A 109,535-nucleotide genomic window follows, 5' to 3' on the forward strand; every position below is an offset into this window, starting at 1 on the left:
TTGCCACTGGCCGCATAGCCCTGACCCCTGTGTCCGTCTTCTTCCAGAAGGCAGCAGAGGTCACTGGCTGCCCTTCAGTGGGAGGTCATGCATGCCTGCATTGGAGCTGGTCCCACCTGGCAGACTCAGCGCATTTTTTCTGCTAGGGAGTGGACTCGGCAGGAGAGGCCAGGTTCACAGAGTGCCACCTCTTCTTGCCTTCCAGCCCGGCAGGCACTACTTGGGGTGAGTCAGTGGGTCTCAGGATGAGAGCTAGGGGTCGCCTCTTGCTGTACCTCCTTTACAACTGTGCGCATATACTCACTCTCACATATACTCTTGCACCTGTACACAAACCCCCACCACACATTGTCACCAGCCAGACAGGCAACCACAGCATTTCCCTCTGCTAAATAATAGATGTTTTTGTCCAGCTGTCTCCTCCTGGCCCCCAAGAACAAAGTCCTTTGCCAGCAACCCAAACCCAGTTCCCTGCTCTAAGACCCACAAAGAATCTGGCTATGCAGGTAAATCTGATGTTTGTCACCACAGATTTCAGGGTGCCAGGGAGCCTTCAAGATGCTGGGCTACATTAATATGGACAGGTGGCATGGCACAGATGGGCCCAGGTGCTGGGGCATCCTACCACTGCCATGAGCATACCCACAGAGCCTCTTGACTGCTATCTATGATTTCTGCTCAATGTCCCACTGCTCCTAGCCCCACCTAACTGGAAGCCCTTGTCTCATCCTCACTTAGATACTTAGGCATGGAGCTCATCTACTTTCTTGCAACCAACACTATCCTAGGTAGGCTTTGTCCATCCCATTTACAGCAAAGCAGAGCAAGATGGTTACATCCATCTTTTGAAGTTCAGGTCTTCCACTCAAGACAACCTGGAAGAAGCTTACCATGGGGACTTAAAAGGTACTTGAACGTGCCCACCAGGGACTGGTGTTCCTTTAAAGAAAGAAAACTGGCAACTGAAGCTGAAACAGGGCTGTGCAGGACCCAGGCAGGGACCACTCGGAGAGATCCACCTAGAAGGGAGGCTAGGCTGTAACTATGCTGTTCACTCGTGCAAACCCCTGTGAACACATTGAGCCATTTTTTTCTTACCTGGGCTCGGACCCTGTCTTGGTGACCCTAGTCTAGACCATCCCAGTAACAGACCCTCATTCATTTCACCATTTTCAAGCCATGGAACCCATCCAGTCCATTTGTGAAGCTGAACTTTCTTAGGGCAAACAGTTCAGATGTGGGTCTGTGTGTGCCAGCAAGGAAGGCCCTCTGGACAAGCTTGGACCAGTCTGGGTATTTGGGGAGGGCTCACAGGTGTGATCCTCCGAGGCTTCCTGGGGCAGGGGTCAAGCTGTGCTCGGCTGGTGTCCTGACCTACGGTTATTTCCTAGGTCTATCTCTATCACGGGTCAGTCAGCATCCCCTCCCCCAAATATCAATCAATTTACTTGAGGTTGACTTGACCAGGTATTTGCAGTTAAGTAACCCTTATGACATCAAAATTCTCTGGTTCCCTTTGGTATCCCAAACTTCACTTTTCCATCATTGCCTTGTCAATGGGCTGCCCTCAAAATAAAATGAATTTGATTTGGACACACCACCCCCACCCCCACCAAGTGAGCACAAACCAAGAGCCTGCTCTCTTCTGCCTTCATCCAAACCTACACTAACTCAATCCTCCTGGGGCTGCCTGGCTTGGACGCCTCCCAGCCATGTATATGGGGCTACCTTATTGCTCAAGGCCTTTGGTTCTTCTGCCTGTTTTTCAAAGAATCCGCTCTGTTCAAAGCCAACTCCCAGCACACAAATGACTTTGAGACAAGCATGAAGGCTGGCAGAGATGAACTCAACGGGACTTGCAGCAGGCGGCCTTGATGGCTAAGCACTGCTGCTTGAGACAGGAAAACCCAGCCTTGGCTAATTAAGAGTGGGCATTTGACTCCCAGTGACTGGAGTTTTCCAAGAAGGTTCTAGGCAACCACTTGGCTAAAACTTTGTGTATACAAGTCCAAGTAACAAGAGTCACCCCATCCCCCTGCCTTACCCGGCAAGTTTTCTTGCTTTGTCATCCTTTATAAGACCCAGAACGTGTGATTCGCAGCAAGGACAGGCTCCCAAGCACCATGAAACGCCTCCCCAGTACCAAGTACTGTGCTAGGCTTGGGGACACCACAGACAGCGTCCAAGGGCCCTAAGAATTCTTAGGGGCTTCCTGGTGTTCGCTGGTCCCTGGGATCTTGCAACAGACAAGACCCCTTACACTTACTTCACCAGGGGGAAACAGACAATAAAGAATCCAGCAACTCCTGGGTTCCTGGAGTTCTCAGGCAACAAGAGATGGCTATGGAATGGCGACATCTTCGGGGTTTCCTTGTCCTTACATCACATGTCCTTGCTAAAATCCACCTGCAAAGTCACAGAGCTGAGAGATCCCATTGCTCCCTGCCTTCAAACACCCCTGACCACGCACACGCTACCCAGGGGAGCCCTTCTTGCCTTCTCTCACTGAGAAGAGCAATGAGATGGGACCCATGGGTTTAAAACTTGCACACTTTACAGCACTTGCCCCAGCCCAGCTCTGACTTGGCCTACTTTCTACCCAATACCTGTCCAGGCTGGATACTATTTCCTCCTTCCAATAAAGGCATAACCAGGCGTGTGTCACCACTGTCTCAGCCCAGAAGCATCTCAGACTGACTCCTTCCTGTCTCAGTCAGCACGGGAGGCAGGCGTTTCCCTTCCACCTGCTCCACTACCCGAGGCATCCCTCTCTGGGTTGGCTCACATCCTGAGCTGATGAAAGGCGGTTGTACACAGGGTTAAGCCACAGGAGGACTGGAAAGAGCCCCGGGGCACAGGTGGTTGCCCCTCCAGCAGCACAGTCACGGGTGAGGTGCTGGCTGCCACCACCAAAGGAGGCACTCACTGGCTGTGGCACACAAAATTACCCGACCATTAAGGAAGTGACTTCATTCAGGCCAGTGAGATAAGGAGAAGTTCCATTCCCGAGGAACATCTCAAAGATGAGGCAGGGAGCCTGGGGTCTTAGAGAGGCAGGTAGACAAGAGCATCATGGGATGGATGGAGGTGGTCTTCTATCAGGAATCGTGAGAGTAGCTTGGCACTCTGTGGTCAGCTGGCTCGCTCTTTCTGAAACACAAAAGCGCAGTGTTTCTAACCATCACTGCTGAGTTATGTGAGGCTTGGGTAAAGTTTGGGATTGTCAGTCCCAGCTTTGGTCCAGATGAATGTCGCTCATCACTAACAGCTCGGAGAAAGCGCAAACCTCCTAAACCAGTGCCTAAGAAACAGTCCCGCGGGGACTCCTGTTGTTCTTGTTACCACAAAAGCTGTTGAGCCATCTGTTGACAAGTGAGTTGTTTGAGGGTCCTGGAGACCCAGGCATCTTAAAAGATGGATGCCGCATCCATGAGTAATTATGCCGCATTACATGAGTAATAATGTAGAAGCCGTATTAAAGCAAATGGCCAGGGGCTGAACCCTGAGAAGGAACCAGTTCTGTGAATTCCAAGAGGTCAGCAGAAGAAAACCTCTCAGCACTGCTCCCCGAGTCTCTGAGATGAAGTTGAGATGTTGATGCCCTTTGTGATGCTGTCTACTGTCTTGGCTACTTCTCACACGAGAGCACGGAGGACCAGAGCATTCTGATGGATGGACTTCCTCCGTGGTCCAGCCAATGGCTTGTCCATGGTTTGCTAAACTGCTGGGTCTCTTGAGGTTTAGGCCAAGTCACGAGGCTTCAGCTCTCAGAACTTCATATCTTGTGAGACAAGGCCACCCCCAAGGCAACCCAGAGTCCTGATAGGGATCTGGGCAGTCAGGTTTTGATTCCTGGTGATGCCAGTTCAGGCTGTGGGAAGAAAAATGTGACAGGTTTGTTGGGAAGGGTGTGTACAAGGGATCTTCAAAAAGTTCATGGAAAATGTACTATGGAAAAATACACATGGAGTTCAAAACTTTTGCACCAAAATGAATTTATCTTTAATTCCATTTTTCCATGGACTCCTTGATGTACCCTAATAGTCAGATACAGAGGAGAACTGGAGGAGGTAGACATTTGGTAAGGATCAACAACAGGATCCAGGATCCAGTCCAGTTGAAAAGTTGGCACTCAAACTGGTTTTTCCACAAGGGGTGTGAGAAGGAAGTCAATTAATCTCATCAGACAGAGCTTGCAAAGTCATCAGCCACCTGCAGTGTAGAAAGGAGCATAAGAAAACTCAGAGGCAAGGAGAAGGGCTGGTGTCTGCTCACCAGGAATCTGGAAACACAACAGTTCTCTTTTCAGTCACCTCTCTTCTCATTAGGATAATCTCAAAGACAGATTCTTCTTGGTCACAAAATTCGACCAGTCTCATGCAATATGGTCTCACGGCGAGGATGGTCATTTCCCATTTGAGCTCCTTCTGTTTGCTTTGCTGGAAGCCTTGGGAAGGAATCTCAGGCTGGAATTCTGAACGGATCTTGAGGTTGGGAAATCAAGTCAAGAACTTAACATCACATTCACTGATGGTACCTATAAGTCTGAGCAAATTCCACTCTTCTCAGGGCCCCCAGGTACTGTATCCAGAAGTTCAGGGGCTTGCCACTAATTGACCTTCCTTATTCACCTGCAAGGCTGGGAACTCTGCAAGCCAGGCTCCAGGACACTTTTCCCAGATCTTGTATGCATTGGCTCCATAAAGAAAACCCTAGTTGCTCAAAAGTGTCAGATCACGCCTGGTTAAATGAGCCTCGTTCTCAAATAGGATATTCCAAGCAAAGCTTTGAGTGTGTGATCAGTGTCTCCAATTATGTCCTGTTAACAGGGAAAACAAGCTCTCAGTAAACCTGTGCAAATGATTACACTGTCACAGAACTGAGAATGCTCACCGAGGGGCCAGTGCTATGGCAACAGTGGACTGGGCTGCCACATGCGAGGCTGGCATTGCCTATCAGAGCAAAGGCTCAAGTCCTGGCTGTACAACTTCCAATCCAGCTCCCTGCTAATGGCCTAGGAAGGTAGCAGATTTCCCAGGTACCTGGACCCCTGCCACCCAAGTGGCAGACCTGGATGGAGTTCTGGGCTCCTGGCTTCAGCCTGGCCCGGCACTGGCTGTTCTACCTATTTAGGGGAGTGAACCAGCAGTTGGAAGATCTCTTTCTCTGTCATTCCCTCTTTCTCTGTCACTCTGCCTCTCAAACAAGCAAAAATTCTTTTAAAAGAATGTTTAATGAGAATTTCTGAATTTTGGAGGAGTCAAGGAGAGAGAATAAAATAGTCACAAATGGTTTGCTCTGGTTGCCAAGGTATAGCCAAAAACTGTTATGAGTTACAGACAGCTTAGGAAAAGTAGGTTTGTTAGGTGTCCAGGGCACAGGGCATGAAAGTAATATCAACAATACTCCAAATACAGTATATAGCGCAGTGTGTTAAGCTACTGCTTGGGATGCCTACACCCCATATTGGAGCGCCTGATTGGAGTCCCAACTCCTCTGCTTCTGATCCAGCTTCCTGCTAATGAGTACCCTGGGAAGGCAGCAGATAATGGCCCAAGCATTTGGGTCTGTGCCACCCGTGCAGGAGACCTGGATGGAGTTCCTGGTTCCTGGGTTTGGCCTGGCCTAACCCTGGTTGTTGTAAGCATTGGGGGAGTGAATCTGCAGGCGAACTATTTCTCTCTCTCTTTCTCTCTCCCTCCCTCCCTTTCTCTCTGTCACTCTGCTTTCAGATAAATAAATATATCCTATAAATATATATTTGAAGTAAAATCCTTGATCATAGTTCATTCAGTCTCAGGTAATAAATCCTTGATGCACTGGATTTGGGTTAGTCATCTCATGCATTCATTGGTATCTCAGCTGGAGATCTAGAAATCCTGACTCAGTGTACTGGTATGGCCTCAAAGCTGATTACATGATGCTGTCACAAGCTTATTCCCCGACATACCCAGCAGAGGTCTTGACCACATGGCCCAGACACACCCCTTCTTGGTGGAAGACGAGATGCTGTGGTCTGCAGTTGACTGTAAGAGCTTTCAAGGAAGTACCAGAGTGAGACAAAAAACTATCTGTAGATGGCAAAATGAAATGACTGTGGTTAACCTATTATTGACAAGTTTCAAATGTGAAGGACCTGCTTGGAGTTCATAACAAGGATAGTACAACTGACAAGGAAAATTGGTTGTTTCTGTGACATGCAAAACAAAACAGTAAAATCAGCCTAAAATGTTTTAGATGAAAGGGGTGGGCATTTGGCTTAGAGGTTGGGACATTGGTTGAGACACCATATCCCATATTGGAGTACATGGGTTTGAATCCCAGTTCCAATCCTAATTCTACTTCCTTGCTGGTGTGGACCCTGGGAGGCAGCAGGTGGTGTCTTAAGGAATTGGGAATCTGCCACTCATGTGGAAGACCTAAACTGAGTTTTTAGTTCCAGCCATTGCAAGCATCTGAGGAATGAACCGACAGATGGGAGCTCTCTTTCTATCTCTATTCCTCTGTCTCTCAAATTAAAAAAAAATAGACATATTAACATAATGGATAACCCTATTTCTAAATAGGAGATGTTGTATATACTTTATAAAAACAAAAGAACTGGCCAGAATTGTGGCACAGCAGGTTAAGCTGCCGCCTGCAATGCCAGCACCCCATATAAGTGCCAGTTCAAGTCCAGGCCGCTCCACTTCCAATCCAGCTCCTGCTAATGCACCTGGGAAAACAGTAGAAGAAGGCCCAAGTGTTTGGGCCCTGCCACTCAAGTGAGAGACTTGGATGGAGCTCTTGGTTTCAACCATGGGCCTGGCCATTGTGGCCATTTAGAGAGTGAGCCAGCAGATGGAAATCTCTGTCTCTCCCTCTCTCTCTCTGTAACTCTTGCTTTAAAAAAGAAAAAAAAGAACAATCTTTTTACAGGAAAAAATTTCAGATATATAATAATATATAATAATAATAATAATATGTAATAATATAAAATTTCAGATACATAATAATAATAATATTGGTACATAATCTACCATTAGTAAACATATGTTCAAGCACATTAAGACTATATAAAGATACATAAAAGCAATTCAAGTAAAGAAATGTATACATGTAGAATAGATCTTTTTTTTTTTTTTTTTTTAACAGGCAGAGTGGACAGTGAGAGAGAGACAGAGAGAAAGGTCTTCCTTTTGCCGTTGGTTCACCCTCCAATGGCCGCCGCGGTAGCGCGCTGCGGCCGGCGCACCGCGCTGTTCCGATGGCAGGAGCCAGGTGCTTATCCTGGTCTCCCATGGGGTGCAGAGCCCAAGCACTTGGGCCATCCTCCACTGCACTCCCTGGCCACAGCAGAGAGCTGGCCTGGAAGAGGGGCAACCGGGACAGGATCGGTGCCCCGACCGGGACTAGAACCCGGTGTGCCGGCGCCGCAAGGCAGAGGATTAGCCTGTTGAGCCACGGCGCCAGCCAGAATAGATCTTAAGTTTAATAACACTCCATTGGTAAGTGAAAACTGCTGGCCTCAGAGACACTAGATTCAAATTGAAGAAGCTGTGGCTGGGTTACCACTTAAAGAAATAGCTGAAATTATGACTGATAACATTCTACTATGGTTGTCTAAGATCTGGGAAAGCAGAACCAAGAAATACATCATGAGGGGCTGGCGCTATGGCTTAGCAGGTAAAGCCATCTCCTGCAGTGCTGGCACCCCATATGGGTGCCAGTTTGAGTCCTGACTGCTCCACTTCCAATCCAGCTCTCTGCTATGGCCTGGGAAAGCAGTGGAAGATGGCCCGAGCCCCTGAGCCCCCATATCCACATGGAAGACCTGGAAGAAGCTCCTGGCTCCTGGAGAAGAAGCACAGCTCCAGCCATTGCGGCCAATTGGGGAGTGAACTAGTGGATGGAAGACTTCTCTCTCTCTGGCTCTCCTCTCTCTGTATAACTCTGACTTTCAAGTAAAATAAATAAATCTTAAAAAAAAAAGCACATCATGGACAATGAGGCATTGACAAGTCTCTAGGAATTTCCCACATAGCATATGATTCCTAAAATCCCTGTATTTCATAGCATTCTACCATACAACTTTAATCTGGGGAAAGCAAAGTGCCTCTTCTGTTTCGACAACTCTTCCTACATAACTCATCAAAAGTTAACAAATCAAATACAACTAAGTATTTCCAATGATTCTCTTTTGTACAAAGTAAGAGGACAAATTCTTAGTGCTTTTCCTCTGGGAAACATCAAAGGCAGTTTTAGGTGCAAAACACTTCATTTAAAAATCAACATGGAGGGGCAGGCATTCGGACTCTCATATTGTCTATGGGAGCATCTGGCTGGAGTCCCTACTACTTCGCTTTTCTTCCAACTTCCTGCTAATACACCTGAGAGGCGGCGGGTGACAGCTCAAGTACAGGGATCCCTGTCACGCACATGGAGCTGGATGGAGTTCTGGGCTCCTGGCTTGGCCTGGCCCAACCGTCACTGCTGTGGGCATTTAGGGAGTGAACAAGCAGATCAGTCTGTCTCTATCTTTCAAAAAAAATGAATATGTAAAATTAAAAAATAAATTTGGGGAAGGCAAACTTTTAAAAGATGTCAAGGGACAATACTCGACAACTTAGAGTTACCATATCTATTTTTTAAAGAAATGAGAGGGCTGGCCAGCCCCGCGGCTCACTAGGCTAATCCTCTGCCTGTGGCACTGGCATCCCGGGGTTCTAGTCCCGGTCGGGGCGCCAGATTCTATCCCGGTTGCCCCTCTTCCAGTCCAGCTCTCTGCTGTGGCCCAGGAAGGCAGTGGAGGATGGCCCAAGTGCTTGGGCCCTGCACCCGCATGGGAGACCAGGAGGAAGCACCTGGCTCCTGGCTTCGGATCGGTACAGCGTGCCAGCCCACAGGCCGTAGCGGCCATTTGGGGGGGTGAACCAATGGAAAAGGAAGACCTTTCTCTCTGTCTCCCTCTGATGAAGAATCTGACTTTTTCCTAAGTGAGAAAACTTTGTTCTCTTAAATAATCAAGCTCTATCATAGCGTGAACCAGAGAAGGTTATTCTGGTCAAATACAGAACCTTTGTTCCCCAGGCAAACTACACAGAGGGTAAAAGAATAACCTTTCACAACCTTGCATTTCCTCGTGCCGCTCCGAGAAATCACTGTACGTGTGTGGACTTCAATCTCGAGGCTGTAGGAGGGGATGGCTCTGCAGATCAGAAGTCCAAAGCCAGTCTCACTGGGCTAAAGTGATGGGTCGGCGAGGTTGGCTGTTTCTGGAGGCTTAAGGAACAGTTCCTTGCCTTTCCCAGCATCTACAGGCTCCTCTCATCCCTGGCTCACACCCCCTTCCTCCGCCTCAGTCGGCTGCAAAGGGTCTCCCAGTGTCTTTCCCTCGGCGTCACACTCACATCACTGGTGTCTCATTCTGACATTCCAGGCTGCCTCTAACATGCCAGGGAAAGCAGCAGAAGACGGCCCAAGTACTTGAGCCCCTGCCACCCTCATGGGAGGCCTGGATGGAGTTCCTTCCTGGCTCTTGGCTTCAGCCTGGCTGTTGTGACCCACTGGACAGTGAACCAGTAGGTGGAAGATCTTTTTCTTTGTCTCTCCCTCTATCTCTCTGTCACTCTATCTTTCAAGTAAATAAAATTTTTTAAAAATTTAAAGAATGAGTTGAGTAAACAGGTTCAAGGAGCTCTGGAGCAGGCTGGGTGAGTGTGAGGGTATGGGGAGGGCAGGTGGGTGGGAAGCGTGAGCAAACAGGAGAGCTCCAGAGTCCAGACTTCAAAGGGAGAGTGGCTCCAGTGCCTGCAGTGTCCAGGGCGGGGCTGCCCACGCGGCTGTTGTGAAGCGGAAGTGAAAGTCACCAGAGCACAGCATCCAAGGGAACCATGATCCAACAGACCAGATGGGTGCCATTGTGTTGCCTGGGAGAACTCGGGCCCTGGGTGGGGTGGACAGGCAGCTATGAGTCAGGGCCCAAAGTCCTTTTGAAGATGATCTGATTAAGGCAGGGAGGTGCCTTCCCTGCCTCTAAGGGGGAGAGAAAGGGAAATGAGAGGAGTGGAAATTTACACAGCCCCAACACTGTTGGGCAGAGAATGAGGACTGTGCCCTTGGTCCTAGCCATCTGGGGGCACAGCATAGGAGAACAAAGGGCCTCTGCCAGCTTTCAAGATGAAGAGGTAGGGCAATGTCCTAGAAAATGGTTGTGCCCACAAATATGTTAGTAGAAAGGGCTTTGCAGGGAGCCCAAGAGAAGTGTTCAGAAGGTGTCTCCCCAGGGCAAATTCAAGTGGTCAAATGTCACGGTTCCTTCCAGCTTAGTTTCAGAATTTGTTGCAAACCCTTGCTCCAGAAATTTCTGTCACCTTGTTGCTACAATTCTCAGTTCTGTTGAGTTTATCCCCATGAAGAGATTAATCAGGAATCCTACTCTGACCCTTCAAGCAAAGGAATCAAAACCCTGGGTGTGAGATTAGCTGTTCCCATGCATTCTATTCTGTGAGAAATAGTCCAGGCTTATTTTGGTGGAATGTTGGCACAGTCAAAACTGCTCTTCGGGACTAAAAAGACTAAAAGAACCTACATTTTAAAAAAATTTGCAGGTTGGACATCGTGGTACACCAGGTTAAGCTGCCACTTGGGATGCCTGCATCCCATATCAGAGTGCCAATAGTCCTGGCTGTTTTGTATTTGACCCAGCTTCTTGCTAACGCACACCTAGAGGCAGCAGGTGATGGCTCAAGTACCTGGGTCCTTGCCACCCATGAGGGAGACCTGCACGGAGTTCCAGGCTCCTGGCTTTGACCTGGCCCAAGCCCAGCTCTTATGAGCATTTGGGGAGTGAACCAGCAGATAGAATATCTCTCTGTCTGTCTCTGACTCCCTCCATCACTTTACCTTTCAAATGAAAATAAATTACAAAAGTTACTTTTTAAATGATGGGGGTAAAGACTTTAATGAACAAAGTTTCAAAATTAGATATCCCTTGGAGTCTTGACTAGGACTGAGGGCCAGTCATGGCCTCCCCCACTCCCACAGTCAGCAGAGAGGAGCAGAGAGCCAGGGGCGAGCCAGCAGCCCTCCCAGCCAGGGCAGGTCCCCAGCTGATGTCTCTCTGAACCCAGACTGCCTCCTAGGCCCAGCCGGCCTCCTCCTTACAGGACCACCTGGCTTTTCTAAGTGTTCCCAACAGGCTTGAGATAAACTGCTTGGTTGGGTTGGACTTTCCTTTCAACATGCTGGAATTTTATTTACATTCCATCTTTTTTACTTAGGTGTCTCTCATCTACCTACCTACCTAGCCATCTTCACAAGCAAGACTAGTATAGTTACATTTACTGAGGTTTTGGTATCATGCCAATAGTAAGATTAACTAGCACCCCCACCCCAGCTTATTAGAAATGCAGAATCAGGGGCCTCTCCCCACATGTTAGGACCAATCTCTGCATTTCAACAGGATTTCCCATTTGAGAGGCTGCGCAGGCAACCTGGCTCTCCGACTAGCAACCTGGCTGTCCACCTGCACCTCCTCCTTTCCTGCTCACTCCCCAAACGAGGCTGATTCCCAAATCCTCTGACCCACCACCAATGCCTCCCACTGCTCCCTGCGCACCCCCGCCCCACCCCTTAGCCCTCCACGGAATTACGGAGCAAAAATTACTGTAGGAGAATCCAGTTTGCCACCTTCCGCCCTGCACCTTCCCAGCAAAGTGTGACTGGTGAGAAACACAGAGCAGCCCCGAGATGACCCCCCGCACACCTCTGCTCTCCCCAGAAACTTCCCGCACCGCCTTCTCACAGACCTGGGAGGGGGGTGACCTCGCTTCCTGCTTCGCTGAAGAACCAGAGGCCCTCAGGACTGACTTCCCTGCCCCTCACCCACCTGGCATCCTGCGTCTGTGCCCATGCTGCCCAGCGGTCCTGGTGCTGAGAGCCCCACCAGGCATGCAGCCAAGGCCAGACCCCGCACGGGGCAGCACAAGGCCCGAGACAGGGAGCCCATTGGTGTACACATGCACGTGTGTGTGTGTGTGTGCGCACACGCATGTATGAGTTTTCTTCTCACACAGCCACCAGCTTCTCCCCTGCCTTTACCTAATCCTAAATCACCTCCCAAAGCCCCACCCCTAAACACCATGGTTGGATTAAGTTCCCCCCACCCCATGCCACACATTGGGGGCTTAATTTCCACACGCGGAACCCTTGATTTCCAGTGCTAAACCTTTCCCACTGGTGGTTTTTTTTTTTTTTTTTTTTTTTTTAATTTTAGACAGGCAGAGTTAAGACAGTGAGAGAGAGAGAGACAGAGAGAAAGGTCTTCCTTTTTCCGTTGGGTCACCCCCCAAATGGCTGCTATGGCCAGCGCACTGCGCCAATCTGAGGCCAGGAGCCAGGTGCTTCCTCCTGGTCTCCCATGGGGTGCAGGGCCCAAGCACTTGGGCCATCCTCCACTGCACTCCTGGGCCACAGCAGAGAGCTGGACTGGAAGAGGGGCAACCGGGACAGAACCGGTGCCCCGACCGGGACTAGAACACGGTGTGCCGGCGCTGCAGGCGGAGGATTAGCCTAGTGAAACAGGGCGCCAGCCCCCACTGGTGTTTAAACATGCGGTCACAGCTGTCATCTGAAAAAACAAAATCAGACAAAAACCCGATTTTGATTCCACATCCCTCTCCTGCTACTCTCCCATGCCCAGTTCCTCTGTTCCTTCTTAGAAGCCAAACCCATGAAAAGTCGTCAACACGCAGTCCGTCTAGACCCGTCCTAGGTCTCACTCCGGTCTCTCCGGATCCTTTCTGGTCTCTCTTCTAGCGAGCGCTCCAGCCGCCTTCCCACTGCCGCCACTGAAACAGCCCCCAACAGTCATGAGCCGTCTCCAGTGCGGAGGCCAAGGCTCCAGGGCCGACCCCCGTCTGCCCGGAGGGTGGGCAGGCGGCCTGCTCCACCAGAAGATCCGCTGCTATCTGCTCCCGCCACCCTGGCTCCTCCTCCCCAGAATCCCCCGCTCGCCTCCCAGAACACTCCGCGGGTCTCCCAGAATCCCCCGCGGGTCTCCTAGAATCCTCCACTGGCCTCCCAGAATCCTCTGCGGGCCTCCCAGAACACTCCGCGGGTCTCCCAGAATCCCCTGCGGGTCTCCTAGAATCCCCTGCTGGCCTCCCAGAATCCTATGCTGGTCTCCCAGAATCTCCCACTGACCTCCCAGAATCCCCCACTGGCCTCCCAGAACACTCCGCTGGTCTCCGAGAACCCCCCCACTGGTCTCCTAGACTCCTCCACTGGTCTCCCAGAATCCCCTGCTGGTCTCCCAGAATCCCATGCTGGTCTCCCAGAATCCTCCGCTGGTCCTCCCTTCCCGATCTCGCGGAGCTGGCGCCTCCAGCTTGCTCCTTGGCCTCGCCTTTTGTTCCCACTCACTCCCTAAATGATCTCCGGAGACTCCCGGGCTGAGCGCTCGCTGGGCTCCGGTATCAGCAGGCAGCTTGGGCGCAGGATCCCACGAAGGAAGTCCGAGTCCTCCCTCCCCCCGGTTCTGCGGAAGTCCGCCCCGTGTCACCGAAGTCTAGCTTACAGCTGCTCAGAACAACGACGTGGAGCGCAGCCCGAGCAGCCCGGCCTTGGAGCGCGGCTGGACCCGCCGCCTCCGTGCGCCTCCCGGGACCTGCGGCTCCAGCAGCCTCTCGGGCCTCCCCGCAGGACTCAGCCTGCTCCTCACCCCGCAGCCAGCCGGGATCCTTGTGACATGTCAGACCGCGTCCCTTCTCTGCTCCAAACCCGCTAAACAGCAGAACCCCGCCTGGCATCCTCCCCTGGCCTGGGTGCCCCGCGCTCCCCCGCCCCGCCGCAGGGCTCCGCACCTGCCCCGGGACTCACTGGTGCCCCCTGCACGCTGTCCCCTGTGCGCAAAGGGCCAAGGCCCTCACTTTCCTCAAGTAGCTGCCCCAGAGGAGCACAAGTAACACCCCCGGCCTGGCTCCCCTGTTCACCCCGCCCTGGCTTTCTGCGTCGCACCCAAAGCCGCCCAGGATTCGCTGTTTGGTTCGGGGGGGCACGGCCCCTCCGCTTGCAGTGCATACAGTAGGCGCTCAAACACTCGGTCATTGACCAAGAAGCAAAAGCAGACAGGGCCGGTGTCTTTCTGTCCCGGCCTCCGCAGTCAGAGCTCCTCTGCACGGGGCTGGGCTCGGGTCCCCCATTATCACCCTTTTCGGGTTTTAACGTGTGCGGAAATCCAGGCACGGGGACATGGAGTGGTCCACACTGAACCCTGCCACTCAGCGCACCCCCACCCCTCCCTGGGACGCAGGCGGGGGAGAGCCGGCCTGCGCAGTCGGCTCCAGGCCTTCCGCGGAAATAAAGCTTTGCTCGGGAGCCTTGGTGCAAAGTCGGCCTGACCAGGGACGCAGGACTCGGCCCCCGCTGTCCCGCTCCCGCGCCCTGAGTCCGCCCGGCCGCCCGGGGGCGCCCGAGGCCGAAGGGGGCGTTGCGGCGCCGCCCGACGCCGCGCCCTCGGCGCCTGCGCAGTGCGCACGTCAAAGCCGGGCTCGGGCCGGGCGCGGGGCGCGGGTCGCGGGGCCTGGGAGACGCGGAGCCTTCCGGAGCGGGGCTGAGGGCCGAGGCCAAGGCGGCGCCGGGCCCCTCAGCGCCTGCGGCCGCAGCCCGAGCGAGCGCAGCCGCGCGGCGGCCACCGCGGGAGCCCCCGGGCCGCCGGGAGCAGGAGCGGGCGGAAGACAACGGAGGGGCTGAGCGCCCGCGCCGCGCCGCGGGGACCGAGCGAGCAGCCCGAGGCGGCGGCGGCCGCCGAGGACGGGGACGGCGACGACGCGGAGGCGGAGAGGGAGCCGCCCGGCCCGGCCCAGCCCCGTGAGTGCCCCGGCTTCCGCCGGCCCCGCGCCGGGCCCTGGGCTGCCTCCATTTTCTCGGGCCGGGGCGCCGGCCTCTCCGCCCGGGGCCGCCGCGCGGCTCTCGGCGGGGCAGGGGAGGTGCGGGCCGGGCTGACTGCCACTGCCCCCGGCGGCTCTCGGACGAGGACCTGTGCGGCCCCGGTGCTGCCTGCGGGCGGGCGGGCGGGCGGGCGGCGCCGCGCCGCGGGGATGCATCCGAAGGTGCAGCCGGCCCCGCGGTCGCCGGCCCCGGGCTCTGGCGCGGGAGATAAGGCGCGTCCGCCAGCAACCGCGATCCCGGGGAGGAGGCGATAAGACCCTGCGAGCGGTAGCAGGGTACCCGGGCGGGGGGGGAGGGGGACCCGGCCGATCGATGGCTTCCGCCCGGCAGAAACCCTGGCGGGCTTCCTGGGCGAGGCAGGGCTGCAGCGTCTTGAAGGCCTTGGGGTGGGGGCGGTGCAGGAGGACAAAGGTATTTAAAAAAAAAAAAAAAGAAGAAGGCTTGCTGTAGACCGGTGGGCCGCGGGTTTCGCTGGCCAGGGTCGCCTGCTACCGAGGCGTGGGGGCCTGCGCAGGAGCTGTTGGAGCGGCGGTTCTCGGTGACTCACGAGCCCGGAAACGCGGGCTGGAGGCTGCTCCCGGCGCTCTCGTGGAAGGGGCCCGGAGCCGACGCGGTGTGCAGGTGGACGCGGGGCGCCTCTCGCGAGACGGCCGGAGCCCGGGCTCGGGTGCGCGCCGGCGGCGTGGCTGTCGGTGGGTGACTTGGCTAAAACGCGCAGCCCGAACTTGGCGCCCCGCGTGTCCCGGGCCGCGCCGGGGCTGCGCTCGGCACGGTCCGGGGGGCGGAGGCGGACGTGCTCCTCTCCACGGGAAGGCAGATGGCCTTACTGTCCGTCGCGGAAGGCCAGAAGCCAGACTTTAGCTTATTTTGTAGATTTTTTTTTTTGCCCCCCGGATGGGGAACAAGTACTAAGCGGCTGCCTGGGGAGTCGGGTTTTTGCTCTGTGCGCAGCTTTCAGAGGTGAGCTTAGTGGGTGTGACGGGCGCTCTCTGCTCAGTGCTACCGTGGTCGGTAGAAAACGCAAGCCCTGCGGAAAGGGCTTTTGTGAATTGTCCCCGAGTCTCACCATTTCAGTTCGGTCGCTGTTCGCGATTTTGCGTGTTTCCCCTCCAGTCTCTGCCTGCGTTTGGTTCTCCTCTTCACCGGCGCGTGCTGCGTGCGTGCAGTCGCGGGGTCGTCAGAATGACCCTGGGAAACGTGTGCTGTGGACAGCGAAGCCTGCTCCGAAACAAGCTTCTCATGTTATTTTCGTGTGAGCTTTTTGTAGACCTCGCATCTCATTAATTTTTTCTTTTGTGGTTGTATATCTTCACATAAAATGTTTTCCCCCCGAGGGTTGACAGGCGCGTGCGTCCGAACTTCTCTGCAGGGTTGGGTCCTGTGGCTGTTGCGTGAAGCTTGTGCTTGGCAGGAAGCGAGTTGCCAGGAGGGATGCAAGGGGTGTGCAGAGCGCCGTGTCGGAGGGTGCTGCTCCTCCCACTCCCCAAAAACAGTCTCTTCCAGTGCTCCAAGCCGGGGTTCGGTTTTCCTGTCGGTGGCTCCTCGGCGTAAGGGGAGTTTGTCCTGAAGTGATTGGCTCTGTTATGTTTATTGCAGGGCAGCTCACTCAAGTGCATTCGCATCTTAGACTGCAGGTTCCTTTTTTTTTTTTTTTTTTTTAAGATTTATTCTATTTATTTGAAAGACAGAGTTACAGAGAGAAATCTTCCATATGTTGGTTCACTCTCCAAATGGCAGCAATGGCGAGAGCTGGGCCAGGCCGAAGCCAGGAACCTCACATGGGTGCAGGGGCCCAGCACGTGGGCCATCTTCACCGCTTTCCCAGGTGCATGAGCAGGGAGCTGGATCCTAAGTGGAGCAGCTGAGGCTCGAACTGGCACCCATAGGGGATGCTGTGTCTCAGCTGACGGCTTTGCCCACTGTGCTGCAATGCCGGCCCCAGACTGCGGGTCCCCAGACTGCAGGTTCTTTTTTTTTCTTTCTTTTTCTTTAAGATTTATTTTATTTAATCGTTTCTCGGCCTTTTGGCTAAGATCAAGTGTGAAGATTTATTTTATTTATTTGAAAGACAATTACAGAGAGAGAGGTCTTCCGTCTGCTGGTTCACTCCCCAGATGGCATCAATGGCCGGAGTGTGCCGATCCAACAGCAGGAGCCAGGAGATTCTTCTGGGTCTCCCACGTGGGTGCAGAGGCCCAAGGACTTGGGCCATCTTCCACTGCTTTCCCAGGGCACAGCAGAGAGCTGGATTGGAAGTGAAGCAGCTGGGACTCGAACCAACGCCCATATGGGATGCTGTTGCTTCAGACCAGGGCTTTAACCCGCTGCGCCACAGCACAGGCCCCTGCAGGTTCTTACATTAAGTGTTTTTCATCTTATGCTTTGCAATCTGAAATATGTTAATAGATTCCTTGTTTTCTTTCTAATCCCATAGTAAAGAGAAATGCTGAGTTAGACTGTGTAGGCTTTCATAAAGTTAATGGAATACCTAAGAAGATCTGATTTAAATATGAGATCTGATTTTATTTGAAGCTTTATTTGTATATTGCAGATTTACAAAAAATACGTGCATCTTTATTAGTTTGGAATATTTACTAAAGATTGTTTTTAAATCAGTTTTGTGGAATTGTAGATTTTTGTTTTTGCTGCCACACTTTTCCAAGAGCCCTTTTTTCCAGGAGATTGGTGGCTGAAAATTCAGTTTCGCTACCTGCCGTAAAAATGTACACATCTGGGTGGCGCCACGACTCAGTAGGCTAATCCTCCGCCTGCGGCGCCGGCACCCCAGGTTCTAGTCCTGATCGGGGTGCCGGATTCTGTCCTGGTTGCCCCTCTTCCAGGCCAGCTCTCTGCTATGGCCCGGGAAGGCAGTGGAGGATGGCCCAAGTGCTTGGGCCTTGCACCCGCATGGGAGACCAGGAGAAGCACCTGGCTCCTGGCTTTGGATCAGTGCGGTGCGTCGGCCACAGCAGCCATTGGAGGGTGAACCAACGGCAAAGGAAGACCTTTCTCTCTGTCTCTCTCTCACTGTCCACTCTGCCTGTAAAAAAAAAAAAAAAAATGTACACATCCAGCCCTCCCCCTCAGTACCATCTAGAGCAGGACAGACCTTCATCCCAGGCTGCCTGGTGACCCGTCTGGTGGCATTTCTGTTTCAGCTCTCTTTAAAGTCCATTTGCCTCTTTCCTGTGGGCATTTAATTAAGAGTCTGAGCTTATGGATGCCCGCAGTTGCTATTGAAGTAGGAATAGGTGGATTAATAAGGATAAAGACAAAACTTTGTTGGGTAAAACTTTGGTTTTTACAAACAAAACTTTGTTGTGTGACAAACCGTGGAAAGATCACATCTCTGTGAACCTCTGGGTTAATTTCTTCTGGCTTGATATTTAATTGATTTAAGAGCAATGCAGATGAAGCCAAGCAGCCTAAAAATTGCTCAGTCCTGGCTTTTGTTGGAGAGAAGACTATGGTGGAGCTCTTTGGTGAAAGGACTGGGTGAGGTTGTTACTCTGTGTCCCCAGTGACCCTGGACACTGCGTGTGTCGGGCTTGCTATCACTGGTGGAGTAGATCACTCTGGGAATAAAATGCTGGATGTTTTGCTTTTGTTTCTCAGGCCTTCCAAGGATTATAAGAAAAAGTTCTGGGGCTAGCCGTGGTGTAGCAGGTAAAGCCGCCACCTGCAGTGCTGGCATGCCATATGGGCGCAGGTTCCAGTCCTGGCCGCTCCACTTCTGATCCAGCTCTCTGCTATGGCCTGGGAAAGCACCGTGTGGGAAACCCAGAAGAAGCTCCTGGCTCCTGGCTCCTGGCTTCCAATCAGCGCAGCTGCAGCCATTGTGGCCATTTGGGGAGCAAACCAGCGTATGGAAGACCTTTGTCACTCTCTCTGCCTGTTTCTGCCTCTCTCTAACTCTGCCTTTCAAATAAATAAATTAAAAAAAAAAAAAAAAGTTCTGTGGGCTGAAAGATCTTAGATGGGCAGCAAGGAAATACGGTAAACAGCTTGTTGCTGGCAGTTTCTTTTGGGTGCATGCGGCTCTGCATTTTGCCGTTTCTGGTTCCCTGAACCTCCTAGTCCCACTGTGCTTTTAACTTTTCTCTGATGTGGGAGGGATCGTGAAGGGACAGCAGAACTGCGATTTGTGGCAGCTGCGCTGAGCCAGCAGAGGAAGGGCGAACAGCACGCAGAGCCTTGTGAGAGGTCAGTCAGGTGCAAAACAGAGAGGTGAACCGGCGCCGGCCATTTGTGTTGGCTGCGTCCAGCACATGCCTATTGCCTTGTGTAATTCTTAGCAGGGTGTGTCTAACGTGAGATCCTGGTACCCAGACTCAGAATATAGCCTCTAAATTGTGGGTTTGTGTTTGCGTATTACGTGTGTATGTGCTTGGTTACCCAGACTGATACTTAGTGGCAGTCTGCCTTTATATGGTGATTATTCCTTGGGAACATTATCCAGCAGGTAAGTTGTTGAGGACCTAGGAAGTATGGTAATATTGAAACATCACAACACTTTGGTTATTTGAATTAAGTGTTGTATGAAAAACAAAATAGACATTTTGTGGCTTGATCTTAATGAAGGTGCTACTTTATAACCTTGTGTGATGAATTGTAGCTTGCTCTTTTACAAAGTACTGTTAACATGTTAGTCACTGTTCTCCCCCACCCAGATTAAATATCAGCTGTATTTAGGCAGATGGGAGAAGTAGCAGGAACAGGTTTCTGTTGACAGGTCTGTAGTTAAGGGCCGTTCTTAGATTTATAAAATTTGGAGAGGCAATGTTATCTAGTGGTTAAAAGCAGGGGCAGCTGGGCCTTGTGGATTTGAACCCTCACCCATCCTTCTGTGGGCTGTATATAGCCTTAGGCAAATTCTTAACCTCTCTCTGGTTTAGATTCCTTAGATGGGGTAATAATAGACCACCATATCTGAGAGAGTTCTGGGATTAAATGAGTTATTCCATCCTGATGTTCCTGGAGCAGGACTGGACGCAGTAAGTAGCTGGTGGTGGAAACAGCCCTGTTGGACGGGTTCCTTCTGCAGGTGGGAGCTCAGAGGGCCACTGCCGCTGGAGCAGGGTTGGTTGAGCTTTCTGTGGTGCAGAGTTCCTTGCCTAGAACTGTGTAGTTTATTAGCCACAGAACTAGATTTAGAGGCTGGTGTTCTTCATTTTTTGTCCAGTTTGCTTGAATGAAATTGAGTTTTATAACTTAATGCAGTAATGTCTTCTTTGGACCTTTCCACTAAATTTTTTTTGGATTGCTCAGATTTTTTTTTTTTTTTAAAGATTTGTTTATTTATTTGAAAAGCAGAGTTACAGAGGAATGGGGAGAGGGAGAGGGAAGGAGTCAGAGAGGTCTTCCGTCCACTGGTTCACTCCCCAAATGGTCACACCGGCCACAGCTGGGCCAATCTGAAGCCAGGAGTCAGGAGCTTCTTCTGGGTCTCCCATGTGGGTGCAGGGGCCCAAGCACTTGGGCCATCTTCTATTGCTTTTCCAGGTGCATTAGCAGAGAGCTGGATCAGAAGTGGAGTAGCCGGGACTTGAACTGGTACCGATAAGTGATGCCTACACTGCAGGTGGTGGCTTAACCCACTATACCACAGCACTGGCTCCTCCACTAAAATTTACAAAGATGGTATTCAGAGTATATTAAATGTTCTGTGGCACAAAGTCCTTGATTAAGGTTTGGTGTGTATACTAATATTTATAATACAGGGGTTATATGAAATTGAAAGTTGAAATAGACAAAGAATCAAGGGAGCTGAACAAAAATTACTAGACAGGTTGGGAGAGCAAATTATCCTTGGATAACTGCCAGACACCCCCTGAGGCCCGGAGTATGTTCCCAGCATCACTGCAGATGGGAAACCAAAGCAAACAGGGTCAGGATTTGAACCCCGGTCTGCTTCTCTCCAAAATGTGTGGCTCCCTGGAATAGGGTCTGACTTCCTCACGTGAAATAATTGGACTTTCCTCCATGGGCTCTTGGTTTCTTCTGGAGATGACTGGTTTAGCGTTTTAGAATGACGGTCCTTAAAGAAAACCTAATGAGGATTTTAATAGGTTGCCAAAGAGTAACCACATATTATAATCCAAAGTGACGTGGTTTATTCTAAATGCTTTAGTTGTACAGAACCATAATTTGATTAGTGATTTATAGTTTAGTTAGATTAGTAGGTAGTATTTCGTTTTCTTACTAATCTTACAGAGCAGATAGGAGCCCCATGATACACTGGGAAATCAGATCAGGGCTGGGTCCTGACTCGGTGACTAATCGTGTTGTCACTCGGAACAAGCAGCTCCACCCCTCTGGGTTCCAGTCATCTCATTATTATACTGAGAGGTCCAGATTGAAAGCCCCTCTAATCCTGTGTGCTCCTGTTCCGTGGTCTGGGATGTGGGCTCGCCTTCCTCCTGTGTGCTCCTGCTCCGTGGCCTGGGATGTGGGCTCACCTTCCTCCTGTGTGCTCCTGTTCCATGGCTTGGGATGTGGGCTCGCCTTCCTCCCGTGTGCTCCTGTTCCATGATCTGGAATGTGGTCTCCCCTTCTCCCGTGTGCTCCTGTTCCGTGGTCTGGGATGTGGGCTCACCTTCCTCCCGTGTGCTCCTGCTCCGTGGTCAGGGATGTGGGCTCACCTTCTCCCGTGTGCTCCTGTTCCGTGATCTGGGATGTGGGCTCACCTTCTCCCGTGTGCTCCTGTTCCGTGATCTGGGATGTGGGCTCACCTTCTCCCGTGTGCTCCTGTTCCGTGATCTGGGATGTGGGCTCGCCTTCTCCCGTGTGCTCCTGCTCCGTGGTCAGGGATGTGGGCTCGCCTTCTCCCGTGTGCTCCTGCTCCGTGGTCAGGGATGTGGGCTCACCTTCTCCCGTGTGCTCCTGCTCCGTGGTCAGGGATGTGGGCTCACCTTCTCCCGTGTGCTCCTGTTCCGTGATCTGGGATGTGGGCTCGCCTTCTCCCGTGTGAGGTGCCTCTCTCTGCTTGTGGCGTCTGTTTCTCTAGGAGAACTTGGTGGCTGCAGCTTTTTTTCCTTTCCTCTCATTTGATCAGATGCCCAGAGTTACTTCACCGTATGAAGTTCTCTGCTCCAGGGAATGTGAATAACATCAACGTGTGTGTTTTCAAATTTCTGCCTTTGTGCTTGTGAGTGAATCGTTAAGAAGTAAATGTTACATGGTTGTAAAGTACAAGCTCAGGAAGTCAGGCTAATGATTTACAAATCCTCAAACCTCACATCAGTTCCATTGTCACAGTTGTGTTGTGAAGTTGGAATAACGTTAACCAAAAGCCGTGAGGGTAGAAAAAAGACTGAAAATGTCAAATCAAGTGTGAGGATGTAAAGAACATGCCGAAGGCAGTGTTTGTGGTACAGGGTGGCAGTCCTCTGCCCACAGACTGCTGTGAGGGCTGGCCTAGATGCTAGGGTCTCTGCCAGCCTGGGTTCATCACCGATAGAGGGGAGGGTGCTATTTACCTCCCAGGAGCATCCATGGTTCCTCCTTTATGTTAGGTGTGTTCTGAGTGGCGGCCTCTAAGGGTTCCTAGTCTAGGTAAACAGTTCTTCCTGCTTTGGTGGCCATTGACTTGTGGACCCTCCAGCGGGGAGACAGGAACTGTCCGTGCAGATCTTTTGGTTTCCATCTGTACACAGGATGATTTTACCCTCTGTTCAGCCTTTGTTGGTGTTTTGTATAAGTTTTTTCCTGTGTATTTAAGTTTTGTCTCTGGATTATGATTTATTTGAATTGAGGTATATTTTTTTAATGTTTCAAATATCAATTCTCTTTCCTCTTCCCTCAATTTGTGCTTTTAGAGTATAATATGTTGTTTTTATAAGTATTAATTGACACAGCTATGTGATTTATGATGAAAATGATTAACCAAAATACAGTTTCTTTTTATTTTGTTTCTGCTACTTTTGTGCTTATTTGGCAGTGATTTACTTACTGTGGTGGCTAAAGCTTATGGGGTTCCCCTTTCCCAGCTAAGTTCCGCACAATGTGGTGATTCCTATATTGTGTTTCTCAGAATGCTAGTGTTATGAGAAATTAGTCGTTAGGAGAGATGCTAGAGTGAATATTAGCTTGAGGAAAAAAACTGGGTTAAATACAGCTAAGCATATTTGTATTTTTTAAAGGTTGGAATTTTATTTAAGATTTTTTATTATTTGAGTGACTGAGAGGGAAAAACAGAGAGGTCTTCCATCCATTGGCTCACTGTCCAAATGCCTGCAACAGCTGGGAGTGGGCCAGGCAGAAGCCAGGAGACCTGAATTCCATCTGAGTCTCCATGTGGGTGGCAGGGACCCAACCTGAGCCATCACCTGCTGTCTTCCAGGGTGCACATCAGCAGTAGCTGGGATCAGAGGTGGAGCCGGGACTCACACCCAGGCACTCAAGAGTCTGGGCATCCTAGGCAGTGTCTTAACAGCTACACCATATACCCACCTCAGATTTTTATTTTTGATGGTGTTTGTAGTATGATTTTTCTGCAGAGCTTGTAAGAAATTTTTAATAGTGTGAATTCTGACTGTCCAGAAAGGGAACAGTATTGCCCAGTTTGTCAGCTTTATTTGGTGTTAAAAATACCTTCCTTCTCCAGGAAATGCCCACAGACATCTTTAAGGAGAACTCTCCTGGAACACGGTTTAGAAAGCCCTCTTGTTATTTACTAGTATGGCTTCTAAATCAGTTGCTTTCTGATGAGGGTGATAACCTATACCAGAATTTGAATTCAACTAAAGTTGGAACGAATTATTTTCAGCGTTGTTGAGGAAAAGAGTGAACACTTTTCAGGCTCCCTCCCTGCCCTTTTTTAAAACTTTTTTTAAACCTATAGTGAGAATTTGCATCGGTGACTCAAAATGCATGTATGCTCTGAAAACTGGAAAAGGAATTTGATGAGACAATACATAGGCCTTACTGTGTGTGCCACATTCTCGTACTTTCTGTTCTGTTAATGCTTGTTATGAGCTACCAGAATAGTTCACCACGCGATTTAAGAAACACTGAGGTTGCATAAATTTGTAAACTTCTAAGATATTAGACTGAGGATATGTCATAGATACTGTTTATAAGTGAGAAAACTGAAGATCCATGTAGACTTAAGAATTTGGGCTAGTGTTAGAATTCTGAATTTAAATCCTGGTTGGTGTGGCTGAGCAGGGTGTTTAATGTGTGTTTTTCTTCCTGCCTCTCTCATCTGTAAGATAGCAAGAATAGATCCTGTGCATAAAGTAGCTGTGAGGACTCAGTAAGAAATGCTACATGCAGGTCTTCTCGGATTCTGCAAGGGCCCAGCGCGCCGTAACTTACAACTGAAGCTCTCAAACTTTCTCCTGCAGTGTAGTTTCAGAAATATTTTATGACTTTGAAAGTGTCTAAGCAGTTTATATGTGAACCTGGACTCTTTGGATCTGTAGCCGGAAATATTGTTGTGATATCAGTCCTCTGAAATAGTACGTTTTAAAATAGCCAGAAGGACTGGACTCCCTAAAAGTTTCTCTGCCTCATAGTTCTAAATGTTATATCACTGTATAAAACATGTTTTCTTTAACAGTATCTTAAATTTCGAGTAATCTTTTATTATTTGCATGTAATTCCATACATGTGCATGCCTATATCATTGATTAACTTAGCATTTTTGCAGTCTTAATCTGCTTAAAGGAATAAAAGTTGCTATTTCTTGTTTTATCCTAGTTTCTGCAGCTTTTTTAATTCTTCCATACTCAGTATTTTTTTTTAATGCTGTTGGTGGTTGAATTTTGTGTCCTGACCTCACAAGGTGACATTTGGAGGTTAACAATGGTGCAGGCCAAATTCCCTGTTGTCTTAAACACAACTGGCTCCTTATCTCACCTGTGGAGCATTTGAAGTTTGCAGTCCTCAGTTTGGGTACTTTGTTTTTTGTTTTTGTTTTTTACTCATTTGTCTGCAGTGTGGCTTGAAGTTGCTGAAATAAGAGGTTCCAGTCAGCCTCCCTAACACTTACCAGTTCAGAATGAAAACTGCATAGATTCTGTGTTTGTATGAGCAGAAAGAATGAGGCAAAAAGAATAAATAACTGCTAACATAGCACATGCGTTTGTTAGCTGCCAAACTCTGCTGAAGATCCTTGCCAATAGTTATCCCATTTAACTCTGTGCCTACTCTGTTTTTGCCCTCATATTTCCTGGTGAGGAGTGGAGAAAAGGAGGCTAAGTAATTGGATGAAGTCATACACCTAGAAAGGGGCCCTGGGTTTGAAACCCTGGTTACAGAGCTTGAACTTGGAGCTGACTGTACCCTGATGGTTCTGCCATGAGAAACTGAAATGTAGAGTTACCTGGGACAAAGGAAGCCTCCAGTAGAAACAGGAGCATGTGTGATATGCCAGGACACTAAGAACAGTCACGTTATTTTCTTGCTGTCTGTGGTTTTTGAGGGGCCATAAAGAGATGAAGCCGTGTGGAGGAAGATTGGCCACTAAAGTACTCTTTTCCCAAAAAAGCAAAAAGTGTTCCACAGATCACAGAGACTGAACTTGATGTTGATAGCTGGGCTGAGTCCTTAGTTGGGTGTTGATTTCTAGAAGCTACCATTCCTGTACTGTTGTCTTTCCTAGTAAGATTCCGTTAAGGGTCTTAGATAAGGTTGTAGGCAGGAGATGAATATCTGAAAGAATTCATATTTTTTTCCCTATTTGAGATTATCTGAAAAATGTTACACAGTTTCAGTTGGAATATCTTCTAGAACTTGGTAGTCATTTTGGTATTTTTGCAAGGTGATTTTACTTGTACGTAGCTATTTAATAAGCTTTCCCAAGCTGCTCATGGCATATTAATTGCAGATAGAATAGCGTGCATCCCTGTGTCTGCCTTCTCAATTAGGCAAGAAGGAACTAGGAACTGGTAACATCTTCCTGTATGTACACAAAGCAAAGCAAATACTTGCTGGTGTTATGTTGTTAAAAATCACTCATCCTTGTTCTTTAAGATTACTCATAACCCATTGTTTGCCCAAGACCTTATCTTGGTCTTGTTCATGTAGAGTGAGTGGAAGTTGAGTTGATGGGAAGAGAAGGGTGGAGAATGCTAGTTCTTTTATCCTACAGAAACTACCCCACTTTTAAATTAAATGCAGGGAAAGGAGGACCAGACCAAAGGGGTCAGTGTGCTTAGCATAGGATATTATATGCAGACACCCATGGATGTGTAAACAGGTCAAGAGTGTATCTTGGGGCTGGTGCTGTGGCATAGTGGGCTAAGCCTCTGCCTTTGGCACCTGAATCCCATATGGATGCCAGTAAAAGTCCTGGCTGCTCCCTCTTCCGATCCAGCTCTCTACTGTGGCCTGGGAAAGCAGTTGAAGATGGCCCAAGTGCTTGGGCCCCTGCACCTGTGTGGGAGACCTGGAGGAAGCTCCTGGCTCCTGACCTCAGCTCAGCTCAGCTCCAGTCATTATGGCCATCTGGGTAGTGGACCAGTGGACGGAAGATCTTTCTCTCTGTCTCTCCCTCTCTTTGTAACTCTACCTCTCAAATAAATAAATAAAATCTCTTTTTTTAAAAAGTACCTTACCAAGGCTTTTGTTATCTCATTGAAAAGAGTAAGGAATAAGAAATCCTGAAAACAGGCCATAGAAAGTGACCAGAGAGACACTGATTCTAAATTTGTATGTCATGCACAACTCTGAAAGGTCTCATGATGAAAATGGAACTGGTTGCTTTTCACAGTTGCCTAAAGAAACAGAACTTCTTGAGTAGATGGTTAATCATGGAAGGTAGTAAATACATATTAAAGGCCGTGACCTCCCAACCAAAAGGAGGAGTGGGAGCTCCAGAGCCATGTGGTATAGAAATTATATGTTCTTTTTAAAAATTTGAAAAAAATTAGTAAACCTATCTCACTTCTTCTAGATCCTAGGGAAATACCAGAAAGAGATCAAGTTCATATGAAGCACCAGCGATTTTAATTAAGTAGCAAATTGTCAAGGAAGACAACTCCTGATATTTACTGTCCTAAGCAGTGTTATCTCGGTCAGTCTCAAAATTCTAAAAAAGAGGTTATTATTACCCTCATTGTATAGATTAAGAAGTTTAGGCCAAGAAATGAAATAGTCTGCCCAAAGATTAGTTGTGACTAAGCCACAGAGTCTACTTTTGCATCCTTGAAGTATGGCATCAGTGTGTATTTAACCCTCGGGCTAGCTCATCCCAATGTGTGCTAAGATAACAGTGCTAATTAACAGTTCCTCCTGATTTATGAACTCTTGAAATCATGCAGGAAAACAAGGATGCCCAGTAACTTTGTTTTCGTTTGCTATTATACTGGCCAGTGCAAGAATACATCAAATAAAAGGTATTTGGGGGTGGTGATGGTGGAAATAGCAATATTTGCAGACGATCATGATCTTAAACCTAGGAGAATCAAGAGAACCCAACTAACGAGCTAAACATAAGAGTTCAGTAAGATGGCTGTATACCACGTAAAGGTATTTGGTAATTGGTAACTTTTTTTTTTTGCTAGTGTTAGTTACAGAAATATTGGGAGAAAAATCATGTTTCTTCTAGCAATAAAAACATGAATGCCTAAGGTGAAGAATTCTGTATGAAATATTTGGGATCTCTGTGAAGAAAACTATAAACTTAATTGAGGGGAAAAAAGACTTAATGGGGCCACCATCATGACACAGCAGGTAAGCTGCCACCTGTGATGCTGGCGTCCCATATGAGCAGGTGCTCCGCTTCGAATCCAGCTCCCTGCTAATGCACCAGAAAGCAGCAGAAGATGACCCCAGTGCTTGGCCCCTGCCACCCACATAGGAGACCTGGATGGTATTCTAGCTCCTGGTTTTCGCCTGGCCATTGTGGCTATTTGGGAAATATACCAGCAGATGGAAGATGTCCTTTTTTTTTTTTTTTTTTCCTCCCTCTCTCGCTCTAACTCTGCCTTTCAAATAAATAAACATTTCTTTAAAAGAAAGAAAAAACAAGGAAGGAAAAAGACTTCAGTAAGAATGCAGAGTTGGGGGCTGGCATTGTGGCACCACTGGGTAAGCTGCTGCCTGTTGGCACTGGCATCTCACGTGAGCACCAGGTTGAGTCCCACCTGCTCCACTTCTGATCTGCTTCCTTGCTAATACTGCACCTGGGAAAGCAGTGGAAGATGGGATGGCCGAGGTGTTTGGGCCCCTGCCACCCGCATGGGAGACCCACATGGAGTTATAGACTCCGGGCTTTTGTCTGGTTCAGCCCTGGTCATTGCGGCCATTTGGGAAGTGAACGAATGGATAAACGATCCCTCTCTCTGTAATTCTGCCTTTGAAATAAATAAAAGGAAAAAAATTATTTAAAAGAAGGTGAGAGCTTTGTTCAGTGTTTTTGAGATACACCTCTCCCAGACTGGTGCCTGATGAGAGCTCTTTCTCCAGACCCTTAGCATGCTACCTTTCAAACAAGCCAAAGGCTAAAACACTCGATAAATGAACAGTCCATTCAGATAGTGGCTAAATAAAATAAACACAAATAGATAATAGAGGTGCTGTTCAGTAGAGGTTTTAGAAAGCCACCATGCTTAATGCTAGTCAGGATGCAATAAGACTCGAGATGACAATTTATTATACTGCCAGTAGGACCTGTCTGAGAAATGGTTTGGTTCACTATGGACCCAGATTGTCAGGGTGTTCATTTCATGTAAGCCAGGAAAAAAATAAAACCTTTTTTTTGTTCTTACTGTAAGTGGTGTCCAGTGTCTTAAAAATTTTTGTTTTATTGATTGTGGTGGTGGTTGTTCAACTCTTGATATACTAAAAACAATTGTGTATTCCAAATAGGTAAATTTATGGTATGTGAATTATCTCAATAAAACTTATTTAAAAAATATCTATTGGTAGCTATTGGATGGAAGATGGAAATTGAGTTTACTTCTGAATCTTTCAACTGTTAAAGATATTCAGACAAGTTAAGAGTCTTCCAGTTTGTGCTGCACTGATTTTATTGGTACACCTGGTTGATGCAGTGTCAAGAACCCATAGTTAGTGGAGTTAGTGCTGAGACTATCTTAGTGATAAAAAGTGCGCTGATGAGATTATCTCTTAGCAGTAGAACTCAGAAATTTTATAGTGTCAGCTTTATCAAAGTCAGTCTTATAATCACGTTTTGGTTTTAGGAGACACCTTGTATCTCATGTTTATTTCAAGCTCATGTGTGCACATACACACACAGTCTGTCCCTATTAATCTTCATTTTGTATCCCACCTTGTGACGAATACACAAAAATGGCCCTTGGTGTCTGTAAGAAAATTGTGTTTGTTACAGTTTTCAAATATAAAGGCACATAAGCCAGAGTAAAATAGCTTAAAGGTTCATTGGTTAAAAAACAAAACAATGACAACAACAGCAAAAACTCAGATTAAGGGGCTGGCCTTGTAGTGCAATGGGTTAAGCTCCTCCTGCAACTCTGGCGTCTCATGGGTACTGGTTCCAGTTCTGCCCCATTTCTGATCCAGCTCCCTGCTAATGGCCTGGAAAAGCAGCAGAAGATGGCCCAAGTGCTTGGGCCCCAGCACCCGTGTGGTAGATCCGGGTGAAGTTTCAGGCTATAGCCTGGCCCAGTGCTGTGACCATCTGAGGAGTGGACAAATTGATGAAAGATGTCTTTTTCTCTCTTTCTTTGCCTCTCTGTAACTCAACCTTTTGAATAAATAAGTAAATCTTTAAAAGAAAAAAAGCTCATATTGGAAGACTGAGCTTGGGGAAGTTGGATCAGCCTGTTGTCAGCCTCCTCAGCGAGAGCAGGACGGATGAATTATGATGATGAAGTGTGTGCCTGGAGGAGAAATGGCAATTAGTTGATCACCTGACCTGGATCAGTGTGGTTAGTGGGAGGTTGAAGAGTTACCAAGTAGTGAATTGTGAATGTTTACTGATTCGAGCAAATAAATATTACCATGAGAAATTTCTTTTCATCATCACTAACAAGTCTTTATGTGCAGGTAACCCTGTCAGGCCCTTCTCTAAGTAGAGGGTTCTTTGCTTTGCTAGATTGGGAAATAAACACAAACAGAAACATTGGCTGGTTCTCTGGAGAACCCAGAGTGTCAGAATTCATGATGTGAGCAAATTTCCTGATTTGAAAGGGAAGATATGCCTGTATGTCTGTTGTCCTCAAATAATTATTCGTTGTGCCTCCTTCAGTCTCCAGTTTGCCTTAGTGATCAGTTGTTTTCTTACCATTTCACAGTTGCAAAACTACCATTCTGGGCCCCATCCCCTCTTTCTGTTGGCTAAGGATATGAGACTCTCAGCTCTGGTTGGTGCCTCCCTATAAGGGAGCTTGGCTCTGATGCCAACTCTAGAGCCGTAACAGCTTGCTGGTCCTTCTTTGGAACCAAAAGAGTTTTCTGTGGATTGCTTTGCCTTTTCTTCCCTCCAGACAAGGGCTGTGATGTTATAGCACCTCTAGCTAAGATGTTTGGAAGGCAAGATGCTAACGCACACTTTGTTTTTCCTAAATTCCCTCTACCTCCACTCTCACATATATAGCTTCTCAGAAACTATTGAGAGATGGGGAGCACTACTTTTTAAAGTTAGATTCTGTATAAATTATTAGGTTCTATAGAATCACAGAAAGGACTGTTAAGAGTCTTCATGTACTTGTTAATGTAAATTTTGTTTCTGAAGGAGGAAGCTTGCCCGCATTCACTGGTTTACGCCCCAAATGCCCACAGTGACCTCTGGCTGCGACTGAGGCTTTGAACCAGGAGCCTCCTCCCGTGGGCTGTCACTGCCACCTCCCGGAATCTGCCTCAGTCGGATTTGGGAGCCAGAACTGGCGATCAAAACCAGGCACTCTGATGTGAGGTGCAGGTGTCTGCACCACTAGGCCAAAAGCCTGACCCTATGAGTGTAATTTCTAATTCTTGATTTTCTGTATCCTTTCCAAGTTTTAGAGCAGATGGAACCAAGGGAAGAATCAGGAGTTTCACGAGGTCATCTTGGGAGTTCTATTTTGGATGACTGGAGGAAAATTGCATTTAGTTTGTATTTGCTTGTATAATCTTGAACTTTATAGTCTCAATTTGTGAGAATAAATAGGCATGTCCATTCTTACACTTTTATTTTCTTCATGTTTCTTCAACCATTGCAGATTTCCATCCCTAAAGTTAAGTTTCCGGAGTATATGGAAGAGTATAAGACAGTGCCACTCTCAGTCTTCGGTAGGCTAGTTATGCACTCTGAAAAGTTAGTAGGAAAAATGTCAGAGAGCTGCCCTCGAGGTACCTTTCTAGGTCTGGGGATTAGAGCAGTGAAGCCTAGGAGGTAGTCTTTGTATTCATTGGAACGCTCTTGTTTTTTCCATTACAGTCAAGATTTAATAAAATTCTGTCTCATGGAAGAATCAAACACTCCAGGTATGGGAAATGGCAGAGACACTGCTGGGTTTCAGGAGCACAAACACCATGAAGATGGTCCGTTTCCTACTCACCCCGCCCTCCCTGTACAGGCTGCCAACTTATTCCAGCTGAAAAGCTGGCCATTTGTATTTCCTGTCTTCCGACATGAGGAACTTCAGCCCTTGGGTAGAGACTGACCTCACTGTTAAATGTCTGCCTTGCTCTGCTGGAGCCAGCGTGAGTAAGGTTCACGTAGGTCGACAGCACCTCCCACTGGAGAGCGGAGAATGGCACCATGTAAGGGTGGGGAGAGTTGCCAGGAGATGGTGCTGGGGGGAGTAGAAGGCGGCTGTGACTGTTCTTATTCCTGTCTGATTGGCTTAGCTATCCAAGACAAGCTTAATGGACTGCTTGATTATTTGTCTTCCCTGGGCCACATCAATCCTCTTTTGCACTTTATCTCTCATTTTAACCTTAGAAGCAGGCCCTCTGGCCACAGATACCCTGAAGGACTGGAGGAGGACCACAGGATCCCAAAGGCATCCCATCCCTAAAAAAAAAAAAAGGCCCCTGCCCTTACATTTACTCAACTTTCCCGGAACAGTGGAAGGAGTGGCTGGAGTGTCTGCTACCTCAGGTGGAAGGTGGTTTTGCATTGTTGAATTATTGTTCTGTTCTAAGCCACCAGTATCTGATTGGGTGGCAGTGTCATCACCCTGAGCTTGCTGTCTGTTTTCCTTGTTCTCCTTGCCTGCACCTCCCCCACCACCTTCATCCCTCTTGTGTTCTTGTTGATTTCCTTAATTTCCCTGGAGAGTGGAGTAGACTGTGGGTTAGTGGTTTCCAGATACAACTCAGCCATTATTTTAATTTATGAGTGCTGTTTTTCCCTTGTTGAATCTACTTTATATACCTGATTAAAAAATAATTTTCTGTAAAGGTAGCCATTTAGACTTTAATGTCTGTAATGCCTCACACATAATAGGGGCTTGAAACATTGGTGAAAAAACTTGGAAATATTTTTGTCTCTCCTTACCTACAGGGAAGGAGAATGACAGCAACAAGACTGGTGTTGCACACAGGACCTGGTAGTGGCTCTCTGACCCACGGAGGGGCTGGCACCAGATCATGATACAAGGGACGCAGGGGTGGGGCTGCAGGTGCAGAGAGAAATTACATTTCACTCTTAAGAAAAATGATAGAAGTCCTTTATTTTGCTGTACACTACGCTTGTTGATTGCCTTGGTGCACTTTCTCTGTTTGACTTAATTTGGTAATTTCTCTCTAGACAGGATGTCCCCGTTAGCATTGTTACCTATGTACACATCTGCAGGAAAATTGACACATGATCTTATCATATGTAACAAATCTATCTTAGTGGTAAGATTAAAAGCTATACCACCCTTACACTAAAATTAGTTCATTTCATATTTCCTGCCTACCATCTTAGGGAAATGGAGAAAAAAATATATATATATATATATTTCCTTCTCTTTTTTCCCTCTCCCTTTCCCATTCTCCACCTCCCCCCAGATTAGTTAGATGGGAGCAAGAAAAAAATCAGGAAGGACACAGAAAATGATTGCTGGGACACAGTGCACGACCAAATGCATGTCTGTTATGCTGGCTATGTGAGTTTGATGAGCCGGAACAAAGAGGGAGGCAAGAAAAGTCTGACGTGGTGAGATAAGAAGCAGACCAGCCACTCAGGAGCACAGTTGTCAGACAGAGCCCTGCTCTTTAGGCATGCTGGGATACTTTGTATACTTTCCTCAAAGCTCTAGAGTGTCTGCGGAAGTGAAGTACCTGAGTTCACGTTTAGGATATCGTAGTACAAGACAGAAAAGACAGTAGCAGGTAGGTGCAAGGACAGTTTAATGAAATCAGTCGTTTCCTAATGCTTGGTCTGTATAATTACTTGTGCCTCTGAACTTCTGTTAACATTGGGTTCCAGAGAGGTTCAAGTTGTATCTCTGGCAGCTGCTCTGGTTGAGCCTATGGGCAGCACTACTAGCTCCTGCCTGCCTTTGAAAACTGAGGAGTTCACCCAGGACTGGATTCCACGTCTAGTTATCTACGTTAACTTGGAGCCTGGGTCCTACTTTCCGTAGAACGTAGTTCTCTGCCCATAATACAGACATATTGAAGGAACGTTGTTTTATGTTGTTAAGTAATAGTTTTTAACACTGTTACAAGCCTGATAGGAGTGAGGTATATGGGCTGGAGAGGAGGTGGATCCTCCCCTGCTCCATACCTTAGTTTAGCTAGAACAAGGTTTAACAGTTACTGCCAGAATCATAACTGATGTCATTTTAGTTGAAAGTATTTCAAAGTCAGGATTACCCTGGTGGGGAACAAGCTCGCCCTGTGCACCCACCTTCCCCTGCAACACCTGTAGGAGATGATAATCAATCTAACTTCCTATTCAGACCACAGTGACGCTTGAGATATACTTAACAGGAACCCAGCCTGTGTGGGGGTTCATCGAGAAGTTTGTGAAAAATGCATATTATGAAAACCCTGAATTTCAGCATTTTTGCCCTAAAATAGCAATCTTTTAATTCCATTTCCACAAAGGTTTCAAGGTGGACTTTTAGTTCAAAATCAAGAGATAATATTATTGTAGAAATGATAATTTTTTTTTTTGCAGATTACCTGGTACTTTCACAAATACTTAGTCATCACAATCAATTATTAACATTCTTCTGCTGAATTAGTAAAGGAAAAATGAAATCTCTTACTCTGAATTTTTGCAGAGGGAAATACATTTTTAACTTAAGGTATTCTTTCCATTATAGCTCTTCCTGAGGCCTCACTAAAACCTAACTTTATACATTCCCTTGGATAGGAGATGCTTTTCTTGTGCCTTATAGATACAGTTTTCAGGTTAAAATCAAGTTTTCCAGCTTGACTGTAATGTGATGTCAGCACTACCTGGAAAGCACCACTCCATAAAGTGTGGAATGTTCTTGGAGCCGTAAAGCAAGGCATGTGACTACTCTGTAAACAGCACTTGAGTTTACAGTGAGGTTTTCACCTTGTGCCTTCCTTTTCACTTGATGCATAATTACTCACAAGAGCTTGATGAAATTACAAGATAACTTTTGTTCTCGTTATAATTCAGACTACTGCATAAAGCTCTCCAGTCAGTTGCGTACTACATTTTCTGACTTTATCTGAATTTTTCAGTCTACAAGACTGTTGAAGTCTGGTATAGTGCCTTGTCTGTCCTCTGAACTTGATACCCATCTCACTTACCTGGAGTTTTTTCCTACCAGATCTGGTAATGTGGCATGTATTAATCTTCTGTAGTGTGTGTGTGTGCGCCACTTGCACCCCTACTTCCCCAGATACAGTCTGTGTCCTGAAACCATACTTGATGAGTATGTCCCACATGCTTACATGCCAGGTTATTCTGTGGTCTGTGAGCTGACTTTTAGCTGTATAATTGTGAACCTTTTTCCTTCAAATCCAGGCAGCTTTTATATTTGATCATGCCAGTCAGCTGACAAATAAGGTTCAATAGTTTCCTCTGAAGTCCAGCAGTTTTTCTCTCTCATTTCTTCGTCTAGAATTTTTCTCTCAACCTAGAATGAAGCCGCCTTATGCCAGTTAGTGTGTTGATGTGGAGTATGCAAAGGCCAGGTTTACTGAGAATTCTCAGAGAAATCACCCTTGGGTGGGTGGAGTATCCCATGTGATCCTGCATTCTGAGACTCTAGATATTTCTGCTGGAAAAAGTTGATTTACCAAATGGCAACCTTTGACTGGTTTACAAAGAAAACAAACCTTAATCTCCAACTATGGTGGTTTGGTGCAGGCTGGTTTTGTGGCGTGATTATGCTTTTGTGGGCGTTTGGCCAGAACAGAAATAGCAGGGTGTGGACCTTGAAGGAGAGTGGTTTTCCAGGTTTGTATCTGATCCTGTAGAAAAAGTTTAAGGGTGTATATTTTTAAAAGAAAAATTGTTGGTGGTTTTTTTAAAAAACAAAAATCAGGTGGCCGGCGCTGTGGCTCACTTGGTTAATCCTTTGCCTGCGGCGCTGGCATCCCATTTGGGCACTGGGTTCTAGTCCCGGTTGCTCCTCTTCTAGTCCAGCTCTCTGCTGTGGCCCGGGAAGGTGGTGGAGGATGGCCCAAGTGCTTGGGCCCTGCACACCATGAGAGACCAGAAGAAGCACCTGGCTCCTGGCTTTGGATCGGCGCAGCGCCGGCTGTAGCAGCCATTTTGGGGGTGAACCAATGGAAGGAAGACCTTTATCTCTGTCTGTCTCTCTGTCTGACTCTGTAAAAAAACAAACACACACAGGTCTTCATTAACATGACTAAAAGGAAAAAATAAAAATCATTTCACCACTCTCAGGTGGTTTTAGAACCATAGCATTTTAAATTTGCCTTTACTCTCTAAAACTGAAATAATTTTCTAAAAGACTTTTTTCTGTATTTGAACTTTGTTTCAAATTTTCTTATTTGTTTACAGTTCAAGGTTTGAATTGAATAAGGCATTATTTTTAAGGAACTATTTTTTTAAAGCAGGATTGGCTGTTTGCTTTTCTTATTTACCAAAACATGGGTAAGACAGTGATGTTTGCCATGATCATATGACTGTGCTTGCACAACCTTGTGGCAAAGTGAATAATTTAACCAGAAGAAAAAATAAGTTATAATTTTTTTCTGTTCAGCCATTTCATAAAGAAAGAGGGTACCAAAACCATGCCTTCTTCAGATCATGGCAATTTTAATCTATCCCATAAGCATAGCCATTAAAATCTATTAATTGGAGAAAATGTGGTAGTCAGATGGAGAACATAAATTATCACTCATCTTTGAAGATAGAAGGTTTATATTTTTAAAATGCGGACATTGGTAAACTTTTCATTTGTTAAATACATTGGTAATTTGTCAAATAGTTGAAGTTCACAGATTCTGAAACTAATTATAAAAATAGGATACTGTAAGTCTAATTTCTTTAGGCTATCTTGTGAATAAATCATTGTAGATAAAACTAAAGATCACAGATCCATATTGATAAAAGATCTCTATTCATAGAAACCTGTTAGTTATGTAGTAATGATGTTTCTAAATGATGTAACTTTAATTTCAAGTCTTAATCAAACCTTTGTGATGATTTGAGGAGTTCAGCATTGTGAGTAAGGTTACTAGTAAGATTATTAGTAAAAGAGATGCTCAGATTGATTCTTTGTGTTGTTAACTGCAGGCCCCATCCTGTCAGTGGGTTGTGATCAGCATTTAAACAGAGCGGGGGCAGTGGGGAGCAGAATAGAGCAGTGTTGATGAATATCTGTTTCTGGAGACCAGCGAAATCTGGAGCCACCCTTGGTGGTGGTAATGCAGCTAGGTGGCCTCCTGGTTGTTGGAATAACTGCGCACAGAATACAGTCTGACGGCTGGCTTTAGTTGGAAAGTTCCAGTGCTGTGTCTTCATTTTCCTGTCTGTACTTTGAGCAGACAGTAAAGAAAGGAACACCTATGTGACTTGCTGATCAGATTTGTAGTTGGAATCTGGTCGGGACGCTAATAGTACTCTGGATAACAGAATCGAGGTCCAAGGAGACATTCTGAATATCATACTGAACCTAAATCAAAAGGAATTTAATAGGAATGATTGTTCAGTCCTGTAGACAAGGACCCTAAATGCAATAAGAAACAATGGGTAAGATGTGGCTCACTATGAAATATGCAGAACTTGAAATATGAAATATGAAAACTTGGGTCAATTAAATTGCTGAGTGGAAAACTTTTTTTTTTAAGATTGTTTTATTTATTTGACAGAGACTGATAGACAAAGACAAAGAGATCTTCCAGACACTGGTTCACACCCCAAATGGCCTCAACAGCCAGGAACCTTGAATCCATCTGAGTCTGCCACATGGATTGCAGGGACCCAACTGTTTGGGCCATCTTCTGCTGCTTTCCCAGGCGCATCAGCAGGGAGCTGGATAGGAAGCGGGGCATCCAGTATGAGATGCTAGTGTTGCAGGCAGCAGCTGAACCTGCTGCACCATAGTGCTGGCCCCAGAAGACAGACTTTTAGCCATGTAATAAGACTATTAAAACTAATATCCGGTTGCCCCTCTTCCAGGCCAGCTCTCTGCTATGGCCTGGGAAGGCAGTGGAGGATGGCCCAAGTGCTTGGGCCCTGCACCCCATGGGAGAACAGGAGAAGCACCTGGCTCCTGGCTTCAAATCAGCGCAGTACACCGGCTGCAGCGCACTGGCCGCGGCGGCCATTGGAGGGTGAACCAACGGCAAAAAGGAAGACCTTTCTGTCTCTCTCTCTCACTGTCCACTCTGCCTGTCAAAAACAAACAAACAAACAAAAAACTAATAATGAAGTTTAAGACTACATTTATGAAATAACATGGATAGCTTGTCTTGACTGATCAAATCACATTTGGAATGTGAGATCAAGTTTAGAACACCACACTCAGAGCATCAATGGCAAATTAAATGGTGGGAGAATAATTAAGAGCGTCCCATGATTGAGTCAGCTCCCCCAAAGCTCATCTTGTTTTCACCTGTAAGGTAACACGGCTGGATACAATTTGTAGCTCTGTTAGATGTGCAGATTGGATGTGAATAGTGCCTCTTGCCCCCTGGTTCCTGTCTAGATGGTAATTTATATATGAGGTACCTTCAAAAGTTTGTGGAAAAGCATACTATGAAAAGAACTGTGCATGAATTTTAAGATTTAAAAAAAAAAAATTATGAGACAGAGATCGATCACCCATCTGCTAGTTTACTCCCCAAATGGCCACAATGGTCAGGGCTGGTCAGGCCAAAACCAGGTCTCCCACATGGTTAGCAGGGGCCCAAACACATGGGCCAACCTCTGCTGCTTTTCCCAGGCCACTAGCAGAGAGCTGGATTGGAGGAGGAACAGCAGAACACGAACCAGCACCCATATGGGATGCCAGCATACAGGCAGCAGCTTTACCCATATGCCACAGTGGTAGCCCTGTGGATTTCAAGAATTTTTTAACACCAAAATAAACTTATCTTTTAATTGCATTTTTCCCACAAATGTTTAGAAATATCCTCATATTACCTTGTTTAATTAGACTTTTCAAGATGCTCTGAGTTCTCTTCTCATGCCATCTCTCCCTTCCACTTTACCATAACTATGGACGCCTCCATGCCTATTAGGACACGAAGACACAGGTCTGCATCGAAATGTTTCTGCTTGATACACACTAAAATGACTGTCCAGGCTTGATGGTGTGTTCTGTCAACTGACTGCCGCTGAGTTGGATGAGGACTAGGAATAGAAATTCTGTCATTAACACACACACACACACAAAAAAAAGAAATTCTGTCACTTCATTAATATAGAATCCGTTTCTAAAAAGCATGCTATTAATTTAGTGGGTTTTTGTTTTTGTTTTTTGACAGGCAGAGTGGACAGTGAGAGAGAGAGACAGAGAGAAAGGTCTTCCTTTGCTGTTGGTTCACCCTCCAATAGCCACTGCGGCCGGCGCACTGCAGCCGGCGCACCAAGCTGATCCGAAGCAGGAGCCAGGTGGTACTCCTGGTCTCCCATGCGGGTGCAAGGCCCAAGCACTTGGGCCATCCTCCACTGCACTCCCGGGCCATAGCAGAGAGCTGGCCTGGAAGAGGGGAAACCGGGACAGAATCCAGCGCCCCAACTGGGATTAGAACACGGTGTGTCAGTGCCGCAGGTGGAGGATTAGCCTATTGAGCCACATCGCCGGCCTAATTTAGTTTTTAAAATACCCTCAAATCATGGGCTTATAATTTTGAAAAATGTCATCAAATTTAAATAAGTTATAAACAAAAATTTAACATAGCAAACAATTTAGTTAGTATAATAATATATAAAGAATATCCTGTGCTACTGCCCCCCAACCCCACCCCCAAACTCTTAGTAGGTGGTTGACTGGAGAAAAGTCATGTATGTTAAAGTGGATTCCTTGGTTGACTTTTTTGCCTAAACAGTATGCTATGATGAAAGCTGCTTCTCTTCAAACTGGATAGGGTAATGAGATTGTTAAATGAGGTTCTACTAGAACAGCTTATTTCAGAAGATAGCATTATTTCATTGTAAATAGTGGCTAATCTCTGAATAAGAAATTTTGCATTCATATTTTTTGAAGTTTTTAAGGATTTATTTTTGTTTATTTGAAAAGCAGAGTTACAGAGAGAGGGAGGGAGAGATGGAGAGAGAGATCTTTCATCTGCTGGTTCACTCCCCAAACGGCCGCAATGGCCAGGGCTGAGCCAGGCTGAAGCCACCAAGAGCCCGGAGCCTCTTCTGGGTCTCCCACGTGGGTGCAGCGGCCCAAGTACTTGGGCCATCTTCCCCTGCTTTCCCAGGCGCATTAGCACGGACCTGGATCAGAAGTGGAGCAGCCGGGTCTCAAACGGGCACCTATTATAAGGTGTCAGCATCGCAGGCAGTGACTTAATCCACTACTCCACAATGCTGGCCCCATGTAGGCAGTTGTGAGCCTAGTAGAAAATCCAAAATTTATAAAGAAAATTATTTATATAGAGAGCTTTAAGAAAAAAGAAAACTTTGTACATGAAGTGACAGTGTTGAAAAGCAATTGGAAAACTAAGAGCATAGGCCTAAAAATATGTTCATTGTCATCACTGATAAGATCAGCAATTAAAGTCAGCTGAGTTGATCAGAGAGGGGTAGGAAGAGAAGGTCAGGAAGATAGCATTTTACATCTGGTGTCTTAGCAGAGAGCAGAGGGATTGCTGGGCCCTGGTGTTGGCTACTGAGGAGGAAGTGGCTGCCCTGGAAGCCGCTGATGGCTGTGCTGGTTGATGTTCTTTCTGCTGAGTTGGGGTCTTCGTGACCTGACTTTGCTTTATCTGAGTCATTCTCAGGATCTTCCTTGGCTTCTGCTATTCAGAACTGCGCAGAATGGCTTCTGGTCTCTTGTGGCCAGAACAGCCTTCTGTTTGGTCATTCCTTAGTAGTGAATAGCTTCAAGGTGGGCACGGCAGAGATCACTTCCTCAATTTTGATAAAGATGAGGAACTGGCATTTAAGCTGTGACTTCTGTGAGTCAGACAGCTCTGCTTAGTAGGGAGAAGGACAAGGAATCACAGTTCTTTCCCTCCAGGCACAGCTAGGCAGGTGCCTTCAGATGGAGTAACCTCGGACAGGTCTGCACAGAAAGGAAAAGAGGTACTTCAGGAAGCTGGAGGGGAGATGGATTAAAAGGAGGGGGTTGGTGTGAAAAATTTTAGATCTGTGCATAATAATACATGTGTAATGCACATTTTAAAAGGTTGATTGATTAATTGATTTGTATCTTCTATCCACTGGTTCACTCCTAAGATGGCTGCAACAGCTGAGCTAGGCTGAAGCCAGAACCCAGCAACTCCACCTCTGTCTCCCACACCAGTGGCAAGAGCCCAAGTACTTGGGTGACCTTCCACTGCTTTCCCAGTCACAGCAGCAGGGAACTGGACTGGAGGAAGTGGGCAGCCAGGACTCAACAGTGTTCTGTATGGGATGCCGGCACCGTGCCAGCCCTGGGCTTGGGTCTGTTTGCTGAAATAGTTACAGAACAATCTGTCTTTGGGACAAATGCTGACTCAGAAAAGAACTACATTGGTCCAACAGTTTCAATTACGAAGAAATGGTATATTTACTTTCATAATAAATTTAAAAGACATTGTTGAAGATATTTTTGTGGAATTATTGATAAAAATATTGAAAGTTTTGCCAGACATTCATGCAAAAAAATTGAAACATAAAGACATAAATTTAATATTTAAACCCGACTTTATTGATTTTATTAAAGTACTCCCATTGAGAACAACTTTTTTTTTAAAAAAGATTGATTTTATTTATTTTTTTTTTTGAAATATATTTATTTATTTATTTGAAAGATAGAGTTACAGAAAGAGGTAGAGCCAGAGAGAGAGAGAGAGAAGAGGTCGGTCTTCCATCTGCTGGTTCACTCTCCAAATGGCCTCAACGGCCAGAGCTGTGCCAATCCGAAGCTGGGAGCCAGGAGCTTCTTCTGGGTCTCTCATGCAAGTTCAGGGGCCCAAGGACCAGGGCCATCGTCCACTGCCTTCCCAGGCCATAGCCAAGAGCTGGATCAGAAGAGGAGCAGCTGGGACATGAACCAATGCCCATATGAGATGTTGGCCCTGCAGGCCAGGGCTTTAACCTGCAGCACCACAGTGCTGGCCCCACAACTTTTTTTTTTTAGGTTTATTTTATTTATTTGAAAGAGTTACAGAGAGAGATAGAAACAGAAAGAGAGGTCTTTTCATCCTCTGGTTTGCTCCCCAAATTGCCACAACAACCAGGGATGGTCCAACTAGGAGTTTCATCTGGGTCTCCCACAAGGGTACAGGGGCCCAAGCACTTGGGCATCTTCTGCTGCTTTCCCAGGCACTTGAGCTGGGACCTGGATCAGAAGTGGAGCAGCCAGGACACACACCCATATGGGATGCCAGCGCTGCAGGCTGAGGCCAGTGCCACAGCGCTGGCCCCAAAAGCAACCTTTTAAAAAGAAAACATGTAATCAAGTGTGTTTGTGTATATCTATTAGAACTTAGAAGAATGAAGTGACAAAGCTCTTGTAACTTAGCTGTGTTCAGTTTGATTAGAACACCTCCAACCATATCTTTAAGTACATGTTAAAACTATTGGTCGGCGCCGCGGCTCACTAGGCTAATCCTCCGCCTTGTGGCGCCGGCATACCGGGTTCTAGTCCTGGTCGGGGCGCCGGATTCTGTCCCGGTTGCCCCTCTTCCAGGCCAGCTCTCTGCTATGGCCTGGGAGTACAGTGGAGGATGGCCCAAGTGCTTGGGCCCTGCACCCCATGGGAGACCAGGAGAAGCACCTGGCTCCTGCCTTCGGATCAGCGTGGTGTGCCGGCCACAGCGCGTGGCCGCGGCGGCCATTGGAGGGTGAACCAACGGCAAAAGGAAGACCTTTCTCTCTGTCTCTCTCTCTCACTGTCCACTCTGCCTGTCAAAAAACAAAAAACAAAAAACTATTTAAGTGTGTCTTTGTGCATATTCTGTCTGTTCCAGAAGAATTTAAGGCAGCTTGAAATGTTCTGTTGTACTTAATTATCATTACTTTAGTTTTTTAAATCCATAATGACCACATGGTACAGTGAAATTACCCCAATAAAACTTGACAATAGTACTGTGACTCTCACTAAGTGTTTGAGGTTTAACGTGAGGTTCTTTTTTGTAAAATTAACACATAACTTTTTACAGGAGCTGTTAAAATCAATCAACTGCTAAAGCAAAGCCGCCTCTTCTAAGCAGGTATATCCTGTGCTGTCACTCAAATAGTGAACTGTTCCATTACAGCATGTTTTATAAACATTGATAATTTGACATTCTTCATGTGTAGTATAATAAACTTTCAAAGATTAACAGAAAACCTTTTTTAGAGAAACACAAATATTATGTTTGCTAAGCCCAGTTAATTAAGTACTCATTCTGTGATTCAGAACAAAAGCTGTTCATTTAAATTTAAGATATTTTTCTACATATTTAAACTTGTGGGAATACTATTAAGGATAGATTAGCCTGAGATTTGATATATTTCATAGCAGAGTTGGAATTAATGGTCCTTATGATGAGTATAGTAGGTGCATTTAGCTTTAAGAGAATATTCCACTAAGAATGGGCTACCCTCACTTCCAAACTCTGAAAAGATGAGAAGATTTGAAGTCTTTGACAGTCTCTCTTTTTAAAAAAATGTTTGGAAGTGAACTTTGGTTTAGCTACAGCAGCATTTTCCTAAAGGATGAGGGTGGGGAAGCTTACAGTCACTCAGGCCTGTGCTTGTGCTCCAGAGGCTTGGTTGGAACTGGTTGTGGGACACACTGTTCATAGCTCAGCCTGCTGTGCAGTATGTATCTGAGGCTTAATTGAAAAGGAACATGGATTAACGATGATTAATAAGGAGCCTCTGAAAGTGTCTGAAGCAGAGATATGGACTAAGCTGATTATTTTCTAGGTAGAGGATGTCACTAAGGAGGAGTTATGCATAATAGCATTGCTGTCATTTCCAAGATTATTTCAGAAATGGATAGATGGGCGTGTGGGGGTGGGGAGGCACTGCACATCGGCTGTTGAAGGCGTTGCCCGTGTACCTATTCCCCCTGTAGAGTATTTGAATTGTCATTTGGCATCAACAAAGTGAATTTGTTTAGTTGAATTGCAGTGGACAAAATGAAAACACAAGTGTATTCTAACAGTGAAATAATAAAGCTCTGAGACCCCCACAGAGGAGAAAGAATTGTTTTTATGTCAGAAATGTGGCTCATTTTACAGTTGCTTGTAAATTTAACTTTGGGCTTCTTGACAAAGAAGGGGGAAGGTAAAGCAAAGCAAAACACAATATAGTCTACTTTGCAATAACTTATTTAAAGAAACGTATCGTTTCTTCAAATAGAAACTTTTCCCCATTACCAGTTTCTTAAAATAAGAAAACATTCAAGTATATAAAACATACTCTTAGTGTAATTTCTAGCTTTGAGAGTTTTTTATAAAAGATTTATTAATCTGAAAGGCAGAAAGACAGGAAGAGGGAGGGAGGGAGACAGAGCAGAAATTTTAATCTGCTGGTTCACTCTCCAAATGGCCACAAACTGACCTGAAACCTGGAGCCCAGAACTCCATCCAGGTCTCTCTCCCTCGTGGGTGTCAGGGACCCATGTGCTTGGGCCATCTTCCTCTGCCTTCCCAGGCTCATTAGCACGAAACTGGATCAGAAGTAAAGCAAGTGTGACTCAAATCATGGCTTTGGTATGGGTTGCCCACTGTGCAGTAACACCAGTCCCTTCTACAGTTACTAATACTTTGTTTACTTTGTCTCATTTATTGCCCCTTCCTTGCTGTTTGGGAGGGGCTGCACTGAAGCAGTTTAAAGCAAATTCCAACTCATACTTGAGTATTGGAGCCTGATAAGGACTTTTTTGAGGCAGGCGCTGTGGCTTAACAGGCTAATCCTCTGCCTTGCGGCGCCGGCACACCGGGTTCTAGTCCCGGTTGGGGCGCCGGATTCTATCCCGGTTGCCCCGCTTCCAGGCCAGCTCTCTGCTATGGCCCGGGAAGGCAGTGGAGTATGGCCCAAGTGCTTGGGCCCTGCACCCGCATGGGAGACCAGGAGAAGCACCTGGCTCCTGCCTTCGGATCAGCGAGATGCGCCGGCCGCAGCGGCCATTGGAGGGTGAACCAATGGCAAAAGGAAGACCTTTCTCTCTGTCTCTCTTTCTCACTACCCACTCTGCCTATTAAAAAAAAAAAAAAAAAAAGGACTTTTTTGATATATATATTTGCTATATTTCATTATAATACCCAATAGAATTAACAGTGATTCCTTAATCATCATGTACAATGTGTCATTTCCTTGATTGTCAACATACCTTTTTGTCATTTGGTTTATTGGAATCAGGTTTCAGAGAAGAGCATGCATTGTATTAGACTGTTTTGGAAGTCTGTTTTCTTATTTAATAGTCTCCACTGCTTTTTCCTTTCGTGCTATTTGATTTGTTGGAGAAACCCAACCTTTGTCATGTCGTATGTCCTATGTTCTAAGTTTGATGGACTTCTTCTCTGTGATGTTGTTTGACTTGATATAGTACCCCTGATATTTCCTGCTGACTGGTAACTCTAAATGCTTGTTTAGATTCAGATTTGGGAGAAAGGAGAAAAAATACTTCTTTAGATGATGCCTTATATTTCTACCTATTGTGTTCTGTCATGAGACACACGAGTGTCTGCTTGTCCTGTTTTTAGTCAAAGATCAGTCTGTTCCCTATCATCAGCCCATGTATCACTTATCCTCTTGGAAGACCCCTTCTACCTTCCACCAATTTTTTAAAGATTTATTTATTCACTCATTTATTCATTCATTTGAAAGTCAGAGAGTTTTTCCATCTGCTGGCACACTCCCCAGATGGCTTCAACAGCCGGAGCTGGGCCAGACCAAAGCCATGAGCCAGGAGCTTCATCTTGGTCTCCCACATGGGTGGCAGGGACCCAAGCACTTGGGTCGTTTTCCACTGCTTTTCTCAGGCCATTAGTAGGGAGCTGGGTTGGAAGTTGAGTGACTGGGACACAAACTAGTGCCCATACAGATGGGCGGCATCACAGGTGGCAGCTTTACCTTCTGTACCACAACACCCACCCCTCATCAGTGGTTTTGATGGCCTTTAACAGTTGTTGCCATGGCCATTATTTCATCAGTTATTTCAAAATGGTAATTTTCTGTTTTTCTTTCGACATTCATTAGCTATGAATCATCATCCTTCTGTAAGGACAATTTACCATGTCAACTATTTGGTAACACCAAAATACAAAGTGTATAGACTATGCTGGGTAAATGTGCAGTTCCTTTCCTTTTATTTGCCAATTCTTTGAATAATCTTGAGTTGCTACCTTCACAACCTCCAAGGAGACCATGTAGAAACCACTTTTTTAAAGATTTTTTTAAAAGATTTTTTAATTTATGTGAAAGGCAGAGATATGAGAGAGAGAGAGAGAGAGAATCTTCCATCTACTGGTTCACTCCCCATTTTTTTAAATTATAATTTTAATGTAATGCTTTTATTATGTTTATATTCCTATTAAATGTGATACACGTATGCAGATATTTTAATTTTCATGTCAGTGCATTATAGTTATTATTTATGCCCAAATTGTATATCTTAGGTCTGTGGGGCCCTTTCGGTTGGCTCCATGTCCTTTTTGGCATGACCTTGTTAGTTTTTGCTTTCCAAGTAACATGTCTCAGGCTCATCTTGGATATTTCCTACACTTTGATGAAACCCTGGTCCCTTTTAGTAGTAAACCATCTTGTATTATTTTTGTTTAAATACTACTTTCATAAGAGGGAAAATTGCATAAATTATATGTACACTTTAAATACTTTGCCTTAATAAAAATAAAAATATATGTCACATTCTCACTATTAACTTTTTTTTTTTTTAATTAGGCAGAGTTAGAGAGAGAGAGACAGAGAGAAAGGTCTTCCTTCCATTGGTTCACCCCCCAAATGGCTGCCATAGCTGGCGCACTGCACCAGTCCGAAGCCAGGAGCCAGGTGCTTCTCCTGGTCTCTCATGCGGGTGCAGGGCCCAAACACTTGGGCCATCCTCCACTGCACTCCCGGGCCACAGCAGAGAACTGGACTGAAAGAGGAGCAACCGGGACTAGAACCTGGCGCCCTATTAACTTTTGACATTTTTTTTTCCCTCCTGGTCAGCGTGTACCTCTACCTAGGTAGGTAACGGTAGGGATCATTTATATATATATATATATAAATACACATATACACACACATAATTATATATAGTATATTTGATATATAATTTATATTAAAGTACTTTCACATAAAGGGAATTATGGTTATCTTTTCATGTCAGTAGAGAACTTCAAGAAAATTAACTTTTTTTTAAAGATTTATTTATTTAAATTTTTTTTAAAGATGTATTTATTTATTTGAAAGAGTTACACAGAGGGAGAAGGAGAGGCAGAGAGAGAGAGAGAGAGGTCTTCCATCTGCTGGTTCACTCGCCAATTGGCCGCATTGGCCAGAGCTGCGCCTATCTGAAGCCAGGAGCCAGGAGCTTCATCCAGGTCTACCACGCAGGTGCAGGGGCCCAAGGACTTGGGCCATCTTCTACTGCTTTCCCAGGCCATAGCAGAGAGCTGGATCAGAAGAGGAGCAGCCAGGTCTCAAACTGATGCCCATATGAGATGCTGGCACTGCAGGAGGTGGCTTTACCTGCTATGCCACAGCGCCAGCCGTAAGAAATTATAAATTATTAGGATACATTAATTTGTTTAGAAGTAGGATTGCAGGTATAAGTGAAACATTTTTTAGAGATTTATTTATTTATTTGAGAGACAGAGTTACAGACAGATAGAGGGAGAGAAAGAGGTTTTCCATCCACCAGTTCACTCCCCAAATGGCTGCAATGGCCAAAGTTGGGCTGATCCGAAGCCAGGAGCAGGAGCTTCTTCTGGGTCTCCCACGTGGGTGCAGGGGCCCAAGGACTTGGGCTGTCTTCCACTGCTTTCATAGGTTCATTAGCAGGGAGCTGGATTGGATGTAGAGTAGCTGGGATGGACTCGAAGCTGTGCCCATATGGAATGCTGCATCACAGGTGGACGCTTAACCTACTACACCATAGCACCACTCTAAGCAAAACATTTTTAAGGCTACTACTATAATATGTAATGAATATAAAAGTTACTGGATAACCCTATAGACACTGCCTAAGAGTTAGCCAAAGCTTAGTTTTGAAGTCTCAGCTCTTAAACTTCTAGCTAGCTTCATAACATTTGAACAAGTCATCCAGTATTTTTGAGCCTGAGTTAAAAATTCATCTGTAGAACAGAAACAGAACATCTTTGAGGAATGAATATCAAAAGAATTTCACTGTTTCTTTGAAGATCAAAACAAATAGTTCATTCTACAAATATTCTACAAGTATGAGCCACACACTATTCCAATTTCTGGGGATACAACAGTGAAGGAATGAAATGAACTAAGCCTTTGTTTTCACAGGACTTACATTAATAGAGAAAGGAGACACATAAACGTACATCAGTGGTGGTGATGAGCACGGGGACAATATGGAGCCGGACAAGGTGATAGTGAGGGAGACCATCCTGGTAATTGAAGCTAAGAGCTCTCTGAAGGCTATGGGGAACGTGCTTAGGTCTAGTCCAGAAATGTCAAGTCAGAGTGAAGGAGGTGAGAACAGAGAGGAACAGATCATAGGGTCCTTGTAGGTTTGGTCAGGTGTTCAGATTTTATTGAAGTATGTTAATCCAGTTTGCATTTCTGTAACAAAATAACAAAGGAAGGTTAACTTTATAAGAAAAGATATTTATTTAGCTCACGAGTTTGGAGGCTGAAAGTCCAGATAGCATGATGCAGGCTTTTGCTAGCCCCCAAAGGCTGCATTCCACATGGCAGATGGCAATGGTTGGAGCACAGATGAGAGGGAGCTACAAAAACGGGGAGCCAGTCCTTTCTGAAGACACACCCCCAGTCGACTGAAGGACCTCCTGCTGAGCTGTACTTGTGAAGGTCCCACCTCCCAGTGTGGCCACACTAAGGACAAGCCTTCCAGTGCATGAACCCCTGGGGAGAAACTGCATAGGTGGGGAGGCAGGACAACACTCTGTAAGCTATGCCTGAGACATCCGACACTGTTTTAAATATTACTACTAAAAGATTGAGCTTCTTCTTAAAGCTCCTCCCGGCTTATTCTCATGGAGCTAAGTCATCACATCTTACTTGCAGCTAGGAAAGACGAGACCTCTCATCCTTCCAGAAGGCGAATCAGGACTTTTAGATGGGGCTTTCAAAGGGTATGATCGCTCATTTAATTCCATCTTATATTGTTGTGTAGTTTGCCTAGGCAAATACCTTATCTACCCATTTTGGTTCTGGAAATAGTAGTCATGAATCAGGTTTTAGAGGTGAGGAGGAAAAAAAGCTACCTCCTACTGTTTATGCGTATTTTACTACATACAGAAGTAAGCATTTCAAACACATGTAATATAATTCTTATGCCACCTTGTGAGGTATGAAACAGGGTAGACATGAGGCAGTGGGGCTTAGAAAGATCTCAGGTCTGTTAAGGTGGGTGACAGCAGCATCTGAAACCAGGCCGTCTTTAAGTGCACGCATGTCTGTAACCGCTGTGCTTTCTATAATTGCGTGGGCTTCTTGCATTTGTCCTTCTGTACAACAGTGTTATGACTCTGTGTGGTTTCTTGGTTGTTTGTTTGCACTCGACCACCAAGTTTATGAGTCAGATTTAACGCCTATGTTAGTGTAGTCTTAGAACACAGCTGTCTAGGAATGTGCTGTCATTCAGCAGCTTTCGTTATTGTCACTAAACACACACACACACACATCAGTGCACACCAGAATGTTGTCTTGAGAGCAGGCATTCTATCTTAAATTATTTTTTATTTATTTGGGAAAGAAAAGAACCTGGCCTTCCACAGGTTCACTCTTAAAATGCTTGCAAAGGCTGGGGCTGGCCTGGTTCCAGAGCTGAGAGCTGAGCTTGCAATCCAGGTCTCCCACATGGGTAGTGGAAACCAAATTATTTACTCCCAGGGTCTGCGTTGGTAGGAAGCTGGGACTCAAACTCAGGTACTCTGACATGGGATGTGGGCGTCTTAACCACTAGGCTAAACACCCACTGCCTCTTTAATAATTCACCTTTAGTAGAAATTTTTTAAATTGGGTTGGCACTGCGGCTCACTAGGCTAATCCTCCGCCTGCGGCACCGGCACACCGGGTTCTAGTCCTGGTCGGGGCGCCGGATTCTGTCCCGGTTGCCCCTCTTCCAGTCCAGCTTTGCTATGGCCCGGGAGTGCAGTGGAGGATGGCCCAAGTGCTTGGGCCCTGCACCCGCATGGGAGACCAGGAGAAGCACCTTGCTCCTGCCTTCGGATCAGCGCACTGCGCCTGCCGCAGCGGCCATTGGGGGGGTGAACCAACGGCAAAGGAAGACCTTTCTCTCTGTCTCTCTCTCACTGTCCACTCTGCCTGTCAAAAAAATTTTTTTTAATTGACACATTATTATAATTGTACATTAAGGAGCACTGTGTGATAATTCAGTATGTGTGTATAATGTATAATGATCAAATCAGGGCAATGTCTGCACTTCCTTGAAATTTAATTGGGGGGACCGGCATTGTGGCTGCCTGTGGTGGCAGCATCCCGTGTGGGTGCCAGTTGAGTCCTGGCTGCTCTACTTCCAATCCAGCTCTCTGCTATAGCCTGGGAAAGCAGTAGAAAATGGCCCTACACCCATGTGGGAGATCCTGAGGAACCAGCAGATAGAAGATCGGGCTCTCTCTTTCTCTGTAACTCTGCCTTTCAAATAAATAAATAAATCTTTAAAAGAAAACAAGCAGGGGCTGATGCTGTGGCTGTGGCATAGTGGGTAAAGCCACTACCTGCAATGCCAGCATTCTTGTGGGTGCCAGTTCAAGTCTCGTCTTTTCCACTTCCAATCCAGCTCCCTGCTGATGGTCCTGGGAAAGCAGCAAAAGATAGCCCAAGCCCTTGGACCCCTGTGCCCACATAGGAGACCAGAAGGAAGCTCCTGGCTTCAGATTGGCCCAGCTCTGGCTGTTGCGGCCATTTGGGGAGTGAGCCAGCAGATGGAGAGATGAAGGATCTCTCTCTCTCTCTCTTTCTCTCTCTCTCTCTCTCTCTGTAATTTTGCCTTTCAAATAAATAAATATTTTAAAATTATCATTTCTTTGTGTTGGAAATCTTCAAACTACTCTTCTAGTTCTTACTAAGGTATGTAATACATTGTTGCAAGCTCTGGTGACTCCACTGTCCTGTAAAACAAACAGCGTATTTCTCCTATCTGCCTGTGTTTTGGTGCCTGTTCTCCAACCTCCCTGTGTCCCCGTCCCCCTTCCTAGCCTCTAGTGACCATGATGGCTGGCTGGGTTGCTCTTTCCACTGTGGCTTGTGGCACATCAGCAGCACCTCCCACCGTTGACAGTGTGGGCTACCAACTTCCAGAAGCTACCGGGCAGCATGTGCTTTGTTTCTTGTTGCTCTTGTTATCAGTGTTGGGGATTAAGATCTGGACCTGAGTCTTCCCCACACCCTGGTATACCTCTGAGTTTCTGCCAGTTATGCTTAATCGTGACTTATTGATCTGATATTATGACATTGATCTGATTGGTGCAAGACTTGTCCCTCTTTTTGATGATTTTGTGCTTCACCAGGGGTCTGAGGGCAGCCATGATGCCTGTTAAATGGAGATGAGATGTAGTAGGCGCTCGTGGTGACTTATGTTTGTGGAATATAGTGAATGCACAGTTCGGGTCTGAATGGCTGAATGCCCATATAATTGGCTTACGGACCACTTGACTACATTTTGGTATTTGTCAGTGCATAGGTGAATATGGGTATGTTGCATAAGCCAACAGCAGATTGCCAAAGCTGGGCAGTCCCTAACTGTCCTAATGTGGACTTTTATTATTTTCCCAGTGGGTGTTCTGTATGTTCTCCAACACTTTCTTGGGGTAAAACTTTGTACTCTTAGGAATATTAACATAACAGGGCTGTGCTTTGTAAGGCAGAAGTGCCCATTTCTAGTATCATAGCTCTACTTCTGAACAGCACAAATACGAGGATATACCAAGCTGATGATGATGAGTATAGGCATTTGAAATAATGCTTGCTTTCTATCGTTAGTGTTTTGAGTTTCATAGAAACTAATTTTTAATTCTCAGTGATGGACTTCAATGCAGGAGTAGATAGATAGATTTTCATTATTCTGCCCTCTGCCCTCCACCTGCTCTGGGACATGTAAACTGGCAGAAGGATGTGCTTACGGGAGCAACAGCAGGGACAGCGCAGTGCTTTTTCTTTTTTTTAATGATGATAACGACAGTTTCATTTTTCAGTGGTCATTGTGGCAACAAAATTTTCTAGAACATCTCTACCTTAGTTTGCTTGTACTGCTATAACAATACCTGGGACTTGGTATTCATTTTTAAAAAGCACAATTTATTTCTCACAGTTCTGAAGGCTAAGTCTAAGATTGAGATGTGGCATCTGGTATCTGGTATCTGGTGAGGGCTGAGCCCTCACAGGGTGGGAGGTGGGAGCTCAGAAAGGGGCTGACCTCAGGGTTCTCACAAGGCGGAAAGACCCAGTGCACCTCTAGGAGTCCGTTCTGTAGTTGCATTAATCGGTGCATAAGGGCAGCGCCCTTGTGACCGAACACTTCTCATTAAGCTGGAGATGAAAATTCCCACCACATGGGTTTGGGCAAACATCAGAACTACATCAATACCCTAGGGATGACACTGGCCGCATTGACAACCCTGAGCTTGTGTAGGGGATTGGAGTCCACATGTGCTATCTGTAGGAATAAATTGAGAAAATAGAACTGACTAAACTTGTGAACCAATTATATATGAAGGAGTTAAGTAGAATCTACTGTGACAACCAAATGTTATGATTGGATCAACAGTGGATTCCTTCACTGCGAAGGGGAATATGGGAAAAAAAGAAAAAGAACTAGGATGAGGTTTGGGTCACCTAGAGGATATCTATTGGGAGCACCAGTTGGGAATGTAGACTGGAAATAGATCTCAGATGTTAGCTATAGATGAGATCACGCAGAAAATACAGGGCAAGGAGAAGCCAAGGATGGAAACTTGAAGGATCAACATTAGAGTAAAGATGAGTTAGTGAATTCATGCAAGAGAGAGAAAGAGGAAAGGAAAAGGCACTGGGAAAGAGAAACCTCTAGTAGAGCGCCATGCCTGACAGCTGAGGGGAAGTGAATGTTCATGCCGATCTCTCATACAGACTCAGCGTGCAGTGCCATGGGTGTTATTTATGCAAGTATAGCATCTTATGTACTGTGTGCAGCCCATTTTCAAGCTAGATTCCCCTGCAGGGTACCTTCATCTTTGGATACAAGCACATATCACTGATTATCTTCAAGAGCAAGCCTATCCCCAGTTTGAGAAGTGTAGGCATGGGTTTCCACAGGTTCCTTTAGTTGTCTCACCGTGAGTGGCTTTGTTCTGATCGATACTTTTGGCTCAGCCCAAGAAATCCTGCATGTTATGAAGTACTTTTTAAAAAAATATTTATTTATTTGAAAGTCAAGAGATACACACAGAGAGAAGAGGCAAAGAGAGAGGTCTTCCATCCACTGGTTCACTCCCCGATTGGCTGCAATGGCTGGAGCTGCGCCGATCTGAAGCCAGGAGCCAGCAGGTGCAAGGACCCAAGGACTTGGGCCATCTTCCACTGGTTCTCTCCCCAGATGGCCACAATGGCCAGAGCTGGACTGATTCAGAGCCAGGAGCCAGGAGCTTCTTCCAGGTCTCCCACATGGCTACAGGGGCCTAAGGACTTGAGCCATCTTCCACTGCTCAACTAGACCACAGCAGAGAGCTGGATCAGAAGTGGAGCAGCCGGGACTCGAACTGGTGCCCATATGGGATACCAGCACTGCAGGAGGGGTCTTCATCCACTACGCCACAGCGCCAGCATCACTCACCTGTATTTTTAAAAACAAAACTGAATGAAGTAGAAAAAACAAAAATTTTAGCTTTATACGTATGTGTGTGCATATGCACTTGTAACAAACTAAATGTGTGTCATACGGTCTTGGCTTTCCTTGCCTTTGAAGATAAGAAGGTTGGCAGTCTCACTTAGCTCTGTAACTCTGCCTTCCATTCAGGTGTTTTATTAATAGTGCCTTTTCTATAGTAAGGGTGAATTGTTTCATTTTATACATTGATTTCGTTAAATTTAGTTTTTATGTTTATCAAAGTTATACATTATATAAATGAAGGAGGCAGTTAGGTACCAGAAAGGCTCCCAACCACTACCACAACAAAATTAGATCCCCACCCTTTTCCTGTTCCATAGACTTTTGGTTTCTTTCTCCACGTCCTCAGTGAACATGCTTCTGGGACACATCTGTGATTTCATTGTGCTGCTTGTGAGACAGTGCATTGAGACAGATGTTTTTGTGTCAGTAGATGCTTTAATTTTATTATACTCACTGTAAATTCAGTAACTGAAATCAATACTTAAATACTTAGTAGCGCCATGTACATTAGTCTAAGAACTTTATTACTTAAAGCGTGACTCATTCTTTTAGCACTGTCGTTGGTACATTTGCTGACTGTCTACTTGGTCATCACATCACACTTCTTGAATTTTAAACTTTTCTGTATTTTCAGTTAATTGTTGTAAAGGTTGGGTCACAATATGAAATACATGATATTTGTTCCCTTTATATAAGTAAATAAATGTTTTTAAAAAGTTGGATCACTAACTGACAGACAACATTGATATATTTAATACTTAGCAAACCTAGACATAAGAAACAGAATTCTCTGATGTAGCAGTTTGGGGAACGTTATTTCTTTTTTGTGCCCACTGCAATCTTAAACGGAGGTATTATGTTAAGAAGCGAGTCGGCATAGAATGGCAAACGCCCAAAACAGCACTCTTGCCTCAGAATCAACCCTTGGGACATTCGGATCTGGCTAAAAGGTCCATGAGAGTCTCACAGTCATGGAAAGGCATGACACGGTGGCAAAAAACAATCTAAATGAAAGACCCTGGTGAACAAGACCCCAGCAGAAGGAACAGGCCATCAAGGAGAGAGGCGCCTTTCTCTGAAGGGAGGAAGGAACCTCCACTGTGACACGGCCTTAACTAAACAAGTTCAGAGTCGGTGAACTCAAGATACTTCCATAGCCTAGACAGCTCATAGCAAGAGTCTCGGGTGATTTCTGACGTCATAAATAAGAGTGCCAATTGTTAAATCAACAACCGGAGTCACTGGGAACATGCTCCCCACGTAGGATCTCTGTCCTTAATGTGTTTTACTATGAAACTTAAAAACACTACTAATACCCTATACCTTGTGCGGTTGTGTGAGTACAGCCTGTTGAAATCCTTGCTTAGTATATACTAAGTTGATCTTCAGTATATGAAGGTAATTGAAAATGAAACTTGATGAAGGGCGGGATGGGAGAGGGAGTGAGAGAGAGGAGGGCCACGGGAGGGAGGGAGGTTGGCGGGGGGGAAGCCACAACAATACAAAAGTTGCACTTTGTAAATTCACATTTATTAAATAAAAATAATAATAACTATAACAAAAAAAAGAGCTTAATACTTTACCCTTTTAGTATTTTTTATGTTCTACTTAAAACTATTGGTTGAACTCTATAATTAATACGCAATTATTCTTAGGTGTTTAATTAATGCTATAACTAGTACTCAAATAGTATTTTACACTTTGTGTTTCTGTGTGGGTGCAAACTGTTGAAATCTTTACTTAAAATATGCTAAATTGATCTTCTGTATATAAAGATAATTGAAAATTAATCTTGATATGAATGGAAGAGGAGAAGGGGTGGGAGAGGGGAGTGTGGGAGTGTTGTGGGTGGAAGGGAAGTTATGGGGGTGGGAAGCTATTGTAATCCATAAGCTGTACTTTGGAAATTTATGTTCATTAAATAAAAAAAAAAAAGAAGTGAGTCGGCATTTAGAAGGAAACAGGAGGATATGTTGAGAATTACTTCACTCATACTTTTTAAAATAAGAACTATGTAATTTTCCTAAATTATTTTTTGAAATGTGATTGTTCTTGCTCTTTTTTAAAAAAACATTTATATTTATTTTTATTTTAGTTGAAAGGCAGAAAGACCGCCACTGTGGCGTAGTAGGTAAAGCTGCCGCCTGCAGTGCTGGTATCCCATATGGGCGCTGGTTCAAGTCCCGGCTGCTCCACTTCTGATCCAGCTCTTGCTATGGCCTGGTAAAGCAGTAGAAGGTGGCTCAAGTCCTTGGGTCCCTGCACCCATGTGGGAGACCCAGAGGAGGCTCCTGGCTTTGGATTGGTGCAGCTTCGGCCATTGTGGTCATCTGGGAGTGAACCAGTGGGTGGAAGACCTCTCTCTCTTTGTCTCTGTCTCTGTCTCTGTCTCTATCTCTCTCTGTCTCTCTCTGCCTCTGCCTCTGCCTCTCTGTAACTCGGCCTTTCAAATAAAATAAAATAAATCTTAAAAAAAAAAAAAAAAAAAAAAAGAAAAGAAAGGCAGAGAGACAGAAATCCTCCTCCCCAGATGCCCACAACAGCCAGGGTGGCAGGGACCCAAGTACTTAACCCATCACCTGCGTGCCTCCCAGAGTGTGCATTAGGAGACTGGGATCAGAAGAGTCAGGACCTAAAACCCGACACTCCAGTATGGGATATGGGCACCGCAGGGGGCTTCTTAACTGCTGCACTGAATGCCTGCCCCCAGTCAATTACTTAACTGTTTTAAAATCTAAATCATTAAAGAATGTACATGTAAAAAATTTGTGAGGGAGGGGAGACTATGACCATGTCACGAGTCATTTTACACATGTGATTGGATCCTCCTGAGGAATGCCCACTTCTTATTTCGGGTTCTTGTTACTAACTGTAAAGTCTTTTAGTTTACAAGTATGTGTTCTGTTGAGTCTTAGCTACCTGATGCACTAAGCAGAATAATTGTGCCGTGTTCCTCTCCCCTCGCAGAAGTGTTTATCTGTGTTTCTCTTTGGCAGCTGTACTCTTTCTGTTGTGAGCAGCCCTGGTGTGTGGTAGGACTTTTTAAGCCTCTTTTACCCTGGAAAGTCACTCTTCCACTGTTGAGTCAGAACTGAAACTGTCCCTGTTGCGTAGCACCGTAACACTTCCTGCAAAATGCCAGTGCCACCGGCACCCAGCAGTGCCGTGCACAGCATCACTGCTGTGGTGTGCCGTCGCAGAGGGGAAAGGACTTCATCAGATAATGCAACAGCTGGTTTGGGGTGACTCTCCTTCAGCCACTCCAAATTCTCATCACAGAAAAGATACTGAACAGTGGATTTAAGCATACTTAAATTTTGAGAACCAGTAACTGAGGACATGTATTAGGCTATTTCTCTTTGGTGAATGAAGATGTGGGTTTTTTTTTTTTTTAATTTGTTTTTCTTTTTTTAAGGATTTATTTATTTTACTTGAAAGTCAAGCATTACAGAGAGACAGAGAATGTCTTCCATCCGCTGGTTCTCTCCCCAAATGGCTGCAATGGCCAGAGCTGGGCCAATTTGAAGCCAAGATCCAGGAGCCTCTTCCAGGTCTCCCACAGGGTCGCAGGGGCCCTAGGCCCTTGGCCATCTTCTACTGCTTTCCCAGGCCATAGCAGAGAGCCAGATTGGAAGTGGAGCAGCCGGTACCCATATAGGATGCCAGCGTTGCAGGCAGTCGCTTTACCCTCTATGCCACAGTGCCGGCCCCAAACACTTTGGTTTTAAATTGATTCAAAAAGGATTATAGGAAGTGGTATAGATAATGTTTGGGGATAGAGATTGATCAGAACAGATCATATAAAATCATGTTGAGAAATAATATACTTGCTTAATTATAATTTAATTATAGACTTGACTTTGGCATTCACTTGCATGGTTTTTGCACTAAATATTTATTGTTTGTAAACAGATAATGTAAGTCACTGTATCTCAAACCTTAAGGGAAAAATTTCAGGTTCTTCCTTCAAATGAAGTCTTTAGCAAAGCTCAAAGGAAATCCTGGGAGTTATGAAGTAGAGAGTTCTGTAGGGTTAGGACATCTGAGACCTATCTCGTCTTCCTTTGGTGTGGGGACTTCAGGAGAAGACATCTGGTACAGTTAAAAAACGAGAGCTTGGCTGGTGCCGCAGCTCAATAGGCTAATCCTCCGCCTGCGGCACCGGCACCCCAAGTTCTAGTCCCAGTCAGGGCGCCGGATTCTGTCCCGGTTGCTCCTCTTCCAGTCCAGCTCTCTGCTGTGGCCTGGGAGTGCAGTGGAGGATGGCCCAGGTCCTTGGGCCCTGTATCTACATGGGAGACCAGGAGAAGCACCTGGCTCCTGACTTTGGATCAGCACAGTGCGCCGGCCGCAGCGGCCATTGTGGGGTGAACCAATGGAAAAGGAAGACCTTTCTCTCTGTCTCTCTCTCTCTCACTGTCCAAAATAAAGGAGATCACTGATCTAAATGATGCTGAACATTCTTCTGAAAAGTGTTATCTTTTGGTATCTGATATGGAGTTGTTTAATGCCTGTGAGTTTAACTTCTTTATTTAATAAAAGAAATTTTAACTTCTGGCCTGTTCTTAAGTCCTTCCATTGTCTGTCTGGTTCACTTTATTTTTTCATGGTATCTTTGTAGTGTAGTATAATCGTATGTCTTCCTTTTGCATAATGCAGTATTGTAGTTTATGTTGCTGAAATGTTTTCTGCTACCCACAAAAAATTAAAAACTTCTAGAAGTTCATTGTTCTCATGGGTTTATCCAGTTCAGCTGAAAGACTGTGTATTGAAACTATCACATAAGGAAGTTGAGGATCTAGTAGATTTGTCCAAAGCACTGTCTCTAGCTCTGAGACCTGAGACTGGCTGAATAGGAGGAGGGTGTGTGCTGCCTGTGACAGTGGCCCACTGGAGTATTTAGGGGGAGCATTGTGAGCTGGGGGAGGAGCATGTGGAGAGACCTATGGAACAGGCCTGTTGCTAAATGTTGTATGGCCAAGCTGCTTAGGTAACTTGGCTACAGTTTTCCTCAGCTGTAAAACAGAGATACTTACTGATGGGGAGGTACACGGTGGGGACTAAGGATGCTCGGGATCTGGACAGATCTGAGCTCGTTGTGCTTAGTACATTGAGCTACATTCTCAGCCTTGCTCAACCTCCCCTGTAAATGGGAGCAGTCGTGTCCCTCAGGAATTGTTGGAAGGAGTCCATGAGATGATGAACTAAAGCACTCAGCATTGGGGCAGGCACAGTGGCTGCCCTGTGAGCGGGAGCAGCAAGAGCAGAATCCTCACCTGGTGTTGGGGGATTTGAGAGGTGCAGAATGCCCTGTCCTTCGGAGACATCACTGTATGATCGCGTCTTACCTTAGTGGGCTGCCCAGTTCCTACTGGTTTTCAGAGTCTTACAAAAATGGCTTTGGAAGCACTGGCTGTCTTCTGTTGGTTGCCCCCACTCTTGTCTCACGGGAGCTGCATGCTCTGTTGCAGGTCACGCAGGCAGAGCGCCGCACAGGCCTCTGTCACTGCCGCCATGCCGTTCCCGTTCGGGAAGTCTCACAAGTCGCCAGCAGACATTGTGAAGAACCTGAAGGAGAGCATGGCCGTGCTGGAGAAGCAGGACATCTCTGACAAAAAGGCAGAGAAGGTATGTGTCTGGCTGCACTTCCCGGAGTCTTTTCATTAGGAATGGATGTAGTGATTACGAGGTGATTTTTGACATCATTAAGTCCAGATTTGAGTTTATTTGGGGTTTCTAAAATGCGGTTCTAAAGTGGCATTTGCTGCTGCTGGAACATTCGTTCCCTCCTGTACTTCATCTCACAAATATATTCCCACATTTTTTCTCAGTTTTTCATCTGAGCTTTGTAGACTTCTTCCAGTTGTGTCTATTTTATTTGTTTTTGAAGTCGGCTTTTCTGCCTGCCTCCTCCCTGCGAGCATCTTCTCCAGAGTTTCTCTCAGGTTCTCCCTTTCTATGCCAAGTACCTCATCCACCCAGTCGCCATGGTCTGGAACCTGACTTTCACCCCAATCTCTTCTTGTCCCTTGTCCCTCAAACGATGCTTTTCACCAAATATGTGTTTTCCACTTCCTAGAAGGTCATGAATTGATTCTGACTTTGTTTCCATTTTGAAGAAGACCTTGGTCATCTTCCTGAGGGTGCTTGGCAGTCACCTTCTTGTACTTCCTATACTGCATCCCTGCCTTAGCCCCTCAGAGCAGACTCCTGTCCGAGCACACAAGGCCCTTTGTGATCTGGTGAATTATAGCCCCTCCCTCCGGCATTCTGTAGGCCACAGTAATCACCGCCAAGTTAAATACCAGATGCCTTGTGTTAGTGCCTTTGTCTTGTTGCGTCTGCTTGGCGTCTTATGCCCCATAGCCCATTTCCACCAAAACCCCATTCATGTTTCCATACTCTCTCCTACATTTCCTACATTTCCCTATCCCAGCCTGACTGGGATATCTTCTGTCCCAGCCCTGCACCTTGAAACAGATCCTCACCATTTTGGGAATCTGTTAGGAAAATGCCAAAACTGCTGCTGTCTTCTCCCTGTTTTTGTTGGTGCTGTATTTTGGTCTCTTACTCTAGACCATGAGCCCTTTGACCAGTGTGTCATTTCTGACATACCTGTGCCTGCCATGGTACTTGCTTCCATGGCCTGGATAGCTTGTTGTTTGTTGAATGAATCTCTGATTAGAATAAATCTCCCACCCTTTTATGTAGAAGATTGTTTTCTGTCTTGAGATGAAGGTTAGACTGCTTCACTATTATCTTTTTAAGTCTAAGACTGTGGTTTGCATGTGTTCTGGTGTGTTGTTGTTGTTGTTTAAGATTTATTTATTTGAAAGGCAGAGATAGAAGGATGGAGGGAGGGAAACAGAGGGGGAGAGAGAGAGATCGAGAGATCTACCGATCTACCATCTGCTTGTTCACTCCCCTGATGGCCACAATGACCAGGGCCAGGCCAGGCCGAAGCAAGGAGCCAGTAGCTTCTACTTGGCTTCCTACATGGGTGCAGGGGCCCAGGCACTTGGGCTATCTTCCACTGCTTTCCTAGACACATGAACAGGGAGCTGGATCAGAAGTGAAGTAACTGGGACTCAAACTGGTGCCCATATGGGATGCTGGCACTGCAGGCAAAGGCTTAACCTTCTGAGCCACACCACCGGCCCCTGCCTGTGTTCTGATGAGGCAGGGAAATTCGTACTTATGGCATAAAGATGTGTTTTCTTTTATTTTATTGGAAGTAATACACAGTCTGTAAAAGTTTTTATAATTCTACCTTTAGATTTTCTGTGGAAATTCTAGTTTTTTGCATACCTATATAGTAAGATATGTAGATTACATTTGGTAACATAAAATAAGCCTTTTCAAGTATTTATTTTATTTCTGAGGCAAAGAGAAAGACAGAGAGATCTCCCATCTGCTCATTCAAATGCCCAGAATAGCTAGGGCTGCTGTGGCTGGGTTAGGCTCAAGCCAGGGGTTGGTGTCAGGAACCCAACTACTACTTGAGCCACCCCCCCGCTTCCTGGGGTCTGTATGAGCAGGGGCCAAAGCCAGGGGTTGGTGTCAGGAACCCAACTACTACTTGAGCCACCCGCCCTGCTTCCTGGGGTCTGTCTGAGCAGGCAGTTGGAGTCAGGGGCCAAAGCCAGGGGTTGAACCTAGCATTCCAACTGTGTCATATAGGCATCATAACCACTGCCCTACTGCCTGCCCCACTTCATTCATTTTTGAGAAAACTGCTAAATACTCAGTTCTGAATAATTGGTGTCCTATAAAAACAGCTAGTTTATCTCACCTGAAACAATCATATAAGTGCTTTTCCATAAGACAGCCAATCAGCCACATTCAGTAAGAATTTGACTGAACTTGGTATATACTTCCTGTTTGTCACACCCAGTGTATGCATATTCAAAGGTCAGAATTTAATGAAATTAATAACTTCTGCTTCTTCATGGGCATTATTAATTGAAACTGGCTTTTTTTTTTTTTTTTTTTTTTTTAAATCTTGGTACACAGTGGCTGCTGGTTCAGTTTGGTATCACCACCCCGAATCATGCCAGGGTGCCAGCACCGTGAATGCTGGCAAATAGCAATCCAGTTGGGGAGAGGAAAATAATGTGCTAGTATCAACAGAAAGTTATCCTTGACCTCACAGACCCTTCAAAGATGTCTCAAGGAACCCCGGATCCACACTTGGAAATCTACTCTGATGATTCATGAAAGGTCTGTGTGGCAGTGATCCAGGAAGCTGGCATAGGGCTGAGTTCTGAAGTGGCGGAAGGCCTTCCTGGGATCTGATGAAATCCTTGTCTACTTATCATCTACCCGGGATGATTTTGCCCTCCAAGGTGTCCCCTGGAATGACAGGAGACATTTTTGGTTGTAACATTAGGGAGCAATGCTGCTGTCGCCCAGTCAGTTCAGGCTGTAGTCGCTGCTCTACATGCAACAGAGAATTACCTGACCAAAAATGTCAGTGGAGCCGAGCTTGAGAACTGCTGCTCCAAACCTCCTGCTATTTGGAAAAACAAAGCAAAGAAAAAATTGTTAAATTTAGGAAAAAATAATCTTTGCTTAAAGGAAGGGCAACTCTGAAGAGCAGTCCTTGCAAACTACTTTGATGAATCTAAAATTTCTGGTTCACTTTTTTAAAAGATTTATTTATTATTATTTGTTTATTATTTATTTGAAAGAGTTACATAGAGGCAGAGGCAGAGAGAGAGAGAGAGATCTTCCATCCACTAGTTCACTCCCCAGGTGGCTGCAACGGCTGGAGGTGCGGCAATCTGAAGCCAAGAGCTCGGAGCTTCTTCCAGGTCTCCTACTCGGGTGCTGGCCCCCTGATTCCCTTTCTTATCAGGACTCTAAAGGAAATATCAATTAATGCAGTGGAGAAGGAGAAGGGACCCAAGTTCTGAAAACAGTGAGAAGATGAAAATCAAGTCACTGAATTTAAAACCATTAAAAATGACGTTGATTGCTGGCGCCGCGGCTCAATAGGCTAATCCTCCGCCTTGCAGCGCTGGTACACCGGGTTCTAGTCCCAGTCGGGGCGCCGGATTCTGTCCCGGTTGCCCCTCTTCCAGGCCAGCTCTCTGCTGTGGCCAGGGAGTGCAGTGGAGGATGGCCCAAGTGCTTGGGTCCTGCAACCCATAGGAGACCAGGAGAAGCACCTGGCTCCTGCCATCGGATCAGTGCGGTGCGCCGGCCGCAGCGCGCCAGCTGCGGCGGCCATTGGAGGGTGAACCAACGGCAAAAAGGAAGACCTTTCTCCCTGTCTCTCTCTCTCACTGTCCACTCTGCCTGTAAAAAAAAAAAAAAAAAAAAAAAAAAACTGACATTAATGTCAGTATCATACTGGAAAACTGATGTTAGATAGTCCTGTTAAACTAAGGTGCATGCTGTGACCTGTTATATTTAGCTTTGTTTTTGAAATTCTGGCCAGTACATTAAAAAATGGCTTAGAAATGACAAATACTGGGGTAGGTGTTATGGTGTAGCAGGTATAAGCCACTGCCTGCAATGTCAGCATCCATTATTGACGTTTGATTCCCGACTGCTCCACTTCCAATCCATATCCCCACTAATGTGCCTGGGAAAACAGCAGAAGACAGCCCAAGTGCTTGGGCCTCTGCACCCACTGAGAGTCCAGGGAGAATCTTCTGGCTTCTGGCTTTAGTCTGGCCCAGACCCAGCCATGGCGAAGTGAGCCAGTGGATGGAAGATCTCTGTCCATCTCTCCTTTTCTGTAGCCGTGCCTTTCAAATGAATAAAGTAAATCTTAGGGGGAAAAAAAAAAAAGAAATGACAAATTCAGCTCTCTTAGAGAAAATTATAGTATTGATATGTTCATAAATGTTTACAACACAGAATCAGTGGAAAATGATAGTTTATTATAGTATCTAAATAAATGAATAGAATATAACTTCCCTAATGCTAAATGAAACCAACTTGAGAATGAAATTTTTTAAAACAGTGTCTCATTTAAAAAGTGTACGAATAGTTTTATCAGGAAATATGCTGGACTGTATGAAAAGGCCGTGGGAACTTTCTTCAGAAGCTCAAAAGAATACTTGGTCTTGGTCTGTTGCCGTTGGTTCACCCTCCAATGGCTGCTGCGGCTGGCTCATCGTGCTGATCCGAAGCCAGGAGCCAGGTGCTTCTCCTGGTCTCCCATGCGGGTGCAGGGCCCAAGGACTTGGGCCATCCACCACTGCCTTCCCGGGCCATAGCAGAGAGCTGGCCTGGAAGAGGGGCAACCGGGATAGAATCCGGCGCCCCAACCGGGACTAGAACCCGGTGTACCAGCACTGCAAGGCGGAGGATTAGCCTGTTAAGCCACAGTGCCGGCCCCAGTGATTCTTTATAAACGCCTCCCTTAGAGTAACGACCTAGGCCTCAAGGAAGTTCTGTGGATGGATTGTGTCTGGATGCATGGAAGGCTCTTTACAGGTGGTTTCATGTATCAAAGCAGAATATATGTGAAAGAGACCTTATATAGTCTGGAAAGCCTAAAATACTTATACTCTGCCTGTTACAGAAAAATAAATGCCAACCCCTGTCGCCGATGATCAGGCCCATGACTCAGTGGTCTCTGGCCTCCTGTTCTTCCCGGCATCCATGTCTTTGCCTCCTCTGCTCCAGCCATGCTCCTGCCTTTTGGCCTTTGCGTCTGGCTGTTCCCTTGGCCTGGAACAGCTCGTGACTTGGCTTATTCCCTGTCATCTTCAAGTCTTAGCTCAGATGCCACTTCGCACCCAGCTCCTGTTTGAAATGCAGCTCCACCCTGTGGCATCCCTGTTCCTCCTTATCTTGCTCTGTTTTCCTATGTAATGAAGTTTATACTATTTCTTTAGAAGCCTTCCAAAAACATGACTGAATAAGTGTTTGTATTGTTTAAATTTTTATTTACTTATTTTAACTTTATTTGAGAAAGCCAGATCTTCCATCTGCTGATTCACCACCACAGCACATTACCCCCGCCCCCAGTGCCTCCAGTAGCTGTGATAGGCCAGGCCAGAGCCAGGAGCCAGGAACGCAATCTAGGTTTCCCAAGTGAGTGGCAGGAAACCATGTTGAGCCATCATCTGCTACCTCCCCAAGGTGCATTTCAGCAAGAAGCTGCATCGGAGATGGAGGAGCGGGGGTATGGGTTGCAGGTGTGCCAACCAGCATTTGAACTGCTGTGACAGACCCTGCCCCCAGTATTTGTATTTATTCAACATGGAATAGAAAGCACCATTAACATGAAACACTGTCACCTTGTTCTCTTCTGCTAAATTCACTCAAATACTGCTGTAAGTAATGTAATAATGTATAGACGGACTTTGTGACTTAGGAGGGGCACCGTAGCCAAGTACATCCAGGTTTCTGTGGTGGTGGCCAAGTATCATTCCCTTTTAGTGCTGCCATTAGAGAAGCAGTAAGATAAATGAAATTTCTCGAGAGACCTGTCCTGGTGGCCCTGGCACAGTCCAAATAGTTTTGTGTTCATTACCTTAGCCTGTAGTTAAGGATGTTCAGAGGAATTTTTTTTTTAAGATTTTATTTATTTATTTGAGAGGTAGTGTTAGAGACAGTGAGCGGGAGAGACAGAGAGAAAGATCTTCCATCTGCTGGTTCACTCCCCAGCTGGCCAAAAGCGCAGGAGCTGCACCAATCTGGAGCCAGGAGCTTCTTCCAGGTCTCCCACGCAGGTGCAGGGGCCCAAGCATCTGGGCCATCTTCTCCTGTTTTCCCAGGCAATAGCAGAGAGCTGGATCAGAAGAGGAACAGCCAGGACTAGAAACAGCACCAATATGGGATGCCGGCACCGCAGGCAGAGGCTTAACCTACTGTGCCACAGCATTGGCCCAAGGATGTTTTTTCATGAGTAGTCAAGCAGTCATAACAAATGGACCTGGTGATGACTCACCATGAGCTTGGTAGCAAGATCTGAGTGGTCTGTTTCTCGACATGGTACTCAAGTCTGAACTAATATTTGTTGGTTAACTTACATGAGGAGACTTAAATCACTTAGTCAACAGAGTTTGTAGATAAAAAAAGGTAGAAAATTCTATACCTGACTGAATTAGGCATCAAAGAATGGTCAGTTAGCTGGGGAGAGGGGGGTTGAAAGGAATCTTAATATAAATATACCATATAGATAAAGTTATGGCTCTGTGTCAGTCCAAGAAAACGGAGTATAGATAGCACCATAAAAACAAAATAGCATCACTAGAAATGTGTGATTAATCTGAAAGAAGGCAAAAAAAGTCATGGCCACAATTATGGTCAGAAACATCAATACTCTACTCTCAATAACTGATAGAACAGGTAGGCAGAAAATCAACTTTCTAGTTAGACCAGAAGGATACCATCAACCAACTTGACCTGATTAACATTTATAGAACACTCAACAACAGCAGAACACACCTACACATTCTTTTGAAGAATTCTGGGAACATTTACCAAGATATATCACATTCTAGGCTATAAAACTAAGTCACAGTGCATTTTAAAGGCTAAAGTTATATGACATATTTCCCATGACTACAGATAAATTAAATTAGAAATTAGTAACAGAGGGCCGGCGCTGTGGCACAGCGGGTTAACGCCCTGGCCTGAAGTGCCGGCATCCCATGTGGCCGCCAGTTCTAGTCCCGGCTGCTCCTCTTCCAATCCAGCTCTCTGCTATGGCCTGGGAAAGCAGTGGAAGATGGCCCAAGTCCTTGGGGCCCTGCACCTATGTGGGAGACCCGGAAGAAGCTCCTGGCTCCTGGCAACATTTCAGTTAGTGGGATGCTGCTCAAGTGTCATTCCAGGAAATTGATAGCACTAAATACCTGTATTAGAAAATCAGCTAAGTCTAAGCTTTCACCCTACGGAACTAAAAGAATAGCAGATTTAACACAAAGTAAACAGGAGAAAGGAAATAACTATCAAAGCAGAAACCAATTAATTCAAAAACAATGGCAGCAGAAGAAAATAAAAAGATGAATAAAACAAATTCTACCTAAGACTCATCAGGAGAAAGAAGACAAAAATTATCCATATCTGGGGTGAGCGAGTTAACAGTACAGATCCTACAGATATTAAAAGGATAATAGAGAATATTATGAAAGATTTTATATAAATAAATTCGACATTTTAGGTGAAAATGATGAATTCCTTAAAAAGACAAAAATTGTCATACTCAAAAAAAAAAAAATAATCTGAATAGCCCTATATAAAAGTGATTACATATTTAGTTAATAACCTTCCCATAAAAAAAACTGTAGGCCTAGAGTAGGATTCGAACAGCTAAGGATTTCTATGCAAACTCTTGCAGAAAATTTGAGAGAGGCCAGCGCCGTGGCTCAATAAGCTAATCCTCTGCCTTGCGGCGCTGGCACACCAGGTTCTAGTCCCGGTCAGGGTGCCGGATTCTGTCCCGGTTGCCCCTCTTCCAGGCCAGCTCTCTGCTGTCGCCCGGGAGTGCAGTGAAGGATGGTCCAAGTGCTTGGGCCCTGCACCCCATGGGAGACCAGGAGAAGCACCTGGCTCCTGGCTTCGGATCAGCGCGGTGCTCCAGCCGCAGCACGCCGGCCGCGGCGGCCATTGGAGGGTGAACCAACGGCAAAGGAAGACTTTTCTGTCTCTGTCTTTCTCACTGTCCACTCTGCCTGTCAAAAAAAAAATTTAAGAGAAAGGAATAGTTCTTAACTCATTCTATCCCATCAGCATTACCCTGACACCAAACTAAGACAACAACATTATAAGAAAAAGAAAACTTCAGACTGATACCCCTTATGAAGATAGATGCAAGAATTCTAAACTAAATGTTAGCAGACTGAGTCTAACTGTAGGATAATATGAGCATCATGACCACCTGGGTTTTATTCCTATAATGCAAGGCTGGTCCAGAGTTAAAAAAATCCATCGATATAATTCACTGTTTTAAACTGTCAGTAGGTGGGGAAAAAAGCCTCTGTTTCTGATTTAAAAAAAAAAGAAAAGGAAACTCAGCAAACTAGGAATAGAAAGGAACTTTCTATTAATAATAATAAAAAATTACTTTCTAATAAAGGTATCTAAAAAACCTCATAGCTAGCATTATGCATGAAACGCTGAATCATTTTATTGCTAAAAGCAAGAATAAGAGATGTCCACTTTCACCACTTGTGTTCATCTTTGTATTTGGAGGTTCTAGATTGTACAATCAGGCATGAAAAATTAAGAGAGATTCAGAGTGGAAAGAAGCAAAACTTTTTTATTTGTAGATGGCAATGATTATCTACAAACAAATGCTGAAGGAATCTTCAAAAAAAGAAAACCTAGAATAATTGAATTTAGCAAGATCACAAGTTACAAGATCACCATACAAAGGACAATTATATAGTAGCAATGAACAATTCAAAATTGTTTGAACAGTTTAAAAATCCCATTTAGGTGGGCTAGCTTTGTGATGCAGCTGGTGAAGCTATTGCCTGCAATACCTAATGTGCTTGAGAAGGCAGTGGATGATGGCCCAAGTCCTTAGGCCCTTGTCATCCATATGGGAGACCTGAATGGAGTTCTGGGCTCCTGGCCCAGCCCCAGCCCTTGCAGTCATTTGGGCAATGAATCAGGGGATGGAAGATTTCTTTGTCTCTCTGTCTTTCCCTCACTCTCTGTCACTCTGCTTTCAAATGAGATTATTTTAAAAAATAAAAATAAATAACTCCATTTAGAATAACATCAAAATTATGAAACCTCTAAAACATGTCTGTGCAGGTTTTGTGTGAACGTGTTTCCTCTCCTCTAGGATCACTACCTGAGGGTACAGTTCCTTGGGCATATGGCAAGGGCATATTTAGTTTTATAAGAAACTGCCAGACCTTCCAGACCTCCTGTATCACTTTACGTTCCTAGAAGCAAGGTCAGAGATGGGATGGGAGTGACTGTCTGTTTGGGAAGTTAGACTTCCATAGGGCAGAAGATGAACTTGGTAAGAAGATGTAAAGTTCGATTTCTGAGAGGGAACTGAGAGGACTTAGTGATTGCACACTCAATCCGGGTTCACATCTGCTACCCACCCGACGTTTCTCAGGGCATGAGTCAGCAGACTGCAGCCCAGGTGGCCCCTTCCGGGTTTCCTAAGTGGGGCTGCGCTGGACCGCAGGCCCATCCATTCACATGTGGTCTATGGCTGCTTCCCTGCTGCAGTGTGGGGTTGAGCAATTGCAACAGACCCTGTCAGCCATGAAATTTTGCTACCTGCTTATCTAGAGAAATGTGATCCATCCTTCTGATGAACTGCACTATAGCAGATATGATTTTAGTTAGAAGTTGGGGCAGGGTTTGGGGAGTATGGAGTGTGTCTGTGTGTTTCTTTTAAACTTAGTGGTCCATATATGTGCAAAGGATACTCAGAAGAAACAAATTAATCATGGCTGCAGGCGTTCTTTCTCCCATAGTGTACTTTTTAAGTTTTACTTTATCCTAATTTGTATATCGGGAATCTGCCTAACATTTTTTACTTTGAAAAATGATAGCACGCAGGAATGGAGAGTAGGGTATCAGTGACCCCCAGAAAAGCTTGGAAATCACTGACCTGGTTGACATCAGACATCTCATTCGACACTTAGAATGCTATGATGCTATGCTGCAGCAGCATTTCAATTTAACATGTTCATCTCAAAACTTCTCTCCTCCCTGGAACTGGTACCTCTCTTCCTGACTCCTTTAAGAAATAATGCTTCGGTATCCTTGCCCTAAACTTTGCAGTCATCACATTCTTTCTTCTTACTTCAACATTTGTTCATTTTAAATCAGTGGTTAGGGAAGGGGCACAAATATGTACCTTCCCCCTCATTCTCTTTTCATAAGAGCTTTTTAGGTAACATAAAATTGTAGTGTGGGCCTGTGTTTGAGACCTGCATTTCCTTCATTAAGCCTAGTGGTTTTAATTTAGCTCTAAATCTGTCTATACAAAGTAACATATTCTAGCATACCCTTATGTTCATTCAGAAAAATTCAGGAAGGACAGAAAAGTGTAAAGAAAAAAATAACACTCATTCTTAATTCACTGCCACATGAAATGACTATCATTAACATGTTGAGATGCCCTTACGGATTCTGTCTTTCTCTGTCCCCCAACTCTGGGACAGACAAGTAAATGAGTATAGGATCGTGCTGTTAGGTAACCTGCTTTGTTTTTTTAATTTGAGTGTTATTTGCCTGTTAGTATAGATACACTTATTTTTCAAGCTTCTCATGGTCTTCCATTTTATGGTTATATTGTGATTTAACCTCTTCAGTGGGATACAGTTTATTCTTTTTTTAAAAAAGATGTATTTTACTTGATTGAAAAGCAGAGTTATAGAGAGGGAGGGAAAGACAGAGGGAGAGAAATCTTCCATCTGCTGATTCATCCCCCAAATGGCCACAACAGCTGGGACTGGGCCAGATCAAAGCCAGGAACCAGGAGCTTCTTCTGGGTCTCCAGAAGGACTTGGGCCATCTTCTGCTGCTTTCCTTGGCACATTAGCAGGGAGTTGGATTGGAAATAGAGTAGCTGGGACTCCAAACAGCATCACAGGTGTCAACTTTAACTGTTACACTACAATGCCCGCACCGTGATACATTTTATTTTGAATTCATTGCTGTTGTAACTGGCACTGCCTGTGATCTCTTTCCATAGTTTAAGTTTCTGAAAGTATAATAGAGGGATTTCACCTTTTTTTAAATATAATTTTTAAATATATTTTGCCAAATTGCTTACAGTAAAATTTTATTTTCTCACCAGCAGTGTCTCTAAAAGTATTTGCCCTTGATAGGAGGGGAAAAAAATAGTAAGCAGCTTTAGGTTATCATGATGAAATAGAATATTTTTGTAAGGTGTTTACTTTTTTCTTTAATTTATTTATTTGAAAGGCAGAGTTCCAGAGACAGGCAGTTACAGAGACAGAGAGGTGTTTCATCTGCTGGTTCACTCCTCAAATGACCACAAAGGCTGGTGCTGGGCCAGTCCGAAGTCAGGTGTCTGGAGTTCCCTCCAGGTCTCCTGTGTGGGTACAGGGGCCCAAGGACTTGGGCCATCTTCTACTGTTTTCCCAGGCCACAGCAGAGAACTGGGTCAGAAGCAGAGCCGCCAGGAGTCAAACCAGCACCCATATGGGATGCCGCACTGCAAGATTCTATTTATTTCAGAGGTAGAGATACAGAGAGTGAGAGAGAGAGAGACAGAGACAAAGGTCCTCCCTCTGTTGGTTCACTCCCCAAATGACTACAATGGCTGGAGCTGTGCTAATCCAGAACCAGGAGCCTCCTCCAGGTCTCCCACATGGGTACAGGGGCCCTAGGACTTGAGCCATCTTCCACTGCTTTTCTAGGCCACAGCAGAGAGCTGGATTAGAAAAGGAGCAGCCGGGACTAGAACCAGCGCCCATATGGGATGCCAGCACCTCAGGAGGGGGATTAACCTACTATGCCATGGTGCCAGCCCCTGTTTTCCCACTTTGTTTTATTTATTTATTTATAGAAAAAGCACACAGTATAAAGTCTCATAGCCTTGGTGTGACTTAGAGAGGTTATTAAGGATGCCACTGTTAAAATTTGAAATGGTTACCTCTCCTACTTTACCCTGGGAGGGAAAGAAGTTAGTGCTAATGTTGCTATGAGTGAGGTGAGTATCAGCTGTGAACTTTGGGATATTGGGTACTGTTTAAGTTGATCTTATAGCTTAAATATTTTCATTTACAGTTATTTCTTGGGGTGGGCATTTAGCCTAGTGGTAAAAAGCCTGTGTCATATATCAGAGTAACTGGGTGTGATACCTGCCTCTGGTTCCTGACTCCAACCTCTGCCTCCAAATGCAGAACCTGGGAAGCTGGAGTGACAGCTGAAGAAACTGAGTTCCCAGCTCTCAGCTTTGACCCTGCACAGGCATTTTGGGAGTGAACCAGCAACTAGGATCTCTCTCTCTCAAATAGATACTCATTTGTCTCCCTCTGAGCTAAGAAAATTTAAATATATTTTTAAAGGTCATTAACAAATTGTGACCATCAGTTGTATGAGTGGGGCTTTGCCTGCCCCCTTGTGACAAAGGGACTGCACTTGTCAGTTCAGACTCTTGATTCTGAGAAGTTCTGCCAAGCCCCCAGATTCTCTGTGGCTCTGCTGTGCTGGGGTATCTCTAGACTCCCACTACATGTAGCTGCTTTGTAGAGACATACAGGGCAAATGACCTCTCAAATGCTGTGAGAAAACAAGAACTTAAGCAAAATTCTCTGCCTCTCACCTAGACGAGTTAGCAGTGATGGACAGTCCACATTATGCAGCCAGGCGAGTAGGCTTGTCATACAGGGGACTCTTCCATCACATGGTCTTCCTCTTGCCCATGTATTTATAAAACATTTGGCTGTGTTAAGAAAGCAGTCTGTGCCCATGAAACATAATATGAGGCTAACTGGCCCATACAAGTGCTTCTGTCTCAGAACACCATGTTCAGCTGACAGACACCTCCCAAACAATTCACTCAGCTAACAGAACCACAAAGTCATACAGTGTGTGAATTGTCATCTTTGACATTGGTGTGGAGGGGGAATATAATAAAGACATGTAAGTAAGCCCTTTCCCAAGCTCTTGAGTACGTTAGAGAAATGAGGGAGACGAAAGAGAACTCTAAAGCCACTGATGAAAGAAGGCCCCAGCTGCTGTGGGCTCAGGGTAGAGGGAAGGTTTGAGGACACAGGCTCTGGGTGGAGAGGGGTGAGAGCGACAGGCATTCAGGTTAGCCTGAGCAGGGTGAGAGGGTTGAGTGCAAGACAGGGCAAAAAAGAATTGAAGGACTTAATTTGGAACTTGAAATCTTAAGAAATTAAATGGATCTCAGGGGTCATCTGGCCCTGCCTCCTTAATTAGAAGAAATCCAGAGAGTTTCCATGAGCCCACACAGCTGAGAGAATTGCATAGGGGAAACTTGAGTCAAGGCCATTTTCTCTTGGTTAGGAGCCCTGTCTGTAGCACACAGAGGTAGAGCCATCAGCTCTGGAACTAACATGAATTGGCCCTTGCCTGTGAGAAAAGGCAAAATAGAGGACTAATGAACTTGTCAGATTTGCAACATGGCTGCAAAGAGGCTCCTTCTTCCAGCTTCTCCAGATGTTAACATTGTGCACAGCCAGAGCTCAGTGATTCAGACCAGCAAAGAACCTTGGTACAACACGTGAACTAAACCACAAACCTTTTCCAGATACCATCGGTTGTCCTAGTAATGGTCAGGATCCCACAGTGCATTCAGCTGTAACATCTCCTTCAATCTAGAACTTCCCTCCATCTTCCTTTTTTTAGTGGCTACAGTTTTGAAAAAGTTGTAGCTAGTTACTTGGAATGTTGCTTGGTTTGGATTTGACTGGTGTTGCCAGATTCAGTGTGGGTTATGCATGTTGGGCCAGAGTACTACAGATAGCAATGATGCTGTGTCCTTCTGAGGGCATCGTATCGGGGCACATGACACCAGCAGTCTCAGTGCTGGTGATGCTTACTTGATCATGTGCCAAGGGTGTCTCCTCCTTTTGTTAGTAAGAAGCCTGGGGGACTGGGCATCTTCTCCCAAAGCTCCTTAAGGGTGTTGCTAGACTTGAGGCAGAAATATATCAAGATGGAGCAAGGAAGTCGAGGGAGTTTTGAGTAATCAGAAAGTCTTAAAGCAGTAAACCTAGATGTTCAGATGTGGAGTCAACAAAGACTAAATTCTCTTAAGGAAGATGGGATGGTTTTGAAATACATGCTGCTGGGACTCCTGGTTGAAATCAACCCAGTTTGAAGAAATGTTTCTCAGCTGGATTGAAGGCAGTTGAAAGCCTGAATTATTAGTGAATCATCACCTTTTCTTCAGCACTCGGAGCTCTGGGAGCTGAAAGAGAACATTTTCAGTAGAGCACACCCAAGGTTGTGCAGGACAGCCAGAGACAGCCACCAGCCTGCGCAGTGCCGAAACGAGCAGTCTTAGGAGGACAGGCAACGTGGTTATTAAGGGACCAGTGGATTAGGGGACATATGCTGACTGAGCAGCTTGACAAGGGTCGTGTGTGGAGGGGCTGCACTTGTGACCAGCTTACTCAGTAGGTGTGAGGAGGCAGACGGGTGGTGGCAGACAAGGAGGATGTGGTGAGAGAGGCAGAGAGCACACTGACATCATGCACACAGGCCAGAGACAGTGAACCAGGCACGGTCAAATTAGAACAAGAATGACCAAGTTTGTTCATAGATGTCTGCTGAATTGCCTTTCCTTGTGATCTGCTTCTTAACTTTACTGGTGATCTTTCCCACCTTTCCTCCCTCCCTCCCCTTTCTTAAACTTTGTTTTATCAACTTGTGATTGTCCCTATAATGGGGAACAGAAGTCACACATACAGTTGAAAAACGTAAATGAAAAATCATCCATTGAAATGGCTTTTATAATCTCTGCTTATCAGGATGACTTTGTTAGGTTGATTAGGTTTAGTTTAGTTTGTGTATGTGTGTGTGTGTGTGATTATCATGCTGCTGGTTAACCTATGTGGATGGTATCTAGCCATGGAAGTATCCAGGTTTAGCAATTGCTCTCCCATTGTCTACCTCTGAATAGTTAAGCACTTTCTAACTGTTAAAATCCCATTCCAGCATGGGTTTATATTGATGTTGTTTGTGGCAGTTTTTCATTGTGGTTGGTAGACTTACTTACATATGTAGAGATAAATTTATAAAATTTGGTGAGAGATGGAAAAGAAGAAATAGGGGCGGCATTCTTATGCAGTAGGTTTAACCATCGCCTGCAGTGCCATCCCATATGGGCACCGGTTCATGTCCCTGATGCTCCACTTCCTATCCAGCTGCCTGCTAATGCACCTGAGAAAGCAGTAGAAGGTGGCCCAAGTACTTGGGCTGCTGGCTTCAGCCTGGCCACGGCTGTTGGAGCCATCTGGGGAGTGAACCAGTGGATGGAAGATACCTCTCTCTGTCTCTCCCTCATTCCCTCTAACTCTGCCTTTCAAATAAAAGAAGAAATAAGCAGTTAGTACCAACATAGTTAACATTTTGATCTGCTTATCTCATCCTCTTTATTTTTTTTCTCTTAAAAAAAGGAAAATGATTTATAAACATTCAAACAAGTGAAATTGAGTGAATGAAAAATGAAAGTGCTTTTCTTACTCTCTTCATAGGTAGGCAGTATCATTGTTGTATGTGTTCTTCCAGTTTTCTCTGCGATCTCAAGACAGATCACAACCAAACTTAGCTTTGTAAACCCCTAAGTTGCCCAAACAGCACAAAACACAGCGTGAGCACAGGGCGACCTAAGATTTCCAGCACAGCAGTGTTTCCTCAAGCGTGGAAAGAGGCTGAGCTTCGTTCAGTGGGGGACGAGGTGCCGAAGCTGGCTGTCGTGAGGCCAGCAGGGGCGAGGTCGGCCCGTGCTGGTGGATGCTAACTGTGCTCATCGGCCGTCGCTGCTCACCACTGTAAGTCTTCGTCACCCATGGGTTGCCCGCCTCCTTTGAAATGCAGTCACGCTTTCTGCCTCTTGTGTGACATTTCTTTGTACATTCTTAGAGGAAGGCCCATTCTTGCCCAATGTTGCACTAAGATTTATATATTTTTTAAAAGATTTATTTATTTGGAAGTCAGTTACACAGAAAGAGAGAGAGGTCTTCCACCCACTGGTTCACTCCTTAATTGGACCCAACGGCAGGAGCTGTGCCAATCTGGCTGGGAGCCAGAAGCTTCTTCCAGGTCTCCCACACAGGTTCAGGGCCCCAAGGACTTGGGCCATCTTCTGCTGCTTTCTCAGACCATAGCAGAGAGCTGGATCTGAAGTAGAACAGCCGGGACATGAATTGGTGCCTATATGGGATGGCAGCCCTGCAGGCAGCGGCTTTACCTGCCACACCACAGCACCAGCCCCAAGATTTTGATTTCTGGTTTTAATGTTTCCCCGCCCTTTCCTTTGTCAATGGTAAAAGGTTAGCTCGATTGTGATCTTGCTTTGCCCATTTGATGATCCAGCAGCCTCGGAGGGAGTTTAGAGGTAGGAGTCCAAATTGGTTTCTTTCTTCCCCATTTGTGTTGTTTCCAGGAATAAACCAAGTGGACTGCCCCCTTCTTCCTCTGGCTAGAATTAAATGTTTCTCACTGGTGTAGCAGTGTCTGTTTCTGGGACTGCTGAGATTCTGTCGTTAGTTTCTTTTTTTATTATTATTATTTTGACAGGCAGAGTTAGAGAGTGAGAGAGAGAGACAGAGAGAAAGGTCTTCCTTCTGTTGGTTCACCCCCCAGATGGCTGCTACGGCCGGCACGCTTCACCAATCCGGAGCCAGGTGCTTCCTCTTGGTCTCCCATGTGGGTGCAGAGCCCAAGGACTTGGGCCATCCTCCACCACCTTCTTGGGCCACAGCAGAGAGCTGGACTGGAAGAGGAGCAATCGGGACAGAAACGGCGCTCCAACTGGGACTAGAACCCAGAGTATCAGCGCCGCAGGCGGAGGATTAGCCTAGTGAGCCGTGGCGCTGGCCTCCTGCATCTAGTCTTAATCTGGATTTTATTTCCCCATTATTAGCTGAGTTGATGTTCAACTGTTCATCAGGCAGCATGGAATACCTGCAAGCACCAGGATCCTACTGAAACAGAAGGAAATAGTAATTTAGAAATCTGCAGGAAAAGTAGAAATACATGCAGTTGTGAGGGATACGTGATGGTAAGACATTGTACTGCTAGAATTTACCTAGAAAGACTTCTCTGAGGAATCGTTAAGCTGAGCAGCTGAGTCCATTGAAGAGCAGGAGTTGGCCAGGAGGTGGGGCACAGGAACCTGCACGTGCAGGGACATGAGAGAAGACCAGTGTCGCTGGAGCCTCGCTGCACGATGGTGGAGAGGGATTGCAGTACATAAGGTGCAGTTACAGAGGTAGGGCCAGACCTTGCAGGCTTTTACGGGCCATGTTAAAGGAATTTTTCTCTATCCTGAGAAGCGATAGGTAACCACTGAAACATTTTAATTTCAAGCATAGGTGATGTCTTAATCATATTTGTGTTATGGAGAGATCAAGCTAATGATGTGGAGAATAGAATGTAGAGGACTTAACAGGGATGCAGGGAGATCAGTCAGAGGTTATTTAATAGTCTGGCCAGGAGCTATTGAAGCTTTGGCTTGGGTGGTAATGGTTGCAGGGATAAATGGAGTTGGGAGAGTTTGTGGTAAATTAGTTACGGGGCCGGATGAGGACAAGGGAAGAGTTCTGAAATGCAGCAGCGACAGTGGTATCATTATCTGCAGTAGAGAACAAAGGGAGGGTGCCAGGCACTGGGGTAAGACCTTTTGTTCTGTTTTGGATGCATTAGGTTTGAAGTGCCTTGGGACGAACCAAGTGGAGACATGTTGAGTAGGCTGATGAATGTGCTGGTTAGGCCTGGAAGAGGAGAACTGGATATGAGATAGGAATCTGTGAAGCATCTGCATTTAATTAAAACAGTGGGTGTGGATGAGATCATACAAACCAGAGAGAGAAGGGGAAGGCCTAGTCCTGCTTTCAATAGTGCCCCACATTTAAATGGCCTAGGCAAGGAGGATGAACCAAGAAGGAGACCAGAGGTGCAAGTACAGAGATAGGAGAGGAGAGAGGGCGGTGGTGAGTCACAGAGGGTGAGGGAGGAGCAGTTTTGAAAGGAGGGTGTAATCCCACACCTCCAGATGCTGCCAAAAGCCCAGGTACAATGACAACTGGAAATTGTATGTAGTGTCGTGCAGATGATTGCTGATTGGCCAAACATCATGACATACTGGCGTAGAAGCCATGGGGGGTTGGGCTGAGGAGGAAGTGAGGAAAGAGACGTGGACTTTAATAAACACAGGCAGATGCTCTGGGAAGTTTAATTATGGGCTGGGCAGTAGCTGGGAAGGAGTTGTGGGGTCGAAGGAGAGCTCACTTAATTTTGTTAAGGGGTGTCTTGGTCATGTTTAAAAACTGATAGGGAAGGTCAGGTGAGAGGAGGAACTGGTTATAATGAGAAGGAGAGGATGACAAGCGGTGACCCAGGGCAGGTGAGGAGAGTGGAGTGGTCTGCCTGGTGCTGGGTGGCAGCGTTATCTTCTGAAAAGGAAGGGACTTCCTAGGGGAGTCCAGTTGCTGTTCAGTGCAGAAACACAGTGAAGAGCTTTCTTCCTAAGTGTGTTCCTGCCACTCTCCTTTTTTTTAAAGCACAGCTTTATTGAGATTCAACTCACATGCCATAAAGTTTACCTATATTTAAAGGGTAAAATCCAGTGGTTTTCAGTTTGCCGACAGATTTGTGCAATCATCACCACAGTCAACTTTAGAACATTTGATCACTTCAAAAAGAAATCTGTGCCCTTCAGCTGCCACCTCTTATTTCTCAGTGGTCTGTTTCTGTCAGAAGAGAGCATACGAGTATGATCTGAATCCAAAGTTAAAATCCTGTAATGATTTCAAAAAGAGTGTAAACGGAGATGTATGAAGCATAGCTATGAGCTTGAAAATCTTAGTCTACCTGGAGAAGCAAAGGAGGCTGAGACCGTCTACTTAGGAGTCACTGGTGTAAAGCCAACAGATAATGCATTCAGAGAACCTGTTGTCTCATTCTTCCTTGTCAGAGAATCATCTGAAGGGTCAAGGTTGATGAAATAGGATTGAAAGCACAACACATGTAAATAGATTGTAAGAGAACAACTTAACTCTTGCCAGATGGCTGCCTCCTGCCCAGAAAAATTGCATTCTGGATTATTTAAAATTTTCCTATGGGGTGATGAACCGCCATCAGAAATCTTCAAGGCATTACAGAGAGTAACGTTCTTAGATAGCAGCAGATTTGGAATGGTGACCTTAACATTGGTACCTTAACATTGGTACTGAATAAGACTTCATGATGAGGTTACTGGTTATTGGCATGTCAGCAGGAACGCGAAGTTACCGGGAATCAGCATAGGCATAGTAAAAAGGTTCTAACAAGTTCATTTCATTTTCATATAGTTGGAAAATAGGGAAGAACTAGCATGTTTTTATTTTTATCAAGATGCTTAACAGAAATGAATATGATTTGGAAATAGATACATGTGTCTGACTGAGCAGCTATGCCCAAAGATCGCCACTGAAAAGGGTATGGTGATGTGAAAGGCATGATAGCTTATATTCATGGTTCTTTCTTTTGCAATATTTTGATCAGTGATGGAGGTAGGCTCTGGAAAGCATACCCATGAAAGCATACCAATTTTTCAGATGATGCAAGAGCAATAGCTGGGGTATCGAATGCCCTTCAGAAGTCACACATACCTCCATAATCCTGAGTGATAATAAGATTAAATAGTGCGATGAGTTAAAGCCTTCATTGTAGTATCCTTCATCCCAGTTTAAGAACATCTTTGGAGAAATATGATTTTAAGAAGCTGTGCCTGTGAAACTTGGAGGTTCAGTTCACCCTAAATGCTCTGTGAATCAGTTGGATGACATAGTTGGAAAAGTTCTGAAAGGTACCTTAGGGCTGCATTAACGTTTGCAGTGGGGACTCGGTGGTCTTATAACCATTCTGGATACGCTTAGAACGTTAGCCCCACCGTTCTTAGGAGGATAGTTACAGAAGTCTGGAGAAGACAGATTAGGGTAGATAGGCACAGTGCTTCACCCACAGCCTGCACCTGCAAGAGAAGTTAGACTACTAGCTGATTCGCAGTACAGACGCAGGGCCAACAGTGTAGTGAGGCAATGTTTGTCTCCTTATAAAATTGGCAGCTATCTGATTCTGAAATCTGCTAATACTGCATTACTGACACTGGAAATATTTAAGGTGAAGCAATGTGATCATTTGGTGAGAAGGTTATAAAGGGATTCTTTAAGTACCATTAAAATGCTTATATTCTGTGAATTTATGCTAAGTAACCTTCCTGAAGTGTATTTCTGGTGAAAAATGTTTATATAGGTTTTCACAACCTTTATGTTTTCAATATGTCTTTAATATTTCATGTGTGTCTCCTTTGTTGGTTTATGGCTAGCGTATTTCATGAGAGTGTTGGGTTTTTTGTTGTTTTTTTTTTTTTAATGATTGTTTTAGGTTTTATAACCCCCTTGTTGGGTTGTCTTTAGGGATATGCATCTACACTTGCTAGAACCTTATGCCACTGTGCTTCCTTTAACCCCCTTTGAACCACTGTTGCCATACATTTTCTTTCTACATATGTCATAACCCCAGAAAACATTGTTATTTTTGCTTTAGCCATTTCTCTTTTAAATAATTTTATTAGTTAATAGGTAAAATCTTTTATATTGTATCACTGTCTCTCGTGCACTTCATACAGATTTTCATCTTGAATCATTTTCCTTCTGCCAGTAAGACTTCATTTCTTGTAGGACAAGTCTGCTGGAATAAAAATCTTTTTGCTCTTCTCTTTATTTCATCTTTTTTTTTTTTTTTTTTTTTGGACAGGCAGAGTGGACAGTGAGAGAGAGAGACAGAGAGAAAGGTCTTCCTTGTGCCGTTGGTTCACCCTCCAATGGCCGCCGCGGCCAGCATGCTGCAACTGGTGCACCACACTTATCCAAAGGCAGGAACCAGGTGCTTATCCTGGTCTCCCATGGGTTGCAGGGCCCAAGGACTTGGGCCATCCTCCTTTGCACTCCCAGGCCACAGCAGAGAGCTGGCCTGGAAGAGGGGCAACCGGGACAGAATCCGGCGCCCCAACCGGGACTAGAACCCTGTGTGCTGGCACTGCAAGGCAGAGAATTAGCCTATTGAGCCATGGCGCCAGCCTCTTCTTCATTTTTTGAAAGATACTCTTGCTGGGTATAAAATTCTAGGGTGACAGTTTAATGGTCTTTTTTTTTTCCCCAGTATTTTAGCACTGTTCTAAGTTTGTTGTTTTTCTTTTTCTTGTTTTCTAATCTGTAATCGCTCTTTAAGATTTTCTCTTGGGGCTGGTGCTGTGGCCCAGTGTCAGCATCCCATATGGATGCACATTTGAGTCCCAGCTGCTCCACTTCCCATCTAGCTCCCTGCTAATGTGCCTCGGAAAGCAGTGGAAGATGCTTGGGCCCCTGCACCCACTTGGGAGTCCAGGAAGAAGCTCCTGGCTTCAGCCTGGTCCAGCCAAAGCTGTTGCAGCCATTTGGAGAGTGAAGCAGTGGATGGAAGATTGTCTCTCTTTCTTTGTCGCTGTCTCTGTCTCTCCCTCTCCCTTTCTCCCCCCCCCCCCCCTTTCTGTCTCTCTCTAACTCTGCCTTTCAAATAAATAAATATTTAAAAAAAAAATAAAAATTCAGGGCCAGTGCTATGGTGCAGCGGGTTAAAACTCTGGCCTGCAGCACTGCATCCCTTATGGCTGGTGGTTCGAATCCCGACTGCTCCACTTCCCATCCAGCTCCCCGCCAACACGCCTGGAAAAGCAGAGGAGAATGGCCCAAGTCCTTGGGCCGCTGCATCCACTTGGGGGACCCAAGAGAAGCTCCTGGCTTCGGATCAGCTCAGCTCCAGCCGTTATAGCCATTTGGGGAGTGAACCAAAGGATGGAAGACCTCTCCCTCTCTCTGCCCCTCTCTGTAATTCTTTCAAATAAATAAAATAAAATCTTAAAATAATAGTCTCTTTATTATTGAATTTAAATAATTTAATTACTCCTTACCTTGATGTAAAATCTTTTGCCCACTTTTGTGCTTGAGATCTTTGAACTTTTTGGCTGTAAGGTATTGTAGTTTTAACTTGGGGAAACCAGTTATTATGTCTTGAGATACTTTGTATACGCTTCCACCTCTTTGGGGACTGCCCTTAACTGCTGAAAGTCATCCTGCAAGTCAGTGAAGTGATGTCTTTATTTTCCTCCCTGTTTCTTTTTTGATAGTTTTACTGCTCTGTCTTCATTAACTGTTTCTTCCGCAGTGTGTACACCCCTGCCAATGCTCTCCAGGGTGATTTTCATCTCGGACGTTGTGGTTATTATTTCCGAGTGCTTGATTTGAGTCTTATGTCTTCCATTCCTGTGTTTAATGTGCTCAGTTTTTCTTGAACATATTGAATATAGTTGTAACTCTTAATGTCCTGTTTTTTAATCCCCCCCCCAAGAAACCTTTTTATTTAAAGAATACAGATTTTATGCATTTCATAGTACAACTTTAGGAATATAGTGACTCTTCCCATCATACCCACCCTCCCACTCTTCCTCCTCCTCCCTCTCCCATTCCCAGTCCCATTCTCCACTAAGATCCATTTTCAATTAACTTTATACACAGAAGACCAACTCTATACTAAGTAAAGAGGTCAACAGTTTGCATGGAGAGAAAAGACAAAACAAAACAAAAAACAACTGTCCCTCAACAGTCAAGACAATGGATGTTCAAAGTCATTGCCTCTCGAAGTTAATTTCACTTTTTTTTTTTTAAACTTAAAGAAGCACCCAAGAATGAGGCATCTTTTGCAAGCAGTTAGCCATAATTATGATGGCACTCTTTGAGGAAAGGTCCTGCCTGGGAAGCTGGTGCACAGTGACTCCTGGTGTTGATTCAACAAGGAGCGCTCTCAGGTGTGAATGTCCTCCTTCATCTGTCATTTCCGCGGCTGTTTCTGCTGATCAGTTCTTCCCATTCTTGGTGGTATTTTCCAGTTTGGGTTCTCTCCAGGCTTACTGTGACCATCATTAGTTTAGGGCTAATTTTCTATAAACTGAAGCAGAACCTTCCCAGTGCTCTGCCTGATGCCCCTTGAATAGCAAGTTTTCCATTGCAGCTGATGGGAGCAGAGTTAGCAGAGTTAGCTTGCAGCCCGCAGGAGCTCTGCTGCTGTGTTCCCCGCCCTTGGCAGCTTTCCCCTCAGGGATGTGCCTGTCATTACTGCCTGCAGAGCTCTGACACACTCTGCAGCTCCCTCCCCACCTGCCCTGTCCCATCACCAATTCCCAGCCCTGCCTTCTCAACTCGCAGAGACTGCCTGTTCTGCTGGCTCTCCCTGCCCGTTGCTGTGGCCTGGCAGTCAGGTCGGGCCTTTGAGCTCCCCTCATTTGTTTCCCTTCTCTTGGAGATTGCTGTCCTGTGCTGCCTGGGTTCAAAAATTATTGTTTCATGGGGTTTACCCCATTTGCTAGTTTTTGGCCTGACCCCTATTCCTCCATTTTGGCCAGAAGTGGAGGCTCTTTATTCACTTTTTTTTTTTTTTTTTTTTTAAGATTTATTTACTTGAAAGGCAGAGACTGAGAGGTCATCCATTTACTGGTTTACTCCCCAAATGGCCACAATGGCTGGAGGTAGACAGTTGGAAGCCAGGAGCTAAGAATTTCTTTTCCAGTTTCCCACATGGGGGTAGAGGCCCAAGCACTTGGGCCATCCTCTGCTGCTTTCCAAGGCACATTAGCAGGGAGCTAGATCAGAAGCAGGGCAGCCGGGACTCAAACCAGCGCCCGTATGGGATGCCAGTGCCACAGGCGGCAGCCTCATTGCTATGCCACAGCGCCAGCCCCTTCAGTCGCTTTTTAGTTGTTGTTAATGCCTTAGCTTTGCATTAGAGCCTTTGTCAGCTTCATTTTCTGCTGTTGCCGCCTCATTCCCTCCACAGCTCGTCCCTGACAGGCCCTGGCCTTCTCCCACTCCTTCATCCTTGGCTCATACTGGGCCTTTTCCCTGATCCTTGCTTGTCCGAGTGTCTTCATTCTAGGCTCTGCTCAGGTGCCTCTTTGCTGATGTCTGTCTCCCACTTGAGAAGGACTGGACCTTTTCTCTCTGTGAAACCCAACACATACGCAGGGTTTTGGTGTTCAGTGTGCACTGGCTAGTCCCTGTGGAGCAGGCGTGTCGGCCCACCTTCACAGTGTGCAGCTCCTAAGGGCAGGGAGGGAGCTTGCCCACCTCTGCCTCTTGTACATAGTTCTGCAGGCATGTAATAAACAGAAAAGTTATTTAACAAGTGTGGGTGTGTTATGTTTGCTAAACTGACTTGTTTTTCTCCTCTTACCCAAACCCTGCCTCCAAATCCAGGCTACAGAAGAAGTGTCCAAAAATCTGGTTGCCATGAAAGAAATTCTATATGGCACAAATGAAAAAGAGCCACAGACGGAAGCAGTGGCGCAGCTGGCACAGGAGCTGTATAATAGTGGGCTCCTTAGCACCCTGGTAGCTGATTTACAGCTCATTGACTTTGAGGTAAGAAATCAGTTCCTTATTTTTCAAAAACAGTACACTAATCATAGTCTTTTTCTATATGTTCTCTCCTTTGGAGCATCTTAAGATTCCTATTGGGCTCTTGGCTCAAGGGTTCCTGACTGCGCTAAGCATGCCCAAGCCGCCCACCTCTTTAGCAGGGCCAGGCAGGAACCCAAGTGCGTCTCAGGCCCAGGCCAGTTTTCCCTCCGCTTCACCTCACTATATGTAGTTTCTTGGGTGCTCATTTGTGCCTTTTCATTTAGGTTGTGTATAGTGAATAGTTGCCCTTCGGAGCCTGTAGTAGATTATATAACTCATTGGCCCTGGCCTCTCAAGGAATCAACAATCTAAAGAAGAAAGCCATAGAATGTTTTAGAGTTTTAGAGAAAGCTTTCCAGAGAATGTCTAGGTTTGTCTCTCTTTTTACTTGTTAAGAATTCATTACGTTTGTTCAGCACAGCTTTTAAATTTTTTAATTAGTATAACACTGAAATAGCAGGGGATTTTATAGGCGATTCTGAAGTTCTGTTTTTTCTTGGGAAGCTTGACTCTGCCAATGTTAGGCCTGTCATCTGGAGCAGAGCAGCTCGCAGGAGTCCTCAGCAGGGCTGCTGTGGACAGCACAGCTGGCTTTTCTGTCTTGGAGCCTGCTTTACCATTTGGGACTGTGGCTCAGTTTACACAGCTGGACCATGTCATGTCAGATATTTAGTGACTTCTAACAGTAGGCTAATAACAGTCCTTTAGACTAGTCTGAGAAGCATGTATGGCAGTGAAGCTCCGTGGCAAGGTCATGGGCAGCCTCCTCTTTGACTTTCTTTTCCAAGTGTGCTTTGTTTTAAGCCCCTGTGTTTATCAACCGAAGAGATTGGATGTCTGTGCAGGCACTTGGAAGGCAGGTGTATGTCCCAGGGGAGAAACTGCAGCCAGAAAGCCAGAGTGAGTGCTGGAGAGGGGTGAGAGGACCTGGGGCACAGGTTATGTGGCTGTGATACTGATCATAAAAGAAAACAAAAATGTCTTTCTCACTGTAGAGCAGATAGACTAGGATATTTCCATTTATACAGCTGGTCTCATGTATTTTTAATGTTGTATCAAATTCCATCAACAACAGTTTTTATTGTTGGTGATGCACTGGAACATCTAGTTCCTTTTCATTTGTCTCCACCCATCCCACTCCTCAGCCTGGACACAGAACTGAATATTCATTTGGGACTTGAGGGATATCAGCTGAAAAGAGTATGTGCCCTTGAGACGCGTTCTTAGAGACTGCTGTTACTGTTTCTGCGCTAGCTCAGGTCGCAGGGTGATCTCTGCGTGTGCCTTAGGTAGGCCCTGGAAAGCTAGCGTTTCACTCGCTCTCCCGTGAGTTTGTCAGCCGTGAAACAAGTGGCTGCTCTGAAGCCTCTCTTGGGGTCCATTTTTCCATTTGTTAATTTCTTGTGCAGCTTTTTGATTGTAAAATTCACCAGATGATAATAATGTCCATCTGTTTTTGTACAGCGCTGTAGCAAAGTTTTGATCTCTGAACTACTGCATTATATAATACTCATTGCCTTCACTTTTAATCTGTGTACTCTTTCTGAGTAGATCTCGTTCAACAGGGGGATGTGTCTACCTGATATTAAAGCTCAGCTTCTTACAGTTATGTCATGTTCATTATACTAACGTAGTACAGCGTCCCCTCCTTCCGTCACTCTAAAAGGAAAGTGTATGTGCTTTTGCACAGCACAGGCGTCCTCTTTGAAGCTGCTATTCCAGTTGGGTGGGACTCAAGGTCCCTGTAGACTATAAGCATGTAGCACAGTTTTGTTTTTCATCTCCAAGTCAGCATGAGTCTGAAGGTTAGAAATGATTGCAGTGATATGTGGGATGTAGTGAGGTATCAGTGCCAACACATTGTTCATCTTAAAGAGTACACCATTGAAACTTAGGATCTGGGATTCTAAAGGAAGCAGTAAAATAAGAAAATGCACTCTCTCTAATTGTTTTTAATTCACATATTCAGTCCTAACTATGAATATGTAGTGTCCTTATTTGAGTTTATTTGGGCGGGTGGATGGGCATTTTAATGTTTAGTCAGGTAAATATTTTAATGATTGTATTCCTAATAGGGCAAAAAAGACGTGGCTCAAATTTTCAACAATATTCTCAGAAGACAAATTGGTACAAGAACTCCTACTGTTGAATACATCTGCACCCAACAGAATATTTTGTTCATGTTATTGAAAGGGTATGTACAATGTAATAAAATTTATATTCTTAGCTGAAAATAAAAAGGGAAGTTTCGCCTTGGGAGAAAACAGGATGGTGAATGTGGGAAGCATGTTCTCTGTAGTTCAGTCAGCTCATTTTCCGTGGATCTTGAACGTACTTCCCTCCTGAAACTTCAGTGTCTGAGCTAAGTTGAGTTTGAAAATGCCCTGTGCATGGGGAGTGTAAAATTCAGTGAGCCTCCAAATTCACAAGTCCAACGTGTCTGTCGTAAAACATAAGTCTTTCGTTGTCTTTTTTTCTGTTTTCTGAGATGAAAAAGTTGAATTCTTTCATTGTCTTTTTTTCTGTTTTCTGAGATGAAAAAGTTGAATTCCATTGAAATATTGGTTATGCATTTAAAAATCCCTCTTTTGGATATGCTGTTCACCCGGTGTGGCAGGAAAAGCCGCCTTGTCAGTGGAGTGTGGCTGCTGTGTGGCTTCACTTTGTTTCAACAGGGACTTGTTTATGATGCAATGTCTTTGATTTTTACCTGTGTCCACTCATTAGCCCCTCTCCTTAGTGAGTCATGGCGCATCTTCCTGGAGTTACTACAGGACTAAACAGGCATTTGTGTTTGGCTAGACTGTCAGCTTAAAAAGCAAACAAAAGCCCAAAAACTAAAACTAAAAAAAAAAACCAAATCCTCTTCTGAGCACCTAGCCTCCCCACCTGGCAAGGGAGCCTCCCGTTGTCTCGCACCGGAGTTTGCCAGCCCCGGGGATGAAGTACATGTGTTTGTCCGGGTGGTGTTCTGTTCGCTTGGCGGGCAAGCATGCTACTGGCATGACTGGCAGCGTGAATCAGCTTGCTCTGCCACCCCAGCTTTCTAGCTCCCTCGCTCTGATTCACGTCTCTGTGGTTTAGCACTTCCCCCAAGTTCAGACTTGTTTAGACAAAGCATGAGTCAGTGCGTGTGCTGCATGCCAGCAGTCTTGCTTCCTCCTTTCTATTTCTGACATCCCTGTTGCTTCTTCAGATGTTGCCATACAGAACTTTTGGCTTCTGATTTTGTTTGTATCAATCCAGAGTTGAGTGTGTAAACATGGAGTGAGTAGCCTGAAATTTTGATGTTCTTAGAGCAGCTTCCAGATGCCTTTGTGTATTTTTTTATTTCCTTTTCCATAGAAACCAGTGATTGTTAAAATTCATAAATTAGTTAACTCTCTCTGTGTTTCGTTTCAGAGTAGCCAGGCTTATGTCATGAACATTGTTAAACATTGAGTAACTTAAAGACTTCTGGGATACAATTTAGAGGTCAAAGCAGAAGCCTCCTCCAGAGAGGAAAAGGGGAAGCTGGGGTTGTGACTGGCGTTGGGGTCCGCCAGAACCCACCCCACCCTTTGCTGCAGGAATGATGTCACTGACGGCCCACCTCCCAACCCCCTCCACAGGGTTACTAGTGCTCTGTCATTCTGGCTTCCTCTCTTCCTTACCTGTTTTTCACCCTCTTGACATGTGATGTCACTTATTATGCATTCCCAGCACATAACACACAACACAGCATCACACACACGCCATGGCAGAACACGCCAGGCCCAGCATCACATATGTAACACAGCATTTACATACCATTTACATGCCATTTACAGGCCTAGATTCCTTGATTTTCACAAAAATATCATTTTACAATTAATTTGTACAAATCAGGTTCCAAACAGGGTTCACAAACTAAATATGATTGATATAGTTCTTAACTGTCTTTTAACTATAATAGTTAATGCCCTTTTTACAAGAATGCCATGCCATGATTTGTTTAAGCAACTGGGTCATTTCTTTAGAAAAATCTCATTTTGGATTTACATTTCTGTGTGTTCCTTTAACAGTTCCACCATAAGTTGACGGTTTGGTAAGAGTCATGTTCTCCTTAGGGACAAGAGCTCTCCAGGAGTGGCATTGGTTCTCCTTCTGACCAGTGGGTGCAGGTGTTGTTAATCTGTAATCTGCCCATTCTGAAGCTCTCCGTCAGACTTTTGCCATGTGGTTTTAGCATCTTCTGAGGATCATTGCCTAGATTAAAGTGGCATTTTCCTGGCTCTGTTCCTTATCCACATAATTAAATGTGTTTATTCTATAAGGAAGAACATTTCCTTAATGATGGCCTATGTATTCCAAAATACAGTCTATAGAAGGACAGGCATCTTTTGGTTTTGGTTTTGTTTTAGATTTTATTTATTTATTTGGAAGGCAGAGTTACAGACAGAGAGAGGGAGAGACAGAGGTCTTCCATCCCCTGATGCACTCCCCAAATGGCTGCAACGGCCGGAGCTGGGCTGAGGCATCATTCTTTAAGTATAATCATTTGGTGCCCTAAACACTTCTTTAGATAAGCATTGAGTTGCTATTGTTTTAAACATTACAAATGCAGGGGTTTTTTTTTTTTTGTTTTGTTTTGTTTTTTGTTTTTTTTTGAAAGGCAGAGTTAGAAAGGGAGAGACAGAGAGAGATCTTCCATTTGCTGGTTCACTCCCTAAATGGCTGCAGCCACCAGGTCTGGGCCAAGCTGAAGCCAGGAATCGGGAACCTCATCTGGATCTCTCACTTGGATTCAGGGGTCACGCACGTGGGCCATCCTCTGCTGCTTTCCCAGGCGCATTAGCAGGGAGCTGGATGGGAAGTGAAGCAGCCAGTACTTGAACCACTACTCCACAACACTGGCCTCAGGTTTTCTTCTTTAAAAAGTAGATACTTGATGTGTCTCAGTCCACTGCAGTCATTGTTCCTTATGTCCAGATTGCCCTTGGCCCCTTTCCGTTTGCTCCTGTATCCTCTTCCTAAGGCCTGATTGGTCTGTGCTAGCTTCCTTACTTTCTGGCATAGGAGATTACCAGGCTGATTTCAGAGGGCTCCTGCCAGGCCTGGAAAACAGCCGCTTTTTCAAGGACTTTTGTAGATTCATGAGTTTAGACTACTTCCATACGACATGATTATCTTCTGAGACTAAAAGTACTTCAATGTTAGACTTTGGGGGCATTAGGCTGCATTTGCAGTCTTAACTGCTAGTCTGCATTGGGAGGTTTTTTGTTACTGGCAGTTTACATGTTAATGTGCTCTCCACTCTAGTGCTAACAGGTTGTACAGCATAACTGTTTGCCTTGTACTGGTTGGGTTATGGTTTAATCATTCAGACAATCTTGACAAGCCTCCGTCAAAACCTGCCCAACTTGTTATCCCAAGCCCTCATGCCCTCGTCCTCTGCTGCTTCTGGGAGATCAGCAAGGATGAAGTGTGCAGTCAGCCGTTTGGGGGCAGGCGTTCCAATCAGCAAGAGCAGGTCGTGCCGGCCGCCGTGCCACAACCCTACGAAGGAATGTAGAGTTGATCTTGGTGAGGATCTACGATGAGTGCTTCCGCGATGGGAGGGTAAAACTACAGATAAGAAATGACTGCTCTAGGATTTCAGAGGATGAAGTAGAGGCTGCTGAATAAGACAGGGACTGGTCAAAGGAATGGCGCTTCAGATGGTCAGTATTTCTGTAGGCACAAGAAAGGAAGAAGGCGTCCTGACAGCATGTTGTCAGGCACACAGGTGCAGGACCGGCACTGGACCTGACATGATTGGCAGCAGTGAGGAGGGATCTGCACGTTTCATGGCAGGGTGGGGGGCTGGCGGGTCCACAGAATGGTAGGCCTGACAAGGGCAGGTGGCCATTACGCCCAGACATGTGCCCTTATTTGATTAGCAAGATCCTAAACTGGAAGTACTGTTGGTATACTTGTGAGTTGGGTGTATTTGTTAAAAGAGATCTTGAACAAAGACTGCAAGTCTCCAGGAGTAAGTTACTGCAGCACTGGGGATGGATACATAGAAATGAAGCCGGGATGTTTCAGAGAAGTTGTTGAGGGTGACGGGGTTTTGGAGCTGTGCAGAGGCAACGGCCAGTGCCTGAGTACTTGCAGAGCAGGCCCCTGGGGAGGGGTAGCCAGCGTCATGGTGGGCGGTGGGATTGCGTGGATGCTCACAGCTGGTTGGAGGGGACAAGTAGACTTGCCCAGGCAAGAAATAGAAACAGGGGGATAGAAAGGAGAACTGGGAGGGTTTTTTCCTTTTTTTTTTTTTTTTTCTTTCTTTTTTTTTTTTTTTAAAGAGAGATACAAAGATAGGCACTGTCCAGACATTCATTAGAATAGATTATGAGTAAAGAGTGCTTTTTTAGCCAAGAGACCTATTTGTTGTTTCATTGGAGTTACGGAGGATTTGACTGTACAAAACCAGAGGAGCATCTGCGTGGGAAGAAGTTAAGCCAGTGTGTGTGGTTTGAAAGGAAGCAGAAGAAGTAGGGGAGGATTTGAGCAGGGAAGCCCAGACTTGGTGCCTGTGGGAAGGGACCAAGCTGCCCGCTCGGCTCTGAGGTGTTCGTTCCAGGCCTGGGGAGGGGAGAGGTGAGAGATGCTGTGTGTGGAGAGCAGATGAGGCTGGTGCAGAGCCCCTGCACCCCCTCCTTTAGTACCAAGCCCTCAGCCCTGTGCTGTTTACGAGCTACCTCCAGCGTGAAGTACTGTTTTGAGTGTGGAAGCAATGAGATAAATGCTAAATATTTAATAGACCTGTTTAAATACTGGATTTCTGAATTTTGTTTTCTATTGTTTTTATTGTGCTTCGGGTTTGTCTTAGTGTTGAGGGCACCATGTGTAAAAACTAACCCCTCTATGAAGCACAGTGACCTTAAGTACTTCTTTCCACCTGTTTTAGCTTAGATAATGAACTTGTGGTCACATGGTCTCCTCGTGACTGTTTCCCTGAGCTGAAGGCCGTGTCACCAGGCAGCGCCTGTGCACTGTGCAGGGAAATTGACCCGCACAGGCTCTGCGCCCGGGGAAAGGCCCCTGTAACCTGCCGCAGCCACTTAGTTAGGACGTGGCTCTGACACTTCCTGTTCTGAAAGTTTGAGCTATTCGATGTTGGGGTTGTAAAAGAGATAATCACTTTTGGGTTTTTCTCTTTTGTTTTTGCAGATATGAATCTCCAGAAATAGCTCTGAATTGTGGAATAATGTTAAGAGAATGCATCAGACATGAACCACTCGCAAAAATCATTTTGTGGTCAGAGCAGTTTTATGATTTCTTCAGATATGTCGAAATGTCAACATTTGACATAGCTTCAGATGCATTTGCCACATTCAAGGTAACAAAAGCTTTCAAACTCTCAGTGTACTTTCAAGTCCCATGGACGCCTGTACAGCTTTTCCTTAACATCCTCCACCTCCTTGTCTACACACGGCTGCCCTCTAGTGGGAAGAAAGAATTTTTTAATATGTGTGATTTAAGACTATGCAGTAGTGTCACAGTTTAGAAAGAATGGGAAAGTTAGATTCCAAAGTCTGTCTAAAAGACAGTTGTCCTACACGGCCAGAATTCCCCTTTTGCATTAAATTACTCACTAAGTATGGTACATGAAACACTCACTAAGTATGGTACATGAAATACTCACTAAGTATGGTACATGAAATACTCACTAAGTATGGTACATGAAATACTCAGTATGGTACATGAAATACTCACTAAGTATGGTACATGAAATACTAAGTATGGTACATGAAGTACTCACTAAGTATGGTACATGAAATACTAAGTATGGTACATGAAACACTCACTAAGTATGGTACATGAAACACTCACTAAGTATGGTACATGAAACACTCACTAAGTATGGTACATGAAACACTCACTAAGTATGGTACATGAAGTACTCACACTAAGTATGGTACATGAAATACTCACTAAGTATGGTACATGAAATATAGGTACATGAAATACAGCCCCCAGGTTGTCTCCTGTGTTGGAACACTCTGTCTCAGCTGCTTTGTTAGACACCAGGTGCTGTCACTGGCCTCTGCTCAGGGGCCATATTAATTTGGAATATACATATTAGCAAATACTAGAACCACACCGCAGATGGAGACACCCACATTGTGAGCAGAACTGCGGGGACAGTGGAGTCACTTCCCCCGCCACCCTCTGCTCATGCCAGAACATGTCTGTTAAATCCCTTTGTGTGCCTTACCTCCTGTGTGTAGATTGGTGTTACACACCTGTCATGTGATGCCACTCTACAACACACAGCAGACTTATTAAGTGTCGTGTTGCATAATGTGTAAATAAACAGTCGTCTTTATTTTCTCACAGTGAGGGCAAGCCTTTGTATATTGCATTTTCTTTTATAAAATGTCTTAATGTATAAGTGACTGTTCAGGACTGTTTTAACATAAACAGTATTTAACAGGCTACCATGAACAGTGAGCAGTGGTCTTTACGGTGATGCAGAGCCCGTGAGATATGAGCAAACCCAAGTAGAATGCCTGCATCAGAATGAGTGGGTGCCCTTAGCGAATGAAAGCCGGGGGACCTGGTCGTTAGGGCTTCACAGTGAATGAGAATAAAATCGCCCATTACATGAGAGATGCCCAGGGATTAATTTCCCAGAACCACTAAGCATGATGTCAGAATCGTAGGGTAAGACTCAGGTATATTTATGTCAGTTTACAAAGCAAAATAAGTGAATTAGGGATTATAACACAGAGTGGCCATCGTAATGTCGTAGGTGACACCGCAGTTGGTGGGCTGGGCCCATGATTGGCTTCCGTGGATGGAAGGGTGCCCTGGTCTGAAGCGGCAGACCCGGCTGAAGGGAGAAGTGGTGGCACCATGTGTGAAGGTCAGACAGCCAGGACCCCGAGAGTGGCAACACTGGCTGCAGGAGGCTCATGGGAGAGGATGGAGGAGCAGCAGTGAGAGCTCGGCCCCTAGCCACATGGAGGACATATTCCTGGGTGGCCACACTGACTCCCCGGTGAGAGAGGTGTGCTGACTGCGTGCATGAAATGTGGCTTTCAGTGTCTGGCCGTCTCGACTGGCTCGCTGATCATTTTGTCTCCATTAGCTGCTTCTTTCTGGTAATTCTCACCAAGGAGAAAATGGTGGCGATGGAGCCCTGTGAGCGAAGCAGCCCTGTTGGTTCATGGTAGCCTCCACCCCAAAGGAGGGAAACTTTGGAAAAAGTGCACTTGGGTTCAAAGGATGGACGTCGGAAGAAATACATTGACCCATTTCGGATTCGGTGTCTCTCATGTTCTCATCACGTGGAAGTGAGCACTCATTAAAGAGGCCCCTAAACAGAGAGCTGTCCAGGAAACAAAGTGTAGAGCCTGCAGATGTGACAGTTCCTAGAGAGAGGCACAGGCCTACCACTGTCACCTCAGGGTGGCACCAGGCCTCCCCAAGAGAAACGCCAGTCAGCAGGGAGAAAGATCGCAAAAGCCTGCTGTCTGTTCAGAGCGTGGGGCCAGCCTGCCCTCCCCGCCCCCAGAGAATGTACTCCTCACAGAGACGCCACTCATCTGTAGCCCCGGAGTAAAACACCTGCTAAATCCTACAAAGGCAGTAAAACTGCTCTAAGCGTGCACCTGAAGTCAGTCCATCATAGCTTGAATGAATGGGTACTGAGATAGTAACCAGATGGCCACATATCTGTGATTTTTTTTTCTTTCTTTTCTTTTTTTTTGAGGGATTGAGATGGGGAAGGGCATTAGGAGGCCAACAAATATATTTCCAGTTTCCAGGATAAAAGAAGGTAGACTCCCCAGAGAGATTTGAGGTGTTTTCCAAGCACTTTGGAAAGGAAAGCATGCACCCACAGCCAACATGGATTCACTAGGAGTGAGCTCAGTCATCCTGGTCTCACAGGAGCCAGCTGGTCAAGGGGTTGAGGACGTGGCTGCCTGGCTCCAGACGTGCTCTGCTGATAAAGGGACCCGCGTCTCTCCATCTGTTAAAAGCCAAGTACCAAGGAGAGAGCTCTGTGCCTTCATGTCTGTGTCAGTGAACAGCTAGCTGTGTGCACGCCTCCTTCCGGACAAGGAACATTTGCTGGATATTGAATGGTTCTACAGATTTATTCTTCATATTGTACTGAGGCCACCCTGTGAAGGTGGCATTATTTCTTTATGGCTGAAGATTTGGAAGCCTAGGGATGTTGAGTGGAGTCCAGCAGTAAATGAGGAGGCGCAGGAAGCCTAACTCTAGAAAACACGAAATTCTGAATATACCCAGTAAAATGAGACAGGGCGTTGATGCTGCCCACAGAGCACCGGTGCCTGCATGGTGGATGATGTGCGGGGCCACCACTCACTGGTGGTCTCACTCTGCTCTGGGCTTATCAGGTGGCAGCACGTGAATGCGTTGCATTCCAGGCACTACACCATAAGAGACACGTGGACAGTAGATGGTGAGGGGAACTCAGAACCCTGTCATTGAAGGAAGGGTTAAAAGAACTGCACATGTTTAGCCTGAAGGAGAGAAGACTTGGTAGGGACTTGTGTTAAGCACTGCTTATATTTGAAGTAGGGACCAACACATGTCCCGTTCACATCCCAAATAGCCACAACGGCCAAGGCTGGGCCAGGCCAAAGCCAGGAGCCAAGAACTTCCAGGTCTCCCATATGAGTGGGAGGGGCCCAAGGATTTTGGCCATCCTCTAACTGCTTTCCCAGACACATTAGCAGGGAGCTAGATTTGAAAGGCAGAGAGAAAGAAAAATCTTCCATCTTGTGGTTCACTCCCCAAATGGCCACAGTGGCCTTTTTTTTTTTTTTTTTTGGTCAGGACTGATATTTTCTGGAAGTGACTTGGGATATGTTTTGACTCTAGCACAGGAAGAGCTGTCTAACTGTAAGAGCTCCAATAAGGAACTACACAGCTGTAAGGACTGAGTACCTTGTCCTTAGACATAGTCAGGCTTCAAGTAGGACATACGTTTTTAAAACCAGTCCACTGTAAAAGTTGGCTGCTCTATCTGCTGGACTGGGGAGGTGATCGCTGCCTTTCTCTGGGTTGCACCAGGGCTGTGGATACACTAGAATCCAGAGAGGCAGGAGATCGGAAACCCTGTTACCTCCTAGACGTGGTCTAGGATCACGTGTGTCTGAGTTTGTCAGGTCACTGACCAGACACTGACTACATGCCCTTTTCCCTTCATTTGCGACTCTGATTCCTACCCATACCCTGCCTTTTGTTCTCCAGAGCTCTCAGCACATTCTCATAAGCTATGATTCTTCTCCTCTCTCTGCAAGTAGAGGCACTGCCCAAGTCCCCATCACCTCCTTTATTTATTTTTTTTTAATTTATTTATTTATTTGAAAGTCAGAGAGAAAGTTACACAGAGGAGAAGCAGAGAGACAGAGAGAGAGGTCTTGCATCCTCTGCTTCACTCCCCAGTTGGCCATAACAGCCAGAGCTGTGCCGATCTGAAGCCAGGAGCCAGGAGCTTCCTCCAGGTCTCCCACACAGATGCAGGGCCCCAAGGATTGGGCCATCTTTCACGGCTTTCCCAGGCCACAGCAGAGAATAGGATCAGAAGTGGAGGAGCCAGTACTCGAACCGGCAGCCATATGGGATGGTGGCACTGCAGGCAGCGGCTTTACCCGCTATACCACAGCACCAGCCCCAACCCCCATCACCTCCTTTCCCAGCGTTGAATTGGCCTTCTCGGTGCTGGCTCTTCGCTGCTGCATCTTTCCCACAAATGTTTTACCCTCATCCCCAGACCATGGAATATCCTTAACAATGGCATTAGGGCTCCGAACCTACGTTAACATCAAAGAGTGTCCTCCTCTTTTTTTTTTTTTTTTTTTTTAATTGCTTTTTTTGAAAACCAACAGGTAAGGGGAGACAGAGAGAAAGATCTTCCATCCACAGATTCATTCCCTAATGCCTGCAATAGTCAGGGATAGACCAGGCTGAAACCGGGATTCAGGACCTCCATCTGGGTCTCCCATGTGGGTGGCAGGGACCCAGGTACTTCAGCCGTTATCTGCTTGACTTGAAAGCACAGTGTGGCTGGTAGGGGATGCTGGTGTTCCCAAGTGATGGCTTAGCCTCTGCACTGCCCCGAGAGTGTCCCTTTTCAATCTCTTCTACCTCAAAGCCGCTGACACTTGATTGCCAGATTGGTAACCAGTTCCTGAGTTTCTAGATGATAACAAATAGATGGGGAGATCTTAGAGGTGCCCCTTTGTGTGTCCAGCCATGAGCCTCTTGCTTCTGCTTGAACTGTATTCTTTGGGGAGGGTGTTTAGCCTGACAGTTACGATACTCATGTCTCATGTTGGAGTGCCTGGATTTAATTCACACCTCCAACTCCCAGTTTCCCATTTCCTGCCAGTGTAGACCTTAGGTGGCAGCAGGTAATGGCCCACGTAATTGGGTTCCTGCCCCGCAGTGGGAGACCTGGAATGTGTAATATATTAAACCCAGCTTCTGCCTCCATCCCCAAACTGGGCATCTGGGGAATGAACTAGCAGATGGGAGGAATATCTATGTCTAGCTCTCTCCCCCCCGACCCCGTCCCTCTCTTCCTCCTCTTCCCTCCCCCATCTCAAGTAAATAAAATTTAAAATACATCTTTCAGAGTGAGTGGTCACTTTGATCAAATCTTCAGTAAAAACCTCTTGCATAGCGTATTTATGTCTAGAGTTGTCCAGCCCAGGTTGAGAGCCAGAGACGCCCAAGACCCTTCCTTGCCCTTGGCGTTCTGTTTCAACAGATGATGTCAACACAATGAGCAATGGCTTCCTTCTTGTACTTCCTTGTGCTGGCCTCCAGAACAGTTTAGCCACAAAGAAGCAGAAGCGACAGAGTCCCTTGTTCAGTTCAGCAGGTTCTGAGTGCCTGCCCTGTGTCAGGATGAGCCCTGTCCTTGCAGCACCTACACGGGGACATCAGCCGCAAACAGACCAGCACAGCACGTTAAGAGGCCGTGGGAGCATGTGTGTTAGTGCCTTCTATGCCTGCTGTATAGAGTCCACCCTTGTTCCTCTCCCAGCCATCTGATCCGTGGACCCAGGTACTCACATCCTAGAAATTCCCTTCTCGCTTTCAGCTCCTCCTTCCCCTGGGGAACCGTGTGGCACTCTGCCAAGTTCTTGAGCTTGAGCATACTCAATCATACTTGAGCATACTAATCAAGGAGCATTTGGAATAAAACTGGGTAAGTGCTTCCCAGGCATCACTGTTCTGGTCCGGAGCTACAGCACACAGGCCCTCCCCAGCAGCTTGAACCAACCTTTGGGGTGGGATCAGGAGCTCCATAAAAATGCACTTTGGAGATGGCCTGATGTGACGTGTGATGTTTGCAGATGTGTTCCCTGGCTTTATGATTCCTCAGATCTTGAGTACAGGAGAGACTTGAATCACATAACCGCACAAACAGGGTCAAGTCACAGCTGAGGCCGGTTCTGTCAGGCTGGGGTTCCCTAGAAGTGATCCCTGAGTGAGATCTGTGGATGAGTGGCAGGTAACCAGGCAGAGGGGAGAGGCAGGCTGCACAAGGCCCTTGGGGGAGAATGTGAGCAGGAGGTGGGTGACCGAGGAGCTTCCTGCGGGGTCTCAGACTCCTAGGTTTCCACATGCGCGTCAAGCTCTAACACTTGGCGCATTTACCATGGAACGGTTTTGAGCACTGCTTAGGACCAGTGTTAAACGTGAACGTACTTCAGGATATACCACTTCGTTGTATCCTGGGCAACCTTTGAACAAAAACAGGAAAGAAACTCCAAGTTGCCGTTCTCCCGTCTGCTGAGACCAGGGCTCATCCATTCTGAACTTCTCCGTCCCCAGAAGCCAAGATCCTGTCTTTGCTTTTGTAGCCCCAGCACCTGGAGCTTCATGTAGGCTCATAGGAGGGACTAATGAGTGAATGATTCTTGTCTCGGGGAAAGCTGTGGGGTGAGGCCTGGGCTGTTTCAGAGAATACAGGATAGACTTTTGGTTAAACTGATTGTTAATTCTACATCTTTTGCACTATCATTCTGCTTACTTAGGCACAAAGTTTATAATGTGTTGCGGCTTTTAAAAAAGCATCCTGTCTGAAAAAAGATTGCATTAGATCTGAAACTGAATAGAGTGAATTCAGGGGGAAGAAAGTAGAGCCTCCAGCACTTTTTTTTTCTTTTTTAAGATTTATTTATTTATTTGAAGGAGTTACACTGAGAAAGGAGAGGCAGAGAGGGAGGTCTTCCATCTGCTGGTTCACTCCCCAATTTTCTGCAACGGCTGGAGCTGTACCGATCAGGAGCCAGGAGCTTCTTCTGAGTCTCCCATGAGCGTTCCCGTCTTCCACTGCTTTCCCAGGCCACAGCAGAGAGCTGGATTGGAAGTGGAGCAGCCAGGACTTGCACTGGCATCCATATGGGATTCTGGCACTGCAGGCGGTGGCTTTCCCCACTACGCCACAGCGCTAGCACTGACACTTTTTCTAATGAAAGAGATTTCCCTTCTCCACCATGAGCACTCGGCGCAGGATTCCATTTGATGGTTTACCCCGACAGTTAACGCTAACTTCCATTCCACTGTGTTGTTCTCTTTCTTTTTATATTTCCATTGTCATATATATGTGTTTCTTAGTGTTTCTTTTAAGAGCTATAGATCCATGACTAGTACTCATTGAAGTTGTAATTTCGAATTATTGACGACTTGATTTGCTGTTGTATGGAGTGAATGTTTTCAGTGTAGTTCATGCTACAATGTTCAATATGGGAATTTTTATCATTTTTATCAGGTAAAATGGTGGGGAATGTTTTAGGATTATCTCCTCTGAAAGAATTTGAGTGGAGAACCACTATAAAAGTATTTTCTTTTTCTAGGATTTACTTACAAGACACAAGTTGCTCAGTGCAGAATTTTTGGAACAGCATTATGATAGAGTAAGTATATGAAATTTATTCAAATAGCAAATTATAACTTTTCTTCCCAGAAATGAGGGATCAGAATGGTGTGTTCCAGGATATTTACCTTGCTTCTGTGTCTGTGCATGGTGCTGGCTCGGTGTCGCTCGGTCAGAAGCAGAATTGGATCTTTCCGGTCAGTGCTTTGCGCTCGGCATCTTTTCTTCAGAAGAGGAAGAGAGAGCATTTCGCTGCCCAGTGATGCCATAGTTAAGATAAAAGGAAGATGAACGCGTTATCTGATTCCCTCCCGTTTCTTCCTTTTTCGTCTGTGCCTGCACACAGGTAGCGAGAAGGGGGCAGCAGTGCTAGGATGAGAGCAGCCCTGAGGGGTGGGTGGGGACCGGCTGTGCTCCCGCTCTGCTGCTGCTGAGGGCTCTGGGGCCGCGGCCAGGGAACGTGAGTGCTGGGCTGTTACAGGTCCGTCCTTTGTTGTGTGCAGGGGAGGACTTTGGAGTAAGCCGTCGGCAAGGTGCCTTCCAGCTCTTAGCGTCACACTCGTGGCGTGAGTGTCCCCAGAGCTTTGTGTAGGACTCGTGCTGCCGCATCACTGCCTTGAGCCACACCAGCACTCCGCGGGCTGCAGTGTCACCTGTCCTTTGCTTTTTCTTTTTTTTTTTATTTATTTATTTATTTATTTATTTATTTATTTATTTATTTTTGACAGGCAGAGTGGACAGTAAGAGAGAGACAGAGAGAAAGGTCTTCCTTTTGCTGTTGGTTCACCCTCCAATGGCCGCCGCTGTAGGTGCGCTGCGGCCGGCGCACCGCGCTGATCCGAAGCCAGGAGCCAGGTGCTTCTCCTGGTCTCCCATGGGGTGCAGGGCCCACGCACTTGGGCCATCCTCCACTGCACTCCCTGGCCACAGCAGAGAGCTGGCCTGGAAGAGGGGCAACCGGGACAGAACCGGTGCCCCGACCGGGACTAGAACCCGGTGTGCCGGCGCCGCAAGGCGGAGGATTAGCCTAGTGAGCCATGGCTCCGGGTGCTTTTTCTTTTTTTTAATATTTATTTGTTTGAACAAGTTAGAGAGGGAGGACAGATTTGGTTTTTTTTTTTAAAGATTTGTTTATTTATTTGAAAGAGTTACAGAGAGAGAGAGAGGTCTCCCATCTGCTGTTTCACTCTCCAAATGGCCTCAACGGCCAGGACTAGACCAAGCCAAAGCCAGGAGCTTCGTCCAGGTTTCCTGCGTCGCTGCAGGGGCCCAAGGACTTGTGCTGTTTCCCAGGCACATTAGCAGGGAGCTGGATCAGAAGTGGAGCAGCCGGGACTCCAGCCAGTGCTGCACCACCACACCAGCCCCAGCCTGTGCTCCACCTCTGCCAGCTGTGCTTGTCTCCTGAGACACGGCTCTCTCCCGCCCTGTGGTTCGCCTACACATCATCTAAGATCGGAGAGGATTCCTAGGGAACTTAGAGTAATAGTGCACTTCGTTGTTTACTTTGCTGTTCGATTCAGTCATAAGATTCTGGGAGGCAAAAACCTGTGCTTTCTTCTGTGTTTTTCCCTGTCCCCCGCCCACCAGCAGCATCTAACAGTGCTGAGTGCACACTCGGCCCTCGTAAGGGCTTCGACCTTGCGGCCCCTTGTTTCCGTTTCTGCCCCTGTGTGTTTGGGTGCGGGTGTGCTCCTCTGTGTGTGTTGTTGGTTTGAAATGGGAGCAGCAGCCTTCCTGTGTCATCAAGGACGCAGTTTGATAAGCATTTGATCAGCGGCAGCCGTTTTGTTGTCCTTGTCACAGTCTCAGGTTTCTCAGCATACTGACATCAGAGGCCACCAAAGACACAGATGAGCTGCATTCCAGGACACTTAGTGTAAGCAGGGAGTCTTTTATTAAATTCTGTAATACAGTAGCTTCCTGCATGGTACTAGTGGGTGACACGGTAACAGGGTTTTAGAAGACTGTGAAGCACATCCCAGGCCTGTGTTCGGAGCAGTGAGATCGAGGGAGAGGAGGCGGAGGTGTGGGTGAGTCAAAGAAAGCCTTGCGTTGAGGTGCACTTTGGCTCTGGTTTTCAAAGACCACAATACTCACATTTCTAAAGCAAAATGGTTTCTTAAGAAAGAATATAGCCTTTTCTGGCACAGAACCTGGGGCAGCTTTTTCCCACTGGTGTTCTTCAAGGGAAGTGCGGCTCAGTGTCACAAAGTGACGCCATCGCCTAGGGTGACACTGCAGTGGCACGGTGCTCCACAGAAGTGCCATTCCCTGAGCGACATCTAGGAGGGGTGCAGACGTGGGTGCGGGCGTGGCCGGGTGTATTCCCCAGCATCCGCCTGTGCCCGCCCCGAGGGACAGTCCCTTTCTTGAGGAAGGCACGTACTGAGCGTTGAGTGTGCCCCCACGGAGCTCCATAGGAAAGCATCCCTGGCGACCAAGGGACTTCGGGAACTTGAAATAGGTGTATTTTGTGTTGCCCGTTAAAGGCAGAGCCGATTATTTGGAGCATCAGTTTGATGACCATTTGAGAAGCTCCAGCTTGCTAGCACATCGGGCAACCTTCTGTCCTCCACGTGGAAGAGGTGTACAGCAGCTCTGTGCGAAAGATATAAGCAAATCCATTTACAACAAACACAGGGCTGTGGGCCAGTGAGGACCGTTGATAAAAACAGGCAGCAGGGCAAGGTCTGGCACGTGGGCCTCAGCTGGCCACTCCCTGCTGTGTATCACAGATGGATGGTGGATGAGGACCCGTCCTGACACATCAGCACAGATACGTTTCACGGGGCAGGTGACAAAGCAGCGTCCCCCAGCACCTGCCACCTGCATGAAAAGTCACAGCTCTGCAATCTTGGAACATCTCCAACTCATCCTCACCCAGACACACATAGACACATGCCCACATGTATACACACACACTGACACATGCCCACGCACATGTATGCACACACTGACACGTGCACAGACACATGCCCACATACATGTATACACACACTGACACATGCCCCCACACATGTATACATGCACTGACACGCACACGTGTGCACACAGACACATGCCCATATACACACACCGACACATGCCCACACATGTATACATGCACTGACGCACATACACGTGTGCACGCAGACACATGCCCACACACATGTATACACACACTGACACATGCCCCCACACATGTATACACGCACTGACACGCACACGTGTGCACGCAGACACATGCCCACACACATGTATACACACACTGACACATGCCCACGTACATGTATACACATACTGACACATGGCCCCACACATGTATACACACACATATACACACACGCTGACACATGCCCACACACACACGTTGAGGGAGAAGCTTCAAGAAGGTCATGGAAATGCACATTATCTTTCTTTTTTTTTTGGTGAGGCAGAGAGAAGGCTCCCATCTGCTGATTCACTTTCCCAATGCCCTCAGTGATGCTCTCCAGACTCAGATTGAGTTCTGGGTTCCTGGCTGTGACCCGGCCCAACCCCAGCTGTTGCAGGCATTTGGGGAATGAGCTAGCAAGTCGATGATCTCTCTGTGTGCCTCTGCCTTTTAAATAAATTTTTAAAAAAGCTGATGTGGAGTTTGGGGTGACAGCACTAGATCTGCACTAGGACCTGGCTGGAGCCAAGAGAAGATGGTCCAAGGGCCCTTTTTACAGGTGACCATCGGGCATCACCTGGGGCTCCCTGAGCCTCAGCGGACAGGAGAGCTGGGGCAGCCACTGGCCTTTATGGTGTTAATGTTTGTGTTTGAATTTTATAATGTTAGCTGCCAGTCTTTTTTTTTTTTTTTAACAACACTGATAAATGTTTTCTTGTCTTAGTTTTTCAGTGAATATGAGAAATTACTCCATTCAGAAAATTATGTGACAAAGAGACAGTCACTCAAGGTACGAGAGATTGTTTTCTGTAGTTTATTTCTCTTCCCATGTGTTTGGCATTTGGGCTTGTGGAGAGGGAATGGGCTGGCATGGGCTGGAACACACCTGTCTGTGGCCAGGGTCTCCACAGAGAGCAGTGGGCACAGATTGGAGGCTGGGATTCCCATGAACTAGATCAGCGTTCAGCGCGGCTGTGGCTCGTGGACAGCTCTGGCTGCTGCGTGTCAAATCCGAGATGGACAGGTCTTTCAGGAACTTAAAAATGTCACAGCTAGGATGTAAACTCTAGAACAGAGTTTGGCACACAGCAGGCCATGGCCCAGATGTAGCCAGTGCCCATGTTTGTAAACAAAGTCGTGCAGGGACTCAGACGTAGCCGTTGACTTCTCTGTTGTCCACAGCTGCTCCAGGTGGGACAGCATATTTGAATGGCTTGCAGAGGCTAAAGTATTTACTCACTGGCCCTTTACAGAGTTTGCTGACCCCTGCTCTGGACAATTCTCAGGCTAGTTCATGAAAGCCTGCTCCCCATTCTGTCAGTGAGTGGGCCCAGGGGGAACTGCCGTGGGAATCATGAAGGGTTCACGGGGGCGCACGCTCTGTGTGCCGTCGGCCAGGTCCGTCCCCTATGCCTGCCTTGCCCGTCCCACCCTGAGGAGAAGGCCCCCAAGGACTGTCTTCCCTGGAAAGACAGCGAAGGGTATCAGGAGCCTTCCACAGGAATGCTGTCTGCCGACCCTGCAGTCGCTGCTCAAGTCGCCCAGTCCACGCCGTGCCAGTGACGGCTCTCACCCAGGCCATCTCAGTCAGTGTTGAGGATCCTGATCTCAGCCTGGGCCCCAGCCCCAGGGCTTCCGGCCTAACGATGGTTCTGATGGCGTGTGAGGACCCTCCCACCTCACAGTGCTCTGCAGAACTCTGGGAGCTGCTGGAGGCACTTCCTCCCTGCACATCCGTGCGACAGGAGGACACCTCCGTGTCCTTGCTCCTCTGACTCGGCCCCAAAGGCCAGGGCATAGTGCTCTTCCCCAGCGTTCTGAGACAGCAGCCAGACAGGATGGCCAGGACAGCAGCGCCTCCTTGTGGTGTGCCAGAGGAGAGGGTGGCCATGTTTCACAAATCAATAAACTATGACCAGATTTCAGCTTGTTGGTTAAGGAGAAGGGCTTTCAGAATTACCAACATGAAAAGGAGGTGGCCACTCCACCTGTACACCCTGGGCGTAGACACGAAGCAGATCGTATTTTGTCAGTGGATGGCTCCCTGTGTGCAACTCTAAGTTCTTCAGTTTTGTGTCTAAAGAAATGTGAAGAACTACCATGCCCGCCATGCGCACACTTTGGTCGCCACGGCGCTGTCTTGAGATGCAGTCACGTTTTATCCATTCCCAGCTCACAGATGAGAAACTGAGGCACGGGAAAGTTTAACATGCTCAGGACTACGGCGCTGACAAGGAGTAGGGAGCCAGATCAGAGGCCAGGCCAGCTTTGCCCCAGGACCTCCGTCCCCAGGCGCTGCAGCTCAGCACCTGCTCCTCCCACAGGCCTCGCAGCCCGTGGCTCTCACAGCCACTTCAGTTCACCGGTCCTCCGAGTCCCTGCTCATATATGCTTACTAAAGGTGTTACAAATGTTTGTCTTTAAATCCTAATGTAAGAATGATTGTTTAAATGTCTTCTCAGCTTCTCGGTGAACTACTGTTAGACAGACACAACTTCACAATTATGACGAAATACATCAGTAAACCTGAGAACCTCAAGTTAATGATGAACCTTCTGCGAGACAAAAGTCGCAACATCCAGTTTGAGGCCTTTCACGTTTTTAAGGTAGAGTACGAAGATGAAGCCTTCATCCAGAGCTGCTCAGTGCGCTTCGAACAGATTGCAGGGTGTTAGCCTCACTCTGGTCGTCTGAGTGATGGAGTTCCGTGTCCTCAGTGTTCATTTTTGTGTGGTGTATGTAACATTTAAGCAGAAAGATCTAGAAATGTGGGATACTGTGAATTTGAGCGCAAGAAAGTTTATCTTCCACATTAGAGGATTGCTTATCACAAAGTGAACCATTTCTTCTTTTTTAATTTATTTACTTGAAAGGCATAGTTAAAAGGGGAGGGGGAAAGAGAGACAAAGATTCTATCCGCTGATTCATTCCCCAAGTGGCTGCAATATCTGGGCTGGGCCAAGCCAAAGCCAGGAGCTCCATCCAGGTCTCCTAGCTGGGTGGCAGGGCCTTGCCGTTGCTTTCCCAGCTACATTAACAGGAAGCTGGATTAGAAGTGGAACAGCCAGGACTCGGACTAGCAGCCACATGGACCTGCACTGTGGGCAGCAGCTTAACCCACTGTGTCACAATGCTGGCCCCAAAGCTAAACCACTTCTTAGTGGTTTTGTAGACACTAGTTTTCTTCCTTCTCCCCTTTCCTAAGATAGAGAAGGTTCCTGTCACTGGCTCACCCCCCAGATGCCTGCAATAGCAGGGCTAGGCCAGGAACCCAAGCCAGGACTTCCAGGTAGGTGGCAGGAACCCGTTACTTGAGCCATCATTGGTCTGCATTAGCAGAAAAGCTGGAGTCAGCCAAAGCCAGGAGTTAAATGCAGGCACCTTAGCAACTTGGCCAAATGCCTGTGCCCTGGGGTTTTTATCCCCTCCCCCACCCCTCTGGTTTTTTCTTTGAAGCTTTTTATTTATTCTAAAGGCAGAGGGACAAACAGATCTCCCATCCACTGGTTCATTCCCCCAATGACCGCAGCAGCCAGGGTTGGGCCCAGCCCCGCTAAAGCCAGGAGTCGGGAATTCAGTCCTGGTCTCCACCTTGGGTCAGGGAGGCCAACTCCCTGAGCTGTTCCTGCTGCCTCCCGAGGTGCACTTCAGCAGGAAGCTGGAATCGAGAGCGGAGCCAGCACTCACCCCCAAGCACTGTGAGATGGGATGCCAATACACCAGCCGGCATCTTAACTACTGCACCCCACACACGTCCGCCCCTTGGATTTTGGTCTTAAAATCCGGGGTCTGCACTGTGGTACAGTGGGTTAAGCCACTGTCTGCAATGCTAGCATCCTATATTGGAGCACCAGTTCAGGTCCCAGCTGTTCCACTTCCCATCCAGCTGCCTGCTAAGGCACCTGGGAAAACAGCAGAGGGTAGCCTGAGTACGTGGCCCCTGCCACTCACACGGGAGACCTGGGTGGAGGTCTGGGCTCCTGGCTTCGTTCTGCCCTGCCCAGCCATTGAGGCCATTTGGGGAGTGAACCAGCAGATGGAAGATCAAGCTCTCTCTCACTCAACCTTTCAAGTAAAAGGAAAAGAAGCATCCAGTCTGCCCTCCCGTGCCCAGAATTATTTCTGCTCGTTTATTCTGCAGTGGACGTCTGTAGTCAGCACCAACCACTGTTTCAGGGCTAGCGGGGTGAGCTAGTCCATTCTTCCTGTGCTAAAACATTGAATGTTTTTTCTCCAAATTGTAACATAAGAGCTTCTGAAGCAAAATCTAATGCCCTGATGTCCCCGCCTGCCCCAGGAGGCACTGCTCCGTGCTGTGACTGACGTGGCCTCTCCCTGTGCAGGTGTTTGTCGCCAACCCCAACAAGACACAGCCCATCCTGGACATTCTGCTCAAGAACCAGACCAAGCTCATCGAGTTCCTCAGCAAGTTCCAGAACGACAGGACCGAGGACGAGCAGTTCAACGACGAGAAGACCTACCTCGTCAAACAGATCAGGGATCTGAAGAGACCAGCCCAGCAAGAAGCCTAACTTCCAATAAACCCTTCAAATAGTAAATGCAAGTTCAGCATCTGCTGTAGCTATTCAGCGTCAGGCACTCTTCCCGACTCATGAGGAACATTACTGCTAATCTGCTGTTACGTGAACGGTTTTCATTTGACCTTTCTGTTCTTAGTCCAGGTTGGAGAGCGTAGCTGCTGCTGCTTGCACTAGCGCACACGTGGGCTTTTCCTTGATCTTTGTGTCATTTCAGAGTTCAAAGACTCCGCCGCTGTGGGAGTGCTGGACACAGCTGGCTTCCTGAAGGCGAGCACATAGCCGAGTGTGGCTAGGGAGGCGGGCGCGACCCCGTCCGCGTAGACCTGTGTGTAGGCATCGCCCTGTTGAAGACAGCGTGCGGCATGGCGTGCGCACCTGACCCTCGCGGCAGCTCCTGGGCCTTCGCTGAAGGCAGTCAGGGGGGCCCTGTCCCAGGCGGGAGGCTCTGGGGAGGATGAAGGTGGTGTGCGAATAAATTGATACACTTAGCAACTTCTCACAGTGTGAAGCTTCCTGGGGTCACGAGGGAAGTGTACATACGCTTTTCACGGCTTTCTAGGGTTTCTGACATTGGTTTTCTTGAGACTTGTAAACCTGGATATGTTGAGGGTATTTGTTGATTTTACTTTTTGCAGGTATTTTAAAACAGTAGAGCTAGCAACAACACCTTGCATTTCATTTCAACACTGCTCACAGGTTTCTTTTGTATATAATTCTTAGAATGCTCCTTTCTTTTAAATGGTTTAATTTGTACAGCAGAGGAATGTTATTGTAGTAGTATGTAACTATTACCTAATACTGAGTTTTTGCAAAAACAATGAATGCTCATATGTAATTGAAATACTTCAGATCACATGAAAATGCTGATTTAACATTTAAATATCACAGCATTAAAAGAAACAAAAAGTAAACCAATCCTTTGTATTTAGTTCCCTAATGGGGTGCCATCAACAGGCTGAACTCTGACCTGGAACTGGGTCAGCTACTTTCCTGCACAATATCGACCTCATTCGGAAAACGGAGTCATGAGTTTGCCAGGTCTCTGGGTGAGGCTGGGGCTCCGTGCGGGGAAGACTCCGTGGAGCGAGCGCCTCTTCTTGCTTAGAGCAGCTGACCCCGCCCCGTGGTTGTGAAGCTGAGTGGTGACCACCTCGGCTTCTCCAGGACAAGAGTTCCGGGCAGAGGTGTCCTGTGGGAAATGTATTTTTTTTAATGTCCTGTTCCTTAATGCTGCAAATTACCAGTATTTATAAAGTAACTGATTTTGCACCACTTTTTTGTTACTGTGACCATGGCAGAACAATGTCTCCTAGACTCTTATCTATATCAAGTTATTAGAATGGGATCTGTTCATCTTAGAGATACGAAGATCACAACTAACAACTTACCAATCAGAGTTTGCCCGTTCAAATTCAGCATGGCTGTAGCTGATCAAGAAATTCATGTAATTATTCTTCGCTAGCCTCTCGTACTAACTGAATGATTTATCAGCCAGTAAACATGTGCCAGCAGGTTTTAGGTCTCCTCCAAGGAACACCAGGTAGGAAAGTAGTTCCTGAAGTACCTATCGAATTCAGATTCATGAACATAGCAGTCTGCATTATAACCAGTTTTCCCGAGCCCATCTTTGTAACACCCTGTGGGAAGTGAGTCGTGTTTTTCTGCCAGACGTGGGGAAAGTGATCGGACCTACAAAAGACTCTGGGATGCTTAGGCAGACAGACGTGGCCGGGCCGTGGCACTGCGGCTCCTGCAGGCTAATGCCGTGCACCTGGATTGAGAGTGAAGCCATCCTACGGTGACAGGTGCCAAGTGGAAGAAGCGTTCCTTGCCAAGCCAGAAAGCTCTCAGAACTTCGGACAACGCGGCAGCTCCCACTTGAGCGCTGGGGCCTGCTCTGTGAGGAAGGGGCGGCCTCGGTGGCCCTGCCGGGGCGGGGGGGCAGGGGGGCTGAGGGTCCTTCACACTCTGTTGGTTTCTAAACAAGGCAATGTGAAAACATTCAAAGTGGAACAGTTGCATTTGAAGTTATGATCATTTAATATATTCATATTACCAAAACTATTATATCAAAAGTGGTTTCTTTTTGTGTTATAAAGGTTTAATTACATTTGGCAGTTACTTAATGTGATTTTAACCCTTTAAGAAAAAAAGTGGAGATGTATACAGTTGTTAGCAATGCCATGAGAGCATTTCCTTTCTCCTGAGGAAAAGTGAATTTCTTAGAATATCTGGCTGGCCCTGTAATTTAAATTAAAATAAAAATTTTGGAGAAACAGCATTGTCTGTCTTTATGATACCTTGTAGACTTGCGTCTGTGTCACTGGACAGCCTGGTCGGGAGACACAGAGGTACGGGTGCTCTCACAGCCTGGGCAGGAAACAGTTAACGCCCACTCCCCTTGAGTTCTCCCTCCCCACTCCCACACTCATGTTGGCCTTGCTCTGCCTGGTGTCACAGTGAAGTCGTTACTATATAGGCCTTTTAAAAGATGGATTTATGTATTTGAAAGGGAGAGAGATCTTCCATCTGATGGTTCACAACCCAAATGTCTGCAACAGCCAGGGCTGAGCCCAGCTGAAGACAGAAGCCAGGAGCTTCCTCTGGGTCTCCCACGTGGGTGCAAGGGCCCGCACCCCTCAGCCAGCCTCCGCTGCTTTTCCCAGGAGCAGTAGCAGAGCAGCCAGAACTCAAACCAGTGCTGTGATACAGGATGCCAGGGGCCCGCCCCGCTCCCCACAGTGTCAGTGCTGCACCATGCATGTAGACTGTGAAGTGGCGAGTGGGTCCTTCTTGGTCCCTGGCCCTTTATTAGCTGTCCAACCTGGGCAGAAGTGTTTACTGGGGCTGGCGCTGTGGCTTAGCAGGTGAAGCTAAGGGCACCAGTTCGAGTCCAAACTGCTCCACTTCGATTCAGCTCCCTGCTATGGCCTGGGAAAGCAGTAGAGCATGGCCCAAGTCCTTGGGCCCCTGCAACTGCATGGGAGACCCAAAGGAAGCTCCTGACTTCAAGTAGGCTCAGCTCTGGCCATTGTGATTATCTAGGGAGTGAACCAGCCAGCGGATGGAAGACCTCTCTCTCCCTCTGCCTCTCTTGTTAACTCTACCTTTCCCAAAGAAGTGTTTACTGCTTACCACCACGAAACTACAGCAAAGGTAGAACCATGCAGGCGAGGTGGACGAAGGCCCTGTCTGCTGGGCTGCCTTGTTTGGGGGGCATATGCAGCCCCCTATTTCCTTCAACCCCTCATCAGTAAGTGGGATCTCTTCTCTGCTGAGGGAAGGGGACATGCCCTGGCCAGTGATGCCACCTCACTGTTGCTATGGATTTGTTCTGAGAGGAGGAGTGTGGCAGGGGCAAGAGGCATGGAGTCACTACACAGACCCTGGGAGTTGGGGGAAAGCAGG

The 109,535-nt window shown here is 46.2% G+C and overlaps 1 protein-coding gene and 1 non-coding gene across 2 annotated transcripts; one reads left to right on the forward strand and one right to left on the reverse strand.

Annotated features, from left to right (window-relative positions):
• The first annotated feature begins 14,751 nt into the window (after positions 1-14,751).
• On the forward strand, positions 14,752-108,408 carry CAB39 (calcium binding protein 39). The gene is made up of 9 exons (XM_062193374.1): positions 14,752-14,850; positions 58,904-59,060; positions 83,372-83,536; positions 85,651-85,769; positions 90,749-90,917; positions 98,431-98,490; positions 102,311-102,376; positions 104,049-104,192; positions 105,930-108,408. Exons 2-9 carry the CDS (start codon positions 58,947-58,949, stop codon positions 106,116-106,118), a joined length of 1,026 nt encoding a protein of 341 aa, XP_062049358.1. The 5' UTR covers positions 14,752-14,850; positions 58,904-58,946; the 3' UTR covers positions 106,119-108,408.
• On the reverse strand, positions 35,977-36,115 carry LOC133768680 (small nucleolar RNA SNORA29). Its single transcript, XR_009867048.1, has one exon. It is a non-coding gene; the product is annotated as a small nucleolar RNA SNORA29 (small nucleolar RNA).
• Positions 108,409-109,535: the final 1,127 nt, after the last annotated feature.

This window comes from Lepus europaeus, chromosome 1 (genome assembly GCF_033115175.1).
Source record: "Lepus europaeus isolate LE1 chromosome 1, mLepTim1.pri, whole genome shotgun sequence".
NCBI lineage: Eukaryota > Metazoa > Chordata > Mammalia > Lagomorpha > Leporidae > Lepus > Lepus europaeus.

What these genes read in the sequence shown, in the direction of transcription:
- CAB39 (XM_062193374.1), top strand. Translation starts at nt 58,947, where the DNA reads ATGCCGTTCCCGTTCGGGAAGTCTCACAAGTCGCCAGCAGACATTGTG. An exon ending in TACAGCTCATTGACTTTGAG is followed by an intron (nt 83,537 to 85,650) that starts GTAAGAAATCAG and finishes TATTCCTAATAG; the next exon opens with GGCAAAAAAGACGTGGCTCA. An exon ending in AGGCCTTTCACGTTTTTAAG is followed by an intron (nt 104,193 to 105,929) that starts GTAGAGTACGAA and finishes CTCCCTGTGCAG; the next exon opens with GTGTTTGTCGCCAACCCCAA.